The sequence below is a fragment of the Hemiscyllium ocellatum genome, chromosome 4, assembly GCF_020745735.1.
Source record: "Hemiscyllium ocellatum isolate sHemOce1 chromosome 4, sHemOce1.pat.X.cur, whole genome shotgun sequence".
Classification (NCBI taxonomy): domain Eukaryota; kingdom Metazoa; phylum Chordata; class Chondrichthyes; order Orectolobiformes; family Hemiscylliidae; genus Hemiscyllium; species Hemiscyllium ocellatum.
Genome location: NC_083404.1, coordinates 66,380,157 through 66,503,899, shown reverse-complemented (window position 1 = coordinate 66,503,899; position 123,743 = coordinate 66,380,157). Strand labels below are relative to the sequence as shown.

General features: G+C 42.6%; 1 protein-coding gene across 1 annotated transcript; it reads left to right on the top strand.

The window, feature by feature from the left end:
• The first annotated feature begins 9,286 nt into the window (after positions 1 to 9,286).
• LOC132815404 (cytochrome b5) lies at positions 9,287 to 59,111 on the top strand. The gene is made up of 5 exons (XM_060824303.1): positions 9,287 to 9,472; positions 48,005 to 48,133; positions 49,904 to 49,933; positions 57,466 to 57,500; positions 58,937 to 59,111. Exons 1-5 carry the CDS (start codon positions 9,347 to 9,349, stop codon positions 59,016 to 59,018), a joined length of 402 nt encoding a protein of 133 aa, XP_060680286.1. The 5' UTR covers positions 9,287 to 9,346; the 3' UTR covers positions 59,019 to 59,111.
• The last annotated feature ends 64,632 nt before the right edge of the window (positions 59,112 to 123,743 follow it).

Sequence of the window (123,743 nt, the reverse complement as noted above, 5' to 3'; positions counted from 1 at the left end):
GGTGGAGTGGTGGAAGAATGTTGCAGGTTGCAGGGAGAATTGGATAAACTGCAGAATTGGGCTGCGAGAAGGCAAATGGAGTTCAATGCAAATCAATGTGAGGTGATTCTCTTTGGGAAGAATAGCAGGAAGGCAGAATACTGGGTCAGTGGAAAGATTCTTGGTCGTGTGGATATGCAGGAGGATCCTAGTGCCCATGTACATAGATGCCTGAAAGTTGCCACCCAGGTTGATAGTGCTGTTAAGAAGACACATGGTGCGTTAGGTTTTATTGATAGAGGGATTGAGTTCTGGAGTCTTGATGTCATGGTGCAACTGTACAAAATACTAGTGGGGCCTCACTTGGAATATTGTGTACAATTCTGGTCACCCCATAACAGGAAGGTAGTGGAAGCATTAGAAAAGGTGCAGAGGAGATTACTAGGATGTTGCCTGGTCTGGAGGGAAGGTCTTATGAGGAAAGGCTGAGGGACCTGGGTCTGTTCTCGTTGGAGAGAAGAGGCTAAGAGGAGATTTAGTAGAGACATACAAGGGGATTAGATAGGTGGACAGTGAGAGTCTTTTTCCGAGGATGATGATGTTGGCTTGTATGAGGGGGGCATAGCTGAAAATTGAGGGGTGATAGATTTAAGATAGATGTCAGAGGCAGGTTCTTTAGATTAGATTAGATTCCTACAGTGTGGAAACAGGCCCTTCGGCCCAACAAGTCCACACCGACCCTCCGAAGAGTAACCCACCCAGAACCATTCCCCTCTGACTAATGCACCTAACACTATGGGCAATTAAGAATAGCCAATTCACCTGGCCTGCACATCTTTGGACTGTGGGAGGAAACCGGAGCACCTGGAGGAAACCCACGCAGACACGGGGGCAATGTGCAAACTCCACACAGTCACCCAAGGCTGGAATTGATCCTGGGACCCTGGTGCTGTGAGGCAGCCACGCTAATGACTGAGCTACTGTGCCACCCCAGAGCATGGTAAGGGCGTAGAATGCCCTGCCTGCCCGTGTAGTTAACTCAGTCATATTAGGGAGATTTAAACAATCCTTGGTTAAGCATATGGATGATGATGGGATAGTGTAGGGGAATGTGCTTAAATTAGTTTACAGGTTGGCGCAACATCGAGGGTTGAAGGGCCTGTTCTGTGCTGTATTGTTCTATGTTCTATCTTCACCTGTGAAATGAATCAATCCCCATCCAACACTTACTACACCTTCAATAACAATTCAATCATGCCTTAGTTCCTTTTTGTGCATCTCCAACTGAGAGAACTTCAACTTGACTCTCTACTTCATGTAACATAATGCCAAAGCTTTAAATTGAAGTAATTTGTAACTTTCTTTTTATTGGATATGTGTGGTTGTGTGTGAGAGAATGTCTGTGATGAACCCTAGGTTTCGAATGCAGTAATAAATCATATTTTGTCAATATGAATTGGGGAAAATCCTCCACGTGGCTGGAGTCATACCTAATATCCATTCTCATCTAGCATATCAATGACATTACCACCATCATAAGAAAGAAGTGTGAATATTTGTCAATGATTGCCCAGGATTCAGTTGCATTCAGAGCTCCTTAGAGAATGAATCATCTCACTGGACATATGCAACAACCAGATGTGAGCTGATAAGTGGAAAGCGGTTGATTCTTCATTATTTTCTGAAATGACCTAGCAAGCCATTCAGTTATACCTGAGCACTACAAAGCAATAAAGAGAATCAAACCAGTCAGATCAACCAATATCTACCAAAGTACTAAAAAAAAAGGAACACACAAACCTGTCACCACTACACTCGTGATTAACATCTGGGGAATTGTGCAATAACTGGAGTGCTGACCCACAGACTAGTAAGCAGTAGCTTGACATAGTCATACTGATGGAATTGTACCTTACAATGTCCAAGACATCACAACACCAACCATGGGTATATGTCCCTTGTCAAATGTTGCTGCACAGTGGTATGCAGTCAGGAAGGAGTTACCCTCAATATTGACACCAGACTTATGACATCTCATAACATTGAGATTAACAAAGGCAAGAAAAACATTCTGCTGAATACTACATAGTCCCCCACTTTTGGCTGATGAATCAGTACTCTTACATGTTGATCACCACTTGGAGCATATGCTGAGTATACCAAATGTGTAGAATGTACTTTGAATAGGTGTCTTTGTGGTCCACTAAAAGAGATAATGTGATTCCTCAGAATGGGTAGAACTTTTAGGAAGTTCGATTCAAATTTAAACTCAGTAGCCTGCTCCATTATTGAATAAGAAAATCAAATATGACTGGACAGGTTCTTGTCAGATTTGCTTTGAAGGATGAAAAGCTGTCTCAAAAGATAAGCCTGTGTCAGTTGTTTCAAGTATTAACAAGCCACACAAGGTAGTAATTGATGCCAAAGACTTGGGTATGGGAACAGCACTGCTATAAAATGATGATGCTAACATAGAGCATCCCGTCAGTTAATGTAATATTCCCCATCACTTTGATTCACAACTCTGTTGTCATGTCCTTATAATTGTCCTTATTTAAATTTAAAGTACGAGTCTTGAACTCACTTCTCTCCTTCAAACTGAATGTAAAATTCAATCTTATTTTGATCACTGCTACTTGGGGCACATTTATTATGAGATGATGAGGCAATGCTATCATATTGTACAGTACAAGGTCCAGTATAGCCTAGTCTCTGGTGGTACCAGAATTTGTTATTCTAAGAAATTAATGCAAAAGCATTTTATGAACTCCTGAAGTATTTGCCCTTCTGACTTTTATAATTAGATTAGATTCCCTACAATATGGGAAACAGGCCCTTCAGCCCAACAAGTCCACACAGACCCTCTGAAGACTAACCCACCCAGACCCATTCCCTGCCCTGTATTTATCCCTAACTATTTTTAGCATTGTCAATTCACCTGGCCTGCATATCTTTGAATTGTGGGAGGAAACCAGAGCACCCAGAGGAAACCCACACAAATGCAGGGAGAAAGTACAAACTCCACACAGTATCCCGAGGCTGGAATCGAACCGGGGTCTCTGGTGCTGTGAGATAGCAGTGCTAACAACTGAGCCACCGTGCCGCCCCGATAAGAAAATTTCCCATGATTATCACTGTACTGTTCTCATAAACACTCATTATTTTTTCCTTTAGGCTCCAAGTTTCAAAAGTTGATTGAGGGCAGATGTTTGCAGATCAAGGGATGACTGGAAAATGGGAAGCATTCAAAAATGAGATGACAAGAGTCTAGACACAGTGTGTTCCTGTTAGGGTGAAAGACAAGGGCTGGTAGGTGTAGGGAATGCTGGATGACTAGAGAAATTGAGGTTTGATCAAGGAAAAGAGGAAGCATATGTCAGGTATAGACAGCAGAGATTGAGTGAATCCTTAGAGTATACAGGCAGCAGGAACATGCTTAATAGGGAGATCAGGAGGGCAAAAAGGGGACATGAGATAGTTTTGGCAAATAGGGTTCAGGTGAATCCAAAGGGCTTTATAAATACATTAAGGACAAAACGGTAACTAGGGAGAGAATAGGGCCCTTCAAAGATCTGCAAGCCAGCCTATGTATGGAACCGCAGGAGATGGGCAGATACAAAAGAAATATTTCACATCAGTGTTTACTGTTGAGAAGGATTTGAAAGACATAGAATGTGGGTAAATAAATAGTGACATCTTGAAAAACATCCATATTACAAAGGAGGAGGTGCTGAATGTTTTAAAACGTGTAAAAATGGATAAATTCCCAGGACCTGATCAGGTGCACTGCAGAACTCTGTGGGAAGCTAGGGAAGTGATTGCTAGGCCTCTTTGCTGAGATATTAGTATCATCGATGGTCACAAGTGTGGTGTTGGAAGACTGGTGCCACTATTTAAGAAAGGTGGTAAGGAAAAGCCAGGAAACTATAGACTGGTGAGCCTGACATCGGTGGTGGGCAAATTGTTGGAGGGAATCCTGAGGGACAGGATTACATGTACTTGGAAAGGCAAGGATCGATTAGGGATAGTCCACATGGCTTTGTGCATGGAAAATCATGTCTTACTAACTTGATTGAGTTTTTGAAGAACTAACGAAGAGGACTGATGAGGGTAGAGTGGTGGACGTGATCTAGGTGGACTTCAGTAAGACATTTGACAAGGTTCCTCATGGTAGACTGGTTAGCAAGGTTAGGTCACATAGAATACAGGGAGAATGAGCCATTTTGATACAGAACCAGCTCAAAGGTAGAAGACAGAGGGTGTTCGTGGAGAGTTGCCTTTCGGACTGGAGGCCTGTGACCAGTGGCGTGTCACAAAGATCAATGCTGGGTCCACTGCTTTTCATCATTTATATAAATGATTTGGATATGAACATAGGAGGTATAGTTAGTTAGTTTGCAGACACCAAAACTGGAGGTGTAATGGATATTGAAGAAGGTTACCTCAGAGTACAATGAGATCTTGATCAGAATGGGCCAATGAAACAAGTGGCAGACGAAGTTTAATTTAGATAAATATGAGATGCTGCATTTTGGAAAGGCAAATCAGGGTAGGACTTATATACTTAATGGTAAGGTGCTGGAGAGTGTTGCTGAACCTTGTACTGCAGATTCATAGCTCCTTGAGAGTTGAATTGCAGGTAGATGGGTTTGTGATGAAGGTGTTTGGTATGCTTTCCTTTATTGGTCAGAGCATCAAGTATAGCCATTGGGAGGTCATGTTGCAGCTGTACAGGCCATTGGTTAGGCCACTTTTGAAATATGTGCAATTCTGGTCTCATTCCTATCAAGGATGTTGTGAAACTTGAAAGGGTTCAGAAACAATATACAAGGATGTTACCAGGGTTGGAGGGTTGAAGCTAAAGGGAGTGGCTGAATAGGCTGGGGCTGTATTCTCTGGAGCATCAGAGGCAGAGAGGTGACCTTACTGAAGTTTATAAAATCGTGAGGGGCATGGATAGGATAAATAGACAAGGTGTTTTCCCTGGTTGGGGAGACCAGGACTAGAGGGCATAGATTTAGGGTGATGAAGGAGCGTCGCTCCGAAAGCTAGTGTGCTTCCAATTAAACCTGTGGACTATAGCCTGGTTTAGAATTAGAATAGACTTACAGTGTGGAAACAGGCCCTTCGGCCCAACAAGTCCACACCGACCCGCCGAAGTGAAACCCACCCATACCCCTACATTACCCCTTACCTAACACTACGGGCAATTTAGCATGGCCAATTCACCTGACCCGCACATCTTTGGACTGTGGGAGGAAACCGGAGCACCCGGAGGAAACCCACGCAGACACGGGGAGAACGTGCAAACTCCACACAGTCAGTCGCCTGAGTCGGGAATTGAACCCGGGTCTTCAGGCGCTGTGAGGCAGCAGTGCTAACCACTGTGCCACCGTGCCGATTTTTAATTTTGAATTAACAGTGACATTCCTCCATCTTTTCCTAGTTTCTGTCCTTCCTAAATGTAAGTATAGTTCAATATATAGGTTCAACCAATGTCATTCTGCAACCATGTCTCTACAATGGTTACCAGATCCTATTTAATTATTTCTATTTACCTTCTCAGTTGATCCATTTAGTTTATTGTGCCAAATGAATTCAGACTCAGGTCCTTTCATTTTGTGCTTTATCTGTTGATTCAGTCTTAGATTTGTATTCTCTATCCCTTCCTGTCATGATCTGTTCATCATCTCCCATTTCTCTTTTGCCTTGTCTCTGCTCTTTAGTTTGCCACAACATTTTTTTTTATAGATTTAATCCCTTGGCCCTCTGTACTTTGGCAGTTATCTGCCTTGCTAGAACACAGGCTTCAGCATGGTTCAGGTGTATGCCATTCTAACATACAGGCCTCACTTTCCCCTTAATAATGCAGGTGACCCATTAACCTGAAACCTCTGCAGTACCTACAAAAACTTCTACAGTTTGTGATTTTTGAGAAAGTTTGTAGCTCAGGTTGAGGTTATAGTTGTAAGTTTGCTCACTGAGCTTGAGGTTTGTTTTCGGATGTTTTGTCATCATACTTGGTAAAATCATCAGTGAGCCTCTGGTGAAGCACTGGGGTTATGTCCCGCTTTCTATTTATGTGTCTTGGTTTCTAAAGGTGGGTGATATCATTTCAGGTTCTTTTTCTCGGAGGATGGTTGATGGGGTCCAAGTCGATGTGTTTATTGATGGAGTTCTGGAGACTGGGACAAAACATCCATCCTAGGACAAGATATACAGATACACCATGAGAATTCCTAGAGGCCCGGCATTCTAACTGGAATTCCACCAATAAACACATCGATTTGGACCCCATCTACCATCCTCTGAGGAAATAGAACCGGAAATGAGCATAAGAGATAGTAAGTTTGCAGATGACACCAAAGTTGGAGGTGTAGTGGACAGCGAAGAAGGTAACTTCAGATTACAACAGGATCTTGAGCAGATGTGCCAATAGGCTGAGAAGTGGCAGATGGAGCTTAATTCAGATAAATGTGAGGTGCTGCACTTTGGGAAAGCAAATCTTAGCAGGATGTAAACTCTTAATGGTAAAGTCCTAGGGAGTGTTGCTGAACAAAGAGACATTGGAGTGCAGGTTCATAGCTCCTTGAAAGTGGAGTTGCAGGTAGATAGGATCGAATTATAGTCGTTTTGCCTTGTGGCACAGTGGGTAGTATCCTGTCTCTGAGCCAGAAGTTTTGGGTTCAAGTCCCATTCTAGGTCAAATTGATTCAAGTTAAATTCATACGTTAGTGCAACAGGCTAAGAATCAAACTGCAATTCCTTCCAACAGTCAACTGTGTGATAGGATAGTGAAGAAGGCGTTTGGGATGCTTTTCTTTATTGGTCAGAGTATTGAGTACAGGAGTTGGGAGGTCATGTTGCGCCTGTACAGGACATTGGTTAGGCCACTGTTGGAATATTGCGTGCAATTCTGGTCTCCTTCCCATGGGAAAGATGTTGTGAAACTTGAAAGGGTTCAGAAAAGATTTACAAGGATGTAGCCAGGGTTGGAGGATTTGAACTATAGGGAGAGGCTGAACAGGCTGGGGCTATTTTCCCGGAGCATCGGAGGCTGAGGGGTGACCTTATAGAGGTTTACAAATTAATGAGCGACATGGATAGGATAAATAGACAAAGTCTTTTCCCTGGGGTCGGGGAGTCCAGAACTGGAGGGCATAGGTTTAGGTTGAGAGTGGAAAGATATAAAAGAGACCTGAGGGGCAACTTTTTCACACAGAGGGTGGTGTGTGTATGGAATGAACTGCCAAAGCAAGTGGTGGAGGCTGGTACAATTGCAACATTTAAAAGGTATTTGGATGGGTATATGAAAAGGAAGGGTTTGGAGGGATATGGACCAGGTGCTGGCAGGTGGGACTAGATTGGGTTGGGATATCTGGTCGGCATGGATGGGTTGGACTGAAGGGTCTGTTTCCATGCTGTACATCTCAATGACTCTATGACTCTGTGTTTCTCTAACACTAATGTTAAAATATCACCAATTTGTGTGAATGTTTGAGACCTGAGGGTTGCTTGAGTGTAAAAATCAGGTGAAGTTGCTCATTTTGTTCTCTTTTTGTAGCCTGAAGGTATGGATTCTGGTGGAAGAGTCCTCAACTTTCTTTCTATCACACAGTTGACTGTTGGAAGGAATTGTTGATTGATGCTTAGCCTGTTTCACTAACTTATGAATTTAACTTGAATAAATTTGTCCCAGAATGGGACTTGAACCCAAAACATCTGGCTCAGAGGCAGGATACTACCCACTGTGCCACAAGGCAAAATTACTATAACTCTACTCGATAAGAAGGCTGTTTTCTCATTAGAGAGAGACAGCTGGTGGTAGTTTAACTTGAGCATCACCGTACCCCACCGTAAACTCAGCTAGTGCAGGAATTGAACCTACACTGATAGCATTACGCTGCATTGCAAGCCAAATCACCTATGAGAATCAACCTGTTTGGAGATATTACAACACACTTTTTAAGTGGGGGGATCTTGAATCTGGGCATTTTGACTCAGAGGTAGTAATGTTATCACAGCCTCACAAAGCCCACAAAATAAGGAGAGGGGGAAATGGTTTCATTCTGAACACAGATCCAGATTTCAGCTCCAAAAGCAGGACTGAAACTTTCAAACTTCTGATAATATCACAAATCATCCCAAAGTCAGACAACTTATCCATCTAGTCATGCAACCATTGAATTAGTTGGCAGACAATATTTCTACATGTGCATTGCCAATGAACAGAGCTCTCACTTTATTATTCCACTGGAGCATCAGCCTAGATTTTCCCCTGGTCACATTTCTGGAGTGTGGATTTGAACACCTAACCTTCAGACTCTAGAGGAAGAGTGCTTTTAACTGGGCTGCGCTAATAAAGTCACAGTACTTCCAGGGGGCTGCTCTCTCATGTGAGACTACTGGTGGTAAATTTAATTTGAGGGTTACCATGACTTATAGAAGGCGCAAATTTGAGTAGGCAGGATCATCATGCTGACCTCAGCCAATATAGGGTTGGGCCCACACTAAAGGCATCACTCTGCATTGCAAATGAAGTTAACCTTCCCCCCCTGTATGGTAAATGCTGTGGCTGTACACCTGAACAATCTGAGATGGTTTGAATACACTCAGTATCATCAATTCACCTTGTTGATCTTAGTGTAAGTCACTGCTGATACCAAATGGAGAAGACGTCCTCAGTCTTCGGGAAGACACGGAATATAATAGAACAGTACAGCACGGGGTTGGTCTTGTTGAAGGGAAAAGGCTTCTTACGTAGTACTTAATAGCTATATGTCATCTGAGTTACACAGAAGTCTCTTGCGGGACCATTTCACCGTGGGAGTGGACATGAACTACAGTATGCAGCCGATCGAGTCTGCCCCTCCATTCAGTGAGATCATAAACGATCTGATAAGACTGGAATTCGGCGAAAGTAGACATCATTGTTTGGTTACGTGAAACCGAACACTGGAACAATAGCTGGTAATAAAAGCGCACTCCCAGGAACTACAGTCCTTTATATCCTGTGATATTAGGTAACCACGTTCTTGGCAACAAAGCTATTCGCGTTGAGAGCGTGCTCTATCAGAGTTCTCTCTCAACCTCCCTACTCCGATATTCTATTTTCTGCCTCGGTTAATAAAGGAAGAGTGTCTCCTGAACATATTGGTGTTCTCCCGGCCGAGATCATTGACAAGCTTCTGCCGAACGCTACGTCGGGCTTTACTGTTCGGATTGGAAAGGCGAGCATTGTCGGGTTTGCTGAGTGATAGGTCGAGCCGCCAATGAAGCAGTGAGAGGGCGGGACTGGGGCTGAGAAAGTGAATGAGTGAGCTGTGGGTTGAGCTCGCATTCAGCTGATCCTTGAGTTGCTTGCAACATGGCTGAGAACAAGGAAGAAGTTAAGTACTACCGGCTGGAAGAACTGAAGCGGCATAGCAGCGGTAATAGTGCCTGGATCCATATTCACGACAAAATCTATGATGTGACCAAGTTCTTGGAGGAGGTATGGTTGTTTCAAACTCTCCGATCGCTCTGAAATAGTTCTTCACTTTATCTAGTTCATTCGTCTAAGAGCCTCTCACCCAACCGTACATAAATAATTCCGTCTTCATAGCACAAAATCAAAACGTTTGTAAAACATATCCTGTTTTTTTCTTGACTTTAAGAAGCCCCTTTTTGGAATGTTAAGTGACACTTGCAAAGATGCATGAGAGATTGTGACCTGTCCTGGACTTTATTCGGGTAAAAAATGAGGTCTGCAGATGCTGGAGATCACAGCTGCAAATGTGTTGCTGGTCAAAGCACAGCAGGCCAGGCAGCATCTCAGGAATAGAGAATTCGACGTTTCGAGCATAAGCCCTTCATCAGGAATGCCTCGACCTTAAACCTGGCCAAGTCATGTGGCAGAATCCCTTGTTACTGTGGCAAAGTTCCACAGTTGTTTTTCCTTGTATAGATCTTATCACAGACTTTTGTTTTAACGTTTGTTTCTGTAAGTAAAGATGTTGCCTTTTTCTATTCTGTTAGAAATGAAAAAAAGTTTTCAGATCTGAGGGCCTCTGTTGAAAATCTGGGGTACCTGTTCATTTTGGGGTATGAGTCCTGCCCTCTACACCAATCCCTGGCTTTTGAATTATCTGAGATTACATGTAATTTACTGCAGAATTTACCCTATCTGTTTCATTTAGGATTTTGTGGAAAATAGGAATTAGGGACTGGCATAAACACATTTTTCAAAACAGTAACTCTCCAAAATCCTTATGAGAACTTTCCATCCTCTGCCTTCACACCCTTGTCAGGAAACACCTGTTTCTTCCATCTGATCAACATATCGCTAAGCTCAGGGATCACTCTCTTCCCCTTCACCCCCAGGCTTGTAGTAGACTTTTTCACAAATGGCATTCATTGTTTGAGGCTTGCCAGTTCCAAGAGAAGCTAACAGGCTACACAGGCCCTAATTGTTACTGTTTCTGCAGTTTTATAATGGACAACAAGATATGGTGTGTCCTGCCTGATTCAATGGATTTTTGTTTAGGTTTTATGAGAGTAGTTTAATTTGTTTTGCACATATCATCACGCATAAACTTACTCTGAAATTCCCCTGAAAGCACCTATTACATTCAGTCACTACATTCAGATGGTGACTTGCAGCATTTGTGTGACCACTCAAACTTTAAACAGTTGAAATAAATATATACTAATTCCAGAAGGGCTATATTTTTCATAATTTGAATTCCTTACAAATATTATACTGGCATTTTATATGTATACATTTAGAAGTAATACTATATTTAATCTTGGGCCTTTTCAATTAAAAAACTCAAAATACTGTATTGAAACAAGTGAACATAAAAATGCCATCCTGTCTAATGTTATATTTTGATATTTGTTTGTATAATTCTGTTAACGGTTATTACTACTGTGAGAAAGGTACCTGCTTAATTACTTCCAATGTCATAGTTATTCACAAACCTTTTCCTGGAAATATGCATCCACTTTCATTTCCATGTCTATGGGAGTTGGTAACTCTCAGACAATTAGATTAGCTTCCATATGGTGTGGAAACTGGCCCTTCAGCCCAACAAGTCCACACTGACCCTGCAAAGAGTAACCTACCTAGACCCATTTCCCTCTGATTAATGCACCTAACACTATGGGCAATTTAGCATGGCCAATTCACCTGACCTGCACATCTTTGGATTGTGGGAGGAAACCAGAGCACCCAGAGGAAACTCCGCAGGCACTCAGAGAATGTGCAAACCCCACACAGACAGTCGCCGGAGGCTGGAATCGAACCCAGGTCTCTAGCACTGTGAGGCAGCAGTGCTAACCATTGAGCTACTGAACCGCCTGAATATAACCTCTAAAGTGATCTTTGAACTTGAGTGAGCCATAGTGTGGGTTGTCAGTCAGTAATTCACCTCCAGAAAAGATCTGGGCTATTTTTGTCATATGCAGCCTATATGAAGTCCTGAGTCATGTATTCTTTATCTGATTAACGGTGAAGCCAGAAGGTTGTTTTCATTGTGCCAGTGTAGTAGTGATATTGGGTACTGTGTGGTATTTCACAATCCCCAGTGACTTGTTTAGTAAGTTTGTGTAGACAAATCTGGCAACATGACTATAGCCTCTGAGAAGATATCAGAAGTCATGAAATGCTGTTAGGAAGACTGTGTACTATCTTTTTTGTTTGTTACAATTCTTCATGCACCCATTTACTTACGAAAATTGACAGGATTGTTAATGGGATACAACCGACTTCAGAAGAATAATTTTGAAATATGTTTTTCGTTTAGGGTGTTTGATCAAGTGATTTAGCCTCGTTGTTACTCTGTGAATTGGCTGATGTTTTGGGGAGTTTTATTTAGTTCACTCATCAAACTTCCAATTTGCTTTCTAGCCATAAATATTTCTTTGCAGTACAAATCGCTGTGCTGCAGAACATCAATGTTAACAGACAGTGCATTTGCTCCAAGCAAATATATTTGAGCTGTGGAGTTTATGATGTGAAGGAATCCTCCTTTACTTTGAGCAAGGAACAGTGAGTTATTTCTTCTGCTTTGATGTGGAGGTGCTGAAGTTGGACTAGGGTGGACAAGGTCAGAAGTCACATGACACCAAGGTTGGTCCAACAGGCTTATTTGATATCAAGCTTTTAACACTTTACCTGACAAAGAAGCAGTGCTCTGAAAGCTTGTGATTTCAAATAAATCTGTTGGATTATAACCTGGTGTTGTGTGATTTCTGACCTTCTTTCTGTTTGTTAGGAATACTGTTGAAATACCACTTCTTCATTATATCCCTATTGTGACCAGCCATTTTACTTTAGCTACACATGAAAGGGATTTTTAAATTATTAAAATTAATTTCAATTTGTTTATGGTGTTTAGGAATTGCTGAGAAAACAGTAATTTGTTACCCTTGAGAAAGTGTCATGAGTCACCTATAATCATTGTGGTTTGATACAGTTGAATGGACTGCTTCTTGATAGTTCAAGTCACAAATCCTGAAATCCTTTTGCATTGTACATTCAGTTGCTCAGGGCTGATATGACAGTGTTAATAGTTCTGATTTTTATTTAAGCTGAAATGAGACTCAATACACTGCCATATTCAAATGCGGATTCACAAGTACGATTGACAATTCTATTATCTGCTAGTATCCTTTTAAATGGAAAATGTGGCCTAATCCCCTACCTTCCACTAACCTGTGTCAATCCTGACTGTTGTTCTTGATGATACCTCTAAATTTATTAGCCCACCATTGACCTATCCCCAAAAAACAGAACTGTGGTGTGAGAACAACATCCAGTCATAGACATGGCTAGATGCTTGGTTCAAGTGGTGGCCTTGAGCTTTTGCTAGCTGCATTTTAGCTTTACAGGTTTTTTTCCTTCTTGACTTTTTTGTTTTCGTACTTTGATTCAACCTTATAGTCCATGTGTTTTAAATGTAACTGAAGTCTTTATTTAATGTATATTTTATTTCTAATTCAAGAATAGGAGAGAAATCTGAAGACTTTACATTTTTGTGGGATTTGAACTGGAATGGGCTGCGAGTTTTGAGAAGATTTGTAGCTCAGGTTGAGGTTCTGGATGTAGGTTTGTTCACTGAGCTGGAAGGTTCATTTCCAGATGTTTCATCACCATACTAGGTAACATCTTCAGTGGGCCTCTGGGTGAAGCACTGCTGATAATTCCTGATTTCTGTTTATATGTTTGGGTTTCTTTGGGTTGGTGATGGCATAGTCAGAGAGATGTACAGCATGGAAACAGACCCTTTGGTCCAACCCATACATGCCAAACAGGTATCACAACGCAATGTAATCCCACCTGCTAGCACCTGGCCCATATCTGTCCAAACCCTTCTTATTCATATACCCATCCAAATGCCTCTTAAATGTTGCAATTGTACTAGCCTCCATCACTTCCTCTAGCCACTCATTCCATACACGTACCACCCTCTGTGTGAAACGGTTGTCCCTTAGGTCTCTTTTATATCTGTCCCCTCTCACCCTAAACTTATGCCCTCTAGTTCGGACTCCCCAACTCCAGGGAAAAGACTTTGCCTAATTACCCTATCCATGCCCCTCATATTCCTGTGCTGATGTCATTTCCTGTTCTTTTTCTCAGGGGGTGGTAGATAGGGTCTAACTTGATGTATTTGTTGTTAGAGTACCGGTTGGAATGCCATGCTTCTAGCAATTCTCGTGCATGTCTCTTTTTGGCTTGTCCTAGGATGGATGTGTTGGCCCAGTCAAAGTGGTGTCCTTCCTTATCTGTATGTAAGGATACTAGCGAGAGAGGATCATGTCGTTTTGTGACTAGTTGATGATCAAGTATCCTGGTGGATAGTTTTCTGCCTGTTTGTCCAATGTAGTGTTTGTTACAGTTCTCGCATGGTATTTCGTAAATGACATTAGTTTTGCTTGTAGTTTTGCTTGTTGTCTGTATAGGGTCTTTCAAGTTCATTAGCTGCTGTTTTAATGTGTTGGTGGGTTTGTGGGCTACCATGATGCCAAGGGGTCTGAGTAGGCTGGCAGTCATTTCAGAGACGCCTTTGATGTAGGGGAGAGTGGCTATGGTTTCTGGACGTGTTTTGTCTGCTTGATTGGGTTTGTTGCTGAGAAATCGGCGGACTGTGTTCCTTCTTTTTGAATACAAGGTTTAGGTGATTTTGTTCTGCTCTACGTAGTTCCTCTGTGCTGCAGTGTGTGTTGGCTCATTGAAATAATGTCCTGTTGCAGCTTCGTTTGTGGAATGGGCACATTCCTGATGAAGGGCTTATGCTCGAAACATCGATTCACCTGCTCCTCGGATGCTGCCTGACTGGCTGTGTTTTTTCAGCACCATACCTTTTGACTCTATATTTGTCGCCTATCTTTACCAGTCTTAGTAATGCTTGCTTATTCTCTCATTATTGAAAATGACTTACTTCAGGAGTAGGCAATGGCCTTGTGGTATTATTATTACACTATTAGTTCAGAGACCCAGGTAATGTTTTGGGAACCTGGGTTCAAATTCTGACATGACAGATGGTGGAATTCGAAGTCAATAATAATCTGGAAATAACAGTCTAATGATGGGGACCACTGTAGTATGCCACAATGGATCATCTACTTGGCACTCCTGGCTGAAGATCCTGCAATGCTTCAGCCTTATATTTTACACTGCAATGTTGGGCTCTTACATCATTTGAGGATGCAGATGTTTGTGAAACCGTCTCCTCCAGTGAGTTGTTTCATTGTTCACCACCTTTCATGAGTGGATGTGGCAGGGTGCAAAGCTTAAATCTAACTCATTGGTGGTGGACTTGCTTATAGGAATCACTTGCTGCTTATAATATTTGGCATGCAAATAGTCCTGTTTTGTCACTACACTAGGTTGACACCTCATTTTTGCTATGCCTGCTGCTGCCCCTGGCTTGCCCTCCTGCACTCCATTGAACCAGGGTTGATCCCCTGGCTTGACAGTAATGGTTGAGTGGGGGATATGCCAGGCCATGAGGTTGCAGAATGTGTTGCAGTCTCATGGATGCCCAGTCTTGAGTTGCTAACTCTGTTTGAAGTCTGTCCCATTTAGCACAGAGATTGTGTCACAGAAGATGGAGTGTATTCTCATTGTGAAAGTGGGATTTCATCTCCAAAGGGACAGTGCAGTGTATTACTGATACTGTCACAGACAGATGCATTTGCAGTTGGCAGATTGATAAGGATGAGGTCAAGTATATTTCTCCCTCTTATCAATTCCCTCATTATCTGCTACAGAACCAGTCTAGCAGATGTATCTTTGAGTTTATTGAGTTTGAAATCAGTAGTGCTGCTCCATGGCAGAAATTGAATTCCCTAGAATTGTTCAACATGATTCACCTGTGGAGGACAGTAATCGGCAAGTGGTTTGCTTTCCCATGTTTAACCTAAAGCAATGAAAGTTCATGGGGTCCAGGGTCAATGGGGTGGCATGGTTGCTCAGTGGTTAGCACTACTGCCTCACCATGCCAGGGACCCAGGTTCAATTCCCGCATTGGGTGACTGACTGTGTGGAGTTTGCACATTCTTCCTGTGTCTGCGTGGGTTTCCTCCGAGTGCTCCGGTTTCCTCCCACAATCCAAACATGTGCAGGTTAGGGGAATTGGCCATACTAAATTGCCCATAATGTTCAGGGATGTATAACCCTCTCTTCAGAGGGTTGGTGTGGACTTGTTGGCTGAAGGGCCTGTTTCCACACTGTAGGGATTCTAATTCTAATTCGATGTTGAGGACTCTTAGACAACTCTCTCACGACTGTATATCACTGTGCCACCACCTCTACTGGGTCTGTCCTGCTGGTGGCATACCAGGGATGGTGATGGTTTTGTCTGTTGTATGATTCCATGACTATGACTGTCAAGTTATTGCTTGACTAGTCAGTAAGACAGTTTTCCAAATTTTAGCCCTAATCCCTAAAGAGTAAATAAGGATGACCTTGCAGGGTTGACAGGGCTGTTTCTGCTGCTGTGGATGCCACGTGGCCCATTCCTGTTTCACTTCTTCAAGACTTCATAGCAATTGGTACAACTGAGGACAGCACAGTGGCTCAGTGGTTAGTACTGCTGCCTCAGTGCCAGGGACCCGGATTCAATTCCAGCCTCTGATAACTGTCTGTGTGGAGTTTGCACATTCTCCCTGTGACTGCAGGGGTTTCCTCTGGGTGCTCTGGTTTTTCCCCCACAGTCCAAAGACGTGCAGCTTAGGTTGATTGGCCATGCTAAGTTGACTGTAGTGTCCAGGGATGTGTAGGTTAGGTGGATAGCCATGGAAAATGCAGGGTTACAGGGATAGGGTAGGGGGGTAAGTCTGGGTGGGAAGGTCTTTGGAGAGTCAGTGTGGACTTTATTGAGCTGAATGGCCTGTTTCCACGCTGTTGGAATTCAGAGATTTTCTGTGAGTGGTTTGCTAGGCCATTTCAGAAGGCAATTGAGAATCAACCACATTATTTGGACAAAGTTAAACATCACACAACACCAGGTTATAGTCCAATAGCTAGTTACTTGTCAAAAGAGCAGTGCTCTGAATGCTAGAAGTTCCAAATAAACCTGTTGGACTATAATCTGGTGTTGTGTAATTTTTAACTTTGTCCAACCCAGTCCAACACTGCCACTTTCTCAACATTACTTGGAGTCTCGGAAAGGCCAGATGAGCTGAGGATGGCAGATCTCCACTCCACAAGGACATTGTTGAACCAGATGAGATTTCCAACAATTGACAATGGTTTTGTGGTCATCCACATATTTTTGTTGACTTCACCATATGCTGTGGTGGGTTTCAAATTTGTTCACCAGAACAATAGCTGAATTTTTGGATTAATAATCTAACTAGCCTTCAGTTAGAATTGCCAGCAAGTACAGATCATGGACTATTTCTAAGACTGAGATCTTATAGATGTGTAAGCAGTATTGCTCATACACTTCACATCAACTTTTTCCATAAGAACCCAGTCCTTACATTCACCATAGTTATTTTGGACCATAGGGCTGCTGTCTCATTAGAGAGGAATAATTGGATGTAGTTTAACCTGAGGGTCACCATATCTCCACTGATGGGATACGTTTTGAACTAGAGTCCGCTATGTTAACCTCAGCCAGTGTGGGAACTGAGCCCATATTGGGATCAGTCTGCATCACAAACCAGCCACCTAACCAACGAAACTAATTGACCCCACTCTCTTTTTATAGTGTGTGTTACAAAGGATAACAGAAAAGGAACACTCAGACCATATCATACTGGCAGCAATATTTTGCACAGAATCGGCGTCAACTGCCAGAAGTCGGCAGACAACAAAAGCTGTGTTAATTTTTGCTAGATAACAACAGCTTTAGAGAATTTTTTGGAGTACTTATCTTGTACAGTGTACAACGTTTTTCTTTACTCCCATTAGCTCATATATTTACTGTGTGGTTGAGATATATCAGACCAGAGGGGAGCATCCAATTTCCTCCTTTCAAAAAGGACACTAGTGGACCATTTTAATTTTTGGAGGGGGATGGGTGCATGGTGAAGCAAAAGAGAAGGTCGAGGATAAGGTACAGGGTTGGAGAGATAAAATAACATATGTCACTCCTGCTTCCTTGTCTACTGTCTAAACATTGAGCTAAGGTCAATAGGTGCAGGAGTAGCCCATTCTGCTCTTCGAGCCTGCACCACCATTCAATATGATCATGGCCGATCATCCTTAATCAGTATCCAGTTCCTGCCTTATCTCCATTACCCTTGATTCCACTATCCTTGAGAGCTGTATCCAACTCTTTCTTAAGTGAATCCAGAGACGGGGCCTCCGCTGTCCTCTGGGACAGAGCATTCCACACAGCCACCACTCTCTGGGTGAAGAAGTTTCTCCTCATCTCTGTCCTAAATGGTCTACCCTGTATTTTTACGCTGTGTCCTCTGGTTTGGCACTCACCCATCAGTGGAAACATGTTTCCTGCCTCCAGATTGCCCTTCCTTTAATAATCTTATATACCAATCCTTTAATAATCTTATACGTCTCAATCAGATCCCCCCTCAGTCTTCTAAACTCAAGGGTATACAAGCCCATTCGCTCCAGTCTTTCAGTGTAAGGTAATCCAGCCATTCTAGGAATTGACCTCGTGAACCTACGCTGCACTCCCTCAATAGCCAGAATGTCTTTCCTCAAATTTGGAGATCAGAACTGCACACAGTACTCCAGGTGTGGTCTCACCAGGGCCCTGTAGAGCTGCAGAAGAACCTCTTTGCTTGTATACTCCATCCCTTTTGTTATGAAGGCCAGCATGCTATTAGCCTTCTTCACTACCTGCTGTACCTGCATGCTTACCTTCATTGACTGGCATACAAGAACACCCAGATCTTTGTACTGCCCCTTTACCTAAATTGATTCCATTTAGGTAGTAATCTGCCATTCTGTTCTTGCCACCAAAGTGGATAACCATACATTTATCCACATTAAACTGCATTTGCCATGCATCTGACCACTCACCTAACCTGTCCAGGTCACCCTGTAATCTCCTAACATCCTCCTCACATTTCAACCTGCCACCCAGCTTAGTATCATCAGCAAATTTGCTAATGTTATTACTAATACCATCTTCTATATCATTAACATGTATTGTAAAAAGCTGCGGTCCCAGTACTGATCCCTGCAGTACCCCACTGGTCACTGCCTGCCATTCCGAAATGGAGCTGTTTATCACTACTCTTTGTTTCCTATCAGCCAACGAAGTTTCAATCCAAGTTAGTACTTTGCTCGGAATACCATGCGCCCTAATTTTGCTCACTAACCTCCTATGTGGGACTTTATCAAAGCTTTCTGAAAGTCCAGGTACATGACATCTACTGGATCTCCCTCATCCATCTTCAGAGTTACATCCTCAAAAGATTCCAGAAGATTAGTCAAGCATGATTTCCCCTTCATAAATCCATGCTGACTCTGACCTATCCTGTTAATACTATCCAAATGTGTTGTAATTTCATCCTTTATAATAGACTCCAGCATCTTTCCCACCACTGAGGTCAGACTAACTAGTCTATAATTTCCTGCTTTCTCCCTCCCACCTTTCTTAAAAAATGGTACAATATTAGCCACCCTCCAATCCGCAGGAACTGATCCTGAATCTATCGAACTCTGGAAAATAATCACCAACGCATCCACGATTTCTTGAGCCACCTCCTTCTGTACCCTGGGATGTAGACCATCAGGCCCCGGGGACTTATCAACCTTCAGACCTAACAGTCTGCCCAACACCAATTCCTGGTAAATATAAATTCCCTTAATTTCGGGTCCTTCAGCCACTGTTACCTCAGGGAGATTGCTTGTGTCTTCCCCAGTGAACACAGCTCTGAAGTACCAATTCAATTCTTCTGCCATTTCTTTGTTCCCCATAATATATTCCCCTGTTTCTGTCTTCAAGGGCCCAATTTTAGTCTTAACCATTTTTTAGCCTTTCACATACCTAAAAAAGCTTTTACTATCCTCCTTTATATTTTTGGCCAGTTTACCTTCGTACTTCATTTTTTTCTCTGCGTATTTCCTCCTTAGTAATCCTCTGTTGTTCTTTAAAAGCTTCCCAGTCCTCCGTTTTCCCATTTATCTTTGCCATGTTATACTTTTTCTCTTTTAACTTTATATGTTTCTTAACTTCCCTAGTCAGCCATGGACACCCATCCCTCCTCCTAGGATCTTTCTTCCTTTTTCAAATGAGATGATCCTGCATCTTCTGCATTATACACAGAAATAGCTGCCATTGTTCCTCCACTGTCATTCCTGGTAGGGTAGTGCACCCATTGAACTTTGGCCAGCTCCTCCCTCATAGCTCCATAGTTCCCTTTATTCAACTGAAATATTATCACTTCCGATTGTACCCTCTCCCTCTCAAATTGCAGATTGAAGTTTATTGTATTATGGTCACTAGTTCCCAATGGCCCCTTCACTTCGAGGTCCCTGATCTATTCTGGTTCGTTGCACAATACCAGATCCAGAATTGCCTTCTCCCTGGTAGGCTCCAGCACCAGCTGTTCTAAAAATCCATCTCAGAGGCACTCCACAAAGTCTCTTTCTTGAGGTTTAGAGTAAATACATAAAGGATGGTCTTCGATATATGTTAACAGCAGAATAAGGATCTGCTCTGACTGAAAGTAAACCATAGAAAATAAAATACAGGCAAAACCTTGGCGAGGAAAATGAAAATCAGAATGGAGGACCAAGTTCATTGTTTTGAACTGTTGAATTCCACTGAAGTTGTTTCAAATGTAAGATTCATTCTCCATAAGTTACCTTCTATCAGTTAGTTAGAATTTTCATTTTTGAAATTGAGTGTGGGAGATTTGTTTGTAATAAATAAAATGCTCTTGTATATTTTATAGTAAGTTTATAAGATAAAACAGAACTTCACATGTAGACAGGATGGTTAGGAAAGTTTTTAGCAAACTTACCTTCATTGCTCAGTTGTTTGAGCATAGGAGTTGGGACAGGATGTTAGGTGAGGCCTCTTCTGGAGTAGTGTGTCCACTTCTGGTCACCGTGGTATAGATAGGAAGGATATTATTAAGCTGGAGAGGGTTCAGAAGAAATTTTACCAGGATGAATGAAGGGTTGAATTATAAAGATAGGCTGGGACTTCTTTCACTGGAGCGTTGGAGGTTGAGGGGTGACCTTTATAGAGGATTATTAAATCATGACTGGCATAGATAAGTAATTTTCCTCAGATGGAGGAGTTCAAAACTAGGAGGCATATTTTTAAATTGAGAGGAGAGAGATTTTAAAAAAAGACATGAAGAGCAATTTTTTTTAACAAAGGATGGTTCATGTATGTAATGAACTCTGAAGAAGTGTGGATGTGGGCATAATTACAATGTTTAAAAGACACCTAGATAAATAAATGAATAGGAAAGGTTTGCAGAAATATGGGCCAGGATCAGGCAGGTGGGACAAATTTAGCTTTGGATCATTTTTGGCATGGGCCGATCGAACCAAAGGATCTGTTTCTGTGCGCTGTGACTCTGCGCTGTGCGCTGTGACTCTATGACATAAGTGGCAACATTTTTCACACGGTGGTTAGCGTATTGAACAAACTGCCAGAGGAAATGGTGGTTGCAGGTATAATTATAATGTTTAAAAGATATTTGAATAAGCACATGAATAGGGAAGGTTTGGTGGGTTATAGTCTCAATGCAGACAAGTGGTACTAGTTTAATTTGGGAACATGGTCGGTTTGAACTAGTTGAACTGAAGGTTCTATTTCCATCCTGTATGACTCTAATCATCTATAACAGTAGATGCTGGCGATCTGAAACAAACAAAAGCAGAAATTGCTGGAGAAACACAGTAGGTCTGACAGCATGTGTGAAGAGAAAGCAGAGTTAGCAGTTGAGTCCAAAACCTTTCCTCAGAGTCCTTGTATGAGTTTGTGATTCTGAATGCCAGGATCTGATTCTTTGATACCATGTTAAACCATTTAATATGGATGTAGTGTTTGATATTTGTGCTTTTGAGAAAGAAAATTTCTAAGCAAAATAAAACACATGCTGAAGGTATGTTCCTTTATGACTGCATCACCGAATAAAGTAACTTGAGTAAATGAGAAAAGGCGCTTAAGCATCTTTTTTCTTTTTTAAAAACAAATTCCAGGCTGGGGAGATTTGTGTGTACTGGTGGATGTGTGTTTAGTCGAACCCTGGGTGCCAAGGGGATCAGTGCTGGGGCCTCTGTTATCTACAGTTTTTATTAATGGAATGCAGTCAAATATGCTAATGATTACAAAGATAGGTGGGAAGCATGCATGAGCAGGATCTGAAGAGTTTGCAAAGGATAGAGATCGGTTAAATGAGTGGGCAAAATATTGGCAGGTGGTATGTAATGTTGGAAAATGTAAACTTGTCCACTTTGGTAGGAAGAATGGGAACACAGACTATACAGTATAGAGAGAGGCTGCAGGACAAGGTGACCTGTGTGAAGCACAAAGTTAATATGTAGACACAGCAAGTCATCAGGGTAGCAAATGGAATGTTGGGCTTTATTGAAAGGCAGATAGAATATAAATGTAGCAACATCTTGTTGCTACTGTACAAGGGATTGACAAGACATCACATAGAACACTATAATTTGGTCTCCTTAATTAAGGAACCATATTGCATTAGAAGTAGTTTTGAGAAGGTATAATAAGTTGATTACTGAGATGAGGAAGCTATCTTATGAGAAAAGGTTAGGGAAATTAAAAACCTTTTTAGAATGAGGTGATTTTAGTGAAACATAACATTTTGAGGGGGCTTGAGAGGGTGAATGCTGAAAGGATGTTCACCTTATGAGGGAATCTAAAACCAGAAGATAGTTTGCAAGTAAGGGAGTGTCTCATTTTTAGGCACCGATCAGAATGAATTTCTACTGAGCAGGATAGCTCATTGAATAAATTCAGTGCAAAGTTAATTGTGCTGAGATTATTGATGTGAGGGCAAGAAAGCGGAGTTCAAGGCCACAGGTGAATCTTATTGAAAGGTGGAGCAGGCATGTGATTCCAGGTGGCGTTTTACTGCTTGTTCTTATTAACATCCTTAGGTTCCTATCCAGAATTTGAATTTGGGTCTTTGGTTAATTGTCCAAACATCCAGACATAAGACAACCACTGTGCTTTTAGGCCCCCAATAATACCCTGGCTAAATGAGGTTAACGGGGATGGCAGATATCCCAATGTGAGTTATGCTATTTTATGAGGAATCTGTGCAATTGCTAATCCTCTTGTATAAGGCTATAAGCTCACTATATAGTAGGTTTGCCACCATCCTCTTTTTATGTTGGATATGTACAGGACCCACTTGATTTAGTGTGGTCAAGGAAAGACATTTATTTGTCTAACAAGAGACTCACTTGTCTTAAACAAGATATAGTTATTGCATGCTAGCAATGATGTACAAGTTGGCACTGATGTGATAACTATTGCTGCAAAGATTGAGAAAGACCCAGATTTCTCCTTTGAGACTCTAAACTTTTCTCCCACGAAGCCTGTATAACATCATAATGGGTGGTACTTAAGGCACTCCTCAACATTTATCATTTCAAACTCTTCGATCCAAGTAAAACACAGACCAAACTCACATTCTTGTTAAATTGGAGGATCAGGGGTATCTAAAATCTGGAAGAAAAGCTTTTTGGATATGGCAAGCCTTGGTTTTCTTCTAAGATCATTGAGACATTTTGCATTTTGGTATGACTAATTGTGCTCGTGAATGCAGTTCTATAGCAACAAGTCTTTTTGATTTTGCAAAGATTCAAAATCTGTCAGTTGGATTGTTTTCATAATGTATTCTGACTTTATGGCATGTATTTGGTGTAGATTAGATAAACTGCACTATTAATTTAAGAGTCAATTTGTAAATGTTTCTGAGACTATAATATGATGGATCAACTGGCTTTGTATTTGGAATGCTTTATAGTCTGAGAGGAACAGGGAGGCTTTATACTGCAGAATAAATAAAAACCATTCTACTTTATATTAAATCCTTTTGAATATGTAATACTCAGATTATAACTGTTGTGTAGAATCAAACAGATCTTTTGCTAATGAGATGCATTAACAAATAAAATTTAGGTAATATAGTCGTGCGAAAGTAACCACTTAGTGACTGGTTAGTTTCTGTGAACTGACTGTGTTGCCTAGTTTTCAATGGTTTTTGAAAATATTCTATAGCCAACTTGGTTTGGATTTTGGGCAGAATTCAGTCATTATAGAAATTCAGTGGAACATTTTGATTTGCATTTGTAGATATACACAGTAGTGGAAGGTTTAATTTTCATAAATGTTTTAGGACGACTTGGGTAGGTTAAAACGACCTAAATTAATTTCACTTCTTTTAAAAAATTGTGGATTTTTATTGATAACTGGAGAATGAAATCTGCATGAAAAGTTCTGAAAGAAAATTAACATTCTTTTGTGAGGGGATAGAAAGATGATATTTTCTGCATTTCAGTAATTAGACTTTTGGTCTTGCATTCATGTCTCTATTCCAACATCCCACCATTTCTAACTGACAAAGTCTAAATTTTCTTTATAGATCTTCTTGCTTCGCCACTGCTTGCTTCTCTTTCAATATAATTACCAGTATCAACCTCTTTGACCAAACTGATAGTCACCAGTTCTAATACCTCCTCCTATAGTTGGTGTCAATCTATCTGAGTACATAATTTTGAAATGCCTTCAGCCATTTATTTTAAATTCTGTTGAAGACACTCTATAAATGCAATTAGTTTGTGCTATTGTGCACACACCTGATGTTCCGAACAACCAAAATCTTTATTTGCCTCATCTTTAGACGTTTGGATCTTAAAATTTGTAAAATTAGGCAGATTTTACTTGTGATGCTGGATATAGTATGTAATAAAGGGAAATAATTTTATTTCTAAATAGGTGTTGTAATGTGTTTTATAGCTAATGTAGTGCTTTTTACACAGCAGATTCTCAGGTATAACTGAGATACATAGTCAGTTAATCTGTTTGTGATGACGTTTGAGGTGTGAATGTTGATCAGGAAATTGTAAGAACTCCCACACTCTTCTTTGAATAGTCTCGCCATATCTTTCAATACAACTGAAAGTTAAAGCAAGGTTGGAGTGGTCAAGTTTCTGAACTAGGACTTGAATCTCAACCCTCTGTCAGATAACACTTAACTAGTTCTTCACCAAATTTCCTTGTAAGTCTTATTCACTTTTCCTCTGGCAACGAATCTGCACAGTTACTACTTTTGCTGTTTGAATTCGTGTATCGCTGGACATCGGAGTGCATCTGGGCAAATGAATAAACAGTGAAGTTCACAACTAATGTTAGAGGAACTGTTGGGCGAAGTTCACCGCACAGAATCAGATAAGTTACTTGTTATTTTAAGTCTACCTAAGAGAAAGGCTGCAGTAGTGGGTACTGTGGATTCTTTCTTGATTATATGTTTTTGGAGATAAGTCTCTTGATTAAACTTAAAATATAAGCCATAGCTATTAATTTAACCCGGGCAGTGTTTGTAGAGGAATAAGATGGTGTTATTTTCTGGGTCTGTAGATTGTGAAGGAGCAAAAATGGCCTTTGCACTGATATGTACTTCTTGTCAGTTGTGGAAGTTTAAAGAGAGTTTAAAGGTTACTGCGGATTATATCTGCCATAAATGCTGTTGGATACGAATCTTATCAGATCGAGTGGATCAGTTGGAGAGACAGATTGAAGCGATGAGGAATTTGCAAAAGCAACAGTATGTGATGGATGGCAGTTAGAGGAAGGGGGGAAAGTCTCAGATACAGTCAAATAGATGCGTTAACTCCAGGAAGGGTAAGAGGGGTAGGCAGCTAGTGCAGGAGTCTTTTGTGGAAATACCCATTTCAAACAGATATGCTGTTTTGGAAAATGTAGGAGGTGATGGATTCTCAAGGGAACGTAGCACGAACAGCCAAGTTTCTGGTATTGAGACTGGCTCTAATGCAACGAGGGGTACGTCAGCTTCCAAGAGATCAATGGGAGGGAGGGAGGTGGGATCCAGGGAGATAGTGAGGAAAGAGATCAATCTGAGACGGGTACAGCTGAGAACAGAAGTGAGTCAAACTGTCCCTGCCTGCCCTGACTATATAGGACTAATGAATTAAGCTGCATTTATTTCAATGCAAGGGGCCTAACAGGGAAGGCAGATGAACTTGGGGCATGGTGAGGAACATGGGACTGGGATATCATAGCAATTATGGAAACATGGCTCCGGGATGGGCAGGACTGGCAATGGATGTTCCAGGATACAAATACTACAGGGAGGATAGAAAGGGAAGCAAGAGAGGAGGGGGAGCGGCATTTTTGATAAGGGATAGCATTACAGCTGTGCTGAGGGAGGATATTCCCGGAAATACATCCAGGGAAGTTATTTGGGTGGAACTGAGAAATAAGAAAGGGAGGATCACCTTGTTGGAATTGTATTATAGACCCCCCAATAGTCAGAGTAAAATTGAGAAACAAACTTGTAAGGAGAGCTCAACTATCTGTAAGAATAATAGGGTGGTTATGGTAGGGGATTTTAACTTTCCAAACATCGACTGGGACTGCCATAGTGTTAAGGGTTTAGATGGAGAGGAATTTCTAACGTGTGTAAAAGACAATTTTCTGATTCACCTACTAGAGAAGGTGCAAAACTTGACCTAATCTTGGGAAATAAGGCAGGGCAGGTGACTGAGGTATCAGTGGGGGAGCACTTTGGGGCCAGTGACCATAATTCTATTCGTTTTAAAATAGTGATGGAAAAGGATATACCAGATCGAAAAGTTGAAGTTCAAAATTGGAGAAAGGCCAATTTGGACGGTATTAGGCAAGAACTTTCGAAAGCTGATTGGAGTCAGATATTTGCAGGTAAAGGGACGGCTAGAAAATGGGAAGACTTCATAAATGAGATAACAAGAATCCAGAGAAAGGATATTCCTGTCAGGGTGAAAGGGAAGGCTGGTAGGTATAGGGAATGCTAGATGACTAAAGAAATTGAGGGTTTGGTTAAGAAAAAGAAGGAAGCATATGTCAGATATGGGATAGATTGAGTGAATCCGTAGAATATAAAGGAAGTAGGAGCATACTTCAGAGGGCAAATAGTATTAAGGAGAATCCAAAGAGTTTTTACAAATTTATTAAGGGCAAAAGGGTAACTAGGGAGAGAATAGGGCCCCTCAAAGATCAGCAAGGCGGCCTTTGTGTGGAGCCACAGAAAATGGGAGGGATGCTGATGCAAAATATTTATTTAGTATTTACTGTGGAAAAGGATATGGAAGATATAGACTGTAGGGAAAATAGATGGTGACATCTTGCAAAATGTCCAGATTATAGAGGAGGATGTGTTGGATGTCTTGAAACGGTTAAAGGTGGATAAATCTCCAGGACCTGATCTGGTGTACCCGAGAACTCTGTGGCAAGATAGAGAAGTGATTGCTGGGCCTCTTGCTGAGATATTTGTATCTTCGATAGTCACAGGTGAGGTGCCAGAAGACTGGAGGTTGGCTAACGTGATGCCACTGTTTAAGAAGGGTGGTAAAGACAAGCCAGGGAACTATAGATCGGTAAGCCTGACCTCGGTGGTGGGCAAGTCGTTGGAGGGAATGCTGAGGGACGGGATGTACATGTATTTGGAAATGCAAGGACTGATTCAGGGTAGTCAACATGGCTTTGTGCGTGGGAAATCATGTCTCACAAACTTGATTGAGTTTTTTGAAGAAGTAACAAAGAAGATTGATGAGGGCAGAGCAGTAGATGTTATCCATATGGACTTCAGTAGGTGTTTGACAAGGTTCCCCATGGGAGATTGATTAGCAAGGTTAGATCTCATGGAATACAGGGAGAACTAGCCATTTGGATACAGAACTGGCTCAAAGGTAGAAGACAGAGGGTGGTGGTGGAGGGTTGTTTTTCAGACTGGAGGCCTGTGACCAGTGGAGTGCCACAAGGATCGGTGCTGGGTCCTCGACTTTTTGTCATTTAAATAAATGATTTGGATGTGAGCATAAGAGGTACAGTTAGTAAGAGGTGTAATGGACAGGGAAGAGGGTTACGTCTGATTACAACAGGATCTGGACCAGATGGTACAATGGGATGAGAAGTGACAGATGGAGTTTAATTCAGATAAATGCAAGGTGCTGCATTTTGGGAAAGCAAATCTTAGCTGGACTTTTACACTTAATGGTAAGGTCCTAGGGAGTGTTGCTGAACAAAGAGACCTTGGAGTGCAGGTTCATAGCTCCTTGAAAGTGGAGTCGCAGGTAGGTAGGATAGTGAAGAAGGCGTTTGGTATGCTTTCCTTTATTGGTCAGAGTATTGAGTACAGGAGTTGGGAGGTCATGTTGTGGCTGTACAGGACATTGGTTAGGCCACTGTTGGAATATTGCGTGCAATTCTGGTCTCCTTCCTATGGGAACAATGTTGTGAAACTTGAAAGGGTTCAGAAAAGATTTACAAGGATGTTGCCAAGGTTGGAGGATCTGAGCTACAGGGAGAGGCTGAACAAGCTGAGGCTGTTTTCCCTGGAGCGTCAGAGGCTGAGGGGTGACCTTATAGAGATTTACAAAATTATGAGGGACGTGGATAGGAGAAATAGACAAAGTCTTTTTCATGGGGTTTGGAAGTCCAGAACTAGAGGGCATAGGTTTAGGGTGAGAGTGGAAAGATATAAAAGAGACCTAAGGGGCAACTTTTTCACGCAAGGGTGGTACATGTATGGAATGAGCTGTCAGAGGATGTGGTGGAGGCTGGTACAATTGTAACATTTAAGAGGCATTTGGATGGTTATATGAATAGGAAGGGTTTGGAGGAATATGGGCTGGGTGCTGGCAGGTGGGATTAGATTGGGTTGGGCTACCTGGTTGGTGTGGACGGGTTGGACTGAAGGGTCTGTTTTCCATGCTGTACATCTCTATGACTATACAGCCTGCAGAATTTTTGAATGCATGAAGGGACAGCCAGCAGTGGGAAAACAAAATCCACAGAATTAGCTGCAGCAGTTCAAGGCATGGCAACATCAGAGGCATGGTAACCTCAGAGTATTCTCAAAGCAAAAACCTCAGTCATTAACTTTTCAAAATAGTTGCAAAAACCTTGTAGCATTATAAATATAAAAATAATTGGACTTTTTTATACACTGTAAAGTACAGTGTAAAATCCTGTTGGATAATGAGGAATTATTTTGTTAATGACAATAATATAATTGACCATATATTTGACATCAGGAGAGACAGACAGAAAACATATAATGGAGACTTGTGAAGAATCTTGTATTAGAGGGCTGCATTCAGTCTGATGTGCAACATTGTGTAAATAAAGATTGTTATGAGGTTACAGAGAGTGTGAGAGCATCACTTTAAGTTAAAACCATTCTAGGAATGCAAATAACTTGGCTAATTCATATAGCGTGCATATCCTTGGATACGACAGGACAATTTAGGATGGTCCATCCACCGAACCTGCACATCTTTGGACTGTGGGCAGAAACTGGATCAGCCAGCAGAAACCCATGCAGCCAAGGGGAGAACGTAAAAACTCCACGTCAACAAAGGCTGGAATAGAATCTGGGTCCTTAGTGCTGTGAGATAGCAGTGCTAACCATTGTGCCACTGTGCTGTCTCTTTACACAATACAACTTCTACAGAGGTGCAAGAACTTTGAACTAAAGTTTTATTGCCATCTTTGCTCACATGCTGTTTTATAGAGTAGTAAAACTTGGATTTTGAAAAATGAGTCATGTGACTATTCCATATTTTAATACCCTGCATGTTAAGGAGTTAAATAACAGATTACTGTACTTCGCATATATGATTAACATATGCTGCACATTTTTATGTTTTGGGGAATAAATTTGTCAAGTTCAAATTATTTATCCATTAAATGAGTTGATTGAATGCTTTTTACACGTTTCGTCCATTGTTATAGTGCGCTGGTAGGTGGAAGTTCAAACCCTTGATCTAGGTTAAAAATTAATGGTGTTTCTTATTCCAGATAAAGTGTACAGGAGAGCAGGAGCTATGTCAAGCTGGTTTAATCGGTTATTTTGTTTGTTTTAATCTTGCCATTGGTCATTACGTTAGTCTCTAGCAAATTTGAAAAAAGTTTACATTTAAAGAACTTGTACATTTTAATTATTTTAGTTTGTTTCGGTACTTTGTTTTTGCCATCATCCACCGTTAATCATTCATTATTCTAGATTATGTCCATGCAGTTCTAGTTATCAATCGAAATTTTGTAAAAAAATGGGTCAATGTTGTGTCGGTGAATTTCCAGGAAGTGTTAGATAATGTGTCTCATCAAAGGTTGCTCCACAAGTTAAGAGCAGAGGGTGTAAGGAATAACATATTGTCATTAATAAAGAATTAATTAGCAAACAGGAAGCAGAGATAGAGCTAACTGTCGTCTTGACTTAGTAAGCTGTAAGTAGTGAAGTATGGCATAGAGAAGCTGTAATTAAAGCTAACACTGTATCATAAAAGGTCTGTTTCCGTGCTGTATATCTTCTGGCTCTATGTTGTATTCCTAGTTTTCTTGTAAGTCAAAAGACATTTATTTTTTGCTATTACAAAGGTTGGTAGTCAGATGGCATTTTGAGCATTGTAGCCAATTTGGGCTGTCTACGTGTTGGGGTGTACAGTGACACTGGAAAAGCCTCAAAAGAAATCTGAAAATTATTTTTCGCTTTTGGGCCCTTAACTAACTTGGCTTAAGAACATGCATCTTTTCCACTTAGAAGATTGACTTAGTTCCACCTTGAGAAATAATTCGAGGACTGGCCAGTGTATCTATTGATAGATTATTTAACTCAACAGATTGGGGAGAATCAGGGGATGTGAATTTGAACTTGATAAAAACCCAACATCAAGTCTGCTCAAGATCTTACATTTTTTTCAGAGAGCAATGAACCTCTAACACATTGCGAGCTGGCATAGTGGATTAATTCTTATCATGCCTTCAAGAGGGAACTTACCTAGAATAGACATCCATCATTTAGAGTAGAGTCTCTACAGTGTGGAAACAGGCGATTCACCCCATTGAGTCAACACTGACCTTCTGAAGAGCATCCCACCCAGACCCACCTATTCTATCCCTGTAATTCTACATTTCCCATGGCTGATCCACATTGCTTACACATCCATAGATACTGTGGGTAATTAAACACAGCAAATTCATCTAACATGCACATCTTCGGACTTTGGGAGGAAAGCAGAGCACCCAGAGAAAACCCGCATTGATACAGGAATAATGTGCAAACTTCACACAGAGTTGTTCAAGGTTGGAATAGAACCTGGATCCTTGGTGAGGCAGCAGTGCTATCCACTGAGCCACTATGCCACCCTTAAATTTTTTGAACACAACTGGATTTACAGATAACACTATACTGGACTGATCCTTGTTTGAAGAATGATCTGGTGGAGGAAGTGTAACAAATGTCTCCCAGATTAATGCCTGGGATAGCAGCATTGATATATGTCGTCAGGCTAGATTGGTTAGGACAATATTCACTGGAGTTGAGAAGAATTGGGGGGTATCTCATAAAACCCTATAAAATTTTAACAGCACTGGACAGGGTAAATGAAGCGAAGACATTCCTGATGACTGGAGAGTCCAGACACAGGGTTATCAGTTTATGATTATAGGTCAGGCCATTTAGGACTGAGATAAGGAGAAATGTTTTCCCCCAGACAATAGTGAGCCTGAGAAATTGTCTGTCAAAGAAAGTGGTTGAGGCCAAAATATTGAAAGGTTTTCAGAAGGAGTTATATCTAGTTAGTCATTGAGATGTACAGCGTGGAAACGGACCCTTCGAGGTATTTGGTATGCTTGCTTTTATTGGTCAGTGTATAGAGTGTAGGAGTTGAAAGGTTATGTTGCATCATACAGGACATTGGTTTGGCCCCAGAGGCATGGTATATTGAGGAAACTGAGCAAAGGCTACGACAATGGATGAATGGGCACCGCACAACAATCAACAGACAGGAGTGTTCCCTCCCAGATGGTGATCACTTCAGTGGTCCAGGACATTCAGCCTCTGACCTTCGGGTGACCATCCTCCAAGGTGGACTTTGGGACAGCTGTAGAGGAAAGTGGCCGAGCAGAGGCTGATAGCTAAGTTCGGTACCCATAGGGAGGGCCTCAACCGGGACCTTGGGTTCATGTCACATTACAGGTGATCACCATTGCACTACACACACACACACACACACACACACACACACACACATACATTCTCACACTCACAACCTCCACCCCAGACAGACACACACACAGACAAAGACCCACATGCACACATATATTTTGTGGGGTGAATTTGCACTTGCAGAGTTACATTGCACTTTGCTGAAAAACTACATACATTCATGTAGAACTCTGAGCTCAAAAACTGCATGAATGTACGTAAAACTCTGTTATCTCACTTTTTAGATTAGAATCAATCTAAACATCAGGTCATAGACAGAGAACACAGGGGGCCAACACCTTCAACATATTGTCTAGCTATCTCCATTGTTAACAGCTCACCCGAGAATGCAACTTTTAAAAAAGGTTTTGTGATTTACACATGAAAGAAGTGAAACTATCACTGTATTCTAACAGATGAAAGGCTTAACAGACAATCAATTTTTCAATGTATAATTTCAGTTACATCACACTGCAAATTTTTGCTATAAATTCTGTGTTACAATCGAGCCCTCTACTATCACCTGATGAAGGAGCGTCGCTCCGAAAGCTAGTGTGCTTCCAATTAAACCTGTTGGACTATAACCTGGTGTTGTGTGATTTTTAACTTTGAGAATCTTTGGAAGTCTCATCCCCAAAAGGTGGTGGAGGCAGAATCTTTGAGTATTTCAAAGGCTAAAGTACTTTACTGTTTTTGATAAGCAAAGGGATTGAAAATATACTGTAGGTAGGAGGGGATTTAAAGTAATCAAATCATCAATGACCTTATTGAATAGCAGTGGGCTGAGTTGCCTACTGCCGCTCCTAATTTGTATACCTCTGGAGATTGTTTGTTTGACTGAAGTGGGGGAGGGGAGTAATTGGGGATTTAGTCATTTGTCAGGCCTGACGAGATCTTTCTCTTGTGACCATGTATTGTAATCACGAAAGCCACTCCCTGCTAACAGTGTCTTTAAATTTGTTGTCTTTTTGATACTTGAGATTGCTGAAGGGTTTGATTTGGGTCTGGTACTGCTGTCTGCATTTGCATTGGGAATGACTAGGAACACTTGAAGTTAATGTTTACCATTGATTTTGAAATGCTGCATCATGGTCCTTGAGTAAATTTGGTTGGTACTTCAGTGGGTGGGACTTTGAACTTGTTAAATCTGGGTATGCTGGATCTCAACTGTTATCAGTAAATATTGCAGAACGAGCTACATTTTACTCAAAGCTTATCTAGATAGCCAGATTAAATCTTTGCTTCTTTAACTGAGACTTTAACATTTATTTACTGCCATTTCTTTGGTTTATTACCCTTCCTTTCATTTGTTTACTTGAACTCATAAAAGAGGTTTCAAAGTTTTTTGCAAAAATGATGTAACTTTCTAATTGTTTTGGATTGCTGATTTTTGAAGTGAGCATGTTTGAGTTAAGCAGCTTTAATGTCATTGAACTCCATTTTTGTGAGTTGTTGCCTTTTTTCTTAAGGAATGCTTTAAAAAAGACTTGCAAGAGCAACTCTGGTTTGAGCAGCCTGGGTTTTTTTTAAAAATGGAGGAGAAAGTGAAGTCTGCAGATGCCAGAGATCAGAGCTGAAAATGTGTTGCTGGAAAAGCGCAGCAGGTCAGGCAGCATTCAAGGAACAGGAGATTCAACGTTTCGGGCATAAGCCCTTCTTCTGAAGAAGTGCCTATGCCCAAAATGTCAAATCTCCTGTTCCTTGGATGCTGCCTGACCTGCTGCGCTTTTCCAGCAACAAATTTTCAGCTTTTTAAAAAAAATGTCTTTTTGCAACTGCCTAGAAAATGGAAGGATTTTGACAATATTTATAGCGTCTGATATGGAGGTATCATAGGCAAGAATATAGTCTCTGACAACAGTGCCTTCAGTGATGGTTATGTGAATATGTGGGCATAGAATATTAGAGGAAAGCCCTGGAGGATTTCTGAAGTTACCTTGAACATTTTAAAGCCAAAAAGCATGTTGTTGGCAAAGCATAGTCGGTCAGACAGCATCCAAGGAGCAGGAGAGTCAACATTTTGAGCATAAGTTCATCATCAGGAATCAAGGGGGCTGACAGATAAATGGGAGGGGGGTTGGGCTGGGAGGTAGGTAGCTGGGAATGCATTGGGTAGATTGAGGTTTGGGTGATGCCGACAGATCAGAGGGGAGGGTGGAGCTGATAGGTGGGAAGGAAGATGAACAAGTAGGACAGTTCAAGAGGGCAGTGCCGAGTTGGACCATCCCCAATCCAACCTTCCAATTCGGCACTGCCCTTTCGTACTGGTTATACTGCACTATGCAGCAATTTCTTCCAATTTATCTTTGGAAAGATTGAGAAGTATGTTTGAGGACATGTGAAAATGCGCCATCCAGATGTTTGTATAGTACAGATATACACTTGAATAAAGAACAAAGAAAAGTTACAGCCCAGGAACGGGCACTTCGGCCCTCCAAGCTTGAGCTGATCCAAATCCACTGTCTAAACCTGTCACCAATTTCTAAGCATCTGTGTCCCTCTGCTCCCCACGTACTTGTGCATCTGTCCAGACATATCTTAAATTAATCTACCGTGCCTGCCTCTATTACCTCTGCTGGCAATGCGTTCCATGCACCTACCACCCTCTGTCTAAAGTGCTTGCTGCATGTATCCCCCTTAAACTTTTCACCTCTTACTTTGAAAGTGTGGCCTCTCATTATTGAATCCTTCACCCTGAGAAAAAGCTTATCTCTATCTACCCTGTCTACACCCTTCATGATTTTGTAGACCTCAATCAGGTTCCCTCCTCAATCTCTTTTTTTTTCCCTAATTAAAACAATCCTAACCTACTCAACCTCTCTTCATAGCTAGCATCTTCTATACCAGGCAATATCCTCGTAAACCTTCTCTGCACCCACATTCTTTTGGTAGTTTGGCAGCCAGGACTGTATACAGTATTCTAAATGCAGCCGAACCAATGTCTTATACAATTTTAACATGACTTGCCATGTAAAATAAAGTTAGTCACGTGACCTGTTCTGAAGTCTGCTTGCCAGATTGGTTTGATTTTTAGATAGCAAAGGTAGGCTTGGATTGTTTGTTTTATTGGGAAGAAGGTGCAAGATGTTTGCACTTGGAGACAATAGCCGCATCCTGATTGTTAACACTGGCTGACTGCAAATTCTCAAAATTGTGTTGAAACTGTTGGGTTGTCAATAGTTGTGCTTAACTATCAATTTAGATCCAAAATGAAAGTGATTAGTGTGTCAAAGGTAGCTAATTAATATTTTAATCTATGTACCAGGCCTGTGACCTTCGTTACTATATACAGAGAGGAACCTTGATTGTCTGAAGGACATGGGCAGGCAGTATTTCGTTTGGATAATTAAATGCCAGATAACCTAGTTTAGCCAAGCACTGGGACCTTGCGATATTGCTGGATAATCAAGGTTCCACTGTGAAAAGTTGATCATTGTGAACGTCAATATAGTGATTTTATAATGAGGTCAACTAGGTAGACCTCCTAGAATATGAGTTCCCTGATTGGGCTGTTAATCTGGTCCAAACAGAGAACCCTGGCTGACAGAGAAAAAAAGACTGTCAATAAAAGATTTTATTATTTTGAAAAAAACAGGACTGTCCAAGAGCAGGGTCTGAGGAAGCTGGAGCAACGTCCAGGACTTGCCACGTGTAAATAAAGGGTGACTTGGTGACGAGATACTGGCCTCAGTGGAATTATTTCAGTCATGTTTGGGGCTTTCCTAGATTATCAGTGAATATTTCAAAGTGGTTTGGAGTCTGCCAGGATTTGAGAGTATGGCTACAGATCAAAACATAAGTGGCTGAGAAGGTGAGGGGGCCTGGAACTTTTTCTGACCTTTCAAGGAGTACAATCAAAGGAAGAAAAGATACTTATCTGCAACATGCACCAGCCACTGCCTCCTTTTTATTTGCTGTTTTCCCAAGCCCTGTAAAGACTGGACAATGAAAGCCAAACCTGTGAAACAGAAATGATGACAGAATTGCAGAATGGGTTTTGCAGATGCCAGCTAAATGGAAACAAAGTATGTCTGTGATGAGTCAGATTGAACATAGCTACTAAGATTTTTTTAAACTTTTTATGTTTTTGCCCCCGAGCACAATCTGCTGGCTAGGTTGTTGCAGAGGTATGGATCTTAAAACTACATGGTGGCAGCACAAAAGGAGGTGCATCATTTTGCACCAATTTTGTCATCCTGTGCTAATCTTTTTTTCCCCATATCCCTGCAAACTGTTACTTTACAGCTAATCGTCCCATGCAGTCTCGAAAGCCTCCACTATATTTTCAGGCAATTTATTCCACAACCCTAACAATTCACTGATATAGTGTCGTAGATTTCTACAGCATAGAAAAAAGGTCCTTCAGCCCATTGAGTCTGTGCCAGTCAAAAAACAACCACCTAACTATTGTAATCCCATTTGCCAGCACTTAGCCCCTAGCCTTGTATGCCTTGCCATTGCGTGAAAATATTTTTCTCACATCCCTTCAAACTTTCTGTACTTTACCTTAAATCTATGCCCCCTGGTGTTTGATCCCTCCACCAAAGGGACAAGCTTCTTCCAGTCTACTCAGCCGACATCCCTCATAACTTTATACATCCCAGTCATGTTCCCAGAGTCTCCTCTGCTCCAAGAAAAACATCCCAGTCTATCCAATTTCTCTTCACAACTAATACTCTCCAGTCCACTCAACATCCTGATAATCTCTTCTGCACATTCTCCAGTGCAATTACACCCCTCCAATCATATACATTCCAGAATATTATACTGCTAGCTAGGTCATCATTTCTTGCCATTCACAACTGTATTTGAAATTTCCAGGAAATGTTTGGGTAAAATCTTCAATCTCTTGTCAATATATCGAATGTTGTTTACTCTTATTATAGCTGCATAATATAAACTTGAAAAGACATGTTGTCTTTAGCAGCAAGTTTACTACAATATTCTACTTATTTATTTCCTTTGGAATGTTTGCTCCAACAAAAGTTTTATATTTAATTTTTTTACTGACACAACAAAAAGCCATGCTGTGTTAAACCTAATATGACTTAATCTCTGGTATAGCCAGCTATAGCAGCAGGTCAATGTAAACATTCATTGACAGTCTATAAACACATTAAAAAGTTTTTTTTACTCACAACCCTTGCTTTGTTTGTACATCCTTTTATATCCTTGCCGTCTTGTTCTTGCATATTTTAAAGTGGAAAGAGCTTCACTCTATCAATTCATAGAATCTTTACAGTCCAATAAAGAGGCTAAATGGCCCATTGAGTTTGCACTGACCTTTGAAGAGCATCGCACCTCGACACAGCCTCCTACACTATCCCTGTAATCCCTCACTTGTCATGGCTGACAATCCAGCCTGCACACCTTTGGACTGTGGGGGGAAAATCAGAGCACCCAGCAGAAACCCACACAAACACTGGGATAACGTGTAAGCTTCATACAAACAGACACCCAAGGTTGGAATGAAACCTAGGTCTTTGATACGCTAAAGCAGCATAATGAGCCCTCGGTATCTGCCACAAACTTTTTTTTTCTTAAGACTCACTTTTATGCCTCTTGACATCTGGAGTTTGCTGTTCCTGATCCCACCCTTCTTCCTTACTGGAACATATTTGCCCTTACTATTACTATTTCCTCCTTGAATGCCTTCTATTGCTCTGGCATTTTTATCTGTTTGTAGCTGGTTCCAGTCTACTTGGGATAAATCATATCTCAACAATATTAACCTTTCCTCCGTTTTAAACTTGTAATCTGTGCCTATGCAATTTCTTTTCCATAACTGTCCTAAATCTAACTGAGTTATGGTCACTATCTCCAAATTGCTGTCCTTGGGTGGGAGGGGATGCTTTTCAGAAAGTTACTTTTCAGTGGCCTCCTTGATCCTGGCATCCAAGAGGCAACATACCATCCTGGAGTGATGTTTAAAGTCAGAAAAGTACCTGTCAACTTTAGTTGCTAAAAATCCCCTAATACTGTACTATGATCCTTCCACACAACTCCCCCTCGCTGTTTTCCAAGCCTGAAAATGGATTGTGAGTGAGACGTCCTCAGGTGGAGGTGCTAATGAAGGAGGGTTTCCTTGCACCCTATCTGATTCCTTTCTTCTGTCTGATGGCCACCCTTGTCCCCTGTCTGCCTGCACTTCCTTCAGCTTCAGAGTGACCATGTCCTGAAATGTGTTATTTACTATCCTCTTACTTATGTGACTGCTCTGTGGTGCCCCTAAATTTCTGCTCAAGCTCCAAAATCTGGAAATGAGTTATTGCAGCCGGAGGTGCCTCCTACATATGGCCGTCCAGTGCTAGTAGGGTTTTCCACATGGTGTAGGATGTGCACGTCACAGACCTGAGCTCCTCAGACATCCCTTAATTAGATAGAATATGGACTCGAGCCTCATTTTGCCCTTACTCTTACTTAAGTATAGACTGGAAGAATCTTCTTCTTATGTTGAACATCCATCCAGAGCCCCTTCAAAGCAACTTGCTTTGCTTGCTGGAGTGAAGTTCCAAAATATTAATTACTTATGTAAAATTTTTAACCTGTACTTATGGTCTTGTCTTCCATCCAGTATCAAGTGCGAGAGAGAAATACCCACCAATTACCTTGCTGCTTAACTGCAATGTCACACTTCAGTTTTGTTGATCCACCTCTGTCCCTGGTATGTCTGCTTCTGGGATCTCTCCACTCTCTGCTCTTCGCTCTTTTTAACTTCACTTCCCTCACTTCTGAATCTTCCACAGCTGCACTCTGTTTCTTTGCTCCAGGGACCTCTACCCTCACTATTCCTTTTATCCTGACTGTTCTTGCTCCTGAGTCTCACGCAGCTCCACTATTAGTCCATCTGTTTCCAGGACCTTCCTGCTTTTACTATTTCTTTTAACATCACTGCCTTTGTCCAACCCTTCCCCCCCGAAAAAAAAGGTTAATGGCAGACCTGGAAGAGCCCTATCAGCTCCTGTGACCCCTCCACACTCTTTCTATACCCACTGCTCCTTTTAACTTCACTGCCCACACTACAGAAGTCTGCTTCTGGATCATCTCCAATTTCAATATCGCTTTTAACCTCTCTGGCCTCCCTTCCAACTCTCCCTCCTGCTTCTGAGACCTATTTACTCTCCACTCTCATTGCCTTAGCTCCCTAATCTCTCTCAACTCTGTCTTTCTGCTTCTGAGACCTTCCTGCTGTAACTGTTGCTTTCTTTTAACCTCACTATCTTCACTTCTGCGTCCCTCACAACTCTGTCCATCTGTCTGTCTGTCTGTCTGCTTCTCTATCCTCATTGTCCTCCTTAGTTTCATACAGCTCTATTATTAATCTGTTTGTTTGGGACTTCTCCCTCTCCACTCTCACTGTTCTTGTTCCCAAGTGTGTCTCAGCCATCAGTCAGTCTGCTTCTGGAACATCACTGGCTTTGCTGCTGAGTCTGTCTCAACTCTGCCATCTGTCTGCTTCAAATATCTTCCCGCTCTCACTATCTCTTTTTAACTTGACTGTCCTAGCTCCTGAATCTCACATCACTGATTTGTCTGTTCCCATATCATTTCTCCTTCTCCTTTCTGCTGTGTGGCCCATGTTCTTAATTCCACAGTCCGTGTAAAGCTCCTTTCAGTTGCCACTATGTCAGACCCCTTCAGCATCTTGTATTTCAAAGACATTACTACCTGTCATTTTTCGAAACCCAGAGTGGAGGTCCAATTTTCTCAGCCTCTAATTATGGTTAATTATAATCCAAAAGCTGCAATAGAGCATAGAACAGTACAGGCCCTTTGGCCCTTGATGTTGTACTGGCCTTTTATCTTGCTCTATGACCAAATTAACCTACATACCCTTCATTTTACTATCATTCTTGTGCTTATCCAAGAGCCACTTAAATGTCCCTAATGTATCTGACTCTACCATCACCACCACTGGCAGTGCATTCCACATACGCACCATACTTTGTAAAGAACCAACCTCTGACATCTTCCCTAAATCTTCCTCCAGCCACCCTAAAATTATGTCCTCTTGTGGTAACCATTTATGCCGTGGGGAAAAAAAACCCAGGACTATTCACTCCATCTATGCCTCTCATCATCTTGTACACCTCTATCAAGTCACCTCTCACCCTTCAAGTCATAGAGATGCACAGCATGGAAACAGACCCTTCGGTCCAAACTGTCCATGCCAACCAGATATCCCAACCCAATCTAGTCCCACCTGCCAGCATCCAGCCCATATCCCTCCAAACCCTTCCTATTCATGCACCCATCCAAATGCCTCTTAAATGTTGTAATTGTTCCAGCCTCCACCACATCCTCTGGCAGCTCATTCCATACACGTAACACCCTCTGCGTGAAAAAGTTGCCCCTAGGTCTCTTTTATATTTGTCCCCTCTCACCCTAAACCTATACCTTCTAGTTCTGGACTCTCTGACCCCAGGGAAAAGACTTTGTCTATTTATCCTATCCATGCCCCTTGTAATTTTGTAAAGCTCTATAAGGTTACCCCTCAGCCTCCGACGTTCCAGGGAAAACAGCCTCAGCCTGTTCAGCCTCTCCGTATAGCTCAAATCCTCCAACCCTGGCAACATCCTTGTAAATCTTTTCTGAACCCTTTCAAGTTTCACAACACCTTTCCAATAGGAAGGAGACCAGAATTGCATGCAATATTCCAACAGTGGCCTAACCAATGTCCTGTACAGCCGCAACATGACCTCCCAACTCCTGTACTCAATACTCTGACCAATAAAGGAAAGCACACCAAATGTCACCTTCGCTATCCTATCTACCTGCGACTCCACTTTCAAGGAGCTATGAACCTGCACTCCAAGGTCTCATTGTTCAGCAACACTCCCTAGGACATTACCATTAAGTGTATAAGTCCAGCTAAGATTTACTTTCCCAAAATGCAGCGCCTCGCATTTATCTGAATTAAACTCCATCTGCCACTTCTCAGCCCGTTGGACCATCTAGTCCAAATCCTGTTGTAATCGGAGGTAATCCTCTTCGCTGTCCACTGCACCTCCAGAAGACTGGAGGTTGGTAAACGTGGTGCCACTGTTTAAGAAGGGCAGTAAAGACAAGTTAGGGAACTATAGACCGGTGAGCCTGACCTCAGTGGTGGGCAAGTTGTTGGAGGGAATCCTGAGGGACAGGATGTACATGTATTTGGAAATGCAAGGACTGATTCAGGGTAGTCAATATGGCTTTGTGTGTGAGAAATCAAGTCTCAGAAACTTGATTGGGTTTTTTTTGAAGAAGTAACCAAGAGGATTGATGAGAGCTTCAGTAAGGCGTTCGACAAGGTTCCCCATGGGAGACTGATTAGCAAGGTTAGATCTCATGGAATACAGGGAGAACTAACCATTTGGATACAGAACTGGCTCAAAGGTAGGTGGTGGTGGAGGGTTGTTTTTCAGACTTGAGGCCTGTGACCAGTGGAGTGCCCCAAGGATCGGTGCTGGGTCCTCTAGTTTTTGTCATTTACATAAATGATTTGGATGCGAGCTTAAGAGGTACACTTAGTAAGTTTGCAGATGACACCAAAATTGGAGCCCTTCTTCGTTCCAATGAGAAAAGCCTTGGCTCCTGCAACATCTCTTCATAAGGCATACCCTCCAGTCCAGGCAGCATCCTGGTAAATCTCCTCTGCACCCTCTCTAAAACTTCCACATCCTTCCTATAATGAGGCGACCAAAACTGGACACAATATTCCAAATGTTGTCTAACCAGGGCCCTGTAGAGCTACAGCATAACCTCACGACTCTTAAACTCAATCCCCTTGCTAACCAAATGCCGCCTTAACAACCCAATCAACTTGGGTGACAACTTTGAGGGATCAATGAACATGGACCCCCAAGATCCCTCTGTTCCTCCGCACTGTCAGGAATTCTGCCTTTAACCCTGTATTCTGCACTCAATTCGACCTTTCAAAATGAATCACCACTCACTTTTCCTGGTTGAACTCCATTTGCCAGTTATCAGCCCACCACTGCATCCTGCCAATGTCCCGTTACAACCTACAACAGCCCTCCACACTATTCACCACTCCACCAACCTTGGTGTCATCCGCAAACTTGCTAACCCACCCTTCCACTTCCTCATCCAAGTCATTTGTACGTATTACTGAGCAGAGGTCCCAGAACAGGTCCCTGTGGAACACCATTAGTCACTGAGCTACAGGCTGAATACTTTCCATCTACTACCACCCTCTGACTTATATGGGCAAGCCAATTCTGTATCCAGACAGACAAATTTCCCTATATTTTCCAGGGTGGCACGGTGGCTCAGTGGCTAGTACTGCAGCCTCACAGCGCCAGGGACCTGGGTTCGATTCCAGCTTCGGGCGACTGTCTGTGTGGAGTTTGCACATTCACCCCATGTCTGCATGGGTTCCTCTGGGTGCTCCGGTTTCCTCCCAAAGTCCAAAGATGTACAGGTCAGGTAGATTGGCCATACTAAATTGCCCATAGTGTTAGGTGCATTAGTCAGAGGGAAATGGGTCTGGTTGGGTTACTCTTCGGAGGGTCGGTGTGGACTTGTTGGCTGAAGGGCCTGTTTCCACACAGTAGGGAATCTAATTTAATCTATATCCTATGTATCCGTACTTTCTGAATGTGTCTACCATGGGGACCTTTATCAAATGCCTTGCTAAAATCAATGAATGGCATATCCACTGCTCTACCTTTATCAATGCGATTTGTCACATCCTCAAAAAATTCAATAAGGCTTGAGAGGCATGACATAACCCCCTCAAAGCCATGCTGCCTATTTCTAATCAAACTATGGTTTTCCAAGTAATCATAAATCTTACTTCTCAGAATCTTCTCCAAACTGTACCCACCACAGACATAAGATTGACTAGTCTAGAATTTCCCAGGATTATCACTTCCCTTTCTTGAACAAGGGAATAACATTTGCCACCCTCCAATCATCTAGTACTACTACAGTGGACAGTGAGGATGCAAAGATCATCTCCAAAGAAGTCTCTTCCCTCGTTTTCTGCAGTAACCTTGGGTATATCCCCTCTGGCCCAGGGAAATTATCTATCCTTATGTTTCTCAAAATTTTCAGTACATCCTCCTTTTTAACATCAACCTATTCAAGCATAGCAGCCTGTTTCATGCTGTCCTCACAAATGACAAGGTCCCTCTCACTAGTGAATACTGAAGCAAAGTATTCATTAAGGACCGACCTCCCTGTCTCCCTCAACTCCAGGCACAAATTCCCTCCATTTTCCCTGATTGACCCTACCCCCACTCTGGCCATCCTTTTTTTCCCTCCCATAAGTGTAGAGTGCCTTAGGGTTTTCCTTAATCATAACCGCTAAAGCTTTTTCATGCTCCCTTTTAGCTCTCCTAAGTCCATTAGTCAGTTCCTTCCTGGCTACCTTATTACCCTCTAGAGCCTTGTTTGATCCTTTCCTCCTCAACCTTAAGAAAGCTTCTTTCTTCCTCTTGACTTGGTCCCTTGTCACCCAAGGTTCTTTCACCCTATCATCCCTTCCTTGCCTCAGTGGGACAAACCTATCCAGCACTAACAGCAAGTGCTCCCCAAACAACCTCCACATTTCTGATGTGCATTTCCCAATTTAGGAGCCCCAAATTCTGCCTAATATCACTGTAATTTCCCCTCCCCCACTGAAATATTTTCCCATACAGTATGCTCCTATCCCTTTCTATGACTAAAGTAAAGGTCAGGAAGTTGTGATCACTATCACTGAAATGCTCTCCCACCAAGAGATCTGGCACCTGGCCTGCTTCGTTGCTCAGCACCAAATCCAATATGGCCTCCCCTCTAGTTGGCCTATCTACATACTGAGTCAGGAATCCTTGCTGGACACACCTGACAAAAACAGCTCCATCCAAACTATTTGAACTAAGGAGGTTCTAAACAATGTTAGGGAAGTTGAAGTCACCCATGACAACAATCCTGTTACTTCTGCATCTTTCCAAAATCTTCCGCCCAATCTGCTCCTCCGTGTCTCTGTTGCTGTTGGGGATCTGTTTTTTAAAAAAAAACTGTCAGTAAGTGACAGTTCCTTTCCTGTTTCTGACTTCCACCCATACTGACTGTATAGACAAACCATCCTCGATGAACTTCATCTTTTGCAGTTGTGATATCATCCCTGATGAGCAATGCCACTCGCTCATATCTTTAATTCTACTCCCCCATTCTTTTTGAAACATCTAAACCCTGGAACATCCAACAACCATTCCTACCCCTGTGATATCCAAGTCTCCATAATGGCTACAATATCATAGCGCATATATTAGTACTTGGAACAAAGTTCACCACCCTTATTACTGACATTTCTTATGTTAAAGTAGACGCACTTCAGCCCATCACACCGACTACAACTTTGCCCTATCAACTGTCTATCCCTCCTCACGGAACCTTTGCACACTGTATCTGAATGGTCGCTAGCTACTTCATCCTCCGATCCAGCGCTCCAGTTCCCACCCCACAGCCAAACTAGTTTAAACTTCTCTGAAGAGCTGAAGTAAACCTCCTGCCGAGGATATTGGTGCCCTTCCAGTTCAGGTGGGACCTGTAAGATATCAGAAATAGTGGATAAGTTACTTCCATCTTCTGTGAAGCCAGATGCAGAATTAATCAACATCTATCATTTCTATAAGCCTCGTGATTGCTCCTGTATTTAATTTGCTCTTTTTTTCCCATCTTTAATTTATCAATTGGTCTTTACAGATTTCTACATTACTTCCAATCCTCAGGTTTAGAGGCTTCACTTTGCAACACTGGAAGCCTTTTCTGTTTTTGATTTAACACTCTCCATAGTTTCCCTGGTAAGGCATAGATGTTTTTTTTTGCAGAGATTTTTAGTTTTAATGGAATTTATTTTTGTTGAATTGTTGTAAATATTCTCTAATGTTTATTTGTCACCATATTCTGAAGTCTATTTACACAATCAATGTTAGCTCACCTCAAAGCATGGTGTGAGAAGAAGGTGTTTCAGTTCATCCAGCACTGGCACTAGTACTAAGGAAGGAAAGAGCTGTTCCATGGGGCTCCATTTAAACTGGGCTGGGACAGGTCTTCTGGCAAATCTTAGACCAGGACTGTGGATAAGAGGTTGATTTAAGAGAAACGATAATTGTCTTTGTTTAGATTTATGATTTTTGTTTGGTATTGGAGTATATCAAACTTATGGAAGCTTTGACTTATTTTCTCATACAATCTTTTACTATAGGGTTACTAATTTAGCCATGCTATTGTATAATATAATTTTCTCATATTCATTCCATAGCACGTTGTTTGAGGAATATTTTGCAAAGACATTCTACGAACTCCTAATTTTCAATTTGTTTTGTCTAGTTTGTGAAGGTTAAGGTTACCCACTGTTTTGCATGTCTTTATAGCAGCCTCCATTCGTATTTCATCCTATTGTGTCTGTCTTCCCCAAATATTGTGCATTTTGGTATATTTAATTCACACCCTTCATCACTTTTACCATCTCTAATGGCAATTAAAGCAATTATTTCTATTGTACCACTAGTTCATCTATCTTGTTATGAATACATGGACGTTTATTCATTGATCCATTATTACTAATAATCTCGCAGCCTCACAGTCCTTGTCTTTTACTTGAATCACTACACAGCTTTATTGCCTCCTCTGTTCTCCTTTAAATTTTGATATATTCCTTCACCTATCCCTTGTCCTTTCCCTTAAATCAACCTCTTATCCACAGCCCTGGTCTAAGATTTGCCAGAAAACCTGTCCCAGTCCAATTTAAGTGGAGCCCCATAGAACAGCTCCTTCTTTCCCTAGTACTAGTGCCAGTGCTGGATGAACTGAAACCCCTTCTTCCCACACCATGCTTTGAGCCCATGTAGTCAACTCACAAATCTGCATCCCTGATGCCAATTGAAGTGCGACTATGATAAAAATTGGAGTATTAGCTAGTGAGGTTTCACATTTAATTTGGACTCTAACTATTCAAATCATTGCAGCAGAACATCACGTTTTCTCATTTTACTTATATTGTTCATTCCTATACAGATGATAGCAAATGAATCCTACCTTGTCCAAAAATGGAATAACATTAAAGGCTACAATGAACCAACTAAGGACAGTTTCACTGGAACACCTTTAATAGCATCAAGCCAGAAATCTTTGCCAAAATAATACAAATTTGAGTCAAAAAATTCTGACTAGTTTAAGGACAGAGATTCATGATTGTTTGGCTGTCTGTGTCTGCATGAGTATCCAGCCATCTTGACAGATTTGTTTGTTTGTTTGTAACAAAATTTGAGGAAAAACACGTGGTGAAATTACAAGAAAGAAATGGCTTCTGAGTTTTTTAGGGGCATGTAGTGAATGATCTTTCCACATAATTTTTATTTTTGGATTCATGCACATATATGAATTTGAAAATCACACAACACCAGGTTATAGTCCAACAGGCTTAATTGGAAGCATAATAGCTTTCGGAACGTCGCTCCTTCATCTACCTGAATGGAATGTCCTGTATGCATCAGGCTGGTCTGATCAGAGGCCTCAAAGGAGGGACTATAGGCAAAGTTAATATCAGGTTGTATATGTGTACTGTATGCAAAACAACATACCAGGTATCTAATGTGTCTTGAATTTTCAAAGCTGTGTGACAGAATAGGTACTTGAGTACTATAAATATGTGCTGCACGTTTTGCAGAGTTAATTAAGACTCTGAGACAGGATGGATTTGGCCCCTTGCATAGAGTCGTAGAGATTTACAGCATTGAAAAAGGTCCTTCAGGCCACCACCTCTGTGTCAGTCGAAAACAACCACCTGTCTGTTCTAATCCCATTTTCTACAAATTGACCCAGAGACTTGGCATCACAAGTATACATCTGAATACCTCTAAAATATAGCATACATGCTTAAGTAATATCTTTGTGATCACACTAACTCAAGATCTTTTCAACAGCAGTGGGATAAACAGCCAATTTACACAGATCAGATAACTTTTTGTTCTTGTACAATCCGTGCATAGAATTTGCAATTCAGTTTATTAATTCATGCATTTAGTGATAAAAATAGAAAAACAAAATGATACCCTCCCTCTTTTCAAGGCACATGCAAGCTATTGTAAATACATGTTGTATTCAATTCCATTTTTTAAACAAAAAAATTGTTGTCTTTACCACTACTAATTGTCAGGAGTACAGCATTGAAATATAACCTGTCTATATAATGTGTGTGGAAAAAAGAACAGGCTTTTAACCAGTGCAAATTGCCCACTTTCTGTGATCTGTGAAGTTTTCATCCCCTTACCTTAGGAAATATGTTTAATAATTGAGACAGTCCAGAGAAGTTCACTAAATCGATTCCAGTTATGGAATAATATAATTCTGAGGAGTGGTTTAGCAGATTGGGCTTGGACACATAGGAGTTTAGAAAATTCAGGGGTGACCTTATTGAAATATGTAACTTAACATGGAAATTGTGGAAAGGCTGTTTCTCTTGTGGAAGAATAGAGGACAAGAGGGAATAATCTCAGAATAAGAGCCTGCCCAGTTAGGAACTGGATGAAGAGGAATTTCTTCTCTCAGAGGATAGTGAGTCTGTGGAGATTCTTTAATGCAGAGGGCTGTTGAGACTGGGCCATTAAGTATGTTCAAGACTGAGAGAGACTTTGTTTTTTTAATCAGTAAGGGAATGAAGGCAGGGTAGAGGCAGGCAAGTAGCATTGAGGATAATTACATCAGCTCTAATTTCATTGAATGGTATAGCAGACGTAAAGACATGCAGTATGGAAATAGACTCTTCAGTCCAACTAGTCCATGCCAAACATAATCCCAAACTGAACTAGCCCTACCTACTTGCTCCTGGTCCATATCCCTCCAAACTTTCCTACTCACGTATCCATCTAAATGCCTTTCAGATGTTGTAGTATACCCACATTCACCACTTCTTCAGGAAGTTCATTCCGTACAGAAACCACTCTCTGTGTAAAAACATTGCCTCTTTTAAATCTTTCTGATCTCACCTTAATAATATGCCCCCTAGTCTTGAAATTCCCCATCTTAGGGAAAAGACCATCTACCATCAACTTTATCTATACTTCTCATTATTTTATAAACTTCTGTCAGGTCAGTTCCCAACCTCCTACACTCCAGTGGAAAAAAGTCCCAGCCTATCCAGTCTTTCTTTAAAAATCACACAACATCAGGTTATAGTCCAACAGGTTTAATTGGAAGCTTTACCCAATTAAACCTGTTTGACTATAACCTGGTGTTGTAATTTCTAACTTTGTACGCCCCAGTCCAACACTGGCATCTCCAAATCAATCACGGCATGTATGAATAATATCTGTTTGTTCTTTAATTTTTAAATTGCTAACTTCAACCGTTTTATTGTGTCTTGCAGCATCCTGGTGGTGAAGAAGTACTCAGAGAGCAAGCAGGAGGTGATGCATCAGAAGCTTTTGATGATGTTGGACATTCTACTGATGCACGAGAGATGACAAAAAAATACTTCATTGGAGAACTTCATCCTGTGAGTCCTGTTACCTCTGTGAAATGTGTAGCACTACTTTCAGAATTAAATTTAGAAATCCTGAGGTTATTGACTCAACTCAGTTGAACATTAATGTAGCACTATAAAAATAGAAGAGTAAAAAGTGAGGTCTGCAGATGCTGGAGATCACAGTTGAAAATGTGTTGCTGGTTAAAGCACAGCAGGTCAGGCAGCATCCAAGGAATAGGAAATTCCTATTTTCTATAAAAATAGAAGATTGTTCAAGTACTTTAGAGGCATGAAGGAGAAGCAATTGGATGTCCAGCAAGAATGTGAAGTTGGTTTTAATAGGAATGATCAGAGAAGAGCTTTAAAGAGAACTTTCAGGAAGGAGAGGGAATCCCCGAATAAATGTTCTAGGTAGCTTGTGGAATGTTGTCTCTGATTTCCCCTTCATTGTACCTGTCCTGTTTCAGACAGTATGGTCTCTGTAAATAGCCAGTGGCTAACTCATGCAGCTGTCTTAAAGGAACCATTTTGCAATCCTTGATTACTACACGATTGTGCACTCTACAACGTAGAGGGGACATTTAACTGAAGAAACAGCCATTAATAAAGTGGAGATGACAGGATAAGATGTTCAGGAGACCAAGTCACCGGAATGGAGAATTTGGGAAATGAAATTGTTCAAACTGGATGATGTTGTATGAATAGGTAAAAGCAAAACTAGGAGAACTTAAAGATAGCTGAAATTTGAGGAACAATGGAATACAAAGTCTGTGTAGCAAGGACAGATGTGATAGGTGAGTGAAAACTGATGTTGTAAAGATATGGGCAGTAGATATTTGAATGAGATGATTAATGGAGGACAATGGATGGAAATTTTCATGGATCTCCAGCCAGGTAAACCCTGGGGAATTGAAATGACAAAGACATGGATGAAAGCAACTAATATGTTCCATCTCTAGAATATGCAACTTTTTCATCTTTCCATCTTGCTTTGACCGTTTCAATTATTCTACCCCCTTAACTGTTTATTATGTATCGTTTGAATAGATTTTCTTTCCTCTGTCTATTCTAACTTTACTTCCAATTTTTATTCCTGTTCTCTGGTTTTATTAGTAATTTTATTTTCCATTTAGTATTTAATTATAGTCGAATTATTCCATTAAATATCTATCACTTCAACAATTGTTTCCTTTTACATCCTTCTTCGCAATCTGCTAATTTGTCTGCTCTTTTAAATTTTAACCCAATTTATTATTTTAGTGCTCTCTGCAAGTTTTTAAGGGCTTGACCAATTTAATCCAATCCAATCCATTTGTAATATGATATATATGTTACCAGAACTAGAGTCTTGTAACATTGAGTATAGTAATATTGAGTACAGTCAGTTCTGACTGTATAGTTGTAATATTGAGCACAGTCAGCTCTGACATAGTTCCATTCTTGTGTGGTCACACATTGTAAGGAAATTGTGCTATAGCCGCACCATCTAAACTAATGGACCGGAATTGCGCTATAGTCAATGCAGGTAGGAAAGTTCGCGTCCTACAACTAACGGTCTAAATTCTTCAATCAAATTAAAACAAATTTGCATTGAAGAAACATCTATTATAGCAAAACTGACGATATGAAAATGGCAATTCTGAGAAAATAATGGAAAATGGAGAGGGAGGTCGAGGTCCCAGATGATCAGATTAAAACCATGGTTCAATAAATAACTTTATAAAGTGAAATCATTCAGAGTTTGACTATTGAATTACCAAAATGAATTTTTGATAATGTATTTTATTTATTTTATTGCAGGATGATAGAGGAGTTTTTGTGAAGCCACCGGTAAGTTTTTGTTAGAATAAAAGCTTTTACTTTTCCTTGTATGGTACAGGAGTTCACTGATTCACCCAGCATTTAATGGCTATCCCTAGTTGTCTTTGAAGTTGATGGATGAACAACCCTCTTGAATTGCTGTGGTCCTTGGAGTGTAATGATTCCCATCGTGTCATTAGGAAAGAAGTTTAAGGATTTTGACCCAGTGACACTGAAGGAATGATGGAATATTTCCAAGTTAGGGTGGTTTGACTTGGAGGAGAACTTGAGGGTGGTGTTCCCATGTATTTTCTGCCCTTGTCCTTCTAGCTGGAAGTGGTAATGGATTTCGAAGATGTTGTCAAAGGTGCCTTGATGAGTTACTCCAGTATCTTCTTAACATTGTACAAACTGCTCCTACTGCATAACCGCTGAATAGGTGTATGGTTGAGAATCTGGCAGCGATTAAATGGACTGCTTTTTCTGGATAATGTCAAGCTTCTTGAAAATTATTGGATCTGCACCCATCCAGGCAAGTGGTTAGCACTGCTGCCTCACAGCTCCAGGAACCCAGGTTCAATTCCAGCCTTGTGTGACCGTCTGTGTGGAATTTGCACATTCTCCCCGTGTCTGCGTGGGTTTCCTCCCACCATCCAAAGATGTGTAGGTCAGGTGAATTGGTCTTGCTAAATTGCCAATAGTGTTAGGTGTATTAGTCAGAGGGAAATGGGTGTGGGTGGGTTGGTGTGGGCCTGTTGGGCCAAATGGCCTGTTTCCACACTGTAGGGAATCAAATGGGGACTATTCCATCATTACCCCAACTTAGGGATGGCACGGTGGCTCAGTCATTAGCGCTGCTGTCTCATAATGCCAGGGACCCAGGTTCAATTCCAACCTCTGGTGACTGTGTGGACTTTGTACATTCTTCCCTGTGTCTGCATGGGTTTCCTCTGGGTGCTCCAGTTTCTACGCACTGTCCAAACATGTGCAGGTTGGGTGAGTTGGCCATGCTAAATTGCTATATTGCCCAGGGATCTTCAGGATAGGTGAATTAGCCATGGTAAATATGAGCTTACAGGATTAAAATAGGGGTTTAAGTCTGGATGGGAAGCCGTTTAAAGGGTCGGTGTGAACTGAATGGGCTGAATGCCATTCCCACACTCTCGGGATTTTATGATCCATGACTTGTGCCATGGACACAGTGGGCAGGAAATAGGAAATTAGGAGGTAAGTTGCTTGCTGCAGAATTGCCAGCCTCTGACTTGCTCTTAGGCCACATCAGTTCAGTTTCTGGTAAATGGTAACTCCCAGGTTTGTAATATTAGGGAATTCAGTAGTGATGATGTCAAGCAGCTCTTGATGGTGATTGCCGACAGGTGTGCTGTGAATATTACTGTTAAAATTACTGTTAAAATATTGATCTTTTGCGAGCAGTTGACAGATTTAAGGGATCTTGTCCCAAGGTAGTTTGCATTCCTTGTCCTGAGATATAGAGTCATGCAGCATAGAAACAGGCCCCTCCACCCAGCAAGACACCACTTACCAACAAACATTAAACTGTGCTAAACTGTATATTCAAGATTGTTATTTACTTGCTCACATTAACCAAGATGTGGAACTGAGGTAATGACCAAGCACTTCACGAGTACAATCTCTCCTTCTCTTCAATGCCATGTCTTGAAGGAGGACAGTGCTGCACTGGAAGGTTGGAACTGAGGTGAAGTGGGGAGAGGGGAAACGAGGGAACTGGTGAAGTCCACATTGATGCCCTGGGGTTGAAGTGTTCTGTGGTGGAAGATGAGGCGATTTTCGTCCGAGCATCAGGTGGTGAGAGAGCGGCGGTGGAGGAAGCCCAGGACCTGCATGTCCTCAGTAGAGTGGAAGGAGGAGTTGAAATGTTGGGGCACGGGCGGTGGAGTTGATTGGTGCAGGTGTCCCAGAGATGTTCCTTGAAGCGCTCTGCAAGGAGGCGTCCAGTCTCCCCAATGTAGAGGAGACTGCATCGGGAGCAGTGGATACAATAAATGACATTGGTGGATGTGCAGGTAAAACTTTGGATGTGGAAGGCTCCTTTGGGGCCTTGGATGGTGGTGAGGAAGGAGGTGTGGGCGCAGGTTTTGCAATTCCTGCGGTGGCAGGGGAGGGTGCCAGATGGGAGGGTGGGTTGTTGGGGGGTGTGGACCTGACCAGGTAGTCACGGAGAGAATGGCCTTTGCGGAAAGGGGTGGGGAGGGAAATATATCCCTGGTGGTGGGGTCCATTTGGAGGTGGCAGAAATGTTGGTGGATGATATGGTTAATGCGAAGATTGTTAGGGTGAAAGTGAGGACCGGGGGGGTTCTGTCCTTGTTACGATTAGAGGGGTGGGGTTTGAGGGCAGAGGGGTGGATGTGGATGAGATGCATTGGAGGGCATCTTCAACCATGTGAGCAGGAAAATTGTGATCTCTAAAGAAGGAGGTCATCTGATGTGTTCTGTGGTGGACCCTGGTCCTCCTTGGGAGCAGATATGGCGGAGGTGGAGGAGTTGGGAATATAGGATGGCATTTTTGCAGGAGGTGGGGTGGGAAGAGGTGTAATCCAGGTAGCTGTGGGAGTCGGTGAGTTTGTTTAAAAAAAAATGTCAGTGTCAAGTCGATCATCATTAATGGAGATGGAGAGGTCTAGGAAGGGGAGGGATGTGTCAGTGATGGTCCAGGTGAATTTAAGGTCGGGGTGGAATGTTTTGGTGAAGTTAATGAACTGCTAAACCTCCTCGTGGGAGCTGGAGATGGTACCGATGCAGTCATCACTGTAGCAGAGGAAGAGGTGGGGAGTGGTGCCAGTGTAATTACGAAAGATGGACTGTTCTACATAGCCGACAAAGAGACAGGCATAGCTGGGGCCCTTTAGTCTGGAGGAAGTGGGAGGATTCAAATGAGAAATTAAGGGGGAGGACCAGTTCAGCCAAACAAATGAGAGTGTCAGTGGAAGGGTACTGTTAGGGATGTCTGGAGAGGAAGAAAGGGAGGGCTTGGAGGCCCTGGTCATAGTGGATAGAGGCGTAGAGGGATTGGATGTCCCTGGTGAAGATGAGGCGTTGGGGGTCGGGGAAACGGAAGCCTTGGAGGAGGTGGAGGGCGTGGGTGGTGTCTCGAATGTATGTGGGGAGTTCCTGGACTGGGGGGGGGAATAGGACCATGTCGAGGTAGGAGATGAGTTCAGTGGGGCAGGAGCATGCTAAGACAATAGGTCGGCCGGGGTGGTCAGGCTTGTGGATCTTGGGAAGGAGGTAGAATCGGGCGGTGCAGGGTTCCCGGACTATGAGGTTGGAAGCTGTGGGTGGGAGATCTCCTCCTGAGGTGATGAGGTTCTGCATGGTCTGGGAAATGATGGTTTGGTGATGGGGGTGGGGTCATGGTCGAGGGGGCGGTAGGAGGAGGTGTCTTAGAGTTGGCGTCTGGCTTCAGCAGTGTAGAGGTCAGTGTGCCAAACCACCACTGCCCCCCCTTTATCTGCTGGCTTGATGGTGAGGTTGCGATTGGAGTGGAGGGCTGCGCATTATGAGAGTGAGAGGTTGGAGTGGGGGAGGGGTTTAGACAGTTTGAGACTGTTAATGTCTCAGCGGCAGTTGGAAATGAAAAGGTCAAGGGTGGGTAATAGGCCAGCGCAGGGTGTCCAGGTGGATGGAGTGTGTTGGAGGCGAGTGAAGGGGTCTTCAGAAGGTGGGCGGGAGTCCTCATTGTAAAAGTAAGGAGGCGGAGGCAGCAGAAGAAGTGTTCAACATCACGGCGTGTATTAAATTCATTGTGTGGATGGAAGGGGATAAAGGTAAGGCCTTTTGCTGTGGGCTGATTATTCATCCTCAGTGAGGGGGAGGTCAGGGGAATGGGGAAAACTCAGCAGGGCTGGGAGCTAGGGCCTGGTGTGGAGCTGGGAGTGGGGGCGGAGCCTGTAATTGGAGTGGGTGTGGTGGTGGGGGCAATTGGGGTGGAGTCATGAGCAGGGGTGGTGTTCCCCTCAGGGTTCTTGTGGAGGGGGGGGGTGTGGTGTCCGCAGAATGCAGGTGAGTCGTGTTGGTGGGGGCGGAAGTGGTGGTGAACACAGCAGTAGAGCGGACAGAAGTCACTGAACGTGTGATGTCAGCGATGATGTGTGGGGCGGAAGTGATGTCATGTGTGGTGCATGAGGAATCGTGAGGGGCAGAAATGCCTGTGGAAATGGCCATGATTGCAACAGAAGTGATATCATCAATCACTGTGGGGATGGTAGCTGTACCAACCACATGGCTAATGGCGTCCGAGCAGTTGCAGAGGCCGGGTGAATCTTCTGGAATGTTTGAGGAGCGCTGGTTATGGGGCTGGATGTGTGAAAGTTTGTTGTACTTACAGTTTTTGATTTTTGAGATGGTGTTGAAATACTGTTTGTTGAGAGTATTAATTCTTCTTAGAATATAGTACAGAGTGGGTCCTTTACAGTTCTGGGAGTGTGTGGCCCTCAGCTGAGGCAGGGCTGACTGTAGAGAGGTTAGGTGCCTGCGCGCTGATGTGAGTGTGGTGTAGAGGATCTGGAAGGAGAACTGATTCTGATGGTTTTGAATCTGTAGTCTGTACTGGTTGTCCTGTTCGGTTCTGAACTGTGCTGGGTTGAATGTAGTCCGGAGTCCATCTAGTTTGGAATTAGCTTTAGAATGTAGATGGCATCTCCATGTGAACTTCCTGACCACTTCAAGATGTTGAAGTGATTTAGGACTGAAGTCTTTCAGCAGGACGCTACAGGAGGCTAAGAATCCTGAGGATCATGGGGAGGATAATCACTAGCTTTCCACTTCATGGTCAACTAATTGAGGCTGAAAGTGGCTTATGCTTTTATGGATCAGGAGATACATGCCTAACAGTCAGCAGCTTTGTCCTTCCAGTCAGTGTTTGTGTCTTAAGAAAGGTCAGAAGTTGGTCTAGTTTGAAATTAGATCTAGAATGTAGATGGCATCTCCATATGAGCTGTTGGGTCAGTTGGGCAGAATAATCTCGCTCTACTGTTAATTCTGCATGTACTAGTCAGCCTAGTTCCCAAAATGATTTTCTTTTAAAAGGAGTTTGTATTGAATAGGTTAGATTCCCTACAGTGTGGAAACAGGCCTTTCAGCCCAACAAGTCCACACCGACCCTGCGAAAAGTAACCCACCCAAACCTCTTTTCTCTCTGACTAATTCACCTAACATTATGGGCAATTTAGCATGGCCAATTCACCTAACCTGCACATCTTTGGATTGTTGGAGGAAACCAGAGCACCCCCATGCAGACACTGGGAGAATGTGCAAACTCCACATAGACAGTCGCCAGAGGTTGGAATCGAACCTGGTGCTGTGAGGCAGCAGTGCTAACCACTGAGCCACTGTGTTGCCCATATCCAAAGCACTCCCTACTCTTAAATGCAATTTATGTCCTCCCACTCCCCCACCCCCCCAAAAAAACAAACCCAAAAATTTCAACAACAGAAACAGGTGTCCAAGATGACTAAGAAGGCATATGGCATGCTGCCTTCATTGGCTGGGACATAGAGTACAAGTGTTGGCAAGCCGTGTTGCAGTTATTTAAAACCATTATTAGGACACATGTGAAGTATTGTGTGAAGATTTCGTTGCCACACTATCAGAAGGACATAGATGCTTTGGAAAGTGTGCAGAGAAGATTCACCAGGATGTTGCCTGATCTTGAGGGCATTAGCTATGAGGAAAGGTTAAAAAGACTAGGATTGTTTTCACTGGAAAAATGGTGGCTCACAGGAGACCTAATTAGAGGTCAACAAAATTATAAGAAGCATAGTTGGGGTGGATAGTCAGAGGGTTTTTCTGAGGGTTGACATTTCAATTGCAGAGGAGCACAGATTCCAGGTGAGAGGGGGAAAGTTTAAAGGAGATGTATGAGGAATAGAGTAGTAGGAACCTGGAATGCACTGTCAGAAGAGGTGGTGAAAGCAGGCATGTTGGCGACTTTCAAGAGGCATTTGGATGGTCAGGGAGGTAAAATAGGGATATGGACTGAATAAGGGCAGAAGGTTTGTGTTTTAGTTTATTTAGGGCATGATAGTTGGCACCAACCAGGAGGGTTGTTCCTGTGCTATACTTCTCTTTTGTTCTTTGGTTAAATCTATCACATCTGGTTTGGTTGCAGTTTACACAATAGCATACAAAAGGACAAAATACCCTCTGTTTTGGAAATCGGAATTAAAAATTGAAATGCTAGAAATAGCCAGCAGGTCAGACAGCATCTGCGGAGAAAGAAGGAGTTAATTGTTCAGGTCTGCAATCTTTATTATCAACATTGGGAATATGTGTGAGATGCAACAGATTTGAATAAGTGACATAGGAGAGGCTGGGAAGAATAATAAAAGGGAAAGATGATGTGGGCGGCACAGTGACTCAGTGGTTAGCACTGCTGCCTCACAGTGCCAGAGACCTGGGTTCAATTCCTGCCTCAGGCAACTATCTGTGTGGAGTTTGTACATTCTCCCTGTGTCTGCATGAGTTTCCTCCGGGTGCTCCGGTTCCCTCCCACAGTCAAAAAATGTGCAGGTTAGGTGAATTGGCCATGCTAAATTGCCCGTAGTGTTAGGTGAAGGGGAATGGGTCTGGATGGGTTACTGTTTGGAGGGTGTGGACTTGTTGTGCCAAAGGGCCTGTTTCCACGCTAAGTAATCATGATATTCTAAAGTTTCAAAAAAAAAGTTCAAGAAAGATTCAATAATGAAAATTTTGCGAAGAATGACCAAAAAGAGTGGCAATTACAGGCAATTTGGTAGGTTGCCTCTGTCTTCCTTTGCAACAGGCGTCAACTCTCTGAAATGATCAGGAAATTCATGGATATGCCATCAATATTACAAATCTAAGTCCAACTTAGACCAACTTTGGATCTGTCTTAAAATCTAACTGCGAGGAAGAAGCTGCTGACTGCTAACATCTGCTGATAACATAAAAGAAAAAGCCACTTTGAGCCTCGGTTACTTGACTATGAAGTGGAACTAGGAAGGAGAAGTTAGCTGGCAGAAGCATAGGAAGGAGGAAGAAAAGCATATGGGTCCAAAATTGGGCTTCTCTGTCATCAGAAAATTCATTTAGTCTGACAGGTGTCATTCTTTGTTCCAAGGAATCTTGTTCCTGTTTGTTATCTTGCAATAAGCTACATTTTGTTTAAGGCGAGTCTTCTCTCATTAGACCACAAAGTAGTTTTTCCCTTTTTAAGCAGATGATGGCAATAATCGTCTGTCACTAGGTTAGAATTCTGGGATTTCCTTCTTAAGGACATTGTGGGTTTACATTCAGCAAATGGACTGCAGCTGTTCAAGAAGGCAGCTCACTACAGCATCTGCTGGGCAATAAATACTGTCCCAGCCCGCTACTTCCCCACGCTGTTAAGAATTTTCTTTTTAAATTCGTGTATTCCCAAATACATGAGGAGCATTTATTTGGAGAAAAACATTATGCAGCTGACAACTTCCTCCATGTTGGCTTTTTCTGTTTGCAAGTGAAATCTTACTGAGTGAGACCATTTATGCTCCTGCTTTAACATCTTGGTCTTTATTACAGGAGCCAAATGTTGTCTTAGTGGAGTCTGAACAAAGGTATGATATTATTAATAATTATCTTTTTTAATGAAGTCAATGACATATTCTTATAAAACATCTGGATTTCAAATATTGAACCAAGTTTGATTAGATTAAATTCCCTACAGTATAGAAACAGGCCCTTCCGCCCAACAAGTCCACACCGACCCTCTGAAAAGTAACCCACACAGACCCATTTCCCAAGCCTATATTTACCCGTGACTAATTGTACCTAACATTATGGGCAATGTAGCATGGCCAATTCACCTGACCTGCACTTCTTTGGATTGTGGGAGGAATCCGGAGCACCCAGAGGAAACCCATGCAGACATGGGAAAAATGTGTAAACTGCACACAGGCAGTCACACAAGGCGTGAATCAAACCCAAGTTCCTGGCTGTGAGGCAGCAGTGCTAACCACTGAGCTACTGTGCTGCCCCAAAATTGAACCAAAATTAAAAATCACACAACACCAGGTTATAGTCCAACAGGTACTCCACAATCACCTGATGAAGGAGCAGCGCTCTGAAAGTTGGTGCTTCCAAATAAACCTGTTGGACGATAACCTGGTGTTGTGTGATTTTTAACTTTGTACGCCCCAGTCCAACACCAGTATCTCCAAATCATCAACTAAAATTGTTTGCCAATGGCCAACAGAATGCATTCCAATCTCATAGACTTTCATGAATGAAAATTAATAAGTTTCCTTGGTTAAATAAGATAGAAACTGATATCTTTGTATAATTCAACATTTTTTTGCTCAGTTCTGTTTGAATTCTAGCAATTTTAAACAAATTTTTTATTTGTTTTTGTACTGTATGTTTATGGTAAACAATGAGGCAGTATTGTTTATTGTTTTCACAGCACTGTCTCTACAAAAGCATTCCCATTACTGCCTTCTCTTCCCTGCCTAGTTCTGCCTCACTTGCTTTTTTTCTAAATAGTTGAGCCCAGTTCACCCAACATGGATTCTGGAAATATACCTGAGGAAGAAGAGGTGTGATTTCCTCTGTCACTTGTACCAATATTGAAAATGTATTTTTTTTTAACATATACACATTCAGTAGCACTTGCTTGTCAACGTGAAGATGCATTTTAAATGGCTGTTTCTGCTTAATGTGAAAGTGAAGATAAATATCCATAACCAAGTGTTTGGAAGTTAGTAAATCTAAGTGATCCTTCTGCTATATAGGAGCAAATTACTGCAGATGGTGGAATCTGTACTGAAAACAAAAATGCTGTATATCAGTGGGTCAGGCAGCATCCATGGACGGAAAGTAAGCTAAGATTTCAAGTCTCGATGACGTTTCATCACAGCTGATGAAGAGTCATCGAAATTCAAAATATTAGCTTGCTTTCTCTCCATGGATGCTGCCGGACCCATTGTGATTTACAGCATTTTTTGATTCTGTCACTACCATGCCTTTTGATTCTGTGGTTGTTCTTTCCTTGCAGTTGGTGGTCCAATTGGATAATCCCAGCAGCAGCTGGCTTGACTGTGGCTCTCCTATACCGCTATTTTGCAATGGATCATTGAACACTCTGTGGAAGAGATGATGGAACAATTTCATGTCAATTTCAACCAATTGCAAATTAATTATAATAGAAAATAAATATGACAATTATGTTACTTGCATTGAAGAGACTTTGGGTAGGAATTCTCATCCCTTGGTGTAAAATAAGTGCAAAGCATACCAATTGACCTGTGAGGTTTCCTTTGCCTAAACTACACAGAATAAATCTATGGGAAATAATTTGTAGGTGCCCCAACACATGTTAAAGAACCATTTGAGAAATTGTGAGTAATTACCTGGCTATTGCTGGTATTTAAAGAATTGAAAAAAATGCTTATCTGTAGTGTAAACATTGTCCCCTCTGCCACCACCTCACTTCCAGGGACACAGCACTAATCATCTTACACCATCTTCTCACTATCTGTTGCCTAGTCCAATATTGCTCCTGAAACTTACTTGAGGATCACTGCTGATGACCCAAACTTAATAGAGCTGTTTTTGGACATAAAACAAATGCTGCTACCTCTTCCTGAAGGTATAGGAAAATTCTGATTGGTTTGGATCTGGGCATGAAATTTTTAATTGAATGGGCTTTGGGGTCCTGCTGATTTATAGATGAGTTGGACTAGAAATGTATTCATTTTTGGTGTTGAGTTGTACAGCTTGACCTGAGGTGGTGGAATATCAGCAGTATCTTTGTCATAGATAATGCCCAGATTCATTTTCATGCTTTTCATCTCTTCATAATGTCAAAACAATCCTTTGCATCTGGTTTGCGCATTACACCTCAAGTGTACTTTGTCCTCTTTGATACAACTGCGATGTTAGTATTTCAGGAAATTGAAACATAACATGATGGCTGAGTCTTGAACTTCCCAAGAAATACTACCACAACTCAGCATGATCTATTAAGGAATGGGTCAAAATTTCGACCATTTTTCCAGGATCCTTTTGCCTTTGGCAGCTGCGTTGAATTGGTCAACTCTGCATGTTGTGTGGGCTGTTCTATCACTAGCAAAAAATGCCACAAGGCATCAAAATCTCCCCGAAATTGGGGTAATTCGTGTAACTTGGCTTCCAACCTTTGTAGGAGTGATCGACATTCCCAGGCTCAGCTGAGGTAAGTTCCCCAGCAATGGAGACTGTCTGATGCCACTTGCACCCACCTCTAAGTCCACAAGCTCACGGCTGAGATAAATGGCTAAATATGTCAGGAAAAAATGCAAATCGTCTGTTTTTTGGGCCTGAAATACTCAATATGAAGGAATTGCTTTTTCCTGTTAGTCATAAATATTTAATGTTTTACTCTTGCAAGTGAACTGTGGTGCAGGTGGGTTAGGACACTGGCTATACATGTATGTTACCAGCAATAGTGCTTGTGTTTCTGTACAATTTGGAAAATATTTTTTCTCAAAATGCCAAGTATCCATCTGATGCTAAGAGAATCGGCAGGTTTCTCAATTGATTTCCCACCACTATTTAACTGAGCAAAGTGGCTCAGGTGCAACAATAATTTCCATCCAAATCTCATAAAATCATTGTTCCACCAGCAAGTTTCTTTGTGGGTTGCAAAGATTTTTCATGTGACTGACTATGCATTTTGTATAATATGCAAAAAGAAGCCATTTTAAATGAGGTAATACAATGTACATGATTTCTCAGTTATGCAAATACATATAGAAAAATGGTACAAAGCTCTTCTACTTGCCTTTTATTGCCCAAAATTAAATCTAATTTTTTTGCATACAATAATTCAAACTGTGTTTCCTCCCTTTGCCACATTGTTAAGACCTTGCAAATTCATTCACCATAGGTATCCTCCAATACATTCCCAATGTAAATGTTGCTTATGTTAGGAGTTGATGATAAATTTTGATATTTAACTGTGGAGTGGAGCAATGTAAAGCTGACAGCATGGTTCACTTCCCACACAGGCTGAGGTACCATGAAGGGCTTCTTCTCAAACTCTCGCCTTGCCTGAAGTGTGGTGGCCCTCAGGTTAAATAACCATCTATCCTCTCTTGCGTGTCACTCTCTCTTGCGCGTCTCTCTCTCGTGCGCGCTCTCACTCTCGGTCCGCTCTCCCTCCCTTGTGCGCACGCCCTCGCTTTCGTGCGCGCTCTCGCGCTCTCTCTCGGGGGCGCGCACGCCCTCCCACTCTCTCGTGCACGAGCCCTCGCTCTCGTGCGCTTTCGCTCTCCCTCATGCGACGCTCTCTCTCCTGGGGGGCGCACGGTCCCGCTCTCTCTTGTGGGCACGTCCACCCACTCTCTCTCTCGTGCGCGCGCCCTCCCGCTAGCTCTCGTGCCCGCGTGCGCTACCTCTCCCTCTCGTGCGCGCCCCCTCTCCGTCTCGTGGGCGCCGCTCCCTCTCCGTCTCGTGGGCGCGCCCCCCCCTCTCCTTCTCGTGGGCGTGTGCACCCCCTCTCTCTCATGGCTCGCTCGCTCGCTCTCGCGGGCGCGCGTGCTCTCTCGCTCTTGTGCACGCTTCGTGCTCTGTCGCTCTCGTGCACGCTTCGCGCTCTCTCTCGCTCTCGTGCGCGCTTCTCGCTCTCTCGTGCGCGCGCCCTCTCCCTCTCGTGGGCTCTCTCTCTCTCCCCCTTTTTTTTTCTCTCTGTCTCTCGTTGGCTCTCTCTCTCTCTCTCGCTCCCGTGGGCGCTCTCTCTCTTGCTCCCATGGGCGCCCTCTCTCTCTCTCTCTCTCTCTCTCGCTGTCGTGGGCGCGCGCTCTCTCGCTCTCGTGGGCACACGCTCTCTCTCTATCGCTCTCGTGGACGTGCGCGCTCTATCGCTCTCGTGGGCGCGAGCTCTCTCTTTCTCTTGTATGCGCGTGCTCTCTCGCTCTCGCTCTCCTCGAGCTCGTGCTCTCTCTCTCGTGCACATGTCGCGCTCTCTCTCTCGCTCTCGTGGGCGCGCTCTCTCTCGCTCTCGTGGGCGCGCGCTGTCTCTCTATCGCTCTCGTGGACGTGCGCTCTCTATCGCTCTCGTGGGCGCGAGCTCTCTCTCTCTCGCTTTCGTGGACACGCGCTCTCTCTCACTCTCGTGAGCGCGCACTCTCTCTCGCTCTCGTGTGCGCGCTTTCTCTCTCTCTCTCTCTCGCTCTCGTGGGTGCGCGCTCACTCTCTCTCGCTCTCGTGGGCACGCGCTCTCTCTAGCTCTCATCCGTGCGCATTCTCTCGCTCTCGTGCATGCGTCACGCTGTCTCTCATGCACGCGTCGTGCTCTCTCTAGCTCTAGTACGCGCATGCTCTCTTGCTCTCATGGGCGCGCGCTCTCGTGCACATGTCGCGCTCTCTCTCGTGCATGCTTTGCACTCTCTTGGGCGCGCGCTCTCGCTCTTGTGCATGCGTCGCGCTCTCCCTCTCTCGTGCATGCGTCGTGCTTTCTTTCTCTTTCTCTTGCTCTCGTGGGCGCGCGCTCTCTCTTGCTCTCGTGGGCGCACGCTCTCCTTGAGCTCGTGTTCTCTTTCTCGTGCATGCGTCGTGCTCTCTCTCATGCGCGCGATCTCTCTCTCTCTCTCGTGTGCGCTCACTCTCTCTATTATGCGTGCCTACGCACGCGCTCTCTCTCTCGTGTGCACGCTCTCTCTCGTGCGCGCACGCGCACACTCTCTCTCGTTCTCGCTGTCTTGATCTCGTTCTCGTGCGCGCTGTCTCTCTCGTGCGTACGCGCTCTCTCTCTCCTGCACGTGCCCTCACTCTCCTGTGCGAGTGCCCTCTCTATCGTGTGCGCGCCCTCTCAATCTCGTTCTCATGCACGCGCACTCTCGTTCTCGCTTTCTTGATCTGTTCTCGTGCACGGGGTCTCGCACTCTCCTGTGCGAGCGCCCTCTCTCTCCTGTGCGCACGATCCGCTCTCTCGTGTGTGCAACCTTTCAATCCCGTTCTCACGCGCACGTACTCTCTCTCGTTCTTGCTATCTTGATCTTGTTCTCGTTATCTTGATCTCTCTCTCTTGTGCGCGCGCTCTCTCTTGTGCGCGCTCTCTCTTGTGCGCGCTCTCTCTCTCTGCGCGCTCTCTCTCTCTCTTGTGCGCGCTCTCTCTCTTGTGCGCGCTCTCTCTCGTGTGCGCGCTCTCACCCTTGCCCTCTCTCTCTCTCGTGTGCGCGCCTCCTCTCTCTCTCGTGTGCGTCCTCTCTCTCTCGTGTGCGCCCTCTCTCTCTCGTGTGCGCCCTCTCTCTCTCGTGTGCGCCCCCTCTCTCTCGTGTGCACGCCCTCTCTCTCGTGAGCGCGCCCTCTCTCTCATGAGCGCGCCCTCTCTCTCGTGCGCGCGCTCTCTCTCTCGTGCGTGAGCTCTCATCCTCGCCCTCTCTCTCTCGTGCGTGCGCTCTCTCTCTCTCGTGCGCGTGCCCTCTCTCTCTCGTGCGCGTGCTTTCTCTCTCATGCATGAGCTGTCACCCTCGCGCTCTCTCTCTCGTGCGCGGCCCTCTCTCTCCCTCTCGTGCGCGGCCCTCTCTCTCCCTCTCGTGCGCGCGCCCTCTCTCTCCCTCTCGTGCGCGCGCCCTCTCTCTCTCTCGTGCGCGCGCCCTCTCTCTCTCTCTCTCTCGTGCGCGCGCCCTCTCTCTCTCTCGTGCGCGCGCCCTCTCTCTCTCTCTCGTGCGCGCGCCCCCTCTCTCTCTCTCGTGCGCGCGCCCCCTCTCTCTCTCTCGTGCGCGCGCCCTCTCTCTCTCTCTTCGTGCGTGCGCCCTCTCTCTCTCGCTCGTGCGCGCACTCTCTCTCTCTCATGCGCGCGCTCTCACCCTCGCCCTCTCTCTCTCTCTGTGCACGCTCTCTCTCTCATGCGCTCTCTCTCTCTCTCTCATGTGCGCGCGCTGTCACCCTTGCCCTCTCTCTCTCTCGTTTGCGTGCCCTCTCTCTCTCTCTTTCTCGTGCGCGCTCTCTCTGTGCACGCTCTCTCTCTCGTGCGCTCTCTCTCCCATGTGCGCGCGCTGTCACCCTTGCCCTTTCTCTCTCGTGTGCGCTCTCTCTCTCTCGTGTGCACACCCTCTCTCTCTCTCTCTCTCTCGTGTGCGCACCCTCTCTCTCTCGTGTGCGCGTTCTCTCGTGTGCGCGGTCTCACCCTCGCCCTCTCTCTCTCTCTCGTGCGCATGCCCCCTCTCTCGTGCGCGCGCCCGATCTCTCGTGCGCTCTCTCTCTCTTGCGCGCGGTCTCATCCTCGCCCTCTCTCTCGTGCGGGCGCCCCCCCTCGTGCACACACCCCTCTCTCGTGCGCGCGCTCTCTCTCTATCTCTCTCGTGCGCGCGCCCTCTCACTCGTGTGCGCGCCCTCTCTCTTGTGCGCGCGCTCTCACCCTCGCCCTCTCTCTCTCTCTGTCTTTCTCGTGTGCGCTCTCTCTGTGCACGCTCTCTCTCTCATGCACTCTCTCTCTCTCATGTGCGCGCGCTGTCACCCTTGCCCTCTCTCTCTCTCGTTTGCGTGCCCTCTCTCTCTCTCTTTCTCGTGCGCGCTCTCTCTGTGCACGCTCTCTCTCTCGTGCGCTCTCTCTCACATGTGCGCGCGCTGTCACCCTTGCCCTTTCTCTCTCGTGTGCGCTCTCTCTCTCTCTCGTGTGCGCACCCTCTCTCTCTCTCTCTCTCGTGTGCGCACCCTCTCTCTCTCGTGTGCGCATTCTCTCGTGTGCGCGGTCTCACCCTCGCCCTCTCTCTCGTGCGGGCGCCCCCCCCTCGTGCACGCACCCCTCTCTTGTGCGCGCGCCCTCTCTCTATCTCTCTCGTGCGCGCGCCCTCTCACTCGTGTGCGCGCCCTCTCTCTTGTGCGCGCGTTCTCACCCTCGCCCTCTCTCTCGTGTGCGAGCGATCTTACCCTCGCCCCCCCTCTCTCTCATGTGCGCGCCCTCTCGCGCGCTCTCTCGTGCGTGCGCTCTCTTGTGCACGCGCCCTGTCCCCCTCGTGCGCGCTCTCTCTCTCTCGTGCGCGCGCTCTCACCATCACCCTCCCTCTCGTTTGCGCACCTTCTCTCTCTCTCTCTCGTGTGCACGTTCGCGCTCGCTCTCTCTCGTGCGCACCCTCTTGCGCTCGCTGTCACTCTCACTTTCTCTTGCTGAATGAGAGAGCGTCCTGATGGTCTGGTACGACAATGGTAACTTGATTTAACTTGAAAGACTGGGAAATAAATTCAGGGCCTCCATTTCCATGCTGAAGTCCAGATATAGACTGATAATTCTAACTCTAAGCAAGCCCAGCTGAACATGACAATTACCACTAAATCAAGAGTTTCTGTTCTAGGTGCAAAAAGATTTCATGATTGTCTCAATCTCACTACACATTCGCAATTCTATTTGTAATAGGTTAATTTAACAAAATACAATTCTTCCATTGAAGCACAGCAATTAATTTAACCCCTTCATCCTCTCTGCAATGATGAGTTTGTGAATAGCATTTTCAATACCATGCAAATCACCAAGTAGCATCCAGTGCAATCGCAATTCATCTAACTCTAACTCGATTCCTGTTGTGTTGAATTATGAGCCAGAGATGATGATCACCAGCCTAGTATTAATGTAATAAAACAAAGAAGTGGATTCTGGGAATGTGAAGCAAAACCAGAAATTGCCGGAGACACTCGGCAAGTCTGGCAGCATCTATGTAGCTAAGTGCGAAGTCGTTCACTTTGGTAGGACTAACAAGATGATGGATTACTGGGCTAATGGTAGGCTACTTGGTAGTGTGGATGAGCAGAGGGATCTTGGTGTCCATGTACACAGATCTCTGAAAGTTGCCACCCAGGTAAATAGTGCTGTGAGGAAGGCATATGGTGTACTGGGCTTTATTGGCAGAGGAATTGAGTTCCGGAGTCCTGAGGTCATGTTGCAGTTGTATAAGACTCTGGTGAGGCCTCATCTGGAGTATTGTGTGCAGTTTTGGTCGCCATACTATAGGAAGGATGTGGAAGCTTTAGAACGAGTGCAGAGGAGGTTTACCAGGATGTTGCCTGGAATGGTAGGAAAATCTTATGAGGAAAGGCTGAGGCACTTGGGGCTGTTCTCATTGGAGAAGAGAAGGTTTAGGGGAGATCTGATAGAAGTGTATAAGATGATTAGGGGTTTAGATAGGGTAGATACTAAGAACCTTTTACCGCTAATGGAGTCAGGTGTTACTAGGGGACATAGCTTTAAATTAAGGGGTGGTAGGTATAGGACAGATGTTAGGGGTAGATTCTTCACACAGCGGGTTGTGAGTTCATGGAATGCCCTGCCCGTATCAGTGGTGAACTCTCCTTCTTTATGGTCATTTAAGCGGGCATTGGATAGGCATTTGGAAGTTATTGGGCTAGTATAGGTTAGGTAGGATTCGGTCGGCGCAACATCGAGGGCCGAAGGGCCTGTACTGCGCTGTATCCTTCTATGTTCTATGTTCTAAAGTAGACATAACACCTCAAATTGCATTGAGCAATTGTGTCTGATAAACTGAACTTTTATCTAGGCTATTCCGGATTAGCAGATCCTTGAAATTGGGCAATATTCGATCAGCTGTCTTGTTACACTGCTAACTGTTGCGCAGTGTCAACTTTATGTGTCAAAAGAGGAAAATCTGGGTCAGATTTCGAGTATAAATGAAAGTAGCAGAAAGATTCAAAGCATTTTTCAACATATTCTGATATTTTCTTTCAAACTTGTAACCTGTCAAAGTCATGACTTGGCTGCTAACTTTCTCAAAGTGATTGAAAACTTACATTACCAGATTTTAACAACTTCAGATAATGAAATCTATTCTCCATTTTGTTCGCTCTTTATCTCCAGTGTCTGTATCTTACTGTTGTGTTCTATTATTAACATCTCCAGAGACATGCTTCACAACAACCGTTTAGCTTTTTCTTTGTCTGTGACATCTTTTGATCTCTAAACACCCTTGTCTCTAACTCTCCCTGACGTTCCCTTTTTTCCATTTGCTCCCACTAACTATTTTAACAACATAAAACATTTCTTTTGAACTCGCTTTTAGTTTAGAAGAGTCATATTGGACGCAAAATATTAACCATGTTGTAATAACAGAAGCTCTTGTACCACACCTCCACAGTCAGAACACAAAATAAAAGTAGATTCTCAGTGTTTTTTTATTAGGGCAGACTAGATGGACTAAAGGGCCTTTTCTGTACTATAGGATTCTATGTTAACAATTACCAAGAGCGTGAGTTAAATATGTCTGCCATATTCAGGCTTTCAACAAAAATAGCAAGAGAATGAGGTGGGAAGGAAACATAGGCTTACAAAGCAAGTGAATATTGGCAGCATTATAGGACGACTATTTTGACAACGATACCCAGAGTGGGATAAGAAGGGACAGAATAATTACAGAATAAAGTTCAAAAGGCAAAAGCTGTGAAAAGGCTAAATTTATGATTCTTGGATGTGCACAGTGTTCGAAACAAAATAAATGCATTAAAAGCGAAAATATAGGTTAATGGGTATGATGTTATCGCCATTACAATGTTACAGAGAGACCGAAGCTGAGAACTAAATATTCAAAGTATGAGACGTTTTGAAAGGACATATAGTTTGGAAAGGTAGTATTGTTGGTATGAGATGGAATAAGTACAATAGCAAGAAAAAGTTTTAGTTTGCAAGCCAGAATTCAAGTAGTTGGAGATAAAACAAAAAGGGAAATTCATAGTTGGATCTGTGACACATTGTTCTAGGAAGCTGTTCTGAATACAAACTATGGGTTTCTCCTTTTGGCCACCTTTACCATGCATGAAGGTTAAAGTGACTCCTGCTTAATGTATCATTTTTATTATATGCCCTCAACATCATCTAATTTGTACTCTGTCCTAATATGTAGCTGGTGTTGTGAAGAGGATCAAGGGCTGTAGACCATTCCTACTAGTGTTTTATTTCCCTTTTTATTTTATAGGATGCATTCAGGACAGTTTCTTAGAACAATATTTTGTGGATAAAAACCAGGAATTTGATTATTTTGGTTCAGGCGACCATGTAATGATTTAATAATTAATGGTAGCATAAAAAATTCTGTCAGAAACGGTGACTATAACATGATAGAATTTAGCATCCGGGTTGAAAGGGAGGAAATTTGGGTCTGAAACATCTGTACTAAGCTTAAGTAGGGACAATTTCAAAGGAGCAAAGGCAGAACTGGCTGGTGTGGACTGGGAAAGGCGTTCAGTGGTGGGGTCAGTTTGAGGAACAATGGCAGACATATAGAAAACGACTCACAGCAAAGGTATATTCCAACGTGGAAGATTTGAGGAAGGGTTGCTATGGTTAGAACGTTGAACAATACAGCGCAGAACGGCTTTCGGCCCTCAATGTTGCACTGACCTGTGAATTATTCTCAGCTCGTCCCCCTACACTATTCCAGAATCATCCATGTGCTTAACCAGTGACGTTAAGGATAGCATTAAATTGAAAGGAAACCACACAATTAGACAAAGATTAGTAAACAGTTCCAGGTTTGTGAAAATCTTAAAAATCAATAAAAGGTGACCAAAACTAGGGGAGAAAATAAACTTTGAGGGTAAACTTGCAAATAATGTCAAGATAAACAACAAGAGCTTCTTTTAAATATGGAAAAAAAAGTGAAAGTAAATATAGGCACCTCAGGGAATGCGGCTTGGCAAATAATAATAGGGAACTAGGAAATGGCAGAGAATTGGTTTGGACAATACAGTGACTATGAAGTAGATCAGAGGCTAGGAATATTGCAAAAAGTAACTTAGGTCCTGGATTTCCAAAGCCTGTTTACCATCTACAAGGCTCAAGTGAGAGGTGTGATGGAATACTCTCTGCTTTCTTGGATGAATGCAGCTCAAAGAACAATTGAGTAAGACACTATCCAAGGTAAAGTGGCCCTGTTGATTGGTACCACATCCACTACGTCTACCACCAATGCTCAGTAGCAACACTGTGCACTATCTACAAGAAGCACTGCAGAAAATCTTAGCACCTTCCAAACACATGACTACCTCGACCTAGAAGGTTAAGGTTCACAGATATGTATGAGCATATGCAAATTTTCCTCCAAGCAACTCACCAGCCTGACTTTGAAATATGTGGCATTCTTTCAGTATTTTGGGTCAAAATCCTACAACTCCCTTTCCTAATGGCATTGTAAGTCTATGCACAGCAGATAGACAGCAATGGTTCAATAAGACAACTCATCACCACATCTTCTGGGGTAACTGGGGTTGAATAATAAATGGAGATCTGCCTGATTAAAAATAAATTGAATAGATACCTTTCATCAGTTTTCACACTAGATGACACTTTTAGCATTCCAATATTACCTGGTGGGTGATTGCATCCTCTCATTGTCTCTAGCACTTCAAGAATCCAATGTCTAGCCAAATGAAATAATTCAAAGTTAACAAAGGACTTAGTGTACATAATACAGAAGAGATTATGGGTCATAGCAACATCCTAGGTCAGAGGACCTGTCTGCCAAGTGCAATGAGACCTGAGTGTCCTTGAATATTCGTTGCTAAAAGTAAGCATGCAGGTGGTAAATGGTATATTGGCCTTCATAGCAAGGAGATTTGAGTACTGGAACAGAGCAAAAGGTCTTGTTGCAATTGCACAGGGCTTTGGTGAGACCATGCCTGGTGACCAGATGTGTGCAGTTTTGTTTTTCTTATCTGAGAAAAATGTTCTAGCTTTGGAGAGAGTGGAGCAAAAATTTACCTGACAGATTCCTGGATGGCAGGCTGACGTTTGAAGAAAGACTAAATTGATTAGGAGCACTGTATATCCAATGGAGTTTAGTCAAATGATGGTGTATCTCACAAAAACTGATAGAAATCTAAGAGGACTAGACAGTGTAAATGCAAGAAGGATGTTCCTGATTCCTGGGAGATTCAGAAATAGGGATCACAGTTTAAGAATATGGGAGTAGGCAATGCAGGACTGAAATAAGGAATTTCTTCACTTAGAGAGTGGTGAGTCTGTGGAATTCTCTGCAACTAAAAGTTAGACCAAAACATTGAATGTTTTCAAGAAGAAGTTAGATATGCTCTTTGGGGCTAAATGAATCTAAAAGATATGGGGAGAAATCAGGAACAGGACACCTAGTTGGATGATCAGCTATGATCATGTTAAATGGTAGAGCAGGCTCTTGGGGTTGAATCATATTTTCTACATTTCTAAGTGATTCCAGTGTAATAATGGTACAGGAATTCATCTGAAGATGCGAAACATTTCCTAATATCCTTTCTAGACAAACTGGAATGGAGTTAACCTGATTAATTATCAGACTACTAACCTTTTAGTCCAGTCTTTTTGTATAAAGGGACCACTTCATTTTTTCTCTCAGATTTCAGATGGATGAGGTTTGTCAAAATAGTAACACCCCTCTCACCCTAAACCTATGCCCTCTACTTCTGGACTCCCCCACCCCAGGGAAAAGACTTTGTCTATTTATCCTATCCATTCCCCTCAAAGTTTTGTAAACCTCTATAAGGTTTACATCAGCCTCTGACGCTACAGGGAAAACAGCCCCAGCCTGTTCAACCCCTCCCTATAGTTCAAATCCTCCAACCCTGGCAACATCCTTGTAAATCTTTTGAGTTGAGCAAGCAGGGTGAACAGTTGGCAGGGAATAGATCTTGGTAAATCTGCACTTAATAAAGTACAAACCAATAGACAATAGGTGCAGGAGGAGGCCATTCTGCCCTTCGAGCCTACACCACTATTCAATATGATCTTGGCTGATCATCCTTAATCAGTATCCTGTTCCTGCCTTACCTCCATAACCCTTGATTCCACAATCCTTGAGAGCCCTATCCAACTCTTTCTTAAATGAATCCAGAGACTGGGCCTCCACTGCCCTCTGGGGCAGAGCATTCCACACAGCCACTACTCTCTGGGTGAAGAAGTTTCTCCTCATCTCTGTCCTAAATGGTCTACCCCATATTTTTAAGCTGTGTCCTCTGGTTTGGCACTCACCCATCAGCGGAAACATGTTCCCTGCCACAAGAGTGTCCAATTCTTTAATAATCTTATACATCTCAATCATATTTGTGGGCGGCATGGTGGCACAGTGGTTAGCCCTGCTGCCTCACAGCGCCAGAGACCCGGGTTCAATTCCCGACTCCAGGCGACTGACTGTGTGGAGTTTGCACGTTCTCCCCTTGTCTGCATAGGCACCCTCCGGGTGCTCCGGTTTCCTCCCACAGTCCAAAGATGTGCAGATCAGGTGAATTGGCCATGCTGAATTGCCCGTAGTGTTAGATAAGGAGTAGATGTAGGGATATGGGTGGGTTGTGCTTCGGCGGGTCGGTTTGGACTTGTTGGGCCGAAGGGCCTGTTTCCACACTGTAAGTAATCTAATGTAATCTAATATCCCCTCTCAGTCTTCTAAACTCAAGTGTATACAAGCCCAGTCGCTCCAGTCTTTGTAAGGTAATCCCGCCATTCCAGGAATTGACCTCGTGAACCTACGTTGCACTCCCTCAATAGCCAGAATGCCTTTCCTCAAATTTGGAGACCAGAACTGCACACAGGACACTCGGGAGGCAGGAAACATGTTTCTGCTGATGGGTGTGGTCTCACCAGGGCCCTGTACAGCTACAGAAGAACCTCTTTGCTTCTATACTCAATCCCTCTTGTTATGAAGGCCAGCATGCTATTAACCTTCTTCACTACCTGCTGTACCTGCATGCTTATCTTCATTGACTGGTGTACAAGAACACCTAGACCTCTCTGTACTGCCTCTTTACCTAAATTGATTCCATTTAGGTAGTAATCTGCCTTCCTGTTCTTGCCACCAAAGTGGATAACCATACATTTATCCATATTAAACTGCATCTGACCACGCACCAGGTCACCCTGTAACCTCCTAACATCCTCATCACATTTCACCCTGCCACCCAGCTTAGTATCATCAGCAAATTTGCTAATGTTATTACTAATACCGTCTTCTATATCATTAACATATATTGTAAAAAGCTGCGGTCCCAGTACTGATGCATGCGGTACCCACTGGTTACTGCCTGCCATTCCGAAATGGAGCCGTTTATCACTACTCTTTGTTTCCTATCAGCCAACCAACTTTCAATCCAAGTTAGTACTTTGCCCCCAATACCATGCACCCTAATTTTGCTCACTAACCTCCTATGTGGGACTTTATCAAAAGCTTTCTGAAAGTCCAGGTACACTACATCTACTGGATCTCCCTCGTCCATCTTCAGAGTTACATCCTCAAAAGATTCCAGAAGATTAGTCAAGCATGATTTCCCATTCATAAATCCATGCTGACTCTGACCTATCCTGTTACTACTATCCAGATGTGTCATAATTTCATCCTTTATAATAGACTCCAGCATCTTTCCCACCACTGAGGTCAGACTAACTGGTCTATAATTTCCTGCTTTCTTTCTCCCACCTTTCTTAAAAAGTAGTACAACATTAGCCACCCTCCAATCGGTAGGAACTGATCCCGAATCTATCGAACTCTGGAAAATAATCACCAACGCATCCATGATTTCTCGAACCACCTCATTCAGTACTCTGGGATGTGGACCATTAGGCCCCGGGGACTTATCAACCTTCAGACCTAACAGTCTCTACAACACCAATTCCTGGCAAATATAAATTCCCTTAAGTTCAGGTCCTTCAGCCACTGTTACCTCAGGGAGATTGTTGGTGCTTCTCCAGTGAACACAGATCCGAAGTACCAATTCAATTCTTCTGCCATTTCTTTGTTCCCCGTAATATATTCCCCTGTTTCTGTCTTCAAGGGCCCAATTTTAGTCTCAACCATTTTTTTGCCTTTCACATATTGGTAATTCTTGGAACATCACCAGCCTTAGTATTTACACCATTGTGGTTTTCTGTGTGATTACTGAAGTGGGGCGAAATTACAGACAGAAAACCAAGGAGTACAGTATGTCAGATGTATTGTAAATGTTAACTATCCCTAATGGTCAGCCTGATTGGCATGTAAGTAAGAAGCCTGCAGAAAGACGCAGCAGTGTACCAGGTGAGGAGAGATCATAGCCAGGGTGATTATGTGGGCTGGGGTGAGGTGGAACAATTATGAAGGGAATGAATTAGTGTTTGGGGGTGTGTGGGAAGTGGTTAGATGATCATGGGGACCAATCATGGATGGCTAGATCAGGATGATGGCAGAAAGTTCCTAGCTGATGTGAGTCCACCCATTTTCTGGAGGTTTCAAAGGTTGTGGAATTAATATGTTGCTGGTAAAATAAGCCATGGAATCAGAGATATATATATATATCATGGAAACAGACCCTTTGGTCCAACTTGTCCATGCCAACCAGATATTCTAACCTAATCTAGTCCTATTTGCCAGCACTTGGCACATTTCCCGCTAAATGCTTCTTATTCATATACCCATCCAGATGCCATATAAATGTTGTAATTGTACCAGTCTCCACCACTTCCTCTGGCAACTCTTTCCATACCCTCTATGTGAAAAATTTGCCCGTTAGGTCCCTTCTAGATTTTTCCCCGCTCCCACTAAACCTATGTTCTCTACTTCTGGACTTCCCCACACCAGAGATAAAAATTTGTCTATCTACCCTATCCATGTCCCTCATGATTTTATAAACCTCTATAAGGTCACCTCTCAGCTTCTGACACTCCATGGAAACCAGCCCCATTCTATTTAGCCTCTCCTGGATGGCAGTTTGCTCGCTGAGCTGAGAGGTTCATTTCCAGATGTTTTGTCACCCTGCTAGGTAAAATCTTCAGTGGGCCTCAGGTGAAGCAATGTACATGATTCCTGCTTTTCCAGCTGTCACTTTATTTGCGAACATCTGCCCCCAACCAACTTTTGAAAGTTCTTGCCTAATTCCATCAAAATTGGCCTTTCTCCAATTTAGAATTTCAACTTTTAGATCTAGTCTGTCCTTTTCCATCAATATTCTAAAACGAATAGAATTATGGTCGCTGGCCCAAAAATGCTCCCTCACTGACACCTCAATCACCTGCCCTGCCTTATATCCGAAGAGTAGGTCAAGTTTTGCATCTTCTCTAGTGGGTAGATCCACATACTGAATCAGAAAGTTTTCTTGTACATGCTTAACAAATTCATCTCCATCTAAACCTGTAACACTATGGCAGTCGCAGTCAATGTTTGGAAAGTTAAAATCCCCTACCATAACCACCCTATTATTCTTACAGACAAGTGAGATCTCCTTACAAATCTGTTTCTCAATTTCCCACTGATTATTAGGGGGTCTATAATACAATCCTAATAAGGTGATCATCCCTTTCGTATTTCTCAGTTCTAATCAAATATCTTACATGAATGTATTTCCGGGAATATCCTCCCTCAGCACAGCTGTAATGCTATTCCTTATCAAAAATGCCACTCCCCCTCCTCTCTTGCCTCCCTTTCTATCCTTCCTGTAGCATTTGTATCCTGGAAAATTAAGCTGCCAGTCCTGCCCATCCCTGAGCCATGTTTCTGTAATTGCTATGATATCCCAGTCCCATGTTCCTAACCATGCCCCGAGTCCATCTGCCTTCCCTGTTAGGCCCCTTGCATTGAAATAAATGCAGTTAGTCCTATGTTGTTCTCTGCTTTGTCCCTGCCTGTCCTGACTGCTTGACTCTTTTCTTTTCTCAACAGTACCAATCTCAGATTGATTTCTTTCCTGAGTATCTCTCTTGGTTCCCCTCACCAACCTTACCAGCTTAAATCCTTCTGAGCAGCTCTCACAAATCTCCCTGCCTGTATGTTAGTCCCCTTCCAATTCAGGTGAAATCCATTCTTCTTGTACTGATCGCTCTACCCCAGAAGAGATTCCAATGATCCAAAAATGTGAATCCTTCTTCCCTGCACCAGGTCCTTAGCCATGCATTCATCTGTTCTATCCACCTATTCCTACCCTCACTAGCTCGTAGCACCGGTAGTTATCAAGATATTACTACTCTCAAGAATCTCCTTTTTTCAATCCCTGCCTGGCTCCCTATATTCTTCCTTCAGAATCTCATTATTTTACATTCCAATGTCATTGGTTCCAATGTGTACAATAACCTCCTGCTGGTCCCTCTCCCCCTTGAGGACATTCTGCACTCTCTCTGAGACATCCTTAATCCTGACACCAGGGAGGCAATACACTGTTCTGACTTTTCACTGCTGGCCACAAAAACGTCTGTCTATGCCTCGAACGACAGAGTCCCCTAACACAATCGATCTCTTGGAACCCGACGTACCCCTCCTTGCATTAGGACCTGACTCAAAACCAGAAACTTGGTTGTTCATGCTATATTCCCCTGAGAATCCATCACCATCTACATTTCAAAGTTTGGGAGAAGATTTGTAGCTCGGGTGCTTGTTATTGTGGTTCTGTTCATCGAGCTGGGAGTTTTTGTTGCGAACGTTTCGTCCCTTTTCTAGGTGACATTCTCGGTGCTTGGGAGCCTCCTGTGAAGCACTTCTGTCATTTTTCCTTCGGTATTTATAGTGGCTTGTCTCTGCCGCTTCCGGTTGTCAGTTGCTGTCTGCTGCAGTGGCCGGTATATAGGGTCCAGGTCGATGTGTTTGTTGATAGAATCAATGGATGAGTGCCATGCCTCTAGGAATTCCCTGGCTGTTCTCTGTTTGGCTTACGCTATAATAGTAGTGTTGTCCCAATTGAATTCATGTTGTTTGTTGTCTCTGTGTGTGGCTACTAAGGATAGTTGGTCATGTCGTTTCGTGGCTAGTTGGTGTTTGTGGATGCCTGTTGTTAAAGGGGATGAAATGTTTGCAACAAAAACTCCCAGTTCGGCGAACAGACCCACAACACCATCTACATTTTCCAAACAGCATACTTGTTTGAAATGGGGGTAGCCACAGAAAACTCCTGCACTACCTGCCTACCTTTCTTACCTTTCCTGGAGTTAACCAATCTGTGTGACTGTATCTGATACAGTTTTTCCTTCCTATAACTGCCATCTATCACACCCCCTTGCTCTTGTAAATTCCTCATTGCATCTAACTGTTGCTCCAACCAAACCATTCAATCTGATAGGATTCGCAACCAATGGCATTTATTGCAGATATAATCCTCAGTAGCACGTAAACTTTCCCTAAACTCCCATATTCGACAAGAAGATCATATCACTCTACTAAGGGCCATTTTTGCTTCTTCCAATCTGCAGACCCAGAAAATAGCACTGTCTTCTTCCTCTACAAAACATTGCACCAAGCTAATTTAATACTTATGGCTTCTGCTTTTAAGTGTAATCAAGAGACGTATCTCAACAGAACATATAATCAAGAAAGAACCGATTCTATTCACTATTGTAGATTTACAGCAAGACTATACTTAAAGCTATTCAACTTATCTGCTTCTGTGCTGTGACCTCTCCCAAACACATTCCTCCAAGATCAGTTGTGAATTTTACTGTTTGTTCATTTTCTTAGATGCACTTCAATGTCCAGCGATACATGAATTCAATAGCAAAGGCAGTAACTCCATAGGTTCATTGCTGTATTAGTTAGCAGTGTGGATTTCTTTCTCTCTCTCCTGTACTGACCATGTGCTGCCTTTGTCTGTTCCTCTCCCTTTTAAAAATGCTGTTGTTTTGACGTTTTTTCTTTCCAAAGTTCCAAAACAGTGCAACAGCATATAAAACAGTAATTGCTGCTCCTGGGATTCAAGGAAATCACGTCCAACACCTAAAATACCTCAAAAAAGGAGCAGCCTGTTACAGCCAGAAATGTTTCCCATCCTCCATCTTGGATTACCTAGAATCCACTAGATTTATTTTTCCTCTTGTATGTGGTTTCACTATTGTTTAGAGTAAATATGTTAAATGTTTTGCATATGTTATGTTCACAGAATACTGAAGATGTTTATAAAGAGAGGGAGAGGCACATTTGTGAAGGAATTGGAATGGGGTGCCAGAAATTTAAATTGTACATCATCGATAATCACAGGTGAGGTGCCAGAAGACTGAAGGTTGGCAAACGAGGTGCCACTGTTTAAGAAGAGCAGTAAGGACAAGCCAGGGAACTATAGACCGGTGAGCCTGATATCGGTGGTGGGCAAGATGTTGGAGGGAATCTTGAGGGACAGGATGTACATATATTTGGAAAGGGAAGGACTGGTTAGGAATAGTCAACCAGGCTTTGTGTGTGGGAAATCATCTCTCAGAAACTTGATTGAGTTTTTTGAAGAAGTAACAAAGGGGATGGATGAGGGCAGAGCAGTATAAGTGATCTATATGGACTTCAGTAAGGCATTCGACAAGGTTCCCCATGGGAGACTGATTAGCAAGGTTAGATCTCATGGAATACAGGGAAAACTAGCCATTTGGATACAGAACTGGCTCAAAGGTAGAAGACAGAGGGTGGTGGTGGAGGGTTGTTTTTCAGACTGGAGGCCTGTGACCAGTAGAGTGCCACAAGGATCAGTGCTGAGTCATTTACTTTTTGTCATTTACATAAATGATTTGGATGCGAGCATAAGAGGTACAGTTAGTGAGTTTGCAGATGACACCAAAATTGGAGATATAATGGACAGCGAAGAGGGTTACCTCAGATTACAACAGGATCTGGACTAGATGGTCCAACGGGCTGAGAAGTGGCAGATGGAGTTTAATTCAGATAAATGCGAGGTGCTGCATTTTGGGAAAGCAAATCTTAGCAGGACTTATACACTTAATGGTAAGGTCCTAGAGAGTGTTACTGAACAAAGAGACCTTGGAGTGCAGGTTCATAGCTCCTTGAAAGTGGAGTTGTAGATAGATAGGATAGTGAAGAAGGCGTTTGATATGCTTTCCTTTATTGGTCAGAGTATTGAGTACAGCGGCTGTACAGGAGATTGGTTAGGCCACTGTTGGAATTTTGCGTGCAATTCTGGTCTCCTTCCTATTGGAAAGATGGTGTGAAACTTGAAAGGGTTCAGAAAAGATTTACAAGGATGTGGCCAGGGTTGGAGGATTTGAGCTATAGGGAGAGGCTGAACAGGCTGGGGCTGTTTTCCCTGGAGCATCAGAGGCTGAGGGATGAACTTATAAAGGTTTACAGAATTATGAGGGGCATGGATAGGGTAAATAGGCAAAATCTTTTCCCTGTGTGGCGGAGTCTAGAACTAGAGAGCATAGGTTTAGTGTGAGAGGGGAAAGATACAAAAGAGACCTAAGGGGCAACTTTTCACGTAGAGGGTGGTACATGTATGGAATGAGCTGCCAGAGGAAATGGTGGAGGCTGGTACAATTGCAACATTTAAGAGGCATTTGGATGGATATATGAATAGGAAGGGTTTGGAGGGATATGGGCCGGGTGCTGACAGGTGGGACTAGATTGGGTTGGGATATCTGGTCGGCATAGATGGGTTGGACCAAACGAAGTGTTTCCATGCTGTACATCTGTGACTCTATGCATCAGGTGGGGCTATATTACTTGAAGACTTTGTTTCAGGGAGACAGTCACACATTTTAGGCTAGGTACTTCAAGTTTGACTTTGAGAGTGTGTTGCTGGAAAAGCACAGCAGGTCAGGCAGCATCTGAGGAGCAGAAAAATCGACGTTTCAGACTGGCGCCCTTCATTACAAATTAGGCTGGGAGTGGAAATGTTGGCGGATGATGCAATTTATGTCATAAATCTACATCATAGATTATGTCACTGATTTATGTCATATTTAACATAAATTGCATCATCTGCTGACCTTTCTGCCACCTTCAAATGGACCTCACCACCAGAGATATATTTCCCTCCCCACTCCTATCCACTTTCCGCAAAGACTGTTCCCTCTGCGACCACCTGGTCAGGTCCATGCCCCCCAACAACCCAACCTCTCATCCTGGCACCTTCCCTGTCATTGCAAAATTGCAAAACCTCCCCCCTTACCTCCGTTGAAGGCCCAAAAGGAGCTTTCCTCATCCATAAAAGTTTCACCTACACTTCCACGCATGTCATTTATTGTATCTGTTGCTCCCAATACGGTCTCCTCTACATTGGGGAGACTAGATGCCTTCTCGCAGAGTACTTTAGAGAACATCTCTGGGACACCCACAACAAGCCAACCCAACCACCCCATGGCTGAACATTTCAACTCCCCCTCCCACTCTGCTGAGGACATGCAGGTCCTGGGCCTTGTCCATCGCCACTTCCTTACTACCTTACCTTCTGCCTAGGAACTCATCAACCCCAGGGCATCAATGTGGACTTCGCCAGTTTCATCATTTCCCCTCCCCCAACCTTACCCCAGTTCCAACCTTCCAGCTCAGCACCGCCCATATGACCTGTCCCACCTGTCAATCTTCCTTTCCACCTATCCGTCCACCCTCCTCTCCAACCTTCCACCTTTCCCCCATTTCCATCCACCTATTGCACTCTCAGCTATCTTCTCCCCAGCCCCACACCCCTCCCAATTATTTCTCCACCCCTGAGGCTCCCAGCCTCATTCTTGATGAAGGGCTCCAACCCGAAATGTCGATTTTCCTGCTCCTCGGATGCTGCCTGACCTACTATGCTTTTCCAGCAACACACTCTCAACTCTGATCTCCAGCATCTGCAGACCCCACTATCTCCTAATTCAAGTTTGGCCCATGTTTTGGGAAAGGATTGTATGACAGGTGTAAGACAGGTGTGCAGATTCCAGAGATGAAGCTGGAGGAGGTGCATGCTTCATGACTGCTCTATTAGTTCAATATTATGGTGGCACAGTGCCAGGGACCCGGGTTTGATTCCACCTTTGGGTGATTGTCTATGTGGAGTTTGCAAATTCTCCCTATGTGACCTCTGGGTGCTCCGGTTTCCTCCCACAGTCCAAGGATAGGCAGGTTAGGTAGATTTGCCAAGTTAAATTGCCCACAGTGTCCAGATATGTGCAGGCTAAGTGGATAAGCCATGGGAAATGCAGGGGTAGTGTTGGGAGGTGGGTCTGGTTGAGATGCTCTTCAAAGGGTCGGTCTGGAGTCAATGGACTGGTTGGACTGTTTCCACACTGTAGTGGTTCTATGATTATTATAACCTGCATGAACAAGACCAGGGACTCCAGGGAGAATGAGGAAACTGACCAAACATATGGTACAGATGCCTTTCAAATGAGAGAGCAGTAAAAAGGAATGCAAGTGTAAAGGAAGATTGCATAGACAGTGGATTGGCATTAATCTTAGCAGAATGTGTGTGTTGTTTACCCAGAACCAAGGTTGAGGACATCTCCAGCAGGTTGGAGGAGGAATTTGGAATTGGAAAGAATGGCCAAGAAAGAAATTCTGGTAATGGAGCATGAGTAGTCAAGGACTAAATAAGAAAGTAGAACAACTAAGGGAATAATCTATTCATTACAAATGGTGATTTGGCAGGACAGAACTTGAGTATTTTTGAAATAAAAGACATAGTTTCTTGAAGTTTTTCAACCTTCCACTTATCAGGACAATTCCCGTGAATACCAATTCAAAGGAAAAAAAAATCAACATTTATACTGCATGAAAACAGAGTGCTGATTGGTAGACTCTAGTAGAAATATAACCTTTGAAAAATTTCATTAAAATGTATTATTTTTCAGTATTTATCTCTAGATTACTACAAGAGCCATAGGCTAATGGACAGGGTAAGTAAAATCAGAGAGGTGAAAAAGTGTCACAAAGTGTGATGTGCAAAGAATAGATTTTGATCCATGGGACATTGAGAATGGTACTGTGAAAAGACGGAAATGCACCATTAAGACAGACTTCATTTGAACATGACTAGGTCTACTGTCCTCCTCATTTGTTTAAATGAGCTATAGATAGGTCTATTCATCAACTTGGAGGGAGAAGGATTCATGTGAGGGGTTTTCAAAAAGCTAAAGAGAAAAGATAAGGCCGCAATATAGAGTAATGATAAAGGGAAAAATAACAAGAATGCTACAGGAAAAAAAGAGAATATATAATTGTGAGAGAGGCACTAGCAAATAAGTTCAAGGAAAGGAAATGGTATAACAAAACAGTCTTGAATCCTTATGCACCCAGAATTCAAAACAAGATGGATGATTGATAGTCTAAACTGACAAAAATACACATGGTAAATATGCATTATAGAAATGTGGTTGCAAAGTGATGAAGGCTAGGACCTACCTGAATATTCAAGGGTACATTGACATTGTGAAAGATGAGAAGAAAGAAAAATAATGTGGGGTAGCTCTGTTAATAAAGGGTAAGATCAGCAGAGCAGTGAGAAAGGACCTTGGCTCAGAAGATCAATATGTACAATTAGTTGATTGAAAATAGGAAATATCCTGGGAAAGGAGTCAATGATGGGAGCAGTGCATTGTACTGCACACTACGCCACCCCACCCCCAAACAGTAGTTTCACTTTAGGAAAGTTTCCAGATGAAAAATAATGGGGCTTGTAAGAAAGGGAAGGTGAAAGGCTAGGCTCTTTCTCTAGCCCTTGGGAGCCTGAATTTCTCTGCAGAATATTGAAGACCACAGCAGGATCACCAGGGAAATGAATATCTCCATTTCAATTTCCGTGATTCCTGAAGCTTCAGTGATCAATGTAGAATTCTGACTCCTATCAGTGGTTAGCACAGCTGTTTCACAGCACAGGGACTTTGGTTCAATTCCAGCCTCTGGTGACTTGATTTGATTTATTATTGTCACACATACCTAAGAACAGTGAAAAGTTTTTTGTTTTGCGTGTAGTACAGACAGATCATAACATTAAAAGATCCAGGACAGAGGAAGGAATACAATGTTACAGCTACAAAGAAGATGCACGAAAAGCAAGATCAACATTAGATTTGAAATATGTGAGGTACATTCAGCTGTTCAACAACAGTGGGGAAGAAATTGTTCTTGAACATGTTTAAGTTTTTATATCTTCTTTCTGGTGGAAGAAGTTGTAAGAGGTTACAATGGAGTGGGAGGGGCCTTTAATAATGTTAGTTGCCTTTGCAAGGCATCAAGAAGTGTAGATAGAGTCAATGGATGGAAGGTTGGCTTGTGTGATGGACTGGGCTGTGTTCACAAGCTTTTATAGTTTCTTACAGTCCTGGGCAAAGTAGTTGCTTTTCCAAACTCTGAAGCATCCAGATAGAATGCTTTCTATAGTGCATCTATAAAAGTTGGTGGCAGTCCTTATGGACATGCCAAATTTTCTTAGCCTCCTGAGAAAGAAGAGGTGTTGTTGTGCCTCCTTGTTGATCACATCAACATGGGTGGTCCTGGACTGATTGTTGGAGATCGGCACTTCCAGGAACTTGATGCTCTCCACCATCTGCACCTCAGCTCCATTGATATAGATACTTACATGCCCTCCTCCTTGCTTTCTGAAGTTGATGATCAGCTCTTTAGTTTTGCTGATGTTGAGGGAGAAATTATTATCTTTACACCTTGTCACTAAGCACTTTTTCTCTTGCCAAATTATGTCTCAAATTTGCTGTTGTTTGATCTTCAACCTACAACCAACTCAATGGCTGAAAGGCCTGATTCCACGTTGTAGGGATTTTATGGTTCTATAAGGGTCTCTTTAACTAAAATACCTCTCATTATCATATGCTATCATTATACCCACTCTGCAGATGGAGTTTGGATGAAATTTGGCCACACAGTCATGAGTGTACATGGAGTACAGTAGAGGATGCGGGTGTTGAGGATTGTTGTGGAGGAGGTGCTATTACCTATCTTAGCTGTTTGCGGTCTGTGAGTCAAGAAGTCAAGGATCCAATTGCAGACGGCAGAGCAGAGACCTAGGTCTCAGAGTTTGGAGATAAGTTTGCTTGGGATTATAGTGTTGAAGGTGGAGCTGTAGTCAATAAATAGCAGCCTGGCATAGGTATTATCCAGGTGACTGTCTCTGTGGAGTTTGTACATTCTCCTCATGTCTGCATGGGTTTCCTCCTGGTGCTCTGGGTTCCTCCTATAATCCAAGGATGTGCAGGCTAGGTGGATTATAGGAAATGCAGCGTTCCAGGGATAGGATGGCAGGAGCGGTGGGATGCTCTTTGGAGGGTTAGTATTGACTCAATGGGCCGAATGGCCTGGTTCCACGCTGTAGGGATTCTATGATTCTATGAGGGTCTCTTCAACTAAAATACCACTCATTGTCATGTGCTATCATTACACCCACGCTGCCAAGGTTTGGTAGTCTGGAAGCAGGATGCCAATGTTGAGGCTGCATTAAAACCATTTTCATAACAACAGCTTTGAGTGGCTCTAAACGATGAAAATATAATTCATTCTCAAATGTCAAAAAATGTCTGTTAATGTATCATCAAATTATGGGTCTTTGAAGCTGTTAAATAGATTTTATATAACAGATAGCAGAATTCCCTAGGTAAAATTTCAGTCAGAAATGCAACCTATTGTTGTTCTCTTGTTGTTTTATCATGTAAATCCTGCATTTATTATAATGTACGGCAACTGCCCGACCTCTAGTTGTTTTCAAATATCAGACTGCTACTTTAGGTATTTTTTTTGTTGCTACTTACTCAGTAAATATCCATCAGATATCTAAATTTGTTCATGCTCAATAATTAATTTCTTCTCTCCTTTTCAATTAATGAAAAGATTATTTCCAATTACTTGGGTTTTCAGCAGGTGCTTTAGATGAGAGGCTGGCAAATTAAAATGAGGTACTTAAATTAAGCTAATTTAGAATAAGTGAGTCATTTATTCAATATGTAAATTATCTTCCTGCAGATGAATAAACCTTCACACTGCCTTTTTAAAGTTTAGTTGAAGTAATGATAGGGACAGGATACAGATTTTCAGCTACTACCTATAGGTTGAAGAGTTTCCTATAATAGTAAAATTTTGTTTTTTTAAATTTTTTTAAGGGATGTGGGCATCACTGGTTAGGAGAGTGTTTATAGTCTATCCTTAACTGCCATTGGAGAGCTGCCTTCTTGAATACTGCAGTCCTTGGAGGTGGAGGTACACCACGTGCTGTTGGGGATGGCTGTTCCAGGATTTGAACCCAATGATATGGACAGAATGGAGATCTAGTTTCAAAAGGCTTGGAGTAGAACTTGTAGGTGGTGGTGTTATGACATATGTTTTCCTTGTCTTTCTAAATGGTTTGGTTTGGTTTAATCTATTTTTGTCACATGTACTGAGATAGTAAAAAGTATTGTTTTGTGATCTATCCAGATACATCATACTTTATATGAATACATCAGGGTAATAGAATAGATTGCAGAATATAGTGTTACAGCTACAGAGAAAGTGCAGAAAAAGATCAACTCTAATTTGAGAATTCCAATCGTGAGTCTGATAACAGCAGGGAAGAAGCTGTTCTTGAATCTGTAGGTATGTTTTCAAACTTTTGTATCTTTTTGCCTGATGGACAAGGGTGGTAAAAGAGTATAACAGGGGTGGAAGAGGTCTTTAATTATTTTGGCTGTTTACTTGAGGCAGCAGGATGTGCAGATGGAGTCAATGGAAGAGAGGTACAATGGACTGGGCTGCGTTCAAAACTTTCTAACTTCTTGTAGTCTTGGGTACAGCAGTTGATATTCTAAGTTGTGATGGATGCTTTCTCTGGTGTATCTATAAATATTGGGAAGATTGTTGTTGGCATGCTGAATTTCCTGAGCCTTCTGAGGAAGTAGAGCTGTTGGTGTGCTTTCTTGCCTGTAGTGTCAATGTGGATGGAGTAGGACAGGCTGGTGATATTTACTCCTAAGTAAACTCTCGATCATCGCCCCCTCACCAGCGTTGGTACAGATAGGGGTATGTCCTCCCCTCTGCTTCTTGAAGTTGATGAGCAGCTCCTTTGCTTTCCTGACATTGAGGGAGAGATTGTTGCCTTGACAACATGCCACTAAGCTCTCTATCTCTTTTCTTGTATGCTGTCTCGTCATCTGTTTGAGATCTGACTCACTACAGTGAAGTTATCAGCAAATTTGTAAATGGAGTTCAAGCTGAATTTCACCATAAAGCCATGATTGTATAAGGAATATCCATCCCTATGGAGCACTGGTACTGAGGATTGTCATGGAGGAGGTGTCCTCTATCCTTGTTAATTGTGGTCTATGGGTCAGGATGTTGAGGATCCAGTTGTAGAGGGGGAGCATTGTCTCCATCTGCACATCCTGCTGCCTCAGGTAAGCAGCCAAAATAATTAAAGACCCCTCCCACCCCTGTTAGAGATGAGTTTGATTGAAATTGTGATGTTGAAGGTAGAGCTAAAGGTATTAAACAGGATTCTGATGTAGGTGTCCTGGTTATCCACTTATTCCATGGATAATTGTAGGGCCAGGGAGATGGTGTCTGCTGTGGACTTGTTGCGACAATAGGAAAATTGTACTGGATCAGTGCAATCTGGGGGTGGAGTTGATATGTGTCACTATTAACCTCTTGAAATATTTCATAATGATGGATGTCAGAGCCACCAGGTGGTTGTTATTAAGGTACATTGCCTGACTTTTTTTCTTTAGTACTGGAATGATCATGGTCATCGTCTTGCTAACCTCCCATCGGAATAAGGCGAGATTAAAGATATTTGCTAATACTCCCACCAGCTGATTTGCACAAGATCACAGCTGGGAGCTCCATCTGAGCCAATTGCTTTCCGTGAGGTCACTTTCAAGAAGGACGATCTGATGTCTGCTGTAGTAACTGTGGTTGCAGGTGTACCCAAGGCTGTTGGGCCATGTGATATCATTTCACTGACCTTCTGTTCCAAACAAAATCTGGAATGCATTGAGCTCATCAAGGAGGGAATAATTGCTGTCAGTGATTCTACTAGACCTTGCTTTGTATCTTGCTTTATGACGTAAGTGTTGCCATGGTTGACATGTACCTGGTGATTAGTCTGGGTCTCTAATTTAGTGGTGGTCATGGGTTTGGAAGGCACTGTTGAAGGAGCCATAGTGAGGCACTGCAGTGAATCATGTAGATAGTACACACTGCTACCACTGTGTACATGGTGGAAGGAGCAAATGTGGATATAACTGCATCATGCAGACTGCTTTTTAACAGATGTGAAGCTGGAATAGCACAGCAGGTCAGAATGCATTCGAGGCGCAAGAAACAACATTTCAGACCGAAGCTTCCTCAGTACGGGGGTGGAGGGTAGGAAGGAGGGGGGCTGAAGTTGGGGAAGGGTAGGTGGGATGGTGATAGGTGGATGCAGGTAGGGGGTTATTGTGATTGGTCAGTGAGCAGGTGGAGTGGATAAGCGAATAGGAAGATGGACAGACCAGATGAAGGGTTTCAGTCTGAAACATTTGGCTGCCCTGCTCCTCGAATGCTGTCTGAACTGCTGTGCTTTTCCAGCTTCCCATCTATTGGCTCTGGCTTCCAGCATCTGCAGTCTTTGCTGTCTCCAAGCAGTGTTGCCTATTAAGGGTAATTTTACTATAACAATGATTCTGATTACACGAAATCAATTGTTCAACTGAGGTATTCAAAAGCATTGTTCAGAAAGCCGTTGTAAGCATGACAGATCAAATGACTTTCTTTTGCTCTCTGACACTTCTCAGATTCTACTAATTCCACTGATCAAGCAGAAACAGTTTATAATAATGCAGTTATTGTTGGTGAAAGTCACAGAAGATGTGCTTGTAACAGCCAATGATCATGCCTTGAGTGGGCTACTAGAAAAACTAAGTTTCACCTGTCCGTTCCATTATTATACTGAGGAAATTTCATAAGCATCAAAAGGAAAACTGAACATTTGACAAACCTTTAATTTTAAAATTCCATTGACAAAGTACTATTTGACCATGAGAAGTACTTTAGAATTGGAAAACAATTTCCAGAATCATTATATTTAATCTTAGCCTGCAAATGTTTATTATTTAAAACAGACAGGTTCTCCTGAGGGCTATCGTGTTACAAGATAAGTGGAAGACCATAAGACATAGGCTGAATGGCCTAACTTCTGCACTTATCGAGTCTGTTCCACATTCGATCATGGCTGATCAGTTTCTTAACCCCATTCTCTCCTGCTTTCTCCTGTAACCTCTGATCCCTCTGACAATCAAGAACCTATTTCAATGACTTGGCCTCCACAGCCTTCAGTGGCACTGAATTCCTTAAATTGGAAGGCCTCCAAGTTATGAAATTTAACCTAATTAACTGGAATTAGTGATATTAATTGTCGCAGCCTCCTGAACTTTGCTTGTTTGACTTGAATGATAAGAACAGAATCTTGCAGAATTCCCTCTTGCTGGTTGCAATTGTTTTCATTATGGTGAGCAGTGACATGGAAAAAAGACAGGAGATTGACACTGGGAAAATGGAGGCAATGCAGGCGAGATGGTCTGAATGGCCTCTTCCTGCACTACAACAATTCTGTAAATCTGTCTTGCAGGATATTGTTACTGTGTTGCAGAAATGACTAAGTTACAAAATGGGCATACTTGATGGGGCAGTTGATTTTTCCGCCCTGTTTGTATTATGGTGGCAGAAACTTTAATATTACAATCTTGAGTTGTTTCACTTGTCTGCTTCTGTAGCTGTCAGGCATGCATTTTTCTTACTCCAGTGTCATTGTTAACTCTGAACCCATCTATTGAGTGCTTGCAAGCTATTTAACTGTCCTTATCCAGCATCCAAAAATAATAACTGCAGCATTGGGCAAGGTCACTTTAAGAGCTATCCTTTCTGAACAGAGCAGAGGTGTTTTGAATTTGAGTTTGGATTAGAAGATGGTGGCTATTAAGTCTCTTCTTGTAAGAGAAGTATCCTTTAGAGGCTGCCTCCAGATCAAATGCCATAAAGTGTATAAGAGGTGGACGATTTGCAGTCAGGAACCAGGAATCAGACATCACATCAGGATCTGAGTTGGTCAACCAATTGTAACTGGAACATCGTGGGCTTATGAACAAGAATGAAACAAGCAACATACACGTGGACAGTTTCTCTCAAATGTGGATGAGGCTTCAGCTGATCATCTGGCCTGTCAACATCCATACTGTTCCAGTAGGGAGAAACTGTAGACATGTGGGATCTGTGCAACAGAGTCCAGATCCCCATCTGAGCTGGAAACGTTGGACTTAGCAGGTCATCATTTACAACAGTGTTTGGCAGGTCATCAGCTGCAATAGAGGTCGTGTCCAGATGGCGGCCTCCTTTAGAGACCGCAATTTCCCTTCCCACATGGTTAAAGATGCCCTCCAACGCATCTCGTCCACATCCCGCACCAACGCCCTCAGACCCCACCCCTCCAACCGTAACAAGGACAGAACGCCCCTAGTGCTCACCTTCCACCCTACAAACCTTCGCATAAACCAAATCATCTGCCGACATTTCCGCCACCCCCAAAAAGACTCCACCACTAGGGATATATTTCCCTCCCCACCCCTTTCCGTCTTCCACAAAGACCGTACCCTCCGTGACTACCTGGTCAGGTCCACAACCCACCCTCCCATCCTGGCACTTTCCCTGCCACCGCAGGAACTGTAAAACCTGTGACCATACCTCCTCCCTCACCTCTGTCCAATGCCCTAAAGGAGCCTTCCACATCCAAAGTTTTACCTGCACATCCACTAATATCATTTATTGTAGCCGTTGCTCCTGATGTGGTCTCCTCTACATTGGGGAGACTGGGCGCCTCCTAGCAGAGCGCTTTAGGGAACATCTCCGAGACACCCGCACCAATCAACCACCACCCCGTGGCCCAACATTTCAACTCCCCCTCCCACTCTGCCGAGGACATGGAGGTCCTGGGCCTCCTTCACCGCCGCTCCCTCACCACCAGACGCCTGAAGGAAGACCGCCTAATCTTCTGCCTCAGAACACTTCAACCCCAGGGCATCAATGTGGACTTCAATAGCTTCCTCATTTCCCCTTCCCCCACCTCATCCTAGATTCAATCTTCCAGCTCAGGACTGTCCCCATGACTTGTCCGGGCTTGTCTGACCTGCCCAGCCCCTTTTCCACCTATCCACTCTACCCTCTCCTCCCTGACCTATCACCTTCATCTCCTCCCTCATTCACCCATTGTACTCTATGCTACTCTCTCCCCACCCCCACCCTCCTTGAGCATATCTCTCCACGCTTTCAGGCTCACTGCCTTTATTCCTGATGAAGGGCTTTTGCCCGAACATCGATTTCGCTGCTCGTTGGATGCTGCCTGAACTGCTATGCTCTTCCAGCACCACTGATCCAGAACTGTGACAAAACCTGACCATAACAAATCATTATGGTGTCGATTCCATCTCTTATTAAGAGATGGATGAATTCCAGAGACACCTTGCACAAAGCTAATTGGTGCTTTGATTGGAATTCAAAATATCATTATTTGATAAATGACTCGGAGTAAAGGTGCAGAATCCTTATCATAAGAAAAGGAGTTCCAAGGAAGAAGGTGATAAAAATGATGATCTGTAAAGATGATACTTGTTACAAGAAGTTTAAATCCTGTGATTAATGTGAGCATGAGAATACAAATATAATTGACATGAATGTAAAGCTGCAACAATCCTTTCAGCAATGGATTTTGTGGAAGGTATCATGCTGTAGTTGATGAAATAGTGTGTAAAATATTGGCTTATCAAATAGGCTATTAACTGGCAATTTTTCTTGCAGGGGCAGTTCATGCAGAGTTTTTTTTAAGATTGTTGGAGCATAATCCTCAATAACTGATCAACTGAGTCATGATAAAAGCAAGAAACTTCCCCCAACCCCACCCCCCAGAGTGGGGAATTCAATTACTAGCAGCCATGCGTTCAAAGTAAGAAGTGAAACATTTTAAGGGAGATATGCATGGAAATTTCAAGGAGAGGCTGGTGAGCACCTGGAACCTGTTGCCAGTGGAGGTGAAAGATGTGATCATGTTGTTTAAGATGTATCTGTCTAGATACATGAATGAGCAGGGAGCAGAGGGATACAGATCCTTAGGAAATAGGCAACAGATTTCGATAGAGGATCGGGATCAGCACAGGCTTGGAGGATGGAAGGGCCTATTCCTGTGCTGTAATTTTCTTTGTTCTTGCTTTGATAGAAGCAAAATATGAACTATAATCTTTCAACTAACATCAGCTGATTTTAATACTGAGACTTTTATTGAAACTATTTTATTCTAAGAGGAAGAAGTACTGACTTAAAATGATCACAATGTTTTCATTAGGTTGGGCCAACCTAATCAGGTAACCAATATGAGATAAATAAAGACTGTGTGTATGTCTCTTTTGAAAGCACAACATGAGGAATGACACAATCTACAGATTTTGCTACTGCTGATGATACAAGGCATCAACTAACCAGCTGTGGTCTCAGGTTCAACTGGAATGATTCAAGGACTTTCAAAAAATCTCAAACTGCCTGTTCTTCATCTTGTTGTACTAGCATAGCTTTTAACTGTATCTATGTTTATATATGCATTTTGATGTTGTATTTTCTTTTTATGGTGCACTTCTATTTTTCTAGGGTTCACTAAGTAATAACAACATTCTTCAGTCAAATAATGAAATCTTAATATCTTCTAAGAATGGCTCCTTTTTAATTTTGACTAGTGCAGCATTTTAATTGAAGTATGATCAACTGTGTGTCAAAAATAAAGACATTTGTTATGAGTAATAGAGAAATTAAATGTGAAGAACCAGTTCATACCTCATCACCTGTTTTGTGACAACAAGTAAAAGTTTAAAATTGCCTTTTGTCTTCATTGTGAAAATTCTCTTGCTTTAGAAGGCATTACAATTAGTCTACTTGTTTTTTTTTTAGTATTTTAATGATTTGCCTACGGAGGGCTGGGTTTTATCTAGTCTAAGGAAAAAGAGGCTATTTTATAGCAGTGGGGATTGGTCCATTTGGAACAGAATTCATATTAGAAGATTGGGTAGTTTATTTTAAACAGTGGGCAATACAGACTTGAGCTGAATGTCCTACTGCTTCTATCTCTCTCTCATATTTTGCGTGATCCAAAAGGGACTAATTAATGGACAGATGCAACATGCAGCAATGTTAATGACAAGTTTAAATCTTTGTCAGATCAAGATGATGGCCAAGAAGACTAATCCAGTAACTGGCAGGCTAGACAGACAGCAAAGGTGGAAAACCGTTGCAATACATGTAGAGAGAATGAATTTGGAAGTGACTTTCATGTCATGAATGAACACTAACTACAAAAGAAACCTCGGATCATGCAACAATGAAATATCACAGCAATTTCTATGCAGTGGGAAAGCAGAAGCAATAGCTGGAATAGATTAACAATGAAATGAGCACCACAGCAGTCAGACGATAGAACTAGAAGTAGAACAGTTTTGTGATTGTGATGTTTTAGTAGATGTCGATTAAACTGACATGAGATGCAAGCAGTTTGACAGATAAAACACAAGGAATGAGGTAGTTAGACAGAACTTTTTCTGAAATACCAGAAATAGGAACAACTTCCTTTTTGCCTAGCTTGATTTGCATTCAAAGGGCAGTTACAAATGGAACTCCTAATCTCATTTTAGCCTTAACAGCTTTTTCAAGATAAACTGATGCAAATGTAGAGTCATTAGAAAAGCCATTTTTGTTGTGGTTCTGTTCGCCAAGCTGGGAGTTTTTGTTGCAAATGTTTCGTCCCCTTTCTAGGTGACATCTTCAGTGCTTGGGAGCCTCATTATGGGCGGCACGGTGGCACAGTGGTTAGCACTGCTGCCTCACAGCGCCTGAGAACCGGGTTCAATTCCTGACTCGGGCAACTGACTGTGTGGAGTTTGCATGTACTCCCCGTGTCTGCGTGGGTTTCCTCCGGGTGCTCCGGTTTCCTCCCACAGTCCAAAGATGTGCTGGTCAAGTGAATTGGCCATGCTAAATTGCCCGTAGTGTTAGGTAAGGGGTAAATGTAGGGGTATGGGTGGGTTTCACTTCGGCGGGTCGGTGTGAACTTGTTGGGCCGAAGGGCCTGTTTCCACACTGTAAGTAATCTAATCTAATATAATCTCCTGTGAAGCGCTTCTGTGCTGATTCCTCCGGCATTTATACTGGTTTGAATCTGCCGCTTCCGGTTGTCAGTTGCTGTCCGCTGCAGTGGTCGGTATATAGGGTCTAGTTCGATGTGTCTGTTGATAGAATTCGTGGATGAGTGCCATGCTACTAGGAATTCCCTGGCTGTTCTCTGTTTGGCATGCCCTATAATAGTGGTGTTGTCCCAATCGAATTCGTGTTGTTTGTCATCTGAGTGTACGGCTACTAAGGATAGCTGGTCGTGTCATTTCGTGGCCATATGGTGTTCATGGAAGTGGGTTGTTAGCTGTCTTCCTGTTTGTCCTATGTAGTGTTTTGTGCAGTCCTTGCATGGGATTTTGTACACTACGTTGGTTTTGCTCCTGCTGGGTATCGGGTCCTTTTGTCCTGGTGATTTGTTGTCTGAGAGTGTTGTTTGTGTGCTGTTATGAGTCCTAATGGTCGCAGCAGTCTGGCTGTCAGTTCAGAAATGCTCCTGATATATGGGAGTGTGGCCAGTCCTTTTGGGTTGTGGCATGTCCTCATTTCGTTGTCTTTTCCTGAGGCATCTGTTGATGAAATTGCGCGGGTATCCATTTTTGTTGAATACCTTGTATAGGTGTTCTTCTTCCTCCTTTTTTTTTGTAGTTCAGGTGTGCTGCAGTGTGTTGTGGCCCTTTTTGAATAATGTCCTGATGCAACTTCATTTGTGTGTGTTGGGGTGGTTGCTTTCATAGTTCAGGACTTGGTCTGTGTGTGTGGCTTTTCTGTATACCTTCGTGGTGAATTCTCCGTTCGGTGTTCTTTGTACCATCACGTCCAGGAATGGGAGCTGGTTGTCCTTTTCTTCCTCTCTCGTGAATCGGATTCCTGTGAGTGTGGCGTTGATGATCCGGTGTGTGTTCTCTATTTCTGTGTTTTTAATGATTACAAAGGTGTCGTCCACGTATCTGACCCAGAGTTTGGGTTGTAGTTGTGTTAAAACTGTTTTTTCTAACCTTTAGCAGAAGCTGTAATGCAATGAGTCTGGAGATCGGCGAGCCCATGGGTGTTCCGTTGATTTTGTTCATATATCTGGTTGTTGAATGTGAAGTGTGTTGTGAGGCACGGGCCCAGTAGTTTAAGTATGCCATCTTTGTTAATAGGTTCAGCGTCCTGTTGTCTGTTATGTATGTCCAGCAGGTTGGATATTGTTTCTCTAGCTAGGGTTTTGTCAATAGAAGTGAACAGTGCCGTTACATCAAATGAGACCATGGTTTCTTCCTTGTCCATGTGTATATTTCTGATGTCCAAAAATTCTTGTGTTGACTGTATAGAGTGTCTGGATCCGCTAATCAGGTGTTTCAGTTTCTGTTGTAGCTCTTTAGCCAGTTTGTGTGATAGTGTTCCTGGTAGTGATACTATGGGTCTGAGTGGGATGTCTGGTTTGTGTACCTTAGGTAGCTCATAAGAATCTGGGGGTGTTGTTGCTTTCCGGTTTCATTCTTTGTAGGTCAGACCTGGTTATCTGTCCGTTTTTTTGTAGGTTCCTCAGTGTGTTGTTTTATCTTATTGGTGAGCTGTGGAGTGGGGTCAAACTCCCTCTTTTGGTAGGTGTTGGTGTCTGCAAGTAGTTGTTCTGCTTTATGAATATAATCTGACTTATCCAGTATATCCATACACTCAGATGACAAACAACACGAATTTGATTGGGACAACACCACTATTATAGGGCATGCCAAACAGAGAACAGCCAGGGAATTCCTAGAAGCATGGCACTCATCCACGAATTCTATCAACAGACACATCGAACTAGACCCTATATACCGACCACTGCAGCGGACAGCAACTGACAACCGGAAGCGGCAGATTCAAACCAGTATAAATGCCGGAGGAATCAGCACAGAAGCGGTTCACAGGAGGCTCCCAAGCACTGAAGATGTCACCTAGAAAGGGGACGAAATGTTTGCAACAAACTTCCAGCTCGGCGAACAGAACCACAACAACGAGCACCCGAGCTACAAACCTTCTCTCAAACTTTGAAAAGCCATTTTTTTTTTTACACTTAAGTACAGTCTCTGGTTGGAGTGTAGATCACTTGGCATAAAAGCCATGTTGCTGTTGGTAATACTTTTCAGCGATGGGTTTCTGAAACTGGCTAAAGAGGAGGCAAATAGTCAAGGAAAACTATGGAAGCAGTGGAACATAATATTTTTGTTTAGCTTCCAGAGTGTGGTCTGATCAATTGAAAAGTCTGTGTTCAACCAAAAGCAGCTGCTGCACTGTTTTATGAATATCTGAAAGGAAAACATTCAGATATTGTCATGATGCATGTTGATGATGTCTGCAAGGAATGCTGCTGCAGAATTTGAGAAACTATTTATGAATAAAGATTAGATAAAAACTGGATTCTGGTTTGTGGCAGTTTTGAATGTATTGGATTTGATATAGGTCTGGAATTAGTTTAATTCAATAATCTTATTTTGGAACTAACTGTACTAGTGGTCTCATAGACAATGAAGGGACAAAGACAAGCAAATGCAAAACTTGAATGGTTACTTGAGCTGGTCTGCACTAAGATGGACAGGTGCCTGTTGAAATAAATTTGAATAAAGTATGTTTTTTAACTAATTTATTCAAATTTTTACTCTTATTTTTGCATTGTTTCTGTACTTTTACAAAAAGAAAGTAGAAACAATACACTGTTGAATTACAGTAATGTTAACAATAAACTAATACTCTGAGAAATAATCTCATTTACTTAACCCAAGTTAAAATAAACTCATGAAAATGAAAAATTAAATTTATAATCCAATAAAATTAAATTGCATTACATTACATTACTCCACTTACCACTCCTACACCGAAGCTCCCGTCCATGGGAGCAATAGTTTATTATATCCATATTTACGAGGTTCCCCTCTTCCTCTACCCTTCTTGAGAGGGCAGATTCGGCAGTCCCAAAAAAAGGGGATACCAGATCTGCCTTAACTTCAATACCCAGGATCTTCTCTAGCTCATTCACTATGGCACCCCAGCATCCACAAATCTTGTAGCAGGACTAAAAGTAATGTATGAAGGTGCCTGTGCTAATTTTATACTTGGGACATTTCAAGAAGATCCTTTCTTAAACTTTGCCAACCTCTCTGGTGCCATATGAGCCCTGTGAAGGATCTTCAATTGCATAGCTTCTGCTTTATTGTATTTTTTTTCATTCCCCCATCTATCATCCCATGTTTCCGATGAAACTTCTTCCCCTAACTCCTGATTCCAGATCCCATGGAGTCTCTCCATATCCCCCAAGGCACTCCCTCTTTGCAGGTGGTATACAGAAATAACTGAAAGAGTTCCCCCACATCTTCTCTCTTTCTCTGACTTGTAGGACTGAGCCAAGAATGTGGTGATCTTCTGTATATAATCCCTAACCTGGAAGTATCAAAAAAGGTCCCTATTTGGAACCCCATATTTCTGACTTAATTGGTTGAAAGACATCAAGACCTCTCCCTCGCCTAAATCTCCCAAACAGGAGATTCCCTTGCCCTCCCATGCTCTAAAGCTGAAGTACATTGATCCCGACCTAAATCCTGGGTCTCCCACTAATGGGGTGAACGGCGAAATCTTAAGCAAATTGCCCTGGCCCTGACGCATTATTCTCCATGCTTTCACGATATTTAAGATAATTGAGCTTTCACAATGCTCAGCCACGGATCTCATCTTGTCCATAAACAGTAAATTGATGAGGGGACCTCTCACCTGCGAGGTCTCGACATTAAGCCATATTGACCTCGAGTCCTTACGTACCCAGTCGCCCACATTTTACAGCAGGGCGCCTATTTGGCATCTCTTCAGTTCTTGGAGATCCACCCCCCTCCCATATCCTGCGGAAGTTGCAGTTGGTAAATTTAATTAGGGGGCACCTACGGCACCAAATAAAGGATCCAAACCAACCAGCAAATCGCCTCAGCACCTGCCTGGTTAACAGCAACGGGACCATCCTCATAGGATATAACCGAGGAAGAACATTCATTTTAATCAAGGCTATATGGCCTAACCATGATATTGGTAGCCCCTCCCACCACTTCAAATCTTGCTCTATTCTCTCAAACAATTGTACAAAGTTAGCTCTGTACAGCTGATGGAAGGTAGGGGGTAATAAAAATTCCCAAGGAGAGAAAACCCTTCTGTGACTACTGAAGAGAAAACTGTGTTGCATCTTCCATCTCCAGCACTTCCACCAATCCTCCCACGGCATGACTTCAGGCAGCAAAATTTATCCGTTATCCCGAAGAACTGTTGAATACTTTAAGTTTTTGTATTAATTGGGGTATGGACATTTCTGAGTTATCCAGAAACAAAAGGACATCATCTGCATAAAGAGTAATTTTGTGTTCCCTAATTCCCACCTTTGATGCCACTATTTCAGGGTCCTTGCAGATGGCTTCTGCCAACAGTTTAATTACCAAGGTAGATACAGCAGCGAGAGAGGATACCCCTGGAGGCTGTCTCTCCCCACATTAAAATTATTCGATTTGACACCATTCATGATAACCACAGCCTTGGGGTTTCTATATAACACTAACATCCACCTGTTGAAGGCCCCCCACTAGACTAAAGCAATCTAGAACATCAAAGAGATATGACTATTACACCCAATCAAAAGCGTTTTCTGCATCCAGGGAGACCACCACGTACTTGCACTATGTTCAATACTCTTCTGATATTATTACAAGAGCTGCAGCCCTTGGTAAGATCCGACTGGTTTTCTTTTATAATAACGGGCAACACCTTTTCCAACCTCAGAGCCAGTATCTTTGATAAACATTTGAAATCTACATTCAACAACAAGATAGGTCTGTACGATATGCAATCCTTGGGGTCTTTCTCTTTCTTTAAAATAAGGGAGATATTGGCCTCCCTAAGGGAGGGCAGAAGACATTCCTGGCCATACCTCCCCAGAAGTAGTTCAGCTAATATGTATATAAACCCCTTGTAAAACTCACTCGAGAACCTTCCCGCACCAGGTACCTTGCCACCTTGGAACTGCCTTGCTGCCTCTTGTATCGTCAGGGTGCATTTAAAAGGGAGGCCTGATCTGCGTTTATACCAAAGAGGTCCAGGTTTTCAAAAAAGGATTCCATTCCCAGGACTCAATCCTCATAGCCCTCTGACTGGTATAACTCTGCATAGGATTCCTGAAATCTGGCATTAATCTTTTTCAACTCGCAAGTGATGTTGCCAGTTCTCTCTTTAATAGACATAATGGACTGTGGAGGACTTTTCTTCCTAACCAAATAAGCTAGGTACCTCCCTAGCTTATCCTCATTTTGAACAGCCTTTGCTTTGCAAATAGACCCCTCCCTTTGATGCTTGTATGAGCGCTGAGTTCAGAGCAGCCCGGAGAGCCGTGACCTGTTGCAATTTGACCACGGATGCTCTGTTATAAAATGCCGACGTGCTGCCTGCAGCCGGGCCTCAAGCATCTCCTGCTGCTCTCCTCTCTGCCTGTTTCTAGTTGTTGAATATGAAATAATCAGACCCCTTAAATACGCCTGGGTGGTCTCCCAAAGCACTGATGGATTACTGACCATACTCCAATTGATGTCCCAGAAGACCCTGAAGTCCCTTGTGATATACTGTACAAAGTTGCCATCCTTCAGCAGAAATGGATCCATGTGCCAAAGCCATGCATCTGTTCCACCACACTTGGTCTTAACATCCAAGTACCCTGCCACATGGCGCTAAATAGTTATGTTCCCAATCCTGCAGGCCAACACTGAGTCCAAACAAATAACAGAGCAAAAAACATATCAATTCTTGTGTGGCACTTGTGCGGGTTGGAGTAAAAGTTAAAATCCCTCACTTTAGGGTGGAGGTACTTCCACACATCCACTATCCCCAACTCCCTACACAAGTCCACTAGCTGTCTAGATTGCAGGGATGTACCCTACAGCTACTTTGGCATCCTGTCTACCCAGGGTCCATGAGGCGATTAAAGTCTCCTTCTATAACCTACGGCATACCTCAACAGCCATTAATTTAGAGACTGCATCAACTAAAAATTTGAGAGGATGCACTGGGGAACAATAAATGTTCAGGATGCCATACTCCTGTCCATATACCAAAGCTTTGAGAATGGTGAACTGTCCATACTCATCCCTGATTTGATCTATCACCTGAAATGGGTGGTTCCTTCATACCAGTATGGCCACTCCTTTGCTTTTGGATTTGAAGGAGGGAAAGAACACCCTATCGTATTCCCCCTGCTGTAACTTCAGATGTCCGCTATTGGTTAACTGTATTTCTTGCAATAGAGCAGTGTCAATCTTTCTTTCTTAAGATTTGAGAGCACCTTTTTCCTTTTAATTGGGGAATAGCTCCCTTTTATATTCCAAGTGCACCACCTGAACAGATCGCTAGCCATGACCACCCACTTCAGCCCACGCTCCCCTGAGAGGAAGATGTGCGGCGAGTGGAAAAATCACAGACTTTATTAAATCTGAAAACTATTTCTACAAACACTACTAAAACTACTAAAACTAAGAAACCACTACTCCTAACTTGAACAAATAAACACAAAAACCACAAATTTCCAGAGATCTCCTCCCTCATCTGTAGAGGGCATTCACTCCCATCCGTGTAGCCATCCTGGCATCTTCCAGTTAAGGCCTCGCCCCAAGTCCACACAATGGAAAAATACCATGTTATTTATACTCATGCAAGTTAACAATGGATGCCCTCCCCTCCCCTCCATATCTCAACCCCACACATTGTTACACCAAAGAAGTAACAACCCTCACCCAGAAAAACAGAAAGATAAAATAACAGATAACTACCAAACAGATACAGTATGAAACAAACCAGATTTTACACCAGAGCAAACCAAGTCTATTTAGAAAAAAATAAATCATTACTTATATATCAGTTGGGTTTACCCAGCAACAGCAACTTGCCAACCACATGTATCCCACAGACCTTGGGATCTGATACATACCAGCCTCACTGCATCATTTGCCCTATTTCTGATCCATTTACAATATTGTTCTGCAATTCAGTGCTGCATTTCGAAATACACCAGCATCCCTTATTGCAATGCAGCTCCAAAATAACTAGTGCACAGTACAGGCATCCATCTCATAGATTAGATCAGCAGAAAATCCTGGCTTTATCGCAGGCTCCAGACACACCTTCCAAGTGAAGCAGAGCTTTACCTGCACTTCACTCAATCTAGTTTACTGTATTTGTGCTCACAATGTGGTCTCCTCTACATTGGAGAGATAAAGTGCAGATTGGGCAACTACTTTGCAGAATACCTGCATTCTGTCCACAGAAATTACCCTGAGCTTCTGGTTGCCTGCCATTTTAACGCATCACCTTGTTTCTGGGCCAAGGTCTCTGTTTTGGGCTTGCTGCGGTCCTCTAGTGAAGCTCAGCTCAAGCTGGAAGAATAACACCTCATTTTCTGCTCAGAAAATCTGCAGCCTTCTGCACTTAATATTGCGTTCAACAATTTTAGGGCTTGAAGCACCTTCTCCCGTATCCTTACTTCAATCCCACATTGGGATTGTCAACCTTGTCAGGATACGAGCTGTTACAACAGACAACTCATTGTCAACCACAAGTGGCGCCCCTTAGCAGTTACTCTCTGTCCTAGGCTGACCTTTAATCCACTCCTTTGACTGCCCAGCTGTTTTGCTCTGTCTCTAGGCTCCATCTCCACCTATTGTTTATTCCTTCCCCCTCCCCTCCACACCATCATTAGTGTATATGTTAATCTCTTTCCCAGCTACAATCAGTTTCAAAGATGGGTCACCTAACCCGAAGGGCTAACTCTGCTTTCCCCCCACAGATGCTGTCAGACCTGCTGAGCTTTTCAAAAAATTCCAGTTTTTGGTCCTATTTTCCAATACTCACAATTCTCTCGTTTATTTTTTTCACTGTTCTTTTGTCTTGCCTTGCCTTTTAGGGCATATACAAAGCCAAACACCTTGTCATGCTCGTCAGCATGATCAGACAAATGGTTGGACAGATTGCTAAACAGAATCTTGCTATGTTAATTTCACACCTGCACCATGTGCCAAACACACTGCACGTGCAATGGTGAAATGGCCATGTCTTTAAATCTAAGGGAAGTAGTTCTCAGTCAAAGGAGACATTCCTGATGCTGTATTCTTGATGAAGGGCTTTTGCCCAAAATGTTGATTTTACTACTCCTCGGATGCTGCCTGAACTGCTGTGCTTTTCCAGCACCACTAATCCAGAACAAAGGAGACATTCTTCAGGCAGGGCCCCAGGTGCATTTATTCAAGGGCAGCATCCAATATCTGTCCTTGGATTTGAGCAGTCAGTTGGCTTTTTGGATGATCAAGGCTTGGACCCTCTCTTCATGGGCACTGAGGAGCTGAATGTCTAGCAACACCCTGTGCATCTGTCTTGGCTTTTTGTGTTGTATAATGGACTTTTTTTCTTGGAATAAGACAAAGGAAGGAATCAAATGAGATGAAAGTAGCTTGCAGAGCTGTGGTGCTTTTATAGGTGGGGGAAAAGTGGTGAGGTATCTCAAGTGAGTGAGCATGTAAGAAGCACAGAGGTCATGAAGGGTGATTAGTCAGGGAGGGTGAAAAGAGCTAATGATTGAAGATGTTACAGGCAATAGTGAGACTGACAGAGCATGAATCTCAGTGGTGGATGGATGCAGTAGTAGGGATACAGTGAGTGCGTGGTACAGACAAGAGGTGGCACACATACTAGTAGGGTAGAGAACGTCATTGAGCCACTTTGTACATTGCTGGGTGTTCCTCCAGATTGGTGCTGCCACTCTGACCCTAGTGGCAACCTCAGACCTGGCTAGCAGGGTCTGGTGATGTGGCCTCCTCTGCTGGTCCTGAGCATGAGTCTTTAGTACAATTGCTGGAATGTTTCCACGGTCTGTAGTATTTGTAGTATCCAGTGTCTCCAACTGCTTCTTGATATCACATGGAGTGAATCAAACTGACTGAAGACTAGTGTCTAAAATGCTGGGGGCCACAGGAGGATGCTCATGAGGCCTTGTGAAGGCTAATTGAAAAGCCCTTGAAAAATGACTCAGCCAATTTCTGGTAAGATTCAGCTTACCAGAACAGACTGGAAAAATGTCATTGGTGATGTCCAATATGTAATGTATCTTGTTAAGTGTAAACCAAAATGGCTACAGTTTTATCCTATGTTGTCTTTGATTTACAATATTTCAATAAAGCCATTAACATGGCAAGGCTTCCCAAAGGAGATTAATTTCCCATTGATCATAATTCAGCAATTTGAGGATAAATGTAGGAGTAGAAATACAGGTCGTTCTAATATAACGTGTGTTTCGTTAGTGCAAATTCACTATAACGCAGTTGCTAAATTGGGGACACTCTTTCTAAAATGTGAACTTTTAAAACGTTTGTCAGCTGTAATACAATTACATTGTCAACACTAAACGCTGTTTCTAAAGCTTACTTTTTCTGTAATATGGGGTTACACAAGAACGCAACCATCGCATTATAGAAGAAATACCTGTAGACCATTTGGCCAGTCCTACATATGGTCAGCACTGGAGAGGTTTCTTTTTCCTTTGAACAATTTATTAAAGAGGAGTCATTTTTAAATTCAGTTAATCTGATAAGTGGTTGATTTTATTTAAGTTTTAGATGTTTGATATATATTTTTGTTTTTTTTCCATTTTAATATTATTTTCTGTTGGTAATGAATGGTAGATTATTTACATATAAGGAGTTATTGAAACTTGTTTTTTCGGCTGAATGTTATTAAAGCCATATATAAGTTACAGGGTGCGAAGGCTAGTAGATTTAGAAAACGTATTATCCAACAGTATCAGTTAGATAGATGGGTGATTGTCAGAAAAGGTAAGAAAGACATTCAAAAGGCTCTGATGGCTCTTCTTCAATCAAATAGATATTCAGTTTTTGGAACTGTTGAAGGAGATAGTCTCTCCAAGGAAAATGGAAGGATCAGTTAGTTATTGGACACTTGGAATGATTCTTATGCTAGTCAGCATTTCACAATATTTAATAGAATTATTGTAATGGGGGACCCTCCTGTCAGGGGTATAGGCAGGAGATTCTGTAGAAGTGAACGTAAATTTAGGATGTTTTGTTGCTTTCCTGGTGTTAAGATTAAGGATGTCTCTAAATATTTCAGGCATATTGTTAATTAGAAGCCAGAAATTATTGTACACATTGGTAAAAATGATAAAAGGTTGTCCGAGAAGTAGAATTGAATTGAATTTATTGTCACGTGTACCAAAGCAAAGTGAAAAGCTTTGACTTGCAAGCAATACAGGCAGGGAAAAAGATTAAAGTGGCACAGAGTGAATTTAAAAGGTTAAGTACAAGAGTAAAAAAAATCCTTAAAAGTGGTAATTTCTGGTTTACTCCCAATAAGGGAAAGAACAAAAGGTTAAGGGAGATAAATCAATGGCTGAGGAGCTGGTGTATTGTTCAGGTTTTTGGACAACTGGAATGTCTTTTGGGATAGAAAAGCCCTGTTCAAAAAGGATGGGTCTAACAAAACTGGGAAAGGAAACAATATTTTATCAAGAAGATTTACTTGTTCTATTAAGGGAGACTTTATATTGATACAGGGGTGAAGGAATTCTAAGTAGCAGTGTAAATGGAAAGATTAATGGAGATGGTTCTGAATGTGAGGAGAGCACGTCAATTAAAAAAGAAAGACAAGAGACAGAGTATGAACCAATTCTGGTGAACTAAATTGCATTTATTTCAATTCAAGGGGTCTTACAGGTAAGATTGATGAACTCAGGGCATATTTAAGAATATGAGATTGGCATGTCATAGCTATTACTGAAATGTAGCTGAGAGGTGGACAAGACTGGCAGTAAAATGTTCCGGGTTTTAGATGATATAGGAACAATAGGCAAGAAAGGAGGGTGTAATGTTTTTAATTAAGGAATATATTACTGCTGTAGCTAGCAAAGATATTTCTGAAAAGTCGTCCAGTGAAGATATATGGGCAGAAACTACAAATAAGAAAGGTTTGATGACTGAGATGGGATTGTACTCTAGGTTTCCAAATAGTAACAGAGAAATTGAGAAATAATATGTAGAGAGACCTCATATATATGTAAGCATAATAAGGCTGTAATAATATGGGATTTTAATTTCCAAATATTGATTGGGGTTACATAGTGTTAAAGGTTTGGATAGTGAAGAATGTGTCAAAAGTGTTCAAGAAAACTTTCTTTATCAATATGTGGATGCTCCTACTAGAGAAGGAACAAAACTAGACATTCTTTTGGGCAATAAAGCAGGGCAGGTGACTGAACTAAAGGTGTGGGAACACTTTGGGTCTAGTGATCATAATTACATAAATTCCAAAATAGTTTTGGAAAAGGATGAGCCTTCATTAAAAGGTAAAGTGGGAGTAAGGCAAAGTTTAATGGTATGAGACCAAAACTTTCAAAAATTGATTGGAATAGACTTTTAAGTAAAAGGATGTCTGAGAAGTGGAATTGAATTGAATTGAATTGCATTTATTGTCACATGTACCGAGGCAAAGTGAAAAGCTTTGACTTGTGAGCAATACAGGTAGGTCACAGACTTGCTCAGATAAGTAAATAATAGGTAAACAGTGGCAAAAACAAAAACACAGGTAATGCGAATGTCAAGGGTTTGTGAGTCCATTCAGTATTCTAACAATAGTAGGGTAGAAACTGTTACGAAACCAGCTGGGATGTGTGTTCAGGCTTCTGTACCGTCTTCCTGATGGTAGAGGTTGTAGAAAAACATTGCCAGGGTGGGATTGATCTTTGAGGATGCTACCAGCCTTTCCTTGACAGCGGGTCTGGTAGATGGATTCTATAGATGGGAGGTTGGCCTTCATGATTGTCCGGGCTGAGTTCATCACTCTGTAACTGTCTCCGATCTTGAATGGTGCAGATGCCATACCAGGTAGTGATACACCCAGACTTGGGCCTTTGCAACCAGTGCATCCACATGATGAATCCAAGAAAGCTTGTTGTGGATGACCACTCCCAGAAGCTTGACATTCTCCACTCATTCTACCTCTGTGCTGTTAACGTATAGGGGGGCATGAGTAACTTTCTGCTGAAAATTAATAATGAGTTCCTTGGTTTTGCTGGCATTGAAAGCTAGGTTGTTCTCAGTGCACCATTTTTCCAGGTCTTCCACCTCCTGTCTGTAGTCTGCTTCGCCGCCATCTGAGATTCGACTGACTATGGTGGTGTCATCAGTGAACTTGTATATGGCATTAGTCTGGTATTTGGCAAGCAGTCATGGATATAGAGTGAGTACAGTAAGAGGCTGAGGGCTCCAGTGTTGAGTGTTCGTGATGATGAAATATTGTCCCCAATCTTCATTGATTATGGCCTGTGAATCAGGAACTGAGGATCCAGTTGCAGAAAGTTGGGCTTAGGCCGAGATCACTAAATTTAGTAATCAGTCTCAGTAATCAACAGAAATAGTGTTGAAGGCTGAACTGTAGTCAATGAGTAGGATTCTTACCTAGCTGTTCTTGGTGTCAAGATGTTCTAGGGAGGAGTGAAGGGCAAGTGATACGGCATCTGACATGGATCTGTTGGTCTGATAGGCAAATTGTAGTGGATCAAGAGTAGTGGGGATGCTGGACTTGATTCATGCCATGCCCACCCTTTTAAAACAGCTCATAAGCACCAAAGTTAGGGCCATTGGGTGATAGTCATTGGGACATGCTGCATGAGCCTTCTTAGGCACAGGGATGATGCTGATCATCTTGAATCAGGCAGGGATAATGGCCTGCTGCAGAGAGAGGTTGAAGATATCCGAGAAGACCTCTGCCAGTTGATCTGCGCATGCGCTGGGTGCACAGCCTGGTGATCCATCTGGCCCCATCGCTTTCCTTGGATTCACACGAGCGAAAACTAATCTGACCTGCGATGCAGTGACTGTTGGGATAGGTTCATCAAGACTTGTCGGAATAGGTGCTCTGCTCAAAGCAAGTATAGAAGGCATTGAGATGACCTGGGAGGGATGTGTCATTATCTGCTATCTTGTACTGTCTCTGTGATGTAATTCAGTCCTTGCCATAGTCGCTGGGTGTCTGTATGCGTCTCCAGTTTGGATCGGTATTGGTCCTTGGCTGTCTTAATGGCTCTTTGAAGGTCATACTTGGATTCCTTATATTTGAGTGGAAGGCATTCAATAGTGTGATGATGAGAGTTCAGAGGCATTTTGTTCCTGTAAGAGTGAAGGCAAAGGTTGGTAAGCATAGGTAACAATAAATGAATAAAGATATTGAGGTTCCAGTCAAGGATAAAAGAGAATCTTATTTTAGATGTAGACAACTTGGTTCAATTGAATCTTTTAATCAACGTAAAAGGGTAGGGACATTCTTAAGAGAGAAATCAGGAAGGCAAAGAGGGAATATGAAATAGCATTGGCAGATAATCCAATTAAGGATAATCCAAAGAGATTTTACAAATAATTTAAGAGGCAAGAGGGTAACTAGAGAGAGGATAGGGCCTCTTAAAGATCAAGGAGATTGTATGTGTGTTGAACCCCAGAAGATGGAAGAGATACTAAATGAATATTTTGCATCAGTTTTTACTGTGGAGAAAGAAATGGAATCTAGAGAATGTAGAGAAATAAATTCTGATGTTTTAAAAACAGTTCACATTATACAAGAGGAAAGTTGGGAGGTCTTAGAAAAAATAAAGGTGGATAAATCTCCAAGACTTGATTCAATGCATCCCAGGGTATTTGGGAGTAAGGGAGGAAATTACAAAAACACTTGTAGAATTATCATCCTGATGACTGGAGGAGGCTGATGTTGTACCTTTGTTTAAGAAAGGCTGTCAGGAGCAACTGGGGAACTACAGAACTGTGAATCTGACCTTGGTTAGGGGTAAATTGTTGGAGGTGATTAGAAAAGGTAGGATTTATGGACATTTAGAAAGGCAAAAATTGATTAGAGATAGTCAGCATGGTTTTGGGCAAGGAAAATTATATTTCACAAGCTTGATTGAGCTTTTTGAGCAAGTTACCAAAATGATGGCAGAGCAATGGTAACAGAGTCAAAGAGATCTTTAGCACGGAAACAGGTCCTTCAGTCCAACTCGTCCAATGCGACCAGATATCCCAACCTCATTTGGTCCCACTTGCCAGCACCCAGCCCATATCCCTCCAAACCCATCCAGATGCCTTTTACATGTTGCAATTGTGCTAACCTCCACCATTTCCTTTGGCAGTTCATTCCATACACATACCACCCACTGCATGAAAAAATTGCCCCTTAAGTCTCTTTTATATCTTTCCCCTCTAACCCTAAACCTATATCCTCAAGTTATGGACGCCCCCACCCTGTCTATTTATCCTATCCATGCCCCTCGTGATTTTGTAAACATCTATAAGGTCACCCCTCATCCTCCGATGCTCCAGGGAAAACAGCCCCAGCTTATTCAACCTCTCCTTATAGTTCAAATCCTCCAACCCTGGTAACATCCTTGTAAATCTTTTCTGAACTCTTTCAAGTTTCACAACACCTTTCCGATAGGAAGGAGACCAGAATTGCACACAAACAGTGGCCTAACTAGTTTCCTGTACAGCCGCAACATGACCTCACAACTCCTGTACTCAATACTCTGACCAATAAAGGAAAGCATACCAAACACCTTCTTCACTATCCTATCCACTGATGACTCTACTTTCAAGGAGCTATGAACCTGCACTTTGTTCAGCAACACTCCCTAGGATATTACGATTAAGTGTATAAGTCCTGCTAAGATTTGCTTTTCCAAAATGCAGCACCCCATATTTATCCAAATTAATCTCCATCTATCACTCCTCAGCCTACTGGCCCATTTGATAAAGATCCCAAGGTAATCTTCTTCACTGTCCACCACACCTCCAATTTTGGTGTTATTTGCAAACTTACTAACTATACCTCTTTTGCTCACATCCAAATCCAAAAGTCTTGGACCCAGCACCTATCCTTGTGGCATTGCACTGGTCACAGGTCTCCAGTCTGAACAGCAACCTCTACCATCACCCTCTGCCTTCTACTTTCGAGCCAGTTCTGTATCCAAATGGCTAGTTCTCCCTGTATTCCATGAGACCAACTTTGCTAACCAGTCTCCTGGGGAACCTTGCCAACACCTTACTGAAGTCCATATCGATGACATCTACCGTTCTGGCCTCATCAATCCTCTTTGTTACTTCTTCAAAAAGCTCAATCAAGACATTATTTATTTGGATTTAGTAATACCTTTGACAAGGTTCCACATGGTAGACTAATTAGTAAAGTTAGGTCACATGGGATTCAGAGTGAGCTTGCAAATTGGATACATAATTGGCTTAATGGCAGGAGACAGAAAGTAATGGCGGATGGTTGCTTTTCGGATTGGATGCCTGAGACCAGCTTAATTCCACAGGGAATTAGTTCTGGCTCCTCTTTTGTTTGCCATTTATATAAATGATTTGGACGAAAATGTAGAAGACGTGGTTAGTAAGTTTGAAGATGACACCAAAATTGGTGGCATAGTAGACAATGAAGAAAGCTTTCTAAGATTACAAAGGGATCTTGATCAAATTGGGATGAAAAATGACAGATGGAGTTCTGTCTGGATAAATGTGAGGAATTGCATTTTAGTACAATAAACAAGGGTAAGGCTTATAAAATTAATTGGAGGGCCTTGGGTAGTGTTGTAGAACAGAGGGACATAGGGATGCAGGTACATAATTCTTTAATGTTTGGATCACATATTGACAGAATGGTTAAAAAGGCTTTTGGCATGCTTGCCTTCATTGCTCAGTCCTTTAAGTAAAAGAATTGTGACATTATGTTGAGGTAGTACAGGACATTGGTGTGGCCACTTCTAGAATTCTGTGTCCATTTCTGGTCACTCACTTATAGGAAGAAAACTATTAAGCTGGAGAGGGTTTAGAAGAGATTTATCAAGATGTTGCTGGGTGCAAAAAGGTTTGAGTTATAAAGAAAGACTGTCATGATTTGTAGATGCCGGTGTCGGACTGGGGTGTACAAAGTTAAAAATCACACAACACCAGGTTATAGTCCAACAGGTTTAATTGGGTTAAGCTAGTGCTTCCAATTAAACCTGTTGGACTATAACCTGATGTGTGATTTATAAAGAAAGACTGGATAGGCTGGAACTTTTTTCCATTGGAGTGTAGGAGGTTGGGAACTGACCTGATAGAAGTTTATAAAATAATGAGAGGTGTAGATAAAGTTGATGGTAGATGTCTTTTCCCTAAGATGGGGAATTTCAAGACTAGGGGGCATATTTTTAAGGTGAGATCAGAAAGATTTAAAAGAGGCAATGTTTTTACACAGAGAGTGGTTTGTGTGTGGAATGAATTTCCTGAAGAAGTGGTGAATGTGGGTATAATACAACGTTTGAAAGACATTTATATGGATACGTGAGTAGGAAAGTTTGGAGGGATATGGACTAGGAGCAAGTAGGTGGGGCTAGTTCAGTTTGGGATTATGTTTGGCATGGACTAGTTGGACTGAAGAGTCTACTTCAGTGCGGCATGTCTTTAAGTCTGCTCTGCCATTCAATAAAATTAGAGCTAATGTATTGATCCTCAATGCTACTTGCCTGCCTTTACCCTGCCTTACTGATTAAAAAACAGTCTCTCTCAGTCTTGAACATACTTAATGACCCAGTCTCAACAGCCCTCTTGCATTAAAGAATCTCCACAGATTCACAACCTTTTGAGAGAAGAAATTCCTCTTCATTCAGTTCCTAACTGGGCAGGCCCTTATTCTGAGATTATTCCTTCTTGTCCTCAATTCTTCCACAGGAGAAACAGCCTTTCCACAACTTCCATGTTAAGTTACATATTTAAATAAGGTCACCTCTCATTTTTCTAAACTCCCATGTGTCCAAGCCCAATCTGCTAAGCCACTCCTCAGAATTATATTATTCCATAACTGGGATCAATTTAGTGAACTTCTCTGGGCTGTCTCAATTATTAATATATATTTCCTAAGGTAAGGAGACGAAAACTGTTCACAGATCACAGAAAGTGGCCAATTTGCACTGGTTAAAAGCCTGTTCTTTTCTCCACACACATATTATATAGACAGGTTATATTTCAATGCTATATTCCTGACAACTAGTAGTGGTAAAGACAACAATTTTTTGTTTAAAAAAATGGAATTGAATGCAACATGTATTTACAATAGCTTGCATGTGCCTTGAAAAGAGGGGAGAGTATCATTTTGTTTTGCTGTCTTTATCACTAAATGTATGAATTAATAAACTGAATTGCAAATTCCATGCACAGATTGTACAAGAACAAAAAGTACTTTGATCTGTGTAAATTGGCTGTTTATCTCACTGCTGTTGAAATGACCTTGAGTTAGTGTGAGCACAAAGATGTTATTTAAGTATGTATGCTATATTTAAGATGTATACTTGTGATGCCAAGTCTCTGGACCAATTTGTAGAAAATGGGTTTAGAATAGATAGGTGGTTGTTTTCGACTGACGCAGAGGTGGTGGCCCGAAGGACCTTTTTCAATGCTGTAAATCTCTACGACTCTATGCAAGGGGCCAAATCCATCCTGTCTCAGAGTCTTAATTAACTCCACAAAATGTGCAGCACATATTTATAGTACTCAAGTTCCTATTCTGTCACACAGCTTTGCAAAATCAAGACTCATTAGATACCTGGTATGTTGTTTTGCGTACTGTACAGATACACAACCTAATATTTGCCTGTAGTCCCTCCTTTGAGGCCTCTGTTCAGACCAGCCTGATGCATACAGGGCCCCACACCCACATGACGTCCATAGATCCTGCTACAGACCTTTTGCAAAATTAGAGTTCATTTATGGCCTCTCCATGGTTCAATGACATAGGCAAAGTCTAGAAACCTTTCTCATCCAAATCTGAGAAGATTGTGTACATGGGCATGTTTCCCTGCTTCCTTCTCTGTGAATACAATACTTCAGACATCATCAGCCTCTGGTTCGTGATTGCCTCTATTCCCCATCATTAATTAGGTTAGTCATAGTGTAAGAGATTTAGAGGGAGTGGAATTCTTAAAATGTGTCTAGGAGAACTTTTTAAGTCAACATAAGGTCCGACAAGTGTGTGGTCCTGGAATTAATAAGGTAATGAAGCTGAGCAAATGGTTGAAATATCAGTCGGAGAGCATTTTGCAGGCAACAATCATAACTCCATTAGATTCAAGATTGTTGTGGAAAAGGTCAAGAATGGGCCTAAACTCAAAGTTCTAAATTGGGGAAAGGCCGATTTTAATAAGATTGGACATGATTTCGCTACAGTGGAATGAGAGTCGATACTTTTAAGGAAATCTGTGTCAGAGCAATAGGATGCATTTAAGAAGGAAATATGGAGAGTACAGGACCCAACATGCTCCAACAAAGATAAAGAGTAGCACCAGCAAACCCTGGATATTGAGAGATGTACAGGCTTAGATAGAAAGACAAATGAAAGGCTTATGACAGATGCTGATGGCTCAAAATAGCAGAAGCCCCAGAGTGGTGTAAAATGTGCAAGGGAATTTGAAAAGGAAATTAGGAGATCAGAATAGAGCATGAAAGGATAATGGAAGGTCACATAAAGAAAAATCCTGTGTTATTTTCCAAGTATTTAAGGGTAAAAAGATAACCGGAAAAAATAGGCTGATTAAGTATCACTGTGGTAATTTGTGCATGGAGGTGGAGGACATAGGGTTCTAAGTAAATACATTGTGTCACTGTTCACCAAAGGGATTGATGATGAAAATATAGAAATCAGGGAGAAGAATCATATTATATTTAAAGAAATTAACATAGACAGGGAAGTTCTGAGTGGAATGACAGGTTTAAAAGTGAATAAATGTCTAGGGCCGAATTAATTGCATCCTAAGGTGTAGTGGGAGGCAAGGGAATAAATAGCAGGAGTGCTGGCAATAATTGTCAATATCTCTCCAGCCAATGCAGTAAATTATTCAAGAAGACAGTAAGGAAATAACCAAGAAACTACAGGTCATTCAATCCAACCTCAGTGATTGAAAAATTATTGGATATAATTCTGAGAGACAGAGCAAGAACATTTTCAAAAGCTGATTGGGGGCAGACGTTCACCAGTAAAGGGACGGCTGGAAAATGGGAAGCCTTCAGAAATGAAATAATGAGAGTCCAGGGACAGTATATTCCTGTTAGGGTGAAAGGGAAGGCTGGGAGGTGTAGGGAATGCTGGATAATTAAAGCAATTGAGGGTTTGGTTAAGAAAAAGAAGGAAGCATGTGTCAGGTTTAGACAGGATAGATCAAGTGAATACTTATAAGAGTATAAGGGCAGTAGAAGTATACGTAAGAGGGAAATCAGGAGGGCGAAAGGGAACATGAGATAGCATTGGTGAATAGAGTTAAGGAGAATCCAAAGGGATTTTACGAATACATTAAGGACAAAAGGGTAACTATGGAGAGAATAGGACCCCTCAAAGATCAGCAAGGCGGCCGTGTGTGGAGCCGCATGAGATGGGGGAGATATTAAATGAGTATTTTGCATCAGTGTTTACTGTAGAAAAAGATGTAGAATGTAGGGAAAAAGATGGTGACATCTTGAAAAATGTTCATATTACAGAGAGGAAATGCTGGATTTCTTGAAACACATAAAAGTGGATAAATCCTCAGGCTGATCAGCGATATCCCAGAACTCTATAGGAAGCTAGAGAAGTGATTGCTGGGCCCCTTGCAGAGATATTTGTATCATCGATAGTCACAGATGAGGTGGCAGAAAACTGGAGGTTGGCTAACATGGTGCCACTGTTTAAGAACGGTGGTAAGGACAAGCCAGGGAACTATAGACCATTGAGCCTGATGTTGGTGGTGGGCAAGTTGTTGGAGTGAATTCTGAAGGGCAGGATGTACTTATATTTGGAAAGGCAAGGACTAATGAGGGATAGTCCACATGGCTTTGTGCATGGGAAATCATGTCTCACAAACTTGATTGAGTTTTCTGAAGAAGTAACAAAGGGGATTGATGAGGGCAGAGTGGTAGACGTGATCTATATGGATTTCAGTAAGGCGTTTGACAAAGTTTCCCATGGGAGACCAATTAGCAAAGTTAGATCTCATGGAATACAGGGAGAACCAGCCATTTGGATACAGAACTGGCTCAAAGTTGAAGACAGAGGTTGGTGATGGAGGGTTGTTTTTCAGACTTGAGGCCTGTGACCAATGGAGTGCCACAAGGATCGGTGCTGAGTCCAAGACTTCTTATCATTTACATAAATGATTTGGATGTGAGAATAAGAGATATAGTTAGTAAGTTTGCAGATGACATGAAAATTGGAGGTGTAGTGACCAGCGAAGAAGGTTACCTTAGGTTACAATGGGATGGGCCAATGGGCTGAGGAGTGGCAGATGGAGTTTAATTTAGATAAATGTGAGGTGCTGCATTTTGGGAAAGCAAATCAGAGCAGGACTTCTACACTTAATGGTAAGGTCCTAGGGAGTGTTGCTGAACAAAAAGATGTTGGAGTGCACGTTCATTGCTCCTTGAAAGTAGAGTCGCAGGTAAATATGATAGTGTAGAAGGCGTTTGGTATTATTGCTCAGAGTTTTGAGTACAGGAGTTGGGAGGTCATGTTGCGGTTGTACAGGACATTGGTTAGACCACTTTTGGAATATTGCATACAATTCTGGTCTCCTTCCTATCAGAACGATGTTGCAAAACTTGAAGGGATTCAGAAAAGATTTTCGGGTAAAAAATGAGGTCTGCAGATGCTGGAGATCACAGCTGAAAATATGTTGCTGGTTAAAGCACAGCAGGTTAGGCAGCATTCAAGGAACAGGAAATTCGACGTTTCGGGCATAAGCTCTTTATCAGGATTCATCAGCCATTCCTGATGAAGGGCTTATGCCCGAAACGTCGAATTTCCTGTTCCTTGGATGCTGCCTAACCTGCTGTGCTTTAACCAGCAACACATTTTCAGCTCAGAAAAGATTTACAAGGATATTGCCAGAGTTGGAGAATTTGAGCTATAGGGAGAAGTTGAATAGGCTGGGTCTGTTTTCCCTGGACCATTGGAGGCTGAGGGGTTACCTTATAGAGGTTTATAACATCATGAGGTACATGGATAGGATAAATAGACAAAGTCTTCTCCCTGTGGTGGGAGAGTCCAAAATTTGAGGGCATAAGTTTAGGGTGAGAGGGGAAAGATATATAAGAGACCTAAGGAACAACTTTTTCATGCAGAGGGTGGTGCGTGTATGGAATGGGCTGCCAGAGGAAGTGGTGGAGCCTGGTACAATTGCAACATTTGAAAGGCATTTGGATGGGTATATGAATAAGAAGGGTTTGGAGGGATATGGGCTGGGTGCTGACAGGTGGGACTAGATTGGGTTGGAATATCTGGTCCGCTTGGACGAGTTGGACCAAAGGGTCTGCTTCTGTTCAGTACATCTTTGTGACTCTAATTAATCTGCATTAGTAGAGGCAGGGAGAATGAAGATCAGTCAGCATGGTTTTCTTAAGGGGATGTCGTGTCTGATCAATTTGATTGACTTTTTTTGAAGAGGTGACCAGGTACATAGATGAAGCAATGCACTTGAAGTAATCCACTTGGACTTCAGCAAAGCTTTTTATAAGATCCTGCACGGGAAACTGATAGTGAAAGTAAGACCCTAAGGGATCGAAGAAAATATAGCTAATTGGATCCAGAACTAGCTGAGTGGCTGGAAACAGGGGGTAATGGATGAGGGTGCTTTTGTGACTGCAAGCTTCTGTCCATTGGGGTTCTGTGAAGATCAGTGTTGAGGTCCTTCCTATTTGTGGTATGCACATAAATGATTTAAACCTCTGTCGGAGGATTGAGTAGTTTGCAGATGATACAAAATTGGTGGGATAGTAGATAATGAGGAGAATAGTCTTACATTACTGGAGGATAGAGGTGGGCTGGTCAAATGGGCTGTTCAATGCCAAATGTTATTCAATCTGGATAAATGTGAGGAGGTGCACTTGGCCAGAAAAAACATGGCAAGGGAGTACATTATGAAGAATTATGGGTTTCCTCCAGGTGATCTGGTTTCCACCCACAATCCAAAGATGTGTAGGTTAGGTAGATTGCTGTGTATCCAAGGAAGCCATTCAGTTCATTGAGTCCACACCAACATTCCAAAAAGCACCCTGCCCAGACCCAGTCTCTTAGTATTTTGTATTCCCATATTTATCATGGTTAACCCACCTAGCCTACACATCCCTGAAGACTATGGACAATTTCATCATGGACAACTCACCTAACCTGCGCATCTTTGGACTGCGGGTGGAAACCAGAGCACCTGGAGGAAACCTACGCAGACCCAGGGAGAAAGTGCAAACTCCACACAGACAGTTCCCCATGGCTGAAATCAAACCTGGGTCCCTGGCACTGTGAGGCAGCAGTGCTAACCACTGAGATCATATTGGATGCACCCTCATGCAGTACTCAGCATTTATGCTTTCAGAGTCTAACAAGTTATACAACAGTAATCATTGCATGAAGACACATAGACTTAAAAGCTGCACTGGAATGTGTTTGTATTTCTCCCAGCCAATAGTCAAGCTCTTTTTTTTAAACATGGCTGACATCTACTGTTAAAAATTCAAAAATACATGGCAAGGGAATAATACAGCAATGTTATTCTGTTAGTGCTCATAGTGATGGAGTTACTAATATTCTATAGTTTCAAAATTAGTAAAAAAATTTTTAAATTCTAGATGAGAATTTTAAGAAACTAAATATTATTTTCCTTTGGATCCTAATTTGTGTTGCGAACATAGGGGTCACCAGGGTAAGCTGTTATTAGACATCCTAAGGTTTATATCATATGGCCTTGGATGGGAGGTACATCTCAAAGGAAACACACCTATTGTCTAGGTCTCCCTAACAATCTCTGTGACAATGTCTATCACACCAATGTAACTTGTACCTGATCGCTATCATGGAATCAGCTACAGCTTTAGATAAGTGACTCTTCTCATGAGATTACCAAAAAGTTTTTCTTTATGATACTAAGTAAAAGGCAATTCCTGTAGGTCCCTGCCTAAAAGGACAATGGTGTTGAGGTATCGGTTTTGTACTGGGTTGTACAGAAGTCACATGACATGAGGTTATATTCCAACGGGTTATTTGAATTCACAAGTTTTTGAAGCACTGCTCCTTCACCAGGTGGATGATGGCAGCAAATCTACCTTGTGATGACACATGACTAAAAGAGCTTATTCAGCATGGTGAGTAGTGCAGAGAATTCACCCTGCAATAATTACCCTACTTGCTTGACATACACAATGTTCACAAATGGCCAATGCACTTGTGTGAGTTGAATAATAGCAGATGCTTAAGCAAATTGTTTACGGCTCAAACATACATCCAAGTGAGAAAGAAGGATTCTAGGAAAGGAATAAACCAGTCATGTTTAACCAGGGAGGCTAAGAATAGCAACAAATTAAAAGACACAAAAAACCCTAAAATGTCGCAAAGAATAGTGATAAGCTGAAGGATTGAGATAGTTTTAGAAAGCAACAAAAGGTGACAAGAAAGGGACAAGATAAAATTTGAGGGTAAATTTCCAAGTAATATGAAGATGGATAGCAAGAGCATCCTTATATATAAAGCAAAAGAAGAGAGAAGCCAAAGTGAACACAGGTTTCTTAAAGAACGAGGCGGGAGAAGTAATATTGAGGAACAGGAAAATGGCAGAGAAATTGAATAAATATTTTGCATCAATTTTCGGTATAGAAGACACTAATAACATTAAAAAAAACTACATAATCAATGGTAACAAGGAGGAGAGGAAATAAATGCAATACCCATCACCTGAGAAAGAAATACCGCAGAAAATAATGGGACTAATGACTGATAAATCCCCTGCACCTGATGCGATGCCTCTTAGGATATTAAAATAAGTAGCTACAGATTTAATGAATGTACTTGTAGAAACTGTCCAAAACACCAGCCAGGATAGATAAAGAGGAAGCAGGTGATGTGATATATTTGGATTTTCAGAAGGCATTTGATAATGTGACATATGTAAAATTACCAAAGTGAGCCTACAGTGTCAGAGACAGTATATCAGTAGGGATGAGAATCAATTAACCAATAGAAAAAAAGAGAGTTGGGATAAGGGAAGGCATTTTCAAGATGGCAACCTATGGCATTCCACAGGAATCATTGTTGGTGTCACAATTATTTCCAAGACATATTAATTACTTGGATGAATGTACTATTCTGAAGAAGGGCTCATGGCCCAAACATCGATTCTCCTGTTCCTTGGATGCTGCCTGACCTGCTACGCTTTTCCAGCAACACATTTTCAGCTCTGATCTCCAGCATCTGCAGTCCTCACTTTCTCCCTGAATGTACTATAGCCAAGATTGTGTTGACACAAAATAGGTAGGAAGGCATGCAGTAAGGATGACAAAAACAGTCAGCAGAGGGATATAGACAGTTTAAGTGAGTGGGCAAAACAGTGGCAGATGGACTATAATCTAGGAAAATTTTAGGTTATGTATTTGGAGTCAGTCAGGGCTGCCCTCTCTTTCCTGCCTTGTTTGTATGCTGCATAGAGCCACTTGCCGAGTCCATCAGGAAGGATGCGAGCCTGAGAGGGGTGACTATTCCTGGCAGCGGGGGCCTTCAGGTTAAAGTCTCCCTGTACATGGATGATGTCGCCGTTTTCTGCTGGGATCTGCTGTCCGTGCACAGACTCATGTGCATATGTGACCAGTTCGAACGGGCATCGGGAGCCAAGGTAAACCGAGGCAAGAGCGAGGCCATGCTCTTCGGGAACTGGGCTGACCAATCCTCGATCCACTTCACCGTCAGGACTGACCACCTGAAGGTGCTGGGTATTTGGTTCGGGGTCGGGGGGGATGGGGTGGGGTGGGGTGGGGGAGCTGGGGCATGCCCCAAGTCTTGGGAGGAGCGTATCAGCAAAGTGAGGCAGAAACTGGGCAGATGGAAGCTACGGCCACTCTGCATCGTGGTCATCAGGTGTGAGGCACTGTCATTGCTGTTATACGTGGCACAGGTCTGGCCTATTCCCAGAACCTGTGCCGCTGCAGTCACCTGGGCCATCTTCCAATTTATATGGAGGTCAAAGGTGGACCAGGTCAGAAGGGACTCACTGTACAAAGATCTGGGCAATGGGGAAAAAATACACCTAATGCCATCCTTGCCCTGATGGCCACCTTTGTGTGTGGCTGCATCAAGCTGTGCGTGGATCCCTGGTGCGCAAACGCCAAGTGTCACTACGTACTGAGGTTCTACCTGTCCCCTGTGTTGCAAGGGATGGGCCTGGCCTCGCTGCCGCGGAACGCTCCGAGTAGTTGGACCGTTCCGTATCACCTGTCCTTCGTGGAGAAATTTATGAAGAAAAATACCTTTGACCACATGTCCATCAAGAAGTGGTCAGCACGTAGTGTCCTTGAGACCCTTCGAGAAAAGGAGAGGGCGGATCCTATCAAGCGGTTCCCTGAGCAGACTGTCAAAGCCATTTGGCAGAATGCCTCATCGCCAGAACTTTCCAACAAACACCAAGACATGGCTTGACTGGTGGTGAGAAGGGCTCTGCCTGTGAAATCCTTTATGCACGCTCGGACTCTCAGCCGCACCGCATGCTGCCCTCGAAGCGGCTGCGGGGGGGAGCGAGACTGTCACACACCTCCTTCTGGAATGTGCCTATGCAGAAGAAGTCTGGAGAAGAATGAAGTGGTGTTTGTCAAGGTTCGTCCCGAGCAGCGCCGTGGCGCAGGACTCCGTGCTCTACAGTCTGTTCCCTGGGATGCACATCGAGACGAACATCAACTGTGTCTGGAGGATCATCAACTCAGTGAAGGACGCTCTCTGGGTGGTCCAAAACCTGTTGATCTTCCAGCTGAAGGAGTTGACCCCGACTGAGTGTTGCAGACTGGCACATTCCAATGTCCAGGACTACGTGTTGAGGGACGCGCTGAAGCTAGGGGCAGCTGCCGCCAAGGTGTGGTGGGGAAAGACCACCGTGTAACATCTGCCTGTCTGAGAAGTACAGGGGGCCCATGCAGTCATTTGGGCTCTACTGACGCCTCAGCTCAATATATGGACGTTGATTGATAAACGTACAGACCTGTATATAAAAATGATAAATTCTGATCTCTGTATGTAAATGTTTACATATGTATGGCATGACCATCAAATTATTTTATGAATAAAGTTTATTTTTGAAATTAAAAAAATGTATTTTGGTGGGAAGAATACAAGCTTTGAATATTATTTAAACTGAGAAAGACTGCAGAACAAAGGAATTTTTAAAATTCATTCACAGGATGTGGGCAATACTGGCTAAGGCCAACACTTATTGCCCAGAGAGTAGTTAAGAGTCAACCACACATAGGCCAGACCAGACAATAGCAATAGTCTTCTTTAAGGCACATTAGTGAACAAGACTGGCTTTTCCTTGACAATTGCTTCATTGTTATCAGTAGATTCTTGCAGATTTAAAAAGAAATTAATTCAAATTCCATTTGATATTTAAACCTGTGTTTCTCGAACATTATGTGCATCCCTGGATTAATAGTATTGCTATTCTTGATAACCACTAGGTTATCACGTCCCAATACTTCTGTGTCTGGAAGTCCTGAGCAAAAGTCACAAAAAAGCCAGGATCTAAATTCAATGGGTTATCGGGAGGGCAAATGGAATGCTGGCCTTTATCTCAAATAGAGTTTAGAAATAGGGAAGTATTGCTCAAACTTTAATAGTCCAAGCAAGTCCATAGCTGGGAGACCGAACGGTTAGGCTCTTTTCTCTAAGGAACAATATATTGGCATTGGAGTCAGTTCAGAGAAGATTCACCAGGGTGGAGAGGGATCTTCTTATGAGGAGAAGTTGAATAAAGTGGTCTTGTACTAATTGAAGTACTCTAGGATGCAGACTATAGACCCTGGGGATTTGGCAGCCATCACGCCCATTAATTTCTTAAGGACTTTTTTTTTCACAAATACTGATATTCTTCAATTCTTCCCCCCTCTCACAAGATTCTTGCTTCCATAACATATCTGGAAAATTATTTAGTTGAAAACAGGACCAAAGTATGTGTTTGATTCTTCTGCCATTTTTGTTTTTGTTATATTTTCTCCATTTCTGACAATAAGCAATTTACATTTGATTTACTAATTTTTTTCCCTTCATCTATTTATGTTTTTACAGACTGAGTCATGATTCATGCATACATTCATTAAATATTAGCCATTGTCTGTCCATTGCCAAGTTTGAAAGACAAAATTTTACTTAGTAAGGAAATCAAGGCTTATAGAGAAAAGGCAGAAACATGGAGTTGAGGATTATCAGACAGAAAGGGCTGAATGAGCCATTTCTGTTCCTATTTCTTTTGGTCTTATGGTTGTAACCTAATATATATTTCTATATGTTTTTAAACGCCCTACTGTGGTCTTAAAGTGAATCTTGGTATTAGCATTCATAGTTATCACTGTTATTTATACTCAATTGTAGTTGGAAATTGACAGTCCTATATCACCACATAGATAGAAAGGTAGATACAGAAAAGAAGGGAGCAATGAATGAAGACTTTGACTGGAAAGGTTTAAAAATAAATGAGATTTTCAGCCAAAGGACCAGGTCATCCATCTGCACGTTGCGATCAAGGAACTCAATGTTTCAGCTTGACAGGATAAAAGCTGAGATCAGAGTCAAGATTAGAGTGGTGCTGGAAAAGCACAGCAGGTCAGGCAGCATCTGAGGAGCAGGAAAATTGATGTTATGGGCAAAAGCCCAGAGCGCTTGAGGGAACCTCCTTGGGACACCTGCACCAATCAACCCCACTGTCCCGTGGCTGAACATTTCAACTCTCCCTCCCACTCTGCTGAAGACATGCAGGTCCTGAGCCTCCTCCATCACTACTCCCTCACTACCCGATGCCTGGAGGAAGAATGCCGCATCTTCTGCCTTGGAACTCTTCAACCCCCGAGCATCAATGTGGACTTCATTAGTTTCCTCATTTCCCCTCCCTCCACCTTACCCCAGTTCCAACCTTCCAGCTCAGCACCATCCTCATGACCTGTCCTACCTGCCAATCTTCCTTCCCACCTATCTACTCCACCCTCCTCTCAGACCTATCACCTTCACCTCCACCTCGATCCACCTATTGCACTCTTAGCTACCTTCTCCCTAGCCCCAACCCTTCCCATTTATTTCTCCACCCCGGAGGCTTCTCGCCTCATTCCTGATGAAGGGCTTTTGTCCGAAACGTCAATTGTCCTGCTCTGCGGATGCTGTCTGACCTGCTGTGCTTTTCCAGCACCACTTTAATCTTGACTCTGATCTCCAGCATCTGCAATCCTCACTTTTGCCTAGAATAAAAGCTGACACTGTTTAGTTTAAGAAAGTTTTGGGGGATAAAAAGTTGCGTTGTTCTTCCCACTTGAAGGTTGAAGTTTTGAAAGGCTTGCAAAAGCAGATTAGAGGTAACAGAATTACTTGGCAATAACCCAGTTGAGACGGTCATGGACAAGTAAATGTATGGTCATTGCTTGTCATCCTGAACAAGATATACCAAGCACCATAAGTATCAGGAGCTTGAGAGGGTCAGGGTGATTGGTTGTCAGGAAAGTGTGGTCTGGTTAACCACTGACGTTGCAAAGAGATCATGTTTTGTTTTTATTCACTCATGGGATGTGGGGGTCACTGGCTGTTCCAGCATTTATTGCCCATCCCTAGTTACCCTTGGGAAGCCTCCTTGAACTACTGTAATCCATGTGTTGCAGATAGATCCATATTGCTATTAGGGAGGCAGTTCCAGAATACAGACCCAGCCACACTGAAGGAACAGTGGCATATTTCCGGGGAGGATAGTGAGTGGCTTGGTTAGGAACTTGAAAGTGATGGTGCTCCTTGTGACCTTTATCACTTGGAAGGAAAAGGGCTGCAGATACAGATAAATTTCTATCCAAATCATTCACCATCTTGAGGTGGAAATATTTTGCTGTTCTTTTATTGTTGCTGGGCAAGGATTCTGGAACACCTTTCCTAACAACACTGTCATGTCCCAACAGCTCAATAACCATAGAAATTCATAAAGGCAGCTCACTGCTATCTTCTCAAGGGCACTTAGGGAAGGGCAAGAATGCTGGCCTCGTCAGTGATACATCAAGAACAAATTAAAATAAAGCTACCCAGCCTTCAAGGCTACTAAACACTCCCCTCGGCAGCTGTAGCTGGCAGTGGCTGCACCTATCCCCTTTCCTACCTCTGCCTTAGCTATCCTGTGTTGAGTGGTTAGGGGGTTGAATGGGGCTCAAACAGGTTAATAGTTGTTTTTGTGGATCTGCTATTGGACCTGGCTAGGATGGCCATTAATAGAACAGGCAGCAGTGGGCCATTCAAGATGTCATAAGATTAGATCATTTATCTTTTTCCCTTACTTAAGCCTGCAGCTGAGTCCAGAGCTTCTCCAAACAGTGGTCTCCCTTAAGACACAGGAACAAATGTAGGCCATTCGGCCCATCAAGGTTACTCTGCCTTTCGATGTGGCCGTGGATGATACAATAATATTCAACTCCACTTTCTTGTCTTTCCCCTGTGACCCTTGATCCCCTTCCTGATTAAAATTCTCTCTCTCAGTCTTACATATACTTAACGACTAACCTTCAACAGGCCTCTGTGGCAAAGGCTTCCACTGATTCAAAACTCTCAGAAAGGAAAGTTCTCATCATCTCTGTCTTAAAAGTGTAACCCCTTTTTCTGAGATTATGCCTTCTTGACCGAGACTCCCATAATTAGAAACATTTTTCTGCATTTACACTGTCAAGTCTTCATTAAGTCCTACTGGGAACTATATATCATCTTTATAAGTAAATTTAATAATCTTCCTTTGAAAGTATTTTTTGTTGCAGTTTTGGGCTGGGCATTATTTAATTAACTTACTTATTCATGTGTTTGCAAGACAGTACATCACCCAGTCTTTCTTTTCCAGCACTCTATTTATAGGTGTACCCTCTAGTTTATATTATTTCTCTCTTCTCCAGACCAAAGTGTATTTTTCTGCATTAAAGTCTATCTGCTATGATTTTTTGTACCTGCTGTCCTTGATATTGTGAAAATATTGCTGGTGGCATGTTTAATACCCTGAGTGAGCCTTAATGTCATAAGATCTTCCCAAAAGAATTCTATCAGCAGTCAAGGCCCTTGATGTCTCCATAAAACAGAGCCTAATCTGACAATTTCAAATTATTTCTGATCTTCATTGGACCAGAAACATACTGACACTATCCATGACAAAGCAACCATCTTGATTGGCACTCAATCCACCATCTTCTGAGGTCAGTTTGCCTTCTATTTAACCCGGCATTACTTATGTTATCACTCATAAGTTAAGAAATGGGGATATGGGTAAGGTGGTATTGAAAGATCTGAAAGGCATTCATTTTCAGTAACCAATATAAATTTCACAAGCACTTCAGTGTCTGGGCTAACATTAAACTATTCAGTTACAAAGAGTAGCATGACTTCATCCAGTGTATCATGCTTCAAGTGCCCTGAATTGAGACAGATCATTTGTATCCTCAGGTCAGGTCACATGTTATGATATAGTAGCTGCATGAACATGTTTCTTAAAGGTACACTGATATACTGACTATGAAAGAATAAGACAACACCTTCAATGTTTACTTCTTCCATCATGCATAGTGGGTCTAACCTCCATAGTTATGAAGTGCTTCAAGAGGCCAGACGTAACTCAAAACAATTCTAGCCTCCTCGTCTCAATCATTTGCAATTTGCCTACCAGTCAACAGGTCCACAACAGAACACAACCAGTCCATATCACTAGCCCTTTACTCATCCCTGGAACATTTGGATAAGAAGGATACCTATATCTGTATCAGGCTTATCCTTATCGACCATAGCTCCGCCTTCAAAACTATAATCCCAAGCAAACTAATCTCCAACATTTGAGACTGAGGTCTCGGCTCTGTCCTTTGCAATTGTATCTTCAGTTTACTGGCCCATAGGCTGCAATCAGGTGAAGATAGACAATGGCACCTCCTCCACGATAATCCTCAACACCAAATCCCCACATAGCTGCATACACAGCTCCCTACTGTACACTCGTGACTGTGTAGCCAAATTTTGTCCAAATGCCATCTACAAATTTGCTGATGACACCACTGTTGTAGGCTGGATACTAAACATTGAAGAGACTGAATACAGGAAGGAGATAGAATGCTTGATGTCATGGTGCAAAGATAATAATCTCCCTCAATGTAAGCAAAACTAAAGAACTGACATTCGACTACAGGTAGAAAGGAAGATGACATGCCCCTATCTACATTAATGGAACTGAGGTGGAGAAGGTTGAGAGCATCAAGTTCCTGAGAGTGATGATAACCAATAATCTGTTCTGGACCACTCACATATATGCGATGGTCAAGAACGGACAGCCCGCCTCTTCTTCCTCAGTAGGCTATGTAAATTCAGCATGTGCATAAGGAGCCTCACCAAATTTTACAGTTGCACCAGAGAAAGCATTCTATCCAGATGCATCATAGCTTGGTATAGCAACTGCTCTGCCCAGAAACTGTAAAAATCTGTGAGCATAGAACAGATCATCACACAAGCCAACTTCCTATCCATTGACTCCACCTACACTTCTCACTGCTGCAGAAAAGCAGGCAACATCATAAAAGACCCCTCTCCTCTTGGTTATAATCTCTTCCTAACTCTTTCGCAAGCAGGTGATAGAAAAGCTTAAATACACGCACCAACAGGTTCAAGGGCAGTTTCTTTGCTGCAGTTATCAGATTACTGAATAGATCTCTCAAATTTCATATCTAATGTTCATCTTGCTTTTGTACACCTCCCATCCAGTCGTAACTCTGTACACCTTGCTTTATTCAATCACTCTATGATCCATATGTCTTTTTCCCTTATGATCTGCCTGTACTGCACACAAAACAAAACTTTTCACTGTACTTAGGTACATGTGACAACAATAAATCAAATCAAATCACCAACACTTAGTAGCTGCAATGTGTATCATCC

Bases quoted from the DNA above. Each gene is read 5' to 3' on its own strand.
- LOC132815404 (XM_060824303.1), top strand. From the start codon at position 9,347: ATGGCTGAGAACAAGGAAGAAGTTAAGTACTACCGGCTGGAAGAACTG. The intron at 48,134-49,903 runs GTGAGTCCTGTT...ATTTTATTGCAG, and splicing joins TCATTGGAGAACTTCATCCT to GATGATAGAGGAGTTTTTGT. The intron at 49,934-57,465 runs GTAAGTTTTTGT...TCTTTATTACAG, and splicing joins GAGTTTTTGTGAAGCCACCG to GAGCCAAATGTTGTCTTAGT.